The sequence below is a fragment of the Patella vulgata genome, chromosome 9 (genome assembly GCF_932274485.2).
Source record: "Patella vulgata chromosome 9, xgPatVulg1.2, whole genome shotgun sequence".
NCBI classification, from domain to species: Eukaryota; Metazoa; Mollusca; class Gastropoda; family Patellidae; genus Patella; species Patella vulgata.
Genome location: NC_065887.2, coordinates 23,026,059 through 23,147,968, shown reverse-complemented (window position 1 = coordinate 23,147,968; position 121,910 = coordinate 23,026,059). Strand labels below are relative to the sequence as shown.

At 35.9% G+C, this 121,910-nt stretch overlaps 5 protein-coding genes and 1 long non-coding RNA gene across 21 annotated transcripts; 4 read left to right on the top strand and 2 right to left on the bottom strand.

Annotated features, from left to right (window-relative positions):
* Nucleotides 1-3,835: 3,835 nt before the first annotated feature.
* On the bottom strand, nucleotides 3,836-31,893 carry LOC126831462 (solute carrier family 40 member 1). Of its 2 annotated transcripts, none has more exons than XM_050561967.2 (8): nucleotides 31,734-31,893; nucleotides 16,086-16,153; nucleotides 12,833-12,992; nucleotides 11,636-11,878; nucleotides 9,055-9,273; nucleotides 7,664-8,083; nucleotides 6,951-7,376; nucleotides 3,836-6,566 (listed from the first exon to the last, which is right to left on the bottom strand). In XM_050561967.2, the coding sequence occupies exons 1-8, from the start codon at nucleotides 31,735-31,737 to the stop codon at nucleotides 6,253-6,255; spliced, it is 1,854 nt and encodes a 617-aa protein (XP_050417924.1). In that variant the 5' UTR covers nucleotides 31,738-31,893; the 3' UTR covers nucleotides 3,836-6,252. The 2 variants fall into 2 exon arrangements, with proteins under 2 accessions (XP_050417924.1, XP_050417923.1); XM_050561966.2 differs by lacking the exon at nucleotides 31,734-31,893 and adding an exon at nucleotides 23,118-23,527.
* LOC126831484 (uncharacterized) lies at nucleotides 22,357-40,428 on the top strand. 5 transcript variants are annotated; one of them, XR_007684177.2, is made up of 6 exons: nucleotides 22,357-22,637; nucleotides 23,683-23,736; nucleotides 35,922-36,018; nucleotides 37,519-37,633; nucleotides 38,328-38,519; nucleotides 38,877-40,428. It is a non-coding gene; the product is annotated as an uncharacterized LOC126831484 (long non-coding RNA). The 5 variants fall into 5 exon arrangements; XR_007684179.2 differs by lacking the exon at nucleotides 23,683-23,736 and having other exon boundaries at nucleotides 22,358-22,637; XR_007684180.2 differs by lacking the exon at nucleotides 35,922-36,018 and having other exon boundaries at nucleotides 22,359-22,637.
* Nucleotides 40,429-49,551: 9,123 nt separating this feature from the next.
* LOC126831457 (ankyrin repeat and zinc finger domain-containing protein 1) lies at nucleotides 49,552-75,699 on the bottom strand. 3 transcript variants are annotated; one of them, XM_050561955.2, is made up of 16 exons: nucleotides 75,571-75,699; nucleotides 72,791-72,995; nucleotides 67,883-67,974; nucleotides 66,235-66,331; nucleotides 65,185-65,447; nucleotides 64,329-64,444; nucleotides 59,727-59,874; nucleotides 58,463-58,685; nucleotides 57,679-57,927; nucleotides 56,829-57,017; nucleotides 55,554-56,190; nucleotides 54,394-54,505; nucleotides 53,651-53,749; nucleotides 52,696-52,776; nucleotides 52,268-52,338; nucleotides 49,552-51,630 (listed from the first exon to the last, which is right to left on the bottom strand). In XM_050561955.2, exons 2-16 carry the CDS (start codon nucleotides 72,975-72,977, stop codon nucleotides 51,519-51,521), a joined length of 2,676 nt encoding a protein of 891 aa, XP_050417912.2. In that variant the 5' UTR covers nucleotides 72,978-72,995; nucleotides 75,571-75,699; the 3' UTR covers nucleotides 49,552-51,518. The 3 variants fall into 3 exon arrangements, with proteins under 3 accessions (XP_050417912.2, XP_050417911.2, XP_055959359.1); XM_050561954.2 differs by having other exon boundaries at nucleotides 75,489-75,659; XM_056103384.1 differs by lacking the exons at nucleotides 57,679-57,927; nucleotides 58,463-58,685; nucleotides 59,727-59,874; ... (4 more) ...; nucleotides 72,791-72,995; nucleotides 75,571-75,699 and adding an exon at nucleotides 57,191-57,209.
* Nucleotides 75,700-76,167: 468 nt separating this feature from the next.
* Nucleotides 76,168-84,806, top strand: LOC126831479 (isopentenyl-diphosphate Delta-isomerase 1). The gene is made up of 6 exons (XM_050561997.2): nucleotides 76,168-76,395; nucleotides 77,576-77,748; nucleotides 79,611-79,703; nucleotides 79,975-80,105; nucleotides 81,277-81,469; nucleotides 81,993-84,806. The coding sequence occupies exons 1-6, from the start codon at nucleotides 76,280-76,282 to the stop codon at nucleotides 82,127-82,129; spliced, it is 843 nt and encodes a 280-aa protein (XP_050417954.1). The 5' UTR covers nucleotides 76,168-76,279; the 3' UTR covers nucleotides 82,130-84,806.
* A 1,315-nt stretch (nucleotides 84,807-86,121) lies between these two features.
* LOC126831473 (uncharacterized) lies at nucleotides 86,122-98,805 on the top strand. 2 transcript variants are annotated; one of them, XM_050561991.2, is made up of 11 exons: nucleotides 86,122-86,212; nucleotides 88,558-88,646; nucleotides 89,631-89,744; nucleotides 90,195-90,340; nucleotides 90,942-91,103; nucleotides 92,992-93,122; nucleotides 94,535-94,637; nucleotides 95,584-95,715; nucleotides 95,913-95,998; nucleotides 97,149-97,235; nucleotides 97,973-98,805. In XM_050561991.2, exons 3-11 carry the CDS (start codon nucleotides 89,636-89,638, stop codon nucleotides 98,058-98,060), a joined length of 1,044 nt encoding a protein of 347 aa, XP_050417948.2. In that variant the 5' UTR covers nucleotides 86,122-86,212; nucleotides 88,558-88,646; nucleotides 89,631-89,635; the 3' UTR covers nucleotides 98,061-98,805. The 2 variants fall into 2 exon arrangements, with proteins under 2 accessions (XP_050417948.2, XP_055959368.1); XM_056103393.1 differs by lacking the exons at nucleotides 95,913-95,998; nucleotides 97,973-98,805 and having other exon boundaries at nucleotides 86,130-86,212; nucleotides 97,149-97,232.
* A 6,696-nt stretch (nucleotides 98,806-105,501) lies between these two features.
* LOC130010302 (uncharacterized) lies at nucleotides 105,502-117,281 on the top strand. Of its 8 annotated transcripts, none has more exons than XM_050561986.2 (10): nucleotides 105,502-105,683; nucleotides 108,389-108,508; nucleotides 109,541-109,686; nucleotides 110,164-110,325; nucleotides 110,874-111,004; nucleotides 113,732-113,834; nucleotides 114,856-114,987; nucleotides 115,530-115,615; nucleotides 116,068-116,154; nucleotides 117,048-117,280. In XM_050561986.2, exons 2-10 carry the CDS (start codon nucleotides 108,394-108,396, stop codon nucleotides 117,133-117,135), a joined length of 1,050 nt encoding a protein of 349 aa, XP_050417943.2. In that variant the 5' UTR covers nucleotides 105,502-105,683; nucleotides 108,389-108,393; the 3' UTR covers nucleotides 117,136-117,280. The 8 variants fall into 8 exon arrangements, with proteins under 8 accessions (XP_050417943.2, XP_055959365.1, XP_055959364.1 ...); XM_056103390.1 differs by lacking the exon at nucleotides 105,502-105,683 and adding an exon at nucleotides 105,902-105,920 and having other exon boundaries at nucleotides 117,048-117,281; XM_056103389.1 differs by lacking the exon at nucleotides 105,502-105,683 and adding an exon at nucleotides 107,170-107,231 and having other exon boundaries at nucleotides 117,048-117,281.
* Nucleotides 117,282-121,910: the final 4,629 nt, after the last annotated feature.

Here is a 121,910-nt window from a genome sequence, read left to right as displayed (position 1 = left end):
TGGAAGTTGTTCAGCACCACAGGAATCCTGAATGATCACTGCCAGGCAGTTTGTGCGGTGGGTTACCCCTAACACTAACAGACACGCCAAAAATGCCACGCCCCCAACTAGACTAGTCTAGCTGAAGCCTGTACTACCTAAAACTACATGGAAGTTGTTCAGCACCACCACATCAAGCAAGAATGACCACAGCCAGACAGTTTGTGTGATGGGTTACCCCTGACAGTCAAACCCAAAATACCTTGACCCCACGACCCCAACTAGGCTAGATTAGTTAAAGTCCGTACGATCTACAATTAATTGGACGTTGTTCGGCAAAACCTCAGGAATCGTGGATTACCACTGCCAGACAGATTGTGCAGTGGGGTACCCTTGACGACCATCCAAATTGCCACGCCCCGCAACTAGGTTGATTAGCTGAAGTTGGTACCACCTAAAACAGGAATCAAGAATGACCACTACAAGACAGTTTGTTCGTGGGGTACCAATGACAAAAAGCCCAAAATGTCAGCCCCGCAACAAGGCTACATAAGCTGAAGGATGATGCCACACTGGGGAAATTTTAATATTCAAGATGGCGGTCATGAGACATTTTCTGGTTATTTACTTTAATTTAGTGGGCTAAAATTCGGGAGAGATTCTCTCGAACCGTGGTATGAAAATAGTTTCTATAAGAATTTGACCCATTGAATCCGACGAGCTTGGGTGTTCCTCCTAAAAGTTACTGCTAATTCCATAAGGAAGCCAAATTCACAATGGGGGCTCATTTTTGAAGGAAACTCATAATGTTCCCTAAAAGGGCGTGTAATATATTGAAATATAGGTTTTCGTTGTCAATTACTTCAAATATAAACATAAAAAAACATGTTTCGACCAAAAGGTATTCCAATGTCATAAATTTCTGAAATAAAATATTGTTTACACAAAAAGAAAAGGTATTCCAATCCGATGATATTCTGTCAAATTATACACGGTCAAACAGAATCAACCATCGGGCCATCGTGAGTCGAAAGCAAATGTGTATAAAAGCTAACTTTGGCTTGTCGAACCTCATGTAAAACTCTAACTTACGCTCGCTTGAATCACTGGAATACTTGAATCAGTATAACAGTCTGATTCTTCCGCTTTCATCATTAATATGCAACAGGGGTGAACCTTGTCTTGACAGTTATTAGGTCACTCATACGCGCCGGTAAAGCTGAGGTTGGCAAACATTATCCATCCCTTCTTCCCCTCTGTTTTTTTGGTAGAGAGGGTGTCATAGTGAATCATAATGTATGCTTGACAATTCGCTCTATGAATTCGGCGAATCAGAAAACTTATAGTTAAAGTAGCTAAGTCTCTAACTCAATATCATCCAAAATCTTCAACATTGAAAACACGATTTATTTGTCGGTTTAAATCAACATTGATGTTGTGATTTTACCGGGAAAAGATGACCTTCTGATATCCAATATCTAAGACAAAATAAACATTTTACAATTGGTACACGAATCGTGTACCATAATGCGTTTCAGCGCTATTTGTAATAAGGGACACGTAAAACGAGGCTAGGCATATTCCACAAGTCATGTCAAACGGTAACGCTATATTCTTATCTGGAGAGCATACCCAATAAATACTATCGGCGTAGACTGGAAAAACCAGAAGCTAGAGATTGAAATTCGATTGAGAATACTGGCGTATTTCGCCGAACCTAACTGATTAGAAATTACAGTAAAAACAGAAACGATTGAATGTAAATCAATTTATATACATTCATATTACATTATTGTATGCGTTGCGACCCATTTGTGTCAATTTCTAGGTCCTAAATTTTAGCGACTTAGCTCCTTTAAACTATAACTTTCGTTATGTCTCGCCAAAATTGGCCGCCATTTTGATTATGACCTCAACCTGGAATACCTTTTGGTCGGAATAGGTTTTTATGTTTATATCTGAAGTAACTGACACTGAAAACCTATATTTTAATATACTGCACACTTTTGTTAGAGGACTATATAATGGGTTTCCCTCCAAAATAAGCCTCCATTTTGAATGTGGCCCCCTAGCGGAATTAGCCATCACTTTTAGGAGGAATAGCAAAATTCATTGGATGCATCGGGTCAAATTACGATGGAAACCAGCTTCATACCGAGTTCCGAGAGAATCTGTCACGGCTTTTACCCAACTAAATTAAAGTAAATAACCAGAAAATGTCTCTTGTCGGCCATCTTGAATATTTAAATTTTCCGAAGGGTGCCAGGGTGGCATTACCCAGATTCTGAATCTACACATATTAAAGACATATCCACTCAAAACCTACATTTCAATATATTGCACATCTTTTTAGTGAACTTTATTAGTTTCCCTCTAAAATGAGCCTCCATTTTGAATTTGGCCCTCTAGCGGAATTAGCCATCACTTTCAGGAGGAATACCCTAGCTCATTGGATTCAGCGGGTCGAATTCTTCTAGAAACATATTCAAACCGAGGTCCGAGAGCAGCTGCCACATATTTTACCCAACTAAACAACCAGAAACCGCCTCATGTCGGCCATCTTGAATATATAAATTTCCCCAATTCTGAATCTGCACATATAGAAGATATATAAACCACCAATAAACATTAGGTGGGCTATATTTCCATGTCAAGGCTTAAAATGGGGTTTGGCAACTGGACTTTATGGTTCGTATGTCAGTGGTCACTGAGTTGAACAACCACTTATTATTCTTCATAGGATTACTTAATCTTTAATAGATATTACATACTCATGAAAATATGTAATACTCAGAATTCTCAATAAGTCTAACCCAGCTGATAAAGCCAAATTTTTGGGAGGGGGCGCTTGGCTGTCGTGTCTCTTGGGAGAACCCCGTCAAACAAACTCTCTAGCAATGGGCAGTGTGATCCCTGGGGTGCTGAACAATTTCCAGTCACTCTAGCCTAATTGCGAGACGTTTCATTTTTGGCGTGTCTGTTGGGGGTAACCCACCGTACAATCTGTTTGGCAGTGATCATTCATGATTTCTTTGGTGGTGCGGAACAGCACCAAAGCAGTTATAAGTGGTACATATTTCAGCTAATCTAGCCTAGTTGCGGGGCGGGGAATTTTGGGCGTTTATTTCAGGGATACCCCACCGCAATATCTGTCTGGCAGTGGTAATTCATGATCCCTGTGGTGGTGCTGAACAACTTCCAAGCACTTTTAGGTGGTACGGACTTCAGCTAATCTAGTCTAGTTTGGGGTGGGGGGGGGGCTTGGTATTTTCGGCGTGTCTGTCTGGGTAACCCACCGTACAAATTGTCTGGCAGTGATCATTCTTGATTCCTGTGGTGGTGCTGAACAACTTCCAGGCAGTTTTAAGTGGTACAGATTTCAGCTAATCTAGCTTAGCTGTGGTCTGGCAATTACATAACTCTGTCGGGGGTACCCCACCACTAGAAATGTCTATCAGAGTGTTTTTGTAATACTTGAAGATGTACGGTACACTGCCGTACCATTTTCATGTGGTACACGTTTGAGCTAATCTAGCTCAAGAATCCATACCCAGTATCGAAGCCCTCACAGCCACACCCACCACCAGATACCCGGCAGACTTACATTTTGATGATACCAGATATGCATGCTTTGAGACCATATATGCGAAAATTGGTACAATTTTCAGCTAGGTTGACCCCCTGGGCTCCTGCTCTATTATAGTATTCAAACTATTGACACTTAGTCCATGAACTTGATGCAAGCAAAGTTTGTTCAGGAGATATCTTTCTTACAGTGCATTTATATTTATAACAAGTTGATTTTCTCGCTTTCATTGTCAATTTAAATCTATCACCCAAATCTTATTTGTAACTATTTGGTCAGTGTGTGTGTTTTTATTTCCCAAAATACAATTTCCTCTATTATTACAAATTAATTTTTACTAAAATATTTACACAATTTACAATCATTAAATTCGTTTTTACAATCATCTGTTATTATTTTTACAATCATTTGTATATATAATTCAATTAACATGGTATTATTATTATAAAAAATATAACCAACAATGGAAATTAAAATTTAATTATAAAATCAATTTACAGCAATAATTTTTTTTTCTCCTATTCTCAGATGGTAAAGTAAACATTTATGCAAATAACAACAAACAGTGTGATTATTAAAGTATAATGTGCACTAATAATGACAAATACAAATTAAAATATATTATTTACATAAATTTACATAAATTATTATTCTTATCATTATTTTTTCATTATTTTCTATTCTCAAATGAATAGCTTAGATTAGTCTTGTCCTTAGTTACAGGAACCCATTGGTGTTGCTTAGATCTTACTTTCTACATACAAAATCTTGTGTTAATGCTGCTATAGTAACCGAGTCAATTTGAAATGTAAAACTAAAAACAATAATTTACTCATATTTGTTTTGAGGTATAAATTTTGAACAATTAGGGTTTTGACCTGTGTATTTATATACAAGATGAAATTCATGTAAATATAAAAGTGGCATCAGGTGTTGTAAAAATATTAAGCAAACCCTCCCTATGTAGCACATCCATTACAACATATAATTATATACATATCTCAACTTATGATATTAATTAGATGGTATATAATAATTTGGCCAATTTCTTTTATATGTAATATGAGCATTGTACAAAAATATAAATACAACATACCATAGGTAATAATAATGATAACAATATGTTACTCCGAAATGACCTAGTTTGTGTTCGGTGGACATTATGAAAATCGATTTATCTCTCTCTCTTGCACAAATAATATTATGCAGATATTACAAAGAAATAAAATTGTACCATATGTTAGTCCCGAAATGACCTATATCAAAAACAAGTATATTAAACATACATTATGCAAGAGCTAAATATGCCAATTGTAGGTCTTTCTTTAGGCCTGAAATGTTATCTAAATTATTAATTAATGATGATGAGGCAAGGCCCAAAATTCAATCGCTAAATTCTCGGTTCAGAATGGATCAGTTTGACTGAAATTTTCAGCAAATTCCCTTTACATTCCCTGATTTTTAACTAGTATAGTGATAACTGCCAGCTCTTTATCCAATCTCCCATAATGTATCTTTAAGGTATTAATACATGTTACATGTACATGTATAAACTTAATGATATTTTAAATATGTCCCTGTTCGCCAGTGTTTGCCTTCATACGTGAAAATTGTTTAATTAAACATATATTGCAGGTCTTTTGGGGGGCCTGAAATGTTATCTAACTTATTAATTAGACATTAATTAACTTATCCAGACCATAATCAACTCTCGATGTCAACGCTAGCCAGTGATATTTATTGGATTAGGATCCGATTTAATCATGAAATAGGTAATCAAGACTATGTTTTTTATCGTACCGACTTTAGTAATGATGATCAAGGCTAGGCCGAAAATTCAATCGCTAAAATCTCGGATCAGAGTGGAACAATTTGGCTGAAATTTTCAGCAAATTCCCTTTACATTATCTAGTTTTTAACTATTATAGTGAGAACTGCCAGCTCTTTAATGGAAAATTGGCCATTTATCAGTTTACAACAGATACAACACAACAATGACTTGTAATTTTTACATAACAATCCACTAAAATCATTTGTATAGTGTATACCAGTAATAAATTTCCCACCTAAACAGAGCTGCTTGGTACATGAAAATAACATTATTACCAAGTGATCGGTAGGCTATATTAAAATTTTGAAGGTTTCTAATAAAAGAGAGATTTCGGGACCAACATATGGCTCAATTTTATTTCAATAATTTGCATGCGCTTAGGGGTCTTTAGCAGTGGGAGGAAACCGAAGGACCCGGAGGTTGGACAGGCGACCCTACACCTTGCCACACCAGTTGACTCAATGACAGACCTTATGATACAGCGTGCACGCACTAACTATTCGCCCATCCAACCCCCCTAATAAAAACAGACTGATGTCAAGCCCTCAACACCCTCCCAATAAAAATCTGAACCTTGGTAATAATATATTAATTATGGACCCTGGTTATGCCAAGCACACTTAAAATATTTTTACAAAATGCTGGTCTGAACAGTATTAACATTTGCCCTAATGGTGCTGTGGTGAAGCCCTTCAAATTATTATATAAATCAGTGAAAGGCAGTTGGTGCATTGGTCAAACCATTTGACATATCAGAATAAAACGTAAAAGTATTCAATAAATCACTTACATTGTGTGTCTGCACCTGGTGTAAACTGTCACCTATAAATATTATCCTAGTCAACCTAAAGTCAAATTATGCAGCAACAGATGTCACATATTGTTCATTGTTATTTACACATTTTATTACTTTTTCAAAATGAAACAAATGTCCCCTAGCTTTGCGAGAATAAGTGGCATAAAGAACTGCACCAAGGCATACGGATCCAAATGAAATAAATACCAGAAATCCAAATAACTGGGGCTCTGGAGCTGCAACAACCATGGCAAATTTGAATAAATCCATTAATCTGTTTAAAGATTGTTGAACACCATTTACTATACCTCGTTCCTGTTCTTCAACATTCTCTAGAAACAACTGAGTTATTGTTAAATCTGCTGTCCATAGCCCTATAATAAAGATAATGAAAAGATAAGTTGGACATCAAGGGTCAGTTTGTGCATACACATACTACTGTTGTCGTCTTTATAAACAAATGGGTCTGTTTAGAATAAAATAATTTGTTTTACGTCATCTCTTTCTGTACACCCCATACTGATGTGTACCTGCTCTAAGCCAAATATAATTATTACATACATTGTAATACACAGTACACGTTACACCTAGCACATTCATGCATGTAACCTAGTATCTTGCAATCACATGATCAATCCTTCAGTGCCCCTTTTAATTATTGAAACAATGTGTGTTTTCTTTTTCGTGACCATTTCCCTTTGAGTTTGGTTTAGTAAAGATCTTTATATTACAGGTTATGAATTTTTTGTGATACTTACCAAATCTAGCTGTAATGATGCCAGTCATCAATAAGGCTATAGATATATAGGAGAAAGAACTGTCTGATTCATCAATACAAGAGTTTGTGACATTATCTGTAACAACTGTCACATTTATTAATGTCACATTAAGCTGGTTTGTTGCATTATAAGCACTTTCTGCAGATACAGAACAATTTGTCTCTATAAGGATCGGTTCTTTGCTTCTGTGCAAAATATCAAAGGGACTTCCAGGCATAAAGACGGACACAACACAAGGGATGAGGCATGTAATCTGTGCTGTTAGTGCGAACAATCCTGTTCTCTCAAGGCCTATCCTTCGTCTAATAAAAGGATAAGCAAACGTCCCTACGATACCGACGATTGCTGCCCCACCCATCAGAAACCCAAGGATTGATTCAGAGATGTTCTGTGAGTAAGCATAACCTGAAATGTAAAAGAGAGCATGAACATTAGAAAGTTTTCAGTAAAAGACTGCATGGTTCATTCTCACAGCTAAGAAGATGCTGTATATTAGGACATGCAAAGTAAGATATTTCTTTTGGTACATTTACAGGTAGGCAGTCAGACTTCACTTATGATCCATGGCATATATTTGGGGATTTTATGAAGTTATCTAGTATTTTATTTTTATCAGCATACTCGTGTAGAAATTATAAAGCCCTCTGCAATAATAACAGAAAAATCTCAAAGGGCTAGCACATTATACTTACCAACAGTAATGTTGTCAAACCCAAGAACTGTCATATACAGGCAGGCTAAACCAAGGCCAGCATTACACACGCCATAGTGAAGGTAGGTTCTCCATCCTCTATACAAGGTTATAAAACCCTTTCCAAATTTACAACCTCCATCTTTAGATTCTTTACTCACGACCTTTCCTTTGCCTGTTTTGCTATCATCACTGCAATCTTTCTCTTTATCCTTCTTCTCGTCGTCGAAATCAATATCTTTTCCATGTTTTGTTTCTTCTACAGCTGCTTCCTCTGCTGTAACTTGTATTTCAGCAGATGATTCTTCCGGTATACCATCGGTCCTATTGTCTTCAGAACTTATTTCTTTAGCATTAACATCAACATCAGTAGTTGCTAATGTTTCTTCCTTCAGCTCCACCTCTTCTACCACAGTTTCCCCTGAAGAAAATATCTAAATACCTTAAAGCGGAAATTGCAAATTTTTAAGTTATATTTTTAAAATTTATTAAAATAAAGCCTGAAAATAGATGGTATCCATAAACAGTCCTACCTTGTTAAAGAATAATCCTATTAATCCTATAATTCACTATTCCCAGCTGAGAAATTGGCAAAAATATCATTTTCCTCTTCTTTTTTAAACGTTTGAATATCGCCACTCCATGGTGGAGAATAGAAAACAAGGGAGGTAGTTGTGTTATTATTTCCTGTCTAAATGAATCTTAAGTGTGAGAATGACACCCATGATCGTATAATTGTGAGTTGACAACCTTTTGAGCAAAAGACATAGAAATAATTACGTTTTGACTTTCTTAGAAAATTTGCAATTTCCGCTTTAAGTCCCTGTTAGGGGGTGGTTAATTACCCAGCAGGACCTATGCGTCATGTTATATATATTCATTATGAACTGAATTTGTTGACCAATATCCTGTAACAGTTTGATGGGTATTGGAACCTGGAGAAATCAAGGCAATGAGAGCTTGTATACTCAATTTTGAATGCTAGATAGATAGCAATTACTGGAGTCAGAGAGTCGAGGATACGAGCTGCTAATAACATCCTCATTTTAAGAATGATAGATACCAACTACTACTATAAGACTAATTCAGATCCAAGGTAGGAGACTTGAATTAATTCCATTTCCCTTATTCCAATACAGATATATTTGACCTATCTGTATTATCATACTCGGCTTTTCACTTATCACGACAGGCGACAGTGACAAATGTTGTGTTAAACGCAGGGAATGCTTACCCTTTTATGAACACCTGGTAACTTTCGGTTGTGGAATTCCCCTCATGTGAGGAGTACACTTGCTCTCGTACTTGATTTTGCTGAATCAAGTGGGCTTGATTTTTGTCTGAAGTATACCCTTTTAGGTGTTACATATAACATAATAACTTTTTACTTACTGTCATCATGTTTAGAAAGATCTTTCTTCTTTCTGAGTGCCGGAACTGTCTGATACACTTTCCATATCAGGTAATATTCAATAAAGACTGTCACCAAATTCCAGCCTCCAATAAAGACCGCACCAAACTCTAACCCAACATACGTCATTATCTGTCCTGTAGCTATTGGAGCCAGGATTTTGGTTGCAAGATCAATTCTTCTTAAAGTTGACGTCATTTCTGAATAATAAAGAAAACGGTTACATAGAGAAATGTTTAGTATTCTGCATACTCGCGGCGTTTCGTTTGATTCATCCCAAAAGATGCCTTTCTTTGTCAGAACGTTTTGGGTTAAAAGCTCACACAAAGAAAATAATATCAGCAAATAACAATTTCCAGTCTTACAAACTGCCTTTAATGGTCGACTTTATGTTCTATGTGTCAAACAAGCCAACATATACTTTTCAAAAAAAGTAGGGGATATTGAAATGCAAATACCTATGCAGGTTGTGATATGATAAATAGTCATATGTATGTTCACAGATAAAGAACTTATCGCCCCAACAGAAGCACTGAGCTGCACATGTTTGCGTAGGGGGGGGGGGGGGGGTCATTGTCAAATTTTTACACTTCAAAGAAGGTAATAACAGACAGCTTTATGAATGACATTCATTAGGTTTATTAACTGCAACGTTTCAATGAGGTTACTCTCACCGTTATCAAGCAATGATACAATCAACTAATTAACAAAATAAGGCCGAAGCCATTCAAAGTCATACCTAGTAAACTATTAATAATCAATGAGTAACCCTTAAAGGGGGGTGGGGTGGAATGTACAAATCATGCTAAAACAACAACTATCATAATTAAACCCTTAGTTTCCATATTGCAAATAAAGATTACAACATTTAAAAGTAAAGATTAAATTATTTAAAAAAAACTATGAATGAGAAACCATGTTATTGTTGATACCATTAATGACCCTCTCCATTAGACAACAAGATATAACCAATCACAAATATTATAACAAAATAAAACGAAATGAAATGAAATGGAGTTTAACGTCCTACTGTTCTGCTCCTAACCTGGGCTAATGAAGACGGGCATACGCCATACAGTGTGCTATGAGGGAAATTTTGCCCGGACAGCGGCACTACGGCCTACTCTTATATCGAATTCCAACTGCCAAGGGATCTTTTACGTGTACACCAATGTGTACACGGGACCTCGGTTTTTCGTCCCATCCGAACGACTAGACAGCTTTCCTTCTAGTGGTCTAACTTATGCAGAGTTTAAAACCATAATAAAGGGAAATAAACATATATGACTCTGTTAAAAGGTTATCCAAAAGTTAAAACATTAAAACACAAATAAAACACAACTGCAACAGTACCGGTAAGGTTGTTCCATATGAGTGACAGCTCAAGGGTGGCGTTTGGGACTTGAACACGTAACAAGCACAAACCAATATATTATATTATAGACCTAAAAAAAGTCTTATTCCCTTTTCCTCAAGAGTTGTTATGTTCACAAGGAATAGTGAAGAGACATAAAGTTAACACATTCCACTCTTATGATCACAGTAAGTCTCGCACATTGACACTTTTACACGGAGCACGATTTAGTTAACGTTTCCTAAGATTAATGAGTCATATGCGTGTGGTAGATATACTCCAGTGTCCCGGTTGAGTTTAGGCTGGTTTCTTCTGATGTGAATGGCTTCAAGAATTTTCCTGGTTTTGACACTTCAAGGAAGGGTTGATGAGAACTGCCGCGTGCTGGTTTATCCTATCCATTTTTGCTTTCCTATCGGTTCTTGCATAAGATTTACTGTTCAGCGTATCTTTGCTTTAGTGTGTTACGTTTAATTTGATCGGGAGACGTGTTCGTCGACGCCAACGTCAACCGACAATACTACAAGAATTGGCCGTGGCACTGCAAAAAGAGTGGGCCAAATCCTGATTGCCCCAATCCTGATTGGACGGTTGATTAGGAGCATGCCACGACGAATTACTGAATGTCTGAGGATTGGTGGAGCAATTACTGATTATTAAAACAAAAATCAAAAACGTCCATTTTCATTTTTGACGGTGTATCTCTTTGCGAGTGAAATGGGGCCGTCAGATAAGCCACCCATATGAACTGTTTATGTTCAATGTGTAGGCAATTGGCCTGTTATTAACATACACTGGTTACCTCTAAGACAGCAGTGCATTTCCGCAGTTTTGTATTGTTTCTGAATATCCCCCACTTTTTTAAGAGTATATTATCACCACAACGCCGTTGGGTGTTTTGTCAGACGGATCGTCAACAAATCGGGCTGTCATTGACAAATAGATTTTTGTCTGTTTCGTCAACCGCCCAACGGCCGTCAAACGCTCGCTGTTTTTTTGTCTTTCAGATGAATGACACACAGTGTAGCTCGACAGATTGACTCTTTTTGGTTTGTTACGCATCGAATAAAAAATGAACAGATAAATAAGATGGTGATTATGTGACATACAAGTCATGTTAATACAAACAAAAACAAGGAATTGGGTTCAATTCACTCACCATCCCCGAATGGAGTGGATTTAAATAAAAAAAAAATTTAATTGCTCACGTGCTAGCATATCTTTATCTCTACCACAGATTTCCACAATCCAATCTTTTTCTACAGCAATAGTTCTAGCCATACTGGCCATGTTACCTAATATAGCCAGAATAATGATGACCGCATAGCTCAAGATTAACATCCAACCATTCCACTGGCTCTTGATATAAACCATGAACCACAGATGTACATAAACCACAGCAGCACAACATATTACAAATATATTCTGTAATGCCAACGATATCTGAGCAGCTGTAAAAAAGTAACAAAACAGCTTTTTTTTACGTGGTTATAATACGTTGAATTAAATTAAAAAGAATACGGTTTGACATTACATTCCCATTCTAAAAAAGGGAAATACTGTATGCATAATGAATGGGAGATATGTGCTATATCCAATATAGTTCTATGCGCTTCCAAAAACCTAGTCGGGTGTTTATCAGGCCCTCGAATAAAACAACAAGTTCGCCCGTGCTAGATCTAAAATCATTGCCAATAAATCCCACAGAGCAGGATTTTTTTATTCTTTAATTCCGCATTCTGAGATCGAAACGATCTGAATGTCGATAGAGCCCCTCCTTGGTCAAAGTACAATACCATCAAGCTATAAAACATGCCATTGAGAACTATGTCCTGTATCGTTCCCACAACCTTAAAATAAAATTATGTACTAAAGAATATCTCTATAAAAACGTACGAGACGAGTACATCCTGTATTACCTTCAAAGTAAATTTACGACTTCGATCGGGTCCCTCAAGATCATGAATATAAGTTCATAATATCAAAGATGCATTATGTAAGAGCTAATATGCATATTGCAGTTACATATGTTGGCTCCAAACGTTATATAAACTATTATTTAGACATTTATTGGATAATGACAAGCCTATAATCAACTCTCTAGAACATTGGGTGACTGGGATTAGAATGGATTAGAACACCAGCAAGATTTAAAAAATTAACAATCAAATAAATAAGTCTCGATTATCAAGTACCGATGCTACGATAATAAATAATTTAAGCTACTTCTTCAAACACTCATGGATTCGCTCAAAATATAGTAATTTCAATAAAAAAAATTCAATATATTCATTATAGCAAGATCGGCCAGCTCTTTGCCTAAAGCTTACATAATGCATCATTAAATATAGACTGTCAAGAAACATGCCCGTAGAATTGAATTTAAATAGCTAAGTATAATATACCTTTCAACCTGGCTGTTTTATCAACCCAATCCCCAACTAAGGCGCCGAAAAATAGGTAGGTGAAAGCAGAACACAGACCATATATAGCTGTCAATTGCAGGGATTTGGAGGCTATTTCTATCAGGAACAATCCCACACCGAATGCCCACATACGATCTCCCTGAAATAAAGATGTAAGAAAACATCCAGATACTAATTATAAATAGCTCTCCTTTCATTGTTTTCGAAACATTCAAATTTATATAGAAACGAAAATAATTTCAGTTTAAGAACCAGCAACCCAAATCATTATAATTATAATCGTTACTTCATCAGGGGGATTTATTGAAACAACCGACTAGATTTATAAGAGGGGCATCAACATCTACATATAAAGTCTTTTAAAATCTTGACAACTATTAATCAAGCAAATGAACATATACATGTATATACGACGCTAGTCATATTTATTTCCATTGTTGAATGTTCAATTTAAAAACACGACATAAAAAAAAACATAATTCAACATAAACGCACTATCGTATTCATACTCGAAAGACAATCTGATAAAACTACCTTAAAACATTAGAAATACAATCTCGCCAATCTACATTTAAACATTCAAATAACAACATCATAAAACTACATTTAACCATTGAAAAACACAATATAACACTACATATTAGAAGTATATAATCTCACAAAACTACATTAAAACATACGAATTAAAATCTCACAAAACTACATTAGAAATCTAACTCCTAAAACTGGAAACTTAGAAACGCAACTTATTAACATATTTAATGATCTGAAACATCCATAGATGGCGACAAGTTCTCAGCAATAATTACTGGTATTAGATAAACCATCACCTCAGATTGACCACAGATCTAAACCACTAACTACAAAATTGAACTTTCCAAGAATATAGTATAGTTAACTCAAGCTTGTTGGGTTAAATTGCAAAATCAAATGAAGATAAGCACATGCATTCACACACAAAAAAAATCCAAATTAAAGATTGATTAGTGCAACAAAAAACAAAAGAAAACTGTGATGTATACATAAGTGTGTGTTAAATGTTTATTCGGTATTTTATTAGTATAAGCAGAATGGTGTATAGTCTACGCTGGACGGCACAGTATTAATAATGGGATTAATGATTATTAAAAGCAAATTTGTTTGATAATCCATTTATGTTTATCTGGAAATAAAAGCTATTTTTATGAAAAGGGGAGTTATATGGACAAAAGGTTCCGTAGTCCAAAAGTACGAAAATACTGCGAGGTAATATGGTTAGATGGTTCGTTACTGTTACAAGTTCATATAAATTACTAAAATCACCAACTAGTAAGTCCAGAAATAGGGCGGTTTCAGAATATGTCCACGTTTTCTGCAATAATGTGATGGGCTGATTCTGGCATTCAGCTGTTGGAAAAGGGTATCGTTTTCTAGCCTATGAATGAATTCAGTTTTTATTTATTCCTTAAAATCAACTTGAAAATGTGACCGAGTTTGCACAACTATACCAAACTCAACGCCAAGCATACCCTGACACTTAATATAGAATAAGAAATGTTGTGCATTATGTTTAATTTGGCTTTAAAAAAATCTTTATCCAATTTCATAATAGATTTACTCAGTTGTATGATGTAGTTGTGCTGTTTAGCAGTAGTTTCTGTATGTATTTAATATTGTTTTGTTTCAAACCATTGTTGGCAAATTGTTCCAATTCGATGAGAATCATCAAAAACTATTGGGTTCTTACTGCCGCGGAGTTTAAAATGTCCTGTCTGGATAAGATAATGAGTGGCAGGTTTACAACTGTTTATTTTCCCGAGCGGTGTTGAGCAGTTAACAGAAATGAAATGAAATGGGGTTTAACGTCCTACTGTTTTGCTCCGAACTGGTCTAATGAAGACGGACATACGCCATACAGTGTGCTATGAGGGAACTTTTTTTGTCTCATCCCAAAGACTAGACAGCTGTCCTTCCTTGCCAGGCACTACGTCCTGCATCACTGACAAGGGGGGGCGAGTAATTAACAGACTAATTAATTACTCAGCACTATTCTGGAAAGAAAACAGTTGTAAACTCATTATTTAAACATACATTATGCAAGAGCTAAATCTGCTTAATGCAGGTCTTTCTATAGGCCTGAAATGTTATCTAAATTATTAATTAACTTATCCAGACCATAATTAACTCTCGGTGGCATCGCTAGCCTGTGGTATTTATTGGATTAGGTTCCGATTTTCTGCTCGACTTTCATTCATGATTTAATCATGAAATGGATAATCGAGACTATGTTTTTTATCGTACTGACTTTAGTAAAGATGATCGAGGCTAGGCCGAAAATTAAATCGCTAAAATCTCGGTTCAGAGTAGATCAATTTGACTGAAATTTTCAGCAAATTGCCTTTACATTATCTAGTTTCTAACTATTATAGTGAGAACTACCAGCTCTTTACTAATCTCCCATTATGTATCTTTAATCTAGACAGACCATCTTAAACTGCGCGACAATAGGAACCCAATAGTTATTGATGATTCTCAACGAATTTTAACAATTTGTCAATAATGATTTGAAACTAAACATTAATTACACAAACTCCTACTAAAACGCACAACTACATGATTTCTGACTTGAAGCAAAAAAGTTCCCCCTGTAACCAGGGTATTCAAATTTAAACAAACAAGTATTTTGTTAAATTGTGAATTTATATTGCGTTAAGATGGTTTGGGGTTTATTGGAATATTTGTTCCACACGGTTGGAAAGTTAAACCGCCAACTGAAATGGGTAGGTTGAGCAAAGAGATTAATGTTTTGAAGTACTTATGTGACTTAGGCTGTGGTACGTCGGTAATAAAATGAATGATTTCCTCTCATTTAAATGGCCGTTGTGTTTTTAATGTGCTCATGCAGTTCGCTAAGAATGCCACCTGGGGATTACTTGTGAGTACGTTAATGTGAGACAATTGGAATAATATATTGGATGGAACTATGTGTATAATATATATTATAATGATCGGGGTAATATTTTAAACATAAGAACGAGAGGAAAATAGCTTATAAATCGTATTCCTCAAATATTGTCACCGGTAGACCCTATACATCAATTTTCAAATTTGATCATGCATTTCAATTTTAAATGTCCTTTGACTATTTCAATTTAAAATCTACGCCGTCCAGTGTAAGTACTAACAGTATATTATTGTACAGTGCTTTTAAAGTGTCGTGTGGTATAATTGATAACACCCAATTCGAACTCACCCATGCCGACAAAAAATGACTGATGTACACAAAGAAGTTGGTACCTGTTAGCCATTCCTTACAGCAAGCTGAAATTAGAGTACATGGTTTACAATCATGATTATATTAAAATATCACACCAACTGTTGTCATTTCTATGCGTGTTAATGAATACTAGTACTGTTGGTTAGCTATTTGAATGCTCCAAATAAGAAGTAGTACAAGACATTCTTGAAAGGGGGAATACAACCTAGTTTGTGAATTAGCTCATAGCTAAATGGAACGCTAAGCATTGAATTCAGACGCCGACGTTAGGTGGTACATTTTGTATTAGATGTATTTCGAAGCTAAAAGCCACGGGGTCAAAAACAAGTTTTAGATATTTGAACTCGTCTTATTATAGGTGAAACTAGGTGTTCCAGAAAGAATTATTCCGGACAAAACAAACACAGGCAAAGAATGCACATTCTTTGTTGGGGTTTGTGATTTTATTTTGTTTCCAAATACCTTAATACGCCTAGAATTGACAACAAATTGGACATTGTTCCTTAACTATAACATACCCAAGACAAGAGAAAGTGACATATATAAACATACAGGTTCTCCTCTTCATACCACATATTAAAATAACTGAGAAAACATTAATTAAAAACAGCCAATAAAAATATCCAGTAAGCTTTCATTTAAAAATACAGTTTTTATCACTCAGACGCAGCATTAACAAATTCCAATTCTATTTACAGTATTTCAGACAATACGTCTTAATATGTGGTGTGTGCTATTGACAAAGAAAGCAATGTTTCGGCCTGTCAAAACAAAAATCATAGTTTCTGATGTGAACAGTAAGAAATCAAAACATTTCGTGACAAAACGGTAAGTAATGGCATTTATATTTTCGAGTAAACAAGATAAGTATAAGACTATTATAAAGAAATAATGATACAAACTTTAAGTGGGATCAACCTGGTCATTTGGGTGTGCAAAAATAAATGGCGTAGATGACTTCCAAAAAGTTTTAAAATGTTTCATTTATTAATATTATCAGTCTGTTTATCCAACTGACATTCTTTGTCAACATTTGTGATTACCGAAAGAACACAAGGCGCAATTGCACTTTCGGGCACAAGAGTTTCTCGTGGTCGTAGATTTACAGATGATTAAGGTTTACTAAGCTTTCAAGATACAAAGATGGCCCCGTATACAGCCGAGTGTACGAAACATGTCAACATCACTAACATGTCTCAACATGGAAATCTCCCAAGTGCCAGTGGGAGATTTTCAGAAAGTAAAACCATTGGCTAAATGGCGCTGTTACCGTATACATAATTGCTGAAATGTTAACTAAATCCGCCCATACAATCATGGCCCATAATCCATATAAACCTATATCTCCAGTTTTTGTCAAAATCGAATACAAATTGTGACCTGTATTGTATAGTCCGGTGGCTGAAGGGGGGGGGGGGAATCGCCACCCGAGCTGTGAATTTATAAGACCAAGTTTTTCTAGACCAGTTTTTTGCGTAGATTCTGAATCTGGGTGGTGATCAGGCGTTTGAGGGGGCGTTTTCGAGATATAGGGGGTCAATTGTCTACAATGGGGTGTCATTATGTTGACATAATGTATTAATAAAACATAAATTTCTAGGACTGCCCATCTATAAATAAGTGTTTATGATGCCCCTGGACAACTGTTTTGATTTATTGCGAGGTGGGGTGGGGGTAGCAGGTGTGCGCGTCTGGAGGGGTGGGGTGGGGATACAATTGGGGGAAAATGAGTTCACGTTGATTTAAATGATGATTTTCTAAGAGCTTGATGAAACATCTCTATTTATGTTTATAAGATTCCTATTGTATGGGGGTGGACGCCGGGGTGAGTGCCCACCGTGGGGGGGGGGGGCGGGCGGGTGATGGCGGGTGGCAACATGTAATTTTGTGGACAGAAATCATTTCGTTAACAATTGAGCTTAAAGTGGTATCTCATTAGCGTTTTCGTTCAAAATATTAAATAATAATGGTACTTTTCAAGAGATCTGGAAATGTAAATCAAAAACACAGTAACTCAGAGATATGTTTAGTTATTAGTTTATTCTTAGTCTTCATCAGAAGATTCAAAATCAAAAGTTCATATCGGCGAGATAAATATTTTCTTGGTTGCTGGCCAACAGCTCGTATATCCTTTGGATATGCTTCAGAAACCAATTCACATTGTAAATCTTCATTCCTGCCATGCAGCAAAAGACCACGTTTACGGCAAGGTGGTAATAAAGAAAGGTCTGTTATTTTTTCACCCAGAAAATCTTTTTTCTAACGTCATCTAGTGATGTAAGTCGTCTTTCGCGATATTTTCTACCTTTGTTCGTCTCTTTATCGATCAAAATTTGTATATTTGGTTCATCGTTTGCGAAGAGAATGATTGGGATGTCTATTTCGCCCGAGCAAGGAGGCAAAATACAATTTGTTTCAGCATCTCCATTAATTTCAATGCAAAGAGGAGTAGGTAAGATATTTTGGTGTCCCCGTGGGTTGTTGTCAGTTCTAGGATATCCTCGACACTTTCAATACTAATCTTGATATTTGTTGATCCAATCAAGATTAGTATTGAAAGTGTCGAGAATATCTCGGCCTACGGTACATGCTTTCAGTGGTAATGACTATCTGTCTTTCTTTTTCAAGATAATCCCAACTTTCTAACAATTTTTAAAGAGCTGGGATAGACAAATGATGCTTCTGATGACGTAATTGCTGGTTTAGAAAAAAATGTTTGTACATGTACCTTGTACGGCGAAAACCGACTTACATCAGTAGATGGCACTAGAAGAAAGATCTTCTGGAGAAATTTTAAGTGCGATGAAAAATAACAAAACTTTCTTTCTTTATTACCATCTTGCCCGAGTAGTCTTTTGCTGCATATTAAACGCAATAATTATGTTGCAGCAATATGGAGACAGGTTGCAAAATTAATGATCGAACAAGATGACTCTGCGATACAAGGCTGGAATGAAGATTTACAATGTGAATGGGTATCTGAAGCATATCCAAAGGATATACACAGGCTGTTGATCAGCCATCAAGAAGATATCTATCCCGCCCATATTATAAGAATATCCCGCACATATTATAAAAATAAACTAATATCTAAACATGTGTTTTTATTTACATTTCCAGATCTCTCGAAAAGTACCATTATAATTTAATATTTTGAATGACGATATTGGTACTGAACGAACACTCGAGAAAACACTTTTCAGGTCAATTTTGAACCAAGTGGTTTCTGTCCCCCAAAATACATTTACCCTCCCCCATACAATGGTAATCGTATACACATATTTAGAGATGTGCAGTGGAATTAAAAAGTAATGTTTTTACCAAGCTCTAAAAAATCATCAACGTGAATTCACTTCCCGCCATTTGTACCCCCCCCCCCCCCATCCATACACGCACACCTGCTACCCCAACCCCACCTCCCCACAAATCAAAATAGCTGTCCAGGGGCATCATAAACACTTATTTAAAGGAGCTAAATCGCTAACATTTGGGACCTAGAAATTGACAAAAGTGGGTCGCAAAGCATATAATACTGTAATATGAATGTATATAAACTGATTTACATTCAATGGTTTCCGTTTTTACTCCAATTTCAAATCAGTTATGTTCGGCGAAATAAGCCAGCAGTCTCAAGCGAGTGCAAATTTCTAGCGTCTGGTTATTCCAGTCTACATATGCCGTTTGATTTGGTGCAATGTGTCTAGCCTCGTCCCTCGAGTCTCTTGATACAACTGGGGCTGAAGCGCATTATGGTCGCGATTTGTGTACCAATGGTAAAATGTTTATTTTGTCTTAAATATTGGATATCAGAAGCCCATCTTTTCCGGGTAAGATCACAACATCAATGTTGATTTAAGCTGACAAATTAATCGTGTTTTCAATGTTGAAGATTTTGGATGATATTGAGTTAGAGACTTAGCTACTTTAAAGATGGGCAGTCTTAGAAATTTATGTTTTATTAATATATTACGTCAACATAATGACATCTCCCCCCCCCCCTCCATTGTAGACATTTGACCCCCTATATCTCGAAAACGCCCCCTCAAATGCCTGATCACCAACCAGATTCGGAATCTACGCAAAAATCTGGTCTAGAAAAACTTGGTCTCATAAATTCACAGCTCAGGTGGCGATTCCCCCCCCCCCCTTCAGCCACCGGACTAGTAGAGTGTCCACAAACCAATGTACAAATGTGAACGGACGTTCAGATGGACAGAGGCGATGACATAATACGCCCAGATGAAAATGTTGGCGTATAAAAATTCAATAATGAATTGTGTTATGTTTTGAAGATAGTCTGAAGGAAAACTTTTAATGGCTAACTTTAAGTATAGCAAACGTTCAAATCCGGTGTCAACTGCAAAAATCCTACTTCAAACACAAGTATGTGTAACACACCGAAATACGTTAATTTTCATCTTGTTGTGAAATGTTTCATAGCAGTCAACCACTACATGGCCGAACATAAAACGAATGAAAAGTTCTATCCAAACAAAGTGAACCGATTTTTATTTTTATCTTTAGAATAATATTCAAAGAGCAAGCTTTGTTTATCTTCAGTTCAAACGATAAAGAGGGGTTTAAAATAAGCTATGCCTGTTCCCCAATCCCTATTCAGATACAAATCTGAATAACATGTTTAAAAATTATGGGGAAAAAACCCCCAACATAAATGTTTTCTGATGACGACCATGATTAATGTTGAATTATATTACTAATTAACAAATGAAAATCCCCAATCATTGATTCACCCCGAACGTTTATGCTATTTCAACACATGCGCAAAATATTCGACAATGTTGCATTATGTCGAGTTTGAAAGAAGCGATTATTTATCTTCTGAACGCTAACCCCAAGTTGTAAAATACCAACACTCTAACGCAAACTATACAGAGATATCAAACATACACTACTTTCCACAAGTGTTTACAAAAGAGAGTAAAAATGAAATAGTTCTCGTAAATAATGGTTCATTCTGTGTGGAAATCGTTTATCCTGGTCCCATGCAACAATCTGAAATCTTGAAGAAATGCAATCAGATATTCCGAAAGGGAGATATATATATATATATATATATATATATATATATATATATATATATAGAGAGAGAGAGAGAGAGAGAGAGGCGACCCTACTCCTTGTCACGTACAACCGGGGTTTCGAAACCACGCCAGTTGACTCAATGACAGGCCTTACAGCACACACGTGCTAACCACCCGGCCACCCCCCCCCCCCCTATTTTCGAAAGGACAGCCACTAGTAGTTCCCGAATATTTTGCAGTAGATAAATAATTTATCAAAGTTCTTTAGCTGAGCTACGTAAATTCGTTCCGTATTCCCGAAACCTGGGCCCTGTTTCTCGAAATTTTAACTAAAGATAAAATCCAATTTTAGTAGATACTTCAATTTTGATTGGCTAAGCACTAAAATCAATCTAAATTTCCAATCAAATTACTAAAATTTGGATTTTATCTTAGTTACAATTTCGTGAAACAGGACCCAGGCCTTCATTATAAGATCTTAGAACTGATCTACGACATTAAGTCGAATAGTAAAGTAAGAGCAGCTTATATTCTAATATGAAGTAAGTTTCGGTCTCTACGATATCAGAGAGATTGACAATAAAATCAAGCGTGTAGTGTTATCAAAGGTTTCGAGGCAGGAGAAATACAGACCTACTGACAAAGATCATGGTTGAGACAATTATACGATCTCATAAAAGTTTGGGCAAATGAAAATATTGTTGTTTCTATTTCCTAATACACTAAACTTTATAGTATTAAATATCCCGGAAAGTGTTAATCTGATATGCTGCATCTTCTTGGCCATTTGCCCCGTTTTCAAGATTTACTGTTAAGGACTACAAGACCAATTCAATTCTTAAAGTTAAAAATATGGTGAAAATAAATGTGCCACGATCGATGACAAGTTGTTTATCAATATCTTCCAAAGCTTCGCCAAATAGAAGTTTTAAGCTTGTATTTACTGAAAGGACTTGGCGATGTTTACTAAATGAAGTTAAGGTGGTGGACACATTCACAGAACCATGTCAGTAAATAGACTCAACCATGTGCTACTCTATTAACAAAAACAATACAGTTTTCATCTTGGTTTTGAGAGGCAATCATTAGATTTGTTGTTTACAACTTTACGACTTTATAGGCGTTTGTACCCTTTAAGTCATGTATCACCATTCGTCCGTTTCAACTGGGGGTCGTTATCAGATAGAAGACGGTATTTATTCTTTGATGCGACTGAACGAAAATCGCGGACTCTGAAGTTTATCAAAAAACAATCAAACGATGTATCGTCTATTATCTTAACAGTGTCGCAATTCCCTGAATATAATTCTCGCACTTCAAGTCATCAACCAAAATAGAATTAGCGACTCATATGATTGTTTTTATTCACGATAAGCCATGTTCGACCTAAAGACGATTCTGAGGATGTCGATTAACACAAAGTAACATACTCATTATTTTTATTCTTTTGTGCCACCAATCGTGGCACGATCTTCAAAGAAATTAGGTAAGTAAAGGTAAGTAAGGTATAATTTGAATCATGGTCAAGTTATACGATTATACACAAGAAAATAAAGCGGTATGGTATATATTATGGGCTTAAATGTCATCTCGATCGCATTAAGTGTTTCGCAGCCTCATAACTTTTTCTCTAATAAAATTAGGCCAAATTATTCCTTGGTAAATATGCTTGACCTGTTGACGCTACAGAAGTGACAATATATATAGTTTAGCACTTTCACTACCCTCTGTGGCTCACAGATACGTTAAACATGCGATATGTAATACGAACAAAAACGATCAATGGTTGCATTTAACACATGGGGGCCAATATGTAAACTGGATATGTCATTTTAAAAGTAATGATCTTTTAATTTATCTCTGAAAAAAATAATATATCGTTTAGTGGCGCATGAGAGTTAAACTTTATCCCTGAAGTGTGGGTAGAGAAACTGATTTTGATGATTGCATAACCTTAATAACTTACACAGAAATGATTTCACAGCTTTGACTTTGGCGACAATTTTGACTTCATCCCCTTTATTTGTGTGTGTATCTTCCGTGTTAATATTCCCGCAGTTTCCCACTTGGTGTGGTTCAGTTTGGTTCGATCCTTGTTCAATATCCTCTGAATGAAAAGCTTCGTTTGTCACACCTTCCATTTCTTTTGTCAGTACCTTCTTGTCACCCGGTGTCTCATTTATGAAAGGCATTTCGAATCGTACACGGCTTTATCCCGAAGACAAACTGTTGACAAACGTCACCAAACTAAACGACACCCTTAGCTTTTGCACTTGTTTTTCTAGGAAGAACTTTACCTTAATGTTACGACTTGACTCCTAAGTAGCTGAATTTTAACTTCTATAACGTATTCTTTCGTACGTGGGTAAACCGTCAGTCGGTTGCTCTAATACTTCTTAAGAGTTGGCTACGTGAGGTTCGGGTTTTTGACATAATATATTTTCCTATACGATATGCAGACTCACGAACGGGAATTTAATCATATGCCAGCTACATCACCTAAGCTAGGGACCGTGTTGTTTTTTTTGCAGCCGAGAGTGGACACGGGTAAGGGCCGGGGGCAGACGAAAGTGAGAATAACAATGGTAAGTATCTACATGTAGCACAAGGGTGTCAAGCCAGATCCGGTCCGCCAAAGGTTTAAATGTGGCCAGTTGAACAAATTTCAACAAACTGACGTGTCGATAATTCTTAGAAACTAGCGGTGAAAATCATTTATTATTGTTTTCCGGTTTTAGTAAAACTCTTACCTCTGTACTGTGTGTCATAGATATCCAAGTTCTATGTAATACAAGACAACGTTGTGTTCCATATTATATCTTGACAATTTGGAAACAAGTCTAAAATATTACCTGCATCAAGGACGTTTGGCTTTGTTTTTAGAATCCATTACAGTTCAAGGACGTTTGGCTTTATCTTGATATTTTTGTACATCTTCGGCCCATTTGATGTACATTTTGGGTTCATGTGGCAGCTGAATCGAAATGGGTTTGACGCCCCTGATCCAGAACCTTTGGACCCGTTGCACAATACACACAGAAATCCGACATGTTATTATCATCTCGGTTAATCTTACGTGTGTATGCCACGTTATGTGTCGAGTGCAGAGAGTCGCAAATATTTTTGTATTTTGGACTATGTATCCGTAGACCACAAAAATCTCTTCTTTGATTGGCATTTAGTAAATGAACATATTAACACAAGGTACAATTTTATGGATACACAAATACTGAGTTTAATACTAAGCGACGTTTCAACGAGTATACTCTCGTCTTTATCAAGCAAAAAACTCATTTGTAATATCCGCGTCAGACCGGGGTGGCACCCTCACTGCGCTGCCACGATGGAAAATTGTCAAGATCGCCATAAGCGTGGTAAAAGCGTGGTGAAAACGCCAGATGTCGTAATGTGGTCTCCATGATCGTCACTGATCGCCGAGTCACGGCGTTTGTTTTGAGCATGTCAAAACAAACGCCAAGGTTCTGAGATCTGACCTTGAAAGCTGTGAGAACGCGATGGGATCGGTAACATCTCCACGAACGTAGTAAACGCGCAGTTTCACACTGCGAAAATTGTAACATTTGCAACGGCGACTTCATGGCGTCTTCACCACGACCCGCGCGTGTCTGCCACGACCCTACCAAGAGTCCGGCGTCCTTATGGCGTTATCATGGCGATGTTACGATGATCTCACCACTGGGGCTCCCAGTGCACCTTTGGCGATCTTATGGGTTTCCCACTGCGTTTATAGAATTCTTAATACGACTGTGGCGCGGTTTCCAAGCTTGCATTACGCTCCTATGGCGACCATGCCTTTCACGTGCGACTTGCAATAAAAACAGGAGATTCAAAGTTCATCTTGAAATTTCCAAAAATCTGACCATCTTTATGTAGTCGCCGTGATCACGTGTCTGAAACGCACGTGCATTCGCGATACACGTAAAAGACGTGTGGTAAGAATCCCATGAGCGTGGTTAGAGCGCCGCGGGTTCATCGATGATCGCCGTTGCCAAGTCAATAGATCTCAGTAGAAACGCCATAAGCACGGAGAGGTCGTGACGGGCGCGTTGGGTTCACGTTTGCCGGCGACCTTGTTCATTTTCCGGTCGCCGTACGGTCGCAGCAGCGCAGTAAGAACGACCTGACGGGAATATAATGAGCTATTTCATTTTCCAATCTGATTTAAAATGCAGATCTATATTTCATTTCGATTTTTTTTATACTTCCGATGACCTCCATTACATTTAATTGGCTTATCTCTTACATCAGCAAGAGCGCTGGTAATTAAACCACAATTCCAGATCCTTTGAAAGATCCTTTGAACTATATAAAAAAAATAGGATCTGTGTTTTCTTATTTAATGATTTTTAGTAGTAATAAATACTGGTTAATTGGTTAATGTTTTTGGGGCTGCTACTGCGGATGACTATAGGATGTTGCTCAGAATCATCGCTTTGTGGATCAATCGAGCTCTGGCAGTAAGCTCCACCAGTTTGTGTAAGATCATAGGGGTTCTAAAAAAAGATAGAAGAATTCCAAATACGAAATTAAACTTTCATTATTTTTTCTGTTTCAACCCAATTAATGTAATTAAACGGAGTTTAACGTCATGGGTTTCTAAAAATAATACGAAATGAAATGGGGTTCAACGTCCTACTTTTCTGAGCCGACTGGGTTAATGAAGACAGAAATTCCAAATAAAATATATACAATGATGACAGTTCAAACGTTTAATTGGCAGCTTATGTCATTCATAATGAAAACAACCTATTAATACAATATGCAATGATTGGTAAATAATAATAGATGCTATAAATGATTCAACCATAAGTAACTAAATCTTTGCATTGTTCGATTATACAATTTATTGTCTGTGAGGCTCCATATTGGGCGTTTATGTGCATACTTTGATTTAGGTCTTTCACATATAATATGAAAATAATTAATCACAATAACTAAAGAATATTGCGTGCAAATTATTATTAATACCAAATATTAACTCACCTAAACATAACAGGTCATTTCGGGACTGGGGGGTTGGATGGCTGAATGGTTAGCACGTGCGCGCTGTATCATAAAGCCTGTCATTGAGTCAACTGGCTTGGTTTCGAATCCCCGGTTGTACGTGACAAGGAGTAGGGTGGCCTGTCCAACCTCGTGGGTTTTCTCCGGGTCCTCCCACTGCTAAAGACCCCTACGCGCAAGCGAATTATTGAAATAAAATTAAACCATGTCAGTCCCGCAATGACCTAATTTGTCTCGAGTGGACGTTAAACCCCATTCCTCTCTCTCCTCTCTCATTTCGGGACTAACATATGTTTCAATTTTATTTCAATAATTCGCTTGCGCGTATGGGGTCTTTAGCAGTGGGAGGAAACCAGAGGACCCGGAGATTGGACAGGCAACACTACTCCTTGTCACGTACAACCCGGGAAAGGAAACCACGCCAGTTGACTCCAATTACAGACATTATAATATAATGCGAGCACCTTTAGTCCGGCTGCTGCAGAAATGAAAACTCGGACGTTAAACCCCATTTCATTTCTTTGATTTTAAAATAGGCACCAGGCGACTCAAAACCGGCTCTTACTTGTGACGGGGGGGGGGGGGGCTACTTGTTCGAAAGGGGCGCAAACATGTAAACGCAGCTGTCAGGGGAATATTATCCATAGAATAAAAAATAAACAAATCCCGTATATATGGAGATCATTAAAATTTGTTGTTTGTTGAAAAAATATATTTTCCTCCTTTTTCACGAAACGATGATGGGTCATATTCCCGAAGCAATGGTAACGAGCTTTAACATCTTAAATGAAGAGCTGGTAATGCACGTTATCATTGCTTTAATAATATGATGGGTGTTTTATCATCATCCCTCCGTCGATAATTTCGTGTGACCGGTTGCGCATTTGTCATTTTGTTTATTCGTTTCATTCTATTTACCGTCGCTTTAAATTTACACACTTCTCGTAACTAAAGCATTTTGTTATCTCAAAGTTATCTAAAATTAACTGATTTAATTATGCGTTAGTTTTATCTCTCATTGTAAAATGTTATGATAAAGATATCTATAAAAACAAGCACAACCATTGTATTATGGCTGTGTACAAAAAGGCGAGATGTGAACATATTAACTCATAGGGTGTTATCGATAAAATGTATATCAGATATTTAAGTAAAACTATTGACCGATACCGATAATTTGTATATTAAATAGTTAATAGATATTTAGACATAATACGTCTCTGTAGCTTCCAGGTAGCTAGCGTACATTTCACAACGTAAAAACAGTTCAGGTATACAGTCTACATACCAAGGTAACAATCAAACGCATTTCAAAAAGGAACACAACTAGACTTGCTTGCAAGACTGAAGGCTTTCACCGTGCCAAGGCGTCACACGATCGACAGATGCATGACAAAAGACTATCCCCACCACTCCCGCACCCCCCAAATAAAAACACAAATATGCATAACTCTGACACGTTCTTTGCATGCGCATTACGATAGAGAAGGGAATTGAAAAATAGAGTTGAACAATTCACATCATGATTATCCTAGATCGGTAGAATCGAACAGACGCCGGCAATCCTCCCACCCCCTAAACAAACACACACTCACCCCCCCCCCCCCAAATAAAAACACACATTTGCATAACTCAGATATTGACATGTTCTTTGCATGCGCATTACGATAGAAGGGAATCGAAAAATAAAGTTGATCTACTCGAAATGTTAAAAGAACAGCAATGTCGCAAAAGATATTAATATCAAAGTAAAATGAAATGGGGTTTAACACCATTCTGCTCGGAATGGACCATGAGGAATGTTTCGAACGTACAGCGGCGCTAGCCTACTCTTATATACAATTCCAACTGCCAAGGGATCTTTTACAGTCACACCAATGTGTATGCGGGACTTCGGAATCGCGTTCATGTCAGCTACTGAAATATGTAACTGGTTCAAAAATTAAATATCGCCAATTTTCTGGTTTCGTGCACGTTAAAGATTTGACGTCACTAACATGTAAAAGTTTACTATTAATTACAGACAGAGTCCAGGATCAAACTACTGAAGCAGTCAAGAGCCAGGATGTTCGCGACTACTTTGTTTTTTTATATTTACTGATACTATCATATTTCATTATTTGTTAGCGTAGGACATTGTCATTTATATATATATTAAACATGTATTATATGTCTTATCATAGAAGTCTATAGTGTTATGTTCTTTCTTAATCATTTGTTTAAATACCTTAATTGTTCGCACCTTTCTAACCAGGGTAATTACATAACTGTTAAATTAAACAATGGATAACTCCTACCTCTTAAAATGATTTATATAATTAGTAAATAATTATTATTATCTAATGATTGTTGTTTTGTGACATATATAGTGTAACCAATATATGCATTGTACTTTTATAATCAATATGATACTGTGTATTAGTCCTGTTTATGTTCTTATGATTTGAATTTCTTCATGCAATATTTGTAAATCGCCAGTAGGAATAAATGTCTCTTATATACATGTAGATACATTATGATGGCTGGAATTTCTTGTCTACGATATCACCTTCGGTGGAAGTGGACGTAAAACCCCAGAAACGAACGAACGGACGCTGGAATTTGCACGGTGCCTTTGGAACTGCGTTGTATCATACAGTCTGTCATTGAATCAACTGGCGGCGTTTCGATTCCCCGGTTGTACGTGACAGGAAGTAGGGTCAACTGTCCAACCTCGTGGGTTTTTCCCGGTCCTCCGGTTTCCTCCCACTGCTAAAGACCCCTACGCGCAAGCGAATAATTGAAATAAAAAAGAAATAAACCATATGTTAGTCCCGAAATGACCTAGTTTGTGTCGAGTGCACGTTAAACCCCATCTCTCTCTCTCTCTCTCTTTCTCTCTCTCTCTCTCTCTCTCTCTCTTTTCATACACATATATATCAATTAATCTCTCTATAGAAGGAGTTCCCCAAAAAATATTAGATTGCCTTTTTGAGAAAAAGACCTCTAAACATGCTCGTACCGCTGCGCTAGTCTTCTTTTATATAGAATTCCAACCGCCAAGGGATCTTTTACGGTCACACCAATGTGTACACGGGACTTCGGAATCGCGTTCATGTCAGCTACTCAAATATGTAACTGGTTCAAAAATTGATTGAATATTCAATGAAATATCGCCAATTTTCTGGTTTCGTGCACGTTAAAGATTTGACGTCACTAATAAAAATTTAATATTAATTACAGATAGAGTCCATGCTCAAACAACGTCATGCCTTTTATTATAGGTGCAATATTCGATAATATTGTCCGATACTACTGCAACAGTTTCAAAAATTTGACTTTCTTATAAACAGCGCGAGCCGTCGATTTCTGTCCAGATGATTACCGGTATAAGATAATTTTGACAAAGAGGCAACAATATTAATTCAAAGACTAATTATTACACACAGCAATCAACTATTTCTGTTACAAGGTCACTAAACCCATATTTTGGATAGAAGAAAACATTCATAGTTGAAATAATTTCAGTTCAAATATGATCACTGATAAAAGCACTCTTGAATAGGCTCTATACGTTGACAAAACGTACAGATTGTATTCCACCTTATGTTTCGCTTAACAATTAAAGGTGCCGTGATTAATTTTCGATCCCTTTGTTCTCCTACTCCTGAAATTTGGAACTGTTGTACAATGGTTTTATATATAACACTACTGATAGGCCTCTCTGTAGAAGAAGTTCAAAAAAAATATTATGTTGACTTTTCGAGAAATAGACCTCTAAAAATGCTCCAAATCGTAAAAATACGACGTTTTCGATTTTCGATCTCTTTTTTCGGCTACCCCTGACATTTCAAAAAATGATACAGGGGTTTCAAACAACAGAGTACCCATTAGTCTCTCGATTGAGAAAGTTTTAAAAAAAAATTGGGGGGCGTTTTCGAGAAACATGCGTCTAAAGTTGCTCAAAATCGCAAAATACCTTACCTTTCAAAGTCACATAACTTTTTTATTTTTTGATAGAAACTTGTCGCTGAAGTACCATCTGATAGACGATTCGAATGGCTATCAAACGATATAAAACTTTAACTAAACAACAAGAACACAATTGATACATCGCATTTTCCGCACAGGCACTCATTTTGTCCAAGTTTGGGCACTTTTTTTTACCACTTTGCTTTTGAAAAATGGTACCTAACTGTCAAAATTGTAGTTTTTGGTAAAATTATGCCACTTCCGGTGCCGACAGATAACACTACCGGTAACAAAAAAAATGACAATTGAGACAACAGAGCATATGAACTTTTTTTTATACAAATCGAACAATAAATAATTTCCGCACAGGCACCCATTTTTCACAATTTTGTCAAAGTTTGGGTACTTTTCTTGACTACTTCCGATGATTAGAGGAATTTCATTTATAGTTCATGCACTGGTTTGGTCCTTCGACTTCATATTCCTGAAGTTTCAGAAAAATCGTCCTGGCCGTTTTAAAATAGTAAGAACACTACGATTTGACCAAAATGCGAAAAAAAGTGAAAAATCAAAGTTAACATTTCAGAACAAAACTTATATTGTTGGAATCGGATTGAGGTCAGCTATCCAAAAATATAACTGAAATTTCAAAATTCCAAAAAATAAAATTTTTAGAAAATTTTGAAAATTTTCCATTTTTCACCAAAAAAATGAGAGCGACAAAGTTTTGAACTGCTATTTGCTCAGAAATGTCTCCAGCTATCCAAAAATGTAAATATCTAAAGAATCCATTGAGAATTAAGAGAATAATGGCCGATAGAAAATCAAACTTCAAACCTCTATCTCTTATAGTTGCAGAGATCTAGCTTCCCCCAATAAAAAAAATTAATAATAATAATAATATTAATCTTAGTAATAACAATAGCCTTTCACCGAAGGTGAAAGCCTAAATATAAATCATAAATGAGCACGGCAACTCAAACTATGAATAAACAAACAGTTATTTTATTTTTGTTAGATTATCTGAATTCATAGAGACCAAATTCAGAATACAGAATAATTATCTCAGTATTTCCATGGACTTATAATACGGTCCATGATATTTCTGATAAAAGTGCGGTCAAGGGGAAACAACTCCAATTTTTAGGTTAAGAATATGACAGCGTCGAGGATCCCATTATTTTGAGAACACGCCTTCAATTAATTCCGTGGACTTGGGTTTTCCCCAGTGCTCCATGTTGATTTGAAGAAACTATTTTGATAAATGTAGATTGCCTAATCTAAGCAACAGATCATTCAGTTCATAAAAGGTGGATTTGCATACAAAAATATGATGAATGCTAACGTAACAAAGGGAGTTCGTTACAATACAAATCAGACAAGCTCTGTCCAAAAGAAAAAAAAAGGAAACTCAAAGGTGTTTTGGGCCAAATACACAAAAAAACATCGATATTATTGTTATTAGAATAGATAGCATATGGTCCCAATGTAAAAAAAAAACAACAACAAAAAAACAAATGCAATTTATGAACTTCAATATAAAACATACAAAACGCAGCTTAGAAATAAGTTAGAAAAAGCAGACGAAAAATAACTCTGAACTTACCCATTATTCGATCTTGTAGCCTTGTTCACCACGCTAAGATAATATCATACACACATTCAGATTATAGTAAACTGCCATACGTCCGGCTTGTGATCGGTTATCTATAGTAAATTCGACATGACAGTGTCGTTGTTTTTTTTTTATTGATAACAAAATCCAACTGTAATCTCGATTAACCAGACACTCCATATATACGCTTGCAGAAATAATCTATAGGTCGACGAAACTTGCAAACCATACTTGATGGGACATCACTCAAAATTCACTTTAAAGTAGCTAAGTCTCTAACTCAATATCATTCAAAATCTTCAACATTGAAAACACGATTTATTTGTCAAATTAAATCAACATTCATGTTGTGATCTTACCGGGAAAAGATGGGCTTTTGATATCCAATATTTAAGACAAAATAAAATTTTTACCATTGGTACACGAATCGTGTACCATAATGCGCTTCAGCCCCAGTTGTATCAAGAGACTCGAGGGACGAGGCTAGACACATTGCACCAAATCAAACGGCGCATGTGGACTGGAATAACCAGACGCTAGAAATTTGCACTCGCTTGAGACTGCTGGCTTATTTCGCCGAACATAACTGATTTGAAATTGGAGTAAAAACGGAAACCATCGAATGTAAATCAGTTTATATAATTCATATTACAGTATTATATGCGTTGCGACCCACTTCTGTCAATTTCTAGGTCCCAAATGTTAGCGATTTAGCTCCTTTAAAGGGGTGTATTTTACTAAGATATATTTGTTTTGATTCAACAGCTGGCTATGTGCGAAAGTAGCCGGCCTCATTGCTTTTAAAGTGTATGTAATAATTATTAGGCATACATTTTCTGGGTACCGGTAATGAAAAAGGGCGGTTGACTGAAATTATTTAAAATGCAACCCTTGAATAATTTTGGTCAAAAATAAAATTGTCGATTTTATTGGATGTTACTGTATTTTTATTTGTTGTTCTGGGGTGACTATATCCGCCTTCGTTCATTGTTATTGAATAGAAAGGAGCTTGTCTCGTTATAACACATTAGGTCGACCATTCAATACATTCCTGAGATTAACACAGTATTTAAGGTTTAACGTAACGGAGACTCAGCGAAGTACTCGCGATTTGGGAGATCAATGTGATCAATTGAATTCGATATTTTTATCATGGGTACTATAATCCGCCTGTTACAAGCAATTAACCCTTTGCAATTAATCACTTTCAAATGTTTCTATTATACTAGAGTAGCCTACATGTATTACTAAACATGTTAAAAGGGAGATGGACAATAAAATTATTTTGTCAATGACAATAACATTTTTTTGCCATGGGCAATACCATTTTTTAAAAAATTTTTTGCCATGACTTGGCATTAAATCATAATCCTTCATTTTTCTGTTTTAAAGGAGCCAAATCGCTACTTTTTGGCACGTAGAAATAGACACAAATGTATATAATAATGTAATATGAATGTATAAACTGATTTACATTAGTCGTCTCTGTTTTTACTATAATTTATAATCAGTTATGTTCTGCAAAATACGCGAAGAGCCCAAATTGAATGGCGGTCTTTGGCGTCTGGAGGTTATTCTAGTCTACACCGGTAGTGTTCTCCTGTGTGATATGTTTAGCCTCGTTCATCGAATTGCTTCATTACAAATGGCACTCTAAAGCATTCTGGCATGCGATTTGTATGCCAATTTAAAAAATTCTATTGTCTTTTTCACGGTATTTAAATTGACTAATAAGTCAAGTTGGCAATGTCGAAGACTGTGGATGATACTGAGTTAAAGACTTGCCTCCTTTAAAGGACGTCAGTGATGCAGGACGGAGGGCCTGACAAGGACAGCTGTCTAGTCGTTCGGATGGGACGAAAAACCGTATGCCCGTCTTCATTAGCCCAGTTCGGAGCAGACATTGTACAGTGGGCCTATTGCATGGGCCGTATATTAGATGGATAGCCATTATTTAGTAGCATCTCCTCGATTAGTTCGGTGGAGTGGGGGTGGGGCGAATGATCTAACGCCCGCTCTCTAGATCACACGGTCTGCCATTGAGTCAAGTGGTTTCGATCCCGCTGATATACAGGTCACGAAATGATCTAGTTTGAGTTGACTGGACGTTAAAGGGCGTATGGCTCTATTGAAACCTTTGAAAAAAAATAGACGAAAATCGGTCCAAAAAGCACATTTTAATATAATATGAATGTATATAAAGAGATTTAATATTCAAAAATATTATTGTAATTTCTAATCAATTATGTTCCATGAAATATGCTAACAGTCCAATTTGAACGACAGTCGTTCAGTCCAATTTGAACGACAGTCGTTCACATGGGTTTTTTTTATACGCCCACATTTTCATGTGGACGTATTATGCCGTCGCCCCTGTCCGGACGTCCGTCCGTCCGTCCATCCACAATTGTTTGTGGACTCTCTACAGGTCACAATTCTTATCCGATTTTGATGAAACTTGAAATATAGGTTTATCCCCAAAAGATCTCGGCTGCTTTCGATATTGGCATGTATCGGATCGAAACATCATGGATTATGGCCCCTGATTGTACGAAAAATCACGTTTTTAGCTTGTGGCATATCGGACTGTAACTTCCTGAATTATGGCCCCTGATTGTACGAAAAATCGCGTTTTTAGCTTGTGGACCCTATAGAGGTCATAATTTTTATCCGATTTAAAAAACCGTATTATTATATCACCGTTACACCCTAAGGAAGGTAGAGTTCAAATTTCGTGAAAATCGGCCCAAAATTGACAGACAAAATGGCCGCCGTTCGTTCTCAAATAGCGTAAAAATATGGTATATCATCAAGGTTGTGGACCCTATAGAGGTCACAATTTTTATCCGATTTTGTTGAAACTTGAAATGTAAGTTTATAACACAAATATCTCAGTTCCTGTCGATATTTGCGCATATCGAATTGTAATTTCCTGAATTATGGCCCTTGATTGTAGGAAAAATCACTTTCTTGTTAGCGTGTTCTCTATCCATCTCTCGAAAATGTGGGCGTATCCTGCCTGGCAGCCGCTGGTTTATTAATATTTTGCCGTTGTGATCAGCCATTACTAATTACTTCCGCATTGTCTTGTAGAATATGTTTTTCTTTGTTCAATACAAATGGCGCCCAAAACCATAGAATACGCAGCTCGTGTACTACCGGTAATTAAAAATCTGCTCATTATGTCTTAAATATTGGATATTAGGATCCCATATTTTAACGGCAAGATAAAAAACATCAATATTAATTGGAATGCACCAATATTGAATTCTATTTCTTGTTTTCTTTTCTTAATTTCGAATATTATGGAAACTATGGAGGTTTAGCTCCTTTAAACCATAGAACTATTTAGTTTAGTTCTATGTTTAAACCAGATTCCCTACCTTCGGTCTCCTAAAAGAATGACGTCATGAACCTCTTTCGTCATTGATTGGTTGACAACGGTTGGCAAAAAAGAAGACTCCATTTTGGACGAAAACGATTGACGGTCGACTGGACGTACGAAGACAATTGGACGGACGAACTTTCGACCCACGGTGCGTAGGAAACATTGTCAGAATGAAGGGAAATGTCGATAAAGTAAAGTGCCAGCTCACGCAGATGTGTTGGTTGTTTTCTGTCATTCATCTTCTCTGTCTGTATGCGGTGCCAGTTGGGGAATTGTGTTGGTGGTAAGCATTCTGTATGGGTTTCAACTTCTCGACACAATGGGCAATGGCTGAAGCTACCGCACAAACCATGACCAGCCTCAGGACTTCAGACATCACTCTTCCGATCTTTTTTTTTACCCACCCAGCGCTATCTAATTAAATAAAAAAGACTCACTGACCAGCTTTAGCGTAGGAGGTCAGGGGTTCGATCCCGGTGTTGGCCGAGAAGTTCTTAGGAATTTTCCAGCTTGGTTTGCCCTTATCAAGGGTGTAGGTCGGTGGGCCTGGCAAAGTGTCTAACCGAGTCCCGTGTAGGCCTACATACAAGTTAGTATGCACGCAAAAGAACCCTTGACTTTGACCGTTGTTATTTAATTTATGTCCGGGCCAAATTGCCCCCGTAGCACACCGTATGTACGTCTTTATTAACCAGGTTAGTGCAGAAAAGGACATTAAACCAAATTCATTTAATGGAATGCTTATTGATGTAAAATTAATGTTTTTGGCGTTTTATTTTTTCTTTCAACAGTGTATTGTCAACAAGTAACAACGAGTCATGTCCACTACTAAATTTGTATTTCCTCTTACGGAACACACAGACTGACCATGAAGAACTTTTTAGTATTGTAAGTCCATGATGCAGTTCAGGTCAATTACCTTTTAAAAACATAATTTAATATGGGGTATATTGTTGTTACCTTAACCTAGTCTGTCTGTCCAAAAGGACCAACTACATGTACATCCATCACGGGACGGTTCATGCTATAACTTTAAGCGCGTATTTTATTTGTTGCTATTGTTGAGGAAGAGGAATCCATTGAAATTCAGAATTGCGCTTGTGTTTTCGATGTATACGGTCCATGCTAGAACTTTAACTAACTGTAAATATGCAGTTGCTTGCGATTACTGAGGACGAAGAAATGAAATGAAATGGACTATGAAGACGGGCATACATGGAAAATAGAGAGAGAAGGAGAGAAACAGGATTTATCGTCCACTCGACACAAACTAGGTCCTTTCTGGACTGGCATGTTCAATTTAACTTCAATAATTCGCTTGCACGTAGGGTTATTTAGCGGTGGGGGGGGGGGCGGAAGACCTGGAGAAAACGCAAGCTGGATCCTATCCTATACTCGTTGTCACGTTCAATCGGGGAATCGAAACCACGCCACTTGACCCATTGACAGCCCTTATGATGCACCCCCACCCCATCCCTACCCAAATCGTAAATAACTCTCCCACCTGAACGATGTCCGAATATAAATTCAAATACGCCGGAAAAGCTGGTATTTATCGATTGAAGTTACCTCGTATCCCTTCAAAATGCTAATGTGTTTTGTGTGATGGCAGGATATTTATTATCTATTGTTTTAAGTAAACAACATGTTTGTGTCGTACACAAAGTAATTGATTCAAACGGTAGGAAATTTGTAGTTGTCATCCATCCACGTATTTGTAGGAGGTCGAGAGGTTAATGGCTTTAACAGTAACCCAAGAAAAAGAAAGGTTAGGTTGAAACAGAAAAAAAAATATATTTATACTGTCTTTAAAGTGTGTGATCAACATTCAGGGTCAAGAATGCGTTTTGAGAAAACGCGGTGGCTCATTGAATAAGACGCTGAATTGATAGTCAGCAGGTTTCGGGATTTTCAAGTGTGGTTGTAGGACAAGGAGCCTGACAAGGACAGTGGATAGTCGTTAGGATGGGACGGAAAACCGAGCTCCCGTGTGCACATTGGCGTACATGTAAAGAAACCCTTGACAGTTAGAATGTGATATATGAGTAGGCCGTAGCGCCGCTGTCTGGGCAAAATTTCCCCCATAGTACACTGTATGGCGTATGCCCGTCTTCATTAGCCCTTAAACACCATTTGATTTAATTTTCAGGCTTTTTACGGGCTTAAGTATTGAATACATATTTTAGCAGACTTAAAATTAAAATAGATTTGTGCCTTCTGCGTTGTGTAGCCCAAGTCATAATTTACGCATCAATTATGATGCGGAGTGTAAAACGATTCATGCAAATGAAATACAGTAATAATTTTGTTGAAAATGAACATGCCGCGTTGTGTAATCCGCGTCTTAATTTAAACAATATACTGTGACTGTTTAATTTTATTTTTCAGATTTTCTATTTAAAACTTTTATGTAAATCTGTGGTGGCATCAACACTGTTGATTAGAGTTTTTGTACAGAAAACACGTTCTTGTTGTCCACTTGATCAACCAAATAACATCACAGGTATTCATCTCTTCAGGAACTGTATTTGAGAACATTGACCTATATATCATGAGTGAAGTCCCAAATTTCACAGGGTTTCCATTGCTGCAAATGACTTTAAATGTGTAAACCAAACGCCCAAATGTGTAAAAATAACCTAGTGTTTGATATGATGGCTAAATTTTCTTACCACGGACACGTAATTAAAGACGACCACTTTCCACTGTTACTTTTGCAAGTTGATATTGGTTATCCAGGTGCTTTGGATTGGCATGGCATTTGAAGGAATATCGATGGAAACCGAATATTTGTTTCTTGGAAAAATTATCACATAGCTTCAAGTAAAACTTCTACAACTACAAGGCTAGATACGCTTAACCCTTTTTTTCTGATTTAGAAATTCTCGCGTGTAGCCTCGGTAAGTGTTATGGCTGAGCATATCTTATACTCGCCAACATAGAAGTTGACTGCCCCGTGATTGTCACATCCGGCTAAATGTAAGTTAAACAGATCTACGGACTTGTCATACGTTTTGGGTATCAGTGTACGAAATAAATTGAAACATTTAACCTGCCGAGATGCTTTTTTTCCCCCAAACTAGCCTAGCGCTAAGTATAATCCCAGAAACGCTGCTGTTATGTAACTAATTACATTCGGCCGCAAAAATTACAATACAACAAACCCTTTGTCAAAACTTCTTTATTTGTTCTTTTAGCAGAGAAAACTGTACAATTTGTGTGTTTATCGGTACATTATGAACATGGCACCACCCAAACCACGTCTACATATCACAAGAAACGACGACGTACTTCAAAAAAACTGGCAACTCTTAAAGACAAGACTTCACGGGAATTGAAGAAAATAAAACACAAACAGAAAAAACAATGTCAAAGATATTGGTTTAAAGGTAAGATAACTTTGTTTAAAATACAGATGTGACATCACCCTTTGATGTTGGCGTACCATTTCAAATAATCGTACGGGCAATTTACCAATCTTACATTATTTATACTGGTGAAATATTGGACTCACGTGACGTATTTCACTGTAAAAGCACGTGCGGAGTGTCTGTATTTTAAGTCGTTTAATGGTCTCGAGCTTAAGACATTATATAATATATTGTAAAAACATTCGGGCCAATGCAGTGTGCTGTATATAATAAGGTAAATTCTGCACAGACAACGGCGTTTCTGCTTACTCTTGAATGTGTGAACGATCTGCCTTTAATGGGTCGCATAACAGTGATGTTTGAATTAAATTGCAGACGAGAATCTACGTAAAGACACTCGCTGTAAGGAGATGTTGATTGGTGGATTAGAAATAAAAAAATCAGCCATGGAGGCCCATATGACGCAGTTGCAATACTACGTCACATTCTCACGAGATCAACTAGAGATGCAACGAGAAAGAAATAAAATCATTCAAGATAATATTGATCAATGTGGTAAACATGTTGGTAACAATAATATACCATCTTATCAAGAAGGCATGGCTAGATAAATTTGAATCCATTTATGATAGAGCACAACCTACATATGTCAACTTTCTCAGACAACTTACAAGATATCGTGAAAAAAAAAATTAAATAAAGATACCCAGCGAAATCAAAGATCGTAGCTTATCGTAAAATTTACTGCAATATTCCTGTGTAAGCATTATTTATCATATCAACATATTTACATAGTTAAACCTACTATACCCTTTAAATAAATTTTCAACTATGTTGTAAATTATATTTTATCGCCACTTTTTATATATTATAGAGAGCTGTCTTAGATGGTATTGTTCATTAATTTAATACTTAAGTCTTTATAAGCATGTTTATATAAAAATTTGCTAATATTGTTCAATTTGTAGGCATAATGGAATATACTGGATAATTGAATTCTTATTCAGACTTATGATACAGTCGATTTATGTCTTGTTTACGATAATATTTGTACCTGAAAACAACTTCAAAATTATATTACAAGTAGGAAATATGACGTGTAACTTGATTTGGGTGCTATTTTATGTCCAAAAGTCATGTTTACCGGAAATGCGACCTGGTTCGAGTGCAGTTTAACATCAATTTAAATGCAGGACAACTCTATATTAGTGTAAGTTTGGTTTCTATAAGACTTGTGGTGTTACTTCTATACCTCCAGTCCAAGTAAACCAACGGTAATAAGTCATTGATCATTATTGTCCCTATTGGGACTTTGTTTCATTTCTCTGAAAATATCCATTTCTTTGTAAAAAAAAAAAAAAGAAAAGAAAAGTGGTTTGAGATGTCGAGGTTTTTCTGTCAAGATGAATTTGTTTACCTTGGTAACGCGAGCCGAACGAACAAAACAATTAATTGAAAGTCTTGTTACAGACGGCTCGGGTCAGTCGGTAACTAATGATGATGATAAAATAGTACAAGGTTAAACTTGTTGATATCTGTTAAAGATCCTCGTCCTGTATAAAGAAATCTTTTCATTTCATTGACAACTCGACTGCAAGGTCTGCTACTAGGTATAGTGTGCTATGAGGAAAATTTTGCCCGGTCAGCGGCGCTACGGCATACTCTTATTTTGAATTCCAACTGTCGAGGGGTCTTTTAGGTGCACGATAATGTGTATACGGGATGCTGTTTTTCTTCCCATCGGAACGACTATACGTTGTCCTACACCACTTTCTAGGCCAACACCAGCATCGAACACGGGCCCTCTGGGTTAGCGAGCCAACATTTTACCAACGTTAGCCGTGGTTCCTGTCTCTAAAATGTAGATTGCATCATATTCATAGAACCTTTGTATACGGACCAGGTGGGAAATCTTTTTATTGATAAATCGACCAATCTTATTGAAAATGAAATATAGATCTATATTTCTTTTCGTTTTTGGGTTGTTATTTTTTTTTTTTGGGGGGGGGGGGGTGGTTATACTTTTGATGGCCTCACTACGTGAAGATCTGACCGGTTCTAGTGGAAGGTCGCGGCAGGGGTCGTACGAACGACTTTTGAGCCTATGACGTCAGACATTGATTAATCAATCAGCGTTAAAGTTTCTAGTGGTTTACCTACAGAACCGTGCATCGCATGCCAAGAACTCGCCGTAATAGACCGTTTCATTGGCTAATCCCTCACTTCAACCAGAACGTGAGTTATATAACAACTCTTTCAGATCCTAGTGTTGTGAAGACAAATAAAACGAAATTTTGAACTATAAAAAACGAAATAGGATCTGTGTTTTAACCAGACTGTAAATCGACCGTTTTCAACTAGAATATTTATCTACATCATTACTATTTCAGAACACCAAGTATTTCTTTTTATTTAATTCGGAAGTTTGTATATATGCATATATATAGCTAGTAGACAATGCAGCCTGGCTGATTAATAAAACTTAGAACAAGCAGTATATGTATGAAAAGAGTAAATAGACAGACTATATTTGTATAAAGCGTCTGTATTAATATAATTGCGATAGTATTAAAGGTGTTTAATATCAATATATCAATACTATATTGGCTATAATGTTGTTATAGTGTTTATCTACGTGATAGTGACGCTATAACTGATGCTATAGGGTTAATGATGAGGACCAGACCAGCTGTAGTATACCTGAAATATAAGAAGCGTGTACAGTCAACCTGTTTTACCCCAGTGATACAACTTGTTCAATTTTTCTGTTCATTTGGCCTACGTGTCTCGTGTGAACCACAATTTGTCTTCTATTTATGAAATTTTAATAACAATTTACAGGATTCCTACATAAATGTCGCTGTTAACCTTGCCGCATTATAAAATGCAACAAATTTATTGTTTTAGACACAATTTCAAAACCAGGTTATAATGTTTAAAGGAGCTAAATCGCTAATATATGGGACCTGTCGCAACGTACATGTATATAATAATGTAATATGAATGTATATAAACTGATTTATATTCAAACCTTTCCGTTTTTACTCTAAAATTCAAATCAGTTATGTTCGGCGAAATACGCCAGAAGTCTCAATCGAATGGCAATCTCTAGCGCCTGGTTACTCCAATCTACACCGATAGTATTCATTGCGCATAATCTCCAAATAAGAATATACGGTCACCGTTCAACTTGACTTGTGGAATATGTCTAGCCTCGTTCTTCGAGTCCCTTGTTACAAATGGAGTTGAAACGCATTATAGTACACGGTTCGTGTACCAATGGTAAAATGTTTATTTTGTCTTAAACATTGGATATCAGAAGCCCATCTTTTCCCGGTAAGATCACAACATCAATATTGATTTAAAAAATGGACTTATCTACTTTAAAATTGTAGGTTTTTATCATGCGAATGCCTTGAATGGGTTCGACGATAAACATTTTCTGATTGGGACACAATAACTTTGAGTCTACTTGGGTGAGAGATTTTTTTTAAACAATATCTTTATTCGGGATGCCTGAATGGGACTTAGGTGAGCGTGATGAAATATTTTCATTGAGTTAGATAATGAGTTAAGAAGAGTGATAACCACTTTGGTTGGTCGAAACTTTTTAACACGATAACTTTCCGTAGGGGTGGTGGAACTTGGGGTATAGTTTCATTTTATCGATATTTTGACTAAGTTCGGTGGTAAACAATTTGATTGGTTAAGACATTGGAAAACAAGATCCCCGATTCTTATTGAGGTAGAATGTTCAAACTTGGTGTAAATATTCAGCATTTCTCCTTAGACTCAGCAGTGATAAGCAGTTTCATTGGGCGATGATTTGGGATATGATTCTCGTTGAGTGAGAGTGATGACACGTGGTGTACCTTGACTAAGTTCGATTGTGAGCATTTGCTGCTCGGGTTTAGCAGAATGGTAAGCAATTTGATTGCTCGATGCTTTACAAAACAAATAATGAGAAAGTAATTGTTGAATCTCATCTATCGTTTTAGGATTGAGTCGGTTATTTATTAGTTTGATTGTACACCGATATCAATAGTGAAATAGCTTAAGGTCGCCAAATTATCCAGTGTCACGTTAAAGCTTTTCACATAAAACCAAGGGTGATAAATTATAATGGCTATTGAAGGTCCAAGAACGATGAGAATAACTATTCTTTATCAAAAATATTGATAAAATTGTTATGATAGCAATACTTAACTTCTTCCTTTAAAGATTATCTATGATAACATCTAATAGTTTTAACAATGTTATCGTTGTATATTGACAATTCACCACATGTGATCAGAGTCTATTGAATTTTAAACAGCTTTTTACATCTATAAAGTTTATAATGTAGTCCATCAAATAAATTAGAATAACGTTTTAATTTGATACAAGTGTTATTGGAATAACACATTTTTATTAGATATACGCTCGTATATTCCCATTTTATGTTTGAAATTATCCATTAATGAAAATTTGAAACGAAAGTAGTAGACATAATTCATTTGCAGTTTTTATAAATGGTACAAAACTGAAATAATGACCTTGCTACAGGCCACAGATGAAATACTATAAATTAAAACATTTGCTCTATATTAAAATCAAAATAATGTCCAAATTATCTATTCTCATAATGTTATACAAAATATAACTTAAGACTTGTCATTTGTTCAAGACGAATTTTCATAATTAAACTAAATTGTCTAATAAGTTTAAACATGACTTAAAATCGGGCGCTATTACATTATACATGTAACATATTGCAATTCTACGGGAAATAAACCGAAGCTTTATAGTACCATATGTTTAAGATATCCTATCTAACAATTAATATTCCTACGCGAAATTTGGTTACAAATTAATTAAGTTCAGAACAACAATATTAATATTATATCGTCAGCCGATATTTATAATGAAAGCAATAATAGCAATTGTATTTTATATAAAAGACACAGGATTGAAAACAGCGCCCTGAGACAGACCACAGTAATAACTACTGAACGGAATGAAACTTTGGTGATTACTTTTAATAATTCCTATGTTCTTATCCAACACATTTTGAACATGAAAATTTTCTGAGCCCCGTAGCAATATGATATTTTTATACTTCCTTGTGTTAATTTCATTTCATTTCATATTCGCCCAATTAACTGTAGTTAGAGATGTTACACAAAACAATAAAAGTAGACTTATGTGGCCAATGAAAAATTCACTTACCTTTTAAGCTTGACAATATGTTTTGTTTCACCAGAACGCGCTGCAATGAAGTTTATTAGAATGATGCTGTATTATAAAGTGAACATAACATATTTAAAATCATCGTAATGTATACTCTAATCGTTAACGTGGAACATGTGAACTAACCAGATCGTCCTAGCACACCTATATCACTTGCCGGACCTGAGAACCGTTGCACCTGGCATCCAGTCCTATAGTCAACTCGCTCGATCTCAATACCCGGGCCACGTTAAAGGGCCGCGTCAGCTGTTCGAGAGTATCCATTATCTAGATACCCCAATTACCAGCCTCGCCTTGCGAAAAGATATCAGATCAGATTAACATCGCGCAACATACGGGAGAATATTGTAGCAATTCCCAGCTGTAACAATCATTTTGAACGCTGACATTAAATAGGCCATAAAAACTCAAATTGGTAAGAAATATTAACCCATATGACTCGGATGCTGCCATACCATTACCAATTTCAAACGTAAATATTAAAACTGACCATAAAAACTCAAATTAACTTATCAATATCATTAATCCAAATTAATCCACGGTAAAACAGGAAGAAGTGCTTTCCCAATTCTGAAGTTTTGTTTTCTTTATAGATGTCGGTCTGTTCTGGTGTCCAACGAAATAACTAATGTAAATCGTCTGTGTGTTTCTGGTGGCAATACCATACATCCATCGATCCAGGCGCGTGTTGGGACGCCCCCCTCCCCCATGTGAGGCCTATACAGGAGAGACACATGAGAGAGTCTGTACATCTAAAAGAGTAGATTTCCCCCAGAAATGATCTCAGATGCATGGAGATTGACTTCAAACTTTCAAAGTTTTCTAGGGTTAGAACCCTATACCCCCGTTGAAGCTCACCGGTCAGTCACACCAGAATAGACCCCCGCACCCCCAGGGCTTATTTTTCTGCACACGCACCTGTCGATCAGTATGTGATGATTACACCCACTGTTCTGCTCCGACTGGGCTAATGAAGACCGGTAGACACCATACAGTGTGCTATGAATTAAATTTTGCCCAGGCAGCGGCACTATATGGTCCACTCTTATATCGAATTCCAACTGACAGGGGGTCTTTTACATGCACGTCAATGTATACACGGGTCCTCGGTTTTACATACCATTCGAACGACTAGGCAGCTGTCCTTGTCAGACCCTCCGTCCTGCACCACTGGTAAGGGGGAAACCACTTCGGAAAAATCCCGATGAACTTTCTCGACCAATGCAGGGATCGAACACGCGACCTCCAGGCTGTAGCGAGCCAGCGTCTTACCCACTTAGCCATCGTGGCTCACCGTATATTTAGAGAATATGTAACCTTAATATTGATCACAACGGGTGTCATAAATATTTTATTTTGTAGCAGACTATATCTAAATATATTCCACGCAAAAAATTGATAGCAACCATGAGTGACGGCCTGATCGGATACCGTCGTCAACACGACTCTATTATGCCTGTCCTGGTTTATGATGATGCTTAGCGAATGGATGGCGTTATGAGAAGAATAGAAACAGAGCTGTTACAATAATAACTTCCTGTAGTTAAACAGATATAGTGATAGATAGATCAATAATAGATAAATAGGCCGATTAAATTAATCTAATTCATAACACTGTAAAATAGTAAAATGTTAATAAAGTCAACAAATGGTAACAATGCGTATTTTTTTTACCGGGTTTTGGATGTAGGACCACGCGCATGTGTGCACGAGGTATGGTAATGTACCTCGCTTTGCTGTGATTACGGGATAGATTTTACAGATCTAGGTTTTTCGTCCGATCCAGAACACTATGTTTTATTGACGAATTTGTATATTTATAAAAGATGATATACATTTTTGTGTTCTTTTTCTTTAGCTATACCAACGAATGTACAGCCACGGAATATTACATGTAATTAACGCGATAGACTGACATTTCAGCGGGAGCACATAACACGACAGTTTGTTTGTCGTTCTGCCAGTTCGCCATGTATGCCATTTTGCAGGTCTACCAAATCCTAGAAATGGTTCCACTACTGATGTCTTCCATCTTGCTCCAGCCACAGTAGTGGACCGTCCTAGGGCCTTCCTTTGAGCAAGTTTTGTAGTCACAACTCCCTTAATTTCCTATTACACTGACCCCAAACAGTACTGTACATAGCTTAACATATAATAAACCAATTCCCATCGAAATAAAGGTGAAACCTTACCCTATAATTATATGATTTGATTAAACCCAACTGCTATGCGAAATTTCTGTTCACTTTAAAATTGCCGCCAAGCCAGAATCACGTGTGTCATGTCACTCCAAAAATACAGAAAAACTGTTTATTAAGATAAGATTATGATTTCGGTGTTCCGCGCTTCACTATTTGTAACATACTTAATTACTTATTTCCATGCAAATTGTGATATGTTTTGAAAATTTTGCAATTGAACCTAATTTTACTTGCTCAAAGTCTCGAATAGTGTATCAATTGCAGCCGAAGATAAGAATTATCACGGCTAAAAATTGAAGCTAACCAAATCTAACAATAAGTATAGTCACAACACGTTTAGATTGTTTTAAAAGGTGAGTGAGACATGTTTGAACACCAATAGACCCTTCTCAAAATTTCTGGACAATACCTAAGAAGATGAAATAGTAAATTGAAAAGGGCCATTTGGCACACGTGGATGCAAATTGGTTTCAATTACACCTACTAGTTTTAAGAGACGTAAAGTTTATTTCAGCAGCTGTTCAGGTGTTAAAGCTATAAATCTATTTGATATCGGCAGACTAATATTATGTTTGTTCAATATTATAATAATACATTTATATATTTTATTTTTGAAATATTGATTTTTAAAGTATATTCTATATTAACGAATATTTTTGAAAATATTCGATAATATGTTGTCGTACTCTTATTTCGTTCCGGTGGTTCCCTCTGTTTTGGTTTAACTCTAATTCTGCCTTCTATTTCAAGTGATTGTGATTTGTTTAAATCAGTGGTTTCCATTATTTACAGAGCTATCGCTCCGTTAGCTCCCAAAGTTATTGTCAATTATCCCCTCTACCTCCGCCTTTTTCACCACCCATATTAACAAGTACGATTGTATTATGGATCAGGAACTGACCATGTTTTTGGATGAAATTCAAAAATCTAATTCACCACATCGATGCAGATTTGCTCACTCAATGAAGAACAACAAGAACAAGAACAAGATGAGTAGTGATTAGCAATTTAATCTTTTGGACATGGAATGGAATGGAGTTAATGTAACGTCCTACATTTTCCGCAACGATATAATGCAAGTGCTTTACAGTGTTTAATGCGAGCAGTTAAAGAAGTTCATAAATAAAAATAGACTAAGATATTTGTTAAAGTCTCTGATCGCCATTATACAAACTACAATATTGTTAAAATGTTCAATCTCTAAAAGGAATATCAGGCAAAAAAAATGGTTCCATTTAGTTTATCACATACAAATTTATGATGAAAAGATAATTTCGCAACCCTCGCCATGCTCTGTAAACGATATAAACAAGTCAGCGTCACCTATAAGGGTTGGGTAAAATCTGGCCCCCTTTTTAATCCAATTGAATACAAGGCGGGAAACTACATTGTATAATATACCGTTGATATTTATTAGGTTTTCGTTAAATGTGAAATACTTTTTGACTACATATATAGCGTTAATATAAGATTTTATCCGAAAAATACAATTAACGATCACCGGCTTTAAAATATGGATCTAATATAACTAAATAAAGGGCGTATATAAAGTGATTTTTAATATATTTTTGAAAAAAAAAAAATGTAATTTCTAATCGAAATACGTGAACAGTTCAAATTGAACGACAGTTGTTTACGCTCGCTTAATCCATTCTAAACGGGGTTTTTTTTTTATATTATTATATTATTGTTTGTTAATCAGCCTTTACTAATTACTTCAAAATTGTCTTGCACTTTATGTTTTTATTTGTTCATTACAAAATAGCTCCCGAAACCATCGAATACACGACTCATCAATTGTTTATAAAATGTTAATTGTTTCTTAAATATTGGATATTAGGATCCTATAGTTTCACGGCAAGATAACAACATCTTCAATAAGTGAAATTTACCAATATTGAATTCTATTTCGTATTATTAATTTTATTAATTTCAATTATTATGGAAAATCTGAAAATATTGAGTTAGAGACTTAGCTCCTTTAAATTTGACAATTGATGTTTTCATAAAGATGCAAATGACGCACACGGACTTTAGGATCTATTTTTTTTATTATTATTATTTTTATTTTTTACTGGATAAACTATTTTTATTAACTATGTACATTAATAGATACGGAAAGAGTTCTTATTAAGTTTCCGTAAACAAAATAATTATGTTTAAAGGAAAGGTTGGGTTTAAGTAAGGCAGAAAATGCTAGTGTGATGGGTTAGTTGTATTTTACGTCCGCTTCCACCGAGGTGATATCGCAGACAATGCTAGTGTGAAGTGGTGTTTGAAGATATGGCTGAATGGTTAGCGTGTGCTCTCTGTATCATAAAGTCTTTCATTGAGTCAACTGACGTGGTTTCGATTTCCCGGTTGTACGTGACAAGGAGTAAGGTCGCCTGTCCAACCTCGTGGGTTTTCTCCGGGTCCTCCGGTTTCCTCCCACTGCTAAAGACCCCTACGCACAAGCGAATTATTGAAATAAAATTAAACCATATGTTAGTCCCGAAATGACCTAGTTTGTGTCGTGTGCACGTTAAACTCTATCTCTCTCTCGCTTCCTTTATTTATATTTTAAACAAGGCTTACAACATTGAGAGGCTTTATATGACACTGGGGATGTGAAACACGCACGTGTATGTCTATCTCGAGACTTTAGCGTGACACACCTTCAAGTACGGTTTCTACTGATTATCAATGGGCGAATTCTCACGAGCGACATATGCTATTGAAGATAGCATAAATATTATATCATTTTTTGTAGATATCTATATATTATATAACACACACCAAACTCACGAAGAAACAATTTATTCATATAGGCCGGTATAACATAATTGAACGACCGTGAGACGTCCCGTTTGACATACAGTCCGGTGGCTGAAGGGGGCGAACCGCCACCCGAGCTGTGAATTTATGAGACCGAGTTTTTCTAGGCCATTTTTGGCGTAGATTCCGAATCTGGGTGGTGATCAGGCATTTGTGGGGGCGTTTTCGACAAATTGGGATCCAATGTCTACATTTGGGGGTAAATGCGATTATGTTGACAGTAATAATGACCATGTTATATATTAATAAAACATAAATTTCTACGACTGCCCATCTCTAAATAAATGTTTATGATGCCCCTGGGCAACTGTTTTGATTTGTGGCGTGGTGGGGTGGGGGGTTGCAGGTGTGCGTGTGTGTGGGGTAAAATTGGCGGTAACTGAGTTCACATTGAATTAAATGATAATTTTCTTATAGCTTGATGAAACATCTCTAAATATGTGCATAAGATTCCCATTGTGTGGGGGGGCTGGGCGCCGGGGTGGGTGCCCGTGTGGGGGGCGGGGGGCATCGTATTTTTGTGGACAGAAATCATTTGGTTCTTCAAAGTTGACCTTAAAGGATATATGCGAGCTCTTGATCAGCCGTCAAGATGATATGTACCTCGCTCATATTATGAACTTTTGATATTGAACTCTCTTGAAAAGTACCATTATAATTTAATATTTTGAATGACGAAATTGGTACTGAACAAATAATTTAAGAGAAAACACTATTCAGGTCTTTTGAACCAAGTGGTTTCTGTCACTCAAAACGCTGGAAATAATCTCGAAGATTCCCGAATATCAAAACAGAAATAAATGTACTGTGTATTTTTTTATTGGTAACAAAAATATTTTTAATCATCAACAAAAATAATTTATAATTTCATCTCCTAATTAATTTTCATTAATTAATTCAATTATTTCTTACTAGTAAGTGCAGAAGGCCTTCACCAGCAGCACCACCCGTAATAACAACTAACTAGAACAAGCGACATACAGGACACAACATGGGAACAATGAAAATAAATTGAGTGCTCATGTTGTTTAAAAGGTTGTTGCAGCTGTTTAGGTAAAAGTTGGTTTATCCATCAATTTCCGTTGTCTTTCTGATACAAATATATTTTTTATCTAAAAAATGATTTAATAAAGGTAAATATTTAACATCAAAATGTATGAACTTCATAATATACAAATAAATGCATTATTGCTCATTTTTAAATGAAACACAGATGATGGAGGAGTGTCCTGTCCCTATATACACTCATCAAAATGCAGCATTGAAATACTTAAAACGTCAAGAAAGTATCATAGCCGTTGTGCTTACAATAGGGTGGGGGTGAGCTATCTAACTAAGCCTTAAACCATTTCCACTGAGAGGTCTGCCCTTTATTGGTTCAAAAGTTTTAAAATTAAATTTGGAAAAAAGGTCTTCTACATGTCAAATGAATATCCCTATTACAATATTAAAAAGCGGTCAGTCATGAAAATTCCCTTGGGTGGCTGCTTAATGCAGATTCTACTGTATTAAAAAGCCGAATACAAAAGAACAATATTCCTTAGAGTGTTTACAAGTATGAATGGACTGATTTTTGCAAGTGACCACAATACAAATGTATATATTAAATGTATTTATATAAACTGATTTTTAACAACTCTTATCTAAGTTATTGACACTCTCATATAAGTAAATAACAACACTCATATAAGTTATTGACAGCACTCATATAAGTTATTGACAACACTCATATAAGTTAATGACAATACTAATATAAGTTATTAACACAACTCATGTAAGTACCATAATTAACTACACTCATATATATATAGAGAGAAATGGGGTTTAACGTCCACTCGACACAAACTAGGTCATTTCGGGACTAACGCATGGTTCAATTTGCGCGTAGGGGTCTTTAGCAGTGGGAAGAAACCGGAGGACCCGGAGAAAACCCACAAGGTTGGACAGGCGACCCTACTCCTTGTCACGTACAACCGAGGATTCGAAACCACGTCAGTTGACTCAATGACAGGCCTTATGATACAGCACGCACGTGCTAACCATTCGGCCATCCACCCCCCCCCCCTACACTCATATAAGTTACTGACAACACTCACATAAGTTATTAACAACACTCACATAAGTTATTAACACCACTCATAAGTACTTAACAAAACACATATAAGTTATTAACACCACTCATTTAAATACTTAACACCACTCATAAGTTATCAACACCACTCATAAGTTATTGACAACACTCGTATAAGTTATTGACAACACTCATATAAGTTATTGACAACACTCATATACGTTACTAACATAAAGTAATTCATCTTTGTTTGATTGTAACCCTAAAAATTGGGGTTCCATTTAATGACTGACGAGACCCATATCCCATCCTATCCTGTCCTGCTATGCAGAGAGTATCAGTTGTCAGATTTGACCAAGGGATCAGGTTTGACCAGCATGTCTAATCAAGATTCCATGTAGTCTTGAAGATGAGCATATCCGACTAGTGGTTAAAAATATCTCTTTCTGTTTGAAATTACACAAATCCAAACATTGTCAGGGGGATAGTGCATGGAATACCAGCTTATGATACCCTGAACACAAAGTACACAAAGGAAGCTAGTCATGCTATAAATTTTAATGGAATGACCAGAACATAAATCAATTAGAGAAAGTTGACCATAATACACCTCTTGCCAATGTGAAATCATTGGTTTCTGTTTGTTCCAGAATTCCTCAACCTTATAGTTAAGCTTATGGTCACTAAATATACGTTTTGTTATGAGTTCTTAGTTCTGTGTTCTCGTAAACATTTAGTTGTACAAAATTTAAAGTCTGAATATTCGAATGGTACTTTTCCTGTGATATCAGTTCCACAACCATAACATCGACTGAAAATAATAATTGCAAAAAACATGACTAACTTAAGAAACAAATGTAATTTAGTTTGAATAATAACAAATATTTTTTGAATATCCTTGTGTTAATTATGTATAGTCCAATCTTGATGGGTTCAAAATCATAATTACTGATGACAAGGATATGTATAATATTTGAGCCCAAACTGTACCACGCTATTCTTAAAGCACAACATCCCAAATGGGGCATGCAAAAGACCATGGTATGATGATATTCTTTTGGTACTCTTAACCCCATGACAACCTATTACAAATTAAGTATTTCTTAAGGTTTTCATAATGTCCAAGGATAACCAGGATAAATAAAGTTTTGTTTACCGAAGGTTGGCGGGAATAAGTGAAGAGTATTTTACCCAAGGATGACTTGGACATATGAAGTGTCTTTTATCATAGGCTGAATGGGATAAATCAAGTGTTTTTACCCAAGAAAGACTGGGATACATGAATTATCTTTCACCCAAGGAAGACTGGGAGAAATGAATTATCTTTCACCCAAGGAAGACTGGGATAAATGAATTGTCTTTCACACAAGGATGACTAAAATGTCTTATACTCAAGGACACCAAACTCACAAATTCCCATGAATGAAAAAGATCAAACATGTAGTTACCTGAGTACTGGTTGGTCTGTTCCTTCTCTGTTATGCTGATTAACCAGACGTCTTTCAGCTGCTAACAACCTCTGAAATATAAATTAAAATTCTTATTTTGAATGTTGGAACTACGATTATGTTTACTAACATGTAATCAAGTACATATAATACATTACACTTCCATCAATCATAACTTATAGCTATATAAACCTATTTAATTTGGGTCAAAATAAGCTGTTTAATTTGGTTAATCGGATGTGTTATTTCGATTAATCGGAAGTCATGGTTTGCTAGCAAATTTGTTTGTTTCCAGTAACATTTACATTGGTTGAAAATTTCAATATGTATGTTTTCAAAGCTCTCTTACTAGCCAATTTTTTATTATCTATGACAGACACAGCAACTATATATTCTGTAATAAAGGTGTTTCAATGACTAAAATTCACCTTTTCACGATCTGATAACGATAGAAATCTTTTCTTCTCTTTTTCTTCAGCAATTCGTTCTGCTTCTTCTTCTCTTTGTATCTAAAATCAAATAAAAATTGTGACCTCTAGAGCAGTGGTTCTCAACCTTTTTTTGCCAACGGCACACATTGGATCACATGAAAAAATAGCAGCACACCTGGCTAAATATATATGAAAAATATTTGAATTTTTTAAAATAAAAACATGGTAGAGACTAGTCATAGACACATAGAATGACTCAAACTAAATAAAGAAAAACACAGCTATGAACACCAGTGAATACTAAATTGAGATAACATGGTTTTTCACATTCAAAATTTCGCGGCACACTTAGGAAGATCTCATGGCACACTGGTTGAGAATCAATGCTCTAGAGGGCCCACAAGCAAAAATCGCGATTTTTTCACACAATCAGGGCCATAATCTAGGAAGTGGCAGTCTAATATGCTCGAATATCGAAAGGAATCAAGATCTTTGGGTTATAAACAAATGCTTTAAGTTTCATCAACATCAGATCAAAATTGTGACCTCTAGACTGTCCACAACCTTGATATTACAAACTTTAACACTATTTGCGTACAGGGAACGGCTATTTTGTGACCTCTAGACTGTCCACAACCTGGATATTACATACTTTAACACTATTTGCATACAGTGAGCGACCATTTCACAAAATTCGAACTCAACCATCATTATGGTGTAACGGTCATATATTATGACCTCTAGAGGTACCACAAGCTAAAAACACGATTTTTCGTACACACAGGGGCCATAATCCAGGTAGTTAATGTCCGATATGCGCAAATATAGGTTATAAACATACACATAATTTATTTAACGCATGATTACTTGTAGCAACTTTCTGGGGATACAGTGAAAATCTTTAGAAATTCACCAACAGAGACAATATGAAACTAATATGACTAACATTTACCTTTAATTTGTCAGCTTTAGCTTTTTTCTGTAATTTTTTTCTCTCTGCCTCTTTTTGCTTTTTTTCTTCTTCTTTTTCTGCTGTTAAGGCTCCTGGTATCTTAATATAGAATACAAATATTTAAAATACCAGAATAAACCAAATATCAAAACCTACTAAGGATGTGAACCTACTAAAGGACGCCTCTGTCATGTGGGGAGTCAAAACCGCGATACGTCAGTGAGTAGGGTGTTGGCCTGCTAACCTGGAGGTCCCGTATTAAAACCCTGCACTGGCCGAGAAAGTTCATCAGGATTTTCCGGTGTGGTTCCACCTTGTCAATGATGTAGGATTGAGGGCCTGCAAGGGACAACATATAGTTGCTCGAATGGGACAAAAAAACAAGGTCCCGTGTACCCACTGGTATGCATGTAAAAGAACCTTTTACCATTGGAAGTCAAAATAATTAGGTTGTAGTGCTGCTGTCCGGACAAATTTCCCTCATAGCCCAATGCATGCTATATGCCCGTCTTCATTAGCCCAGTAGGAGCAGAACAGTAGAACAGTAGAATGTAAAACCCCATTTCATTTCATTTCTCTGTCAAGTGGTATTAGAGGTTCCGGAAAAGAGTAAACATATCCTGTCATAAATTGCAGCTATAAAGCCAAAACCAGCCCGAGTGTATAATTATACCTCCATCATAACACCAGTGTTTATAAAAGGACAGTAAGGTATATTTCATTCAAAGAGTTAACTTAATTACCTGTGCTTTTTTATAATCATATTTATCAGGATAAATGGCTATAAATCTTCTAAATTCATTACGTGTATCTTTACATCCTGCTACAGCATACGGTGGTCTATCACTTTTATCTCTACAAAATATATTATTTACAAACTATACAAGTGCCACTCACATTATATAACCCATTCTGCACACACAGATAGCCATCTATTCTCAAGCAGAGATAATTGTAGACACACAGCAAAATATTCATATGTATATAGCCATGATCACTACTGTCTCCATGACAGAATTTATCAAAGAATAACAACATGAAAACCTTTTTAAATTTACAAACATGTATTCTGTCTCTATTTTGATGTGCCATGTGAACAATGGTCTAAGTACCGGTATATGCACTGTAGATCTGCAGTGGTGGACATAAATATGAAGTCTGACTGAATTATTATACATGTAGGTGAACCCTTCACAAAATTAGGTCTTGGTAACCCAGCGTTACATTTTTCCATTACACAAGAAAACAAAATTAAATTAATACAAAACCTATACTTGTTCAATTCAATAGTATCTTAATGCTTAAGTCTTGATTCTCACTGGGATATTCCAAGGACAGTGTTTATCAGGTCATTCAATTAAAATTTAAAGACAAGCTGATTTGGGATTTGGACACAGTATTTCTTCACATATTAGCATTTAATTTGCATACTTAAGCTGGGACCAATCCTAAATTTCGGACACCTATGCCATTAAAAGGAAAAGTAAGAAATGGAGTTTAACACAACAATTTGAAACTAATAAACAAACATGGTTATTTTTTTATTGAGAAATCAAATAAAATGGGGCTTAACATTCGGCCAATGAAGATGGACATAAGCCATACAGATTACTGGCAGAGATTTTGCCCTGACAATGTGGCGGAGTCATGGCTTACTCTTCTTTTTTTTCAATTCCAACTGTCAAGGGTTGTTTTATATGCATGCTAACCTATACACAGTACATCTGTTTTTGGCCCCACCCTAATAACTAGAAGCTGTTCCTTTCCAGGTCCTCCATCCTGAACCACTGTCAATGAAAACCCGGATCGAACCTCAGACTCCCTGGATAGTGAGCTAGTGCCTTACTCACTGAGCCACTGAGAGTTTTTTTTATTTAAACTGAGCTCAAATTATCAAACATACCTTACAGTTGGATCTGCTCCATATTTCATCAACATACTTATCACCTTTCTATGATTACATTTGGCTGCTACATGTAATAATGTGCTACCATTATCACCAAATGGTTTATTTAAAATATCTACTGTAACCAATGGTGATAATTGATCTAAGGTATAACCACCAAATCTCATAGTACCAGTAGATTTTGGAATTGGCAAGGAATCAGGAACACTGGTACCAGTGGAATTACGGCTTTCTGGTATCACATTTTGATTTTGATTATCATTTCTATTTGAAACGGTAGAATCGATTGCATCAAGGTTTTCACTTTCCATATTTTTAGTTCTTGAAATTAAATCAGGGGAAGTCACTCTTTCTATAATTATTTCACTATCCAGCAGAAAAGTAGATTTAGGTTCATCAGCAGTTGTTTTGGCGGAACAGTTGGAATTGTCAGCAGTACATGTAATTTCAGTAGATAGTTCCGAATTAAGGGAGTTAACTCTATTAGTATCAGTAGATAAATTTGCAGCAGGAGTAAGAACACATGGTGTAACGTCCATGCCACGAAATACAACTAACAATGCTGATAGTGTCTGTGTATCTCCTGTTTTACATGCAGTGTATAAAGCATTCTGAAGATGGTATCTTTCCTCATCTGACAAAAAAAAATTACAAATCAGGATTAAACATATAACCAGAATAACCAGATAGCATTTCTTTTGTTTATCTGAAGTTAAAGTGAAAGAAACTACATGTACATTACATTAATTCTATTTATTAATGGAGATATTTGTAATTATTAACCAGCTACCAATGTCTTTCTTTTGTATTTTTTGTGCAACAGTCACAACACTGATAAGAACTTAATCATTTTTGGACCTATGCCAAGATGACATAGCAATGCAAAGAGACATAGCAACACACTTAACATCTATTTCTACAAATAATTAATTTTCGAAACAATTCTTCATTTCGTTCATTTTACATTCTTTATCAAAGCAAACCATAATGTGCTACTGTGATTGTTTCTGAGTTGAATGTCTGCAGTTTTTACGATGTGCTTGGTGGACCTCAGTTGACACATTAATGTTAAAACTATTTTTATTTTTGGCTCACTAAAAATGTTAAAACTAGTTTTAGCACAATAAAGATGTTAATACTAGTTTTAGCACAATAGAGATGTTAAAACTAGCTTTAGCACAATAGAGATGTTAAAACTATTTTTAGCACAATAGAGATGTTGTTGTGGTTGACATTATTGCATCAGCTGGACATTGGCTTTATCATAATTACCATAGACATCTTCTTCAGGTTCAACCTGATGTTTTGAAATAGGTTTGCGTCTTTTCTTGGGAGACTTTTTCCGAGGAGCTTTTACAGAGCAATCAAATTCTTTAAGATGTTCGGTAGATAAAGCAGTCATTGTTTCTACTAGCTCTGATTCACTACATGTAGATCCAGACTCATAACCTAAAATGTGATCTAATGAAAAGAGTTGCAATTAAATTTCAAATTCAAAAACAAAAAATGGGTTTAAGGACCATAAACAGAATTAGATCCTTTCAGGACAAACAAATGGTGTTTTATTCATTTGAAGACAATACAAAAACTCTCACAATGTCCAGCATATTAGATTGAATATATTGTTTGTTTACCTGGTAGGGAGAGTTTAATATTTTCGTGATTTTAATTAGATTGAATATATTGTTTGTTTACCTGGTAGAGAGAGTTCAATATTTTCGTGATTTTAATTAGATTGAATATATTGTTTGTTTACCTGGTAGGGAGAGTTTAATATTTTCGTGATTTTAATTAGATTGAATATATTGTTTGTTTACCTGGTAGAGAGAGTTTAATATTTTCGTGATTTTAATTTGATTGAATATATTGTTTGTTTACCTGGTAGGGAGAGTTTAATATTCTCATGATTTTAATTAGATTGAATATATTGTTTGTTTACCTGGTAGAGAGAGTTTAATATTTTCGTGATTTTAATTAGATTGAATATATTGTTGGTTTACCTGGTAGAGAGAGTTTAATATTTTCGTGATTTTAATAAGATTGAATATACTGTTTGTTTACCTGGTAGGGAGAGTTTAATATTTTCGTGATTTTAATAAGATTGAATTAACTGTTTGTTTACCTGGTAGGGAGAGTTTAATATTTTCATGATTTTGTTGACCTTTGCCCTTTCTACTATCAGTAGGAGATGGTGATGATTTCTCTTTTAATAAATCTTTAAGTTGTTTAGATGATGATGAAGGATCAAATTTTGATTTACATCTTTGGGATGGAAGTTCAGAATCAGATACAACCTCTAATTGACTAGTTTCTGAACTCAGCTGTCTCATTGGTGATATTGGTATAACATTTGGCAGATCACTCTCTTGGCCTAGTAAAATACAATTTTACATAGATTAATCAAATTAATAGAAATATTTGTAGAAAGAGATTTTTTTCTCAGATATCCGCATCTACTCTCTACCTACACTTCTTATTCTTCTTCAAATTTAGACAGACATACAGACAGACAGAGAGAAATAGGGTTTAATGTCTACTCAACACAAACTAGGGAATTTTGATACAATTTTATTTCAAAAGTTCACTCCATAGTAATAGTCTTTAGTAGTTAGAGGAAACCGACGAAACCAGAGAAAATCTCACCGGGTTGGCCAGTCGATCCTAAACCTTGTCATTTATTATTGTTATAAATGATACAAAGCTCATGTTAGATCATTTACACCCCTGAAAACTTATTGCTGTTTTAAACAGAGATTTTAATTCAGAAAACATTTTACCACAGCATAACATTTCATGATGAAAACCTTCTTAAACTGAACAGGATATAAACAGAAATATTTTATAGAACTCATTGACTGGGAGCTACTACATTTTAAATGGAGATTTTAATGTAGAAAATATTTTACCATAACATTCTATAGAGGACAACATTTCATGAACTCTTTTGACTTCATTATAGGTTGGTCTGCGTGTTGGAAAAGGTATTACTCTCACTCGATCATCATTTTTCTTCAATGGAGGATTTTTACCACCATAGAAAATCTTCCTATTGAAACTTGGTGCACGTAGAAAAAGAAAATCACAATTTTTTATCTGCTCAGACCATGCATTTATCCAATCTTGTATTTCCTAAAAATAAAACAAGTATCAATAATTTTCGATCTGTTCCTCTTAAAACTCATATTGTGAATACCTAAAAAATATGATGTTCAACTAAAAACTTAAATTTCAAATTTAATTAAAAGAAAACCAATCTGATTAAAATACAAATGTATATTTCATTTCGGTTTTTTATACTTTCGATGGCCTCTACTACATGAAGATCTGACCAGTTGTAACAGGAGGTCGCATCAGAGGTCATACAAGCGGCTTTTGACCCTATGACATTAGACATTTGATTAACCAATCAGTGTTGATGTTTCTAGTGGGTTACCCACAAGATCATGCAACTCACGCCACAAACTTGCCGTAACAGACCGTTTCATCGGCTAATCCCTCACATCAACCAGAACAAGGTTATATAACAACTCTTCCAGATCCTAGTGTTGTAAAGACAAGTAAAACGAAATTTTGAACTATAAAAACGAAACGAAATAGGGTCTGTGTTTTAATCAGATTGAAAGGAAACCCATTCAAATATCAATTACTTTTACAGCATGTAGGTGCCAGGGTGGCTCAGCAAGTAAGCTGCTGGCTCGCTAATCAGGAGGTCCTAGGTTCGATCATGATGTTGGCCGAAAAAGTTGCTCAGTATTTTCTTGCGTGGTTTCCCATTGTCAATGGTGCAGGATGGAAGGCCTATAACAGCATCTAGTCATTTGTGTGAACAAACCCTTGACAGATGGAATTCAGGTAATCTTTACCTTGTGGTGTCTTGATGTATTATTATTATGTAATGGTGTAAGGGAGGTAACTACAATTATTATTAGTGACTGTATACCGGTTGTGACGTAATGAGGATAGTATGATGGCTCCAACATGTAAGAATGTTATACGTTGAAGAATAAACATAATCTGTTTTTTACTCATCCATACCATATACCTCATAGCACATTGCACGGTGTACAAGAAGAGAAGTAGGAGGTTAAAATTTTATTTCTTTCATTCTGTCATTTCGGCATGTAAATTGATTAAGTATATCAAAGATCTACATATCTAAAAATGTCAAACCTGCATAAGTGCTGCTTCATTATATCTTCTGAGAGAAGCACCAGCTGATTTTGGTGCATTACCCTGACTGTCTCTACTACCTTGAGCTGTACCTCGTTTTGCTCTTACAACATAACGATGAAACGTCTTATGTATAACAATCTGATTGCTGAATAAAGAAAGAATTGTATAGATTTATAGAAACAGTCTTTGATCTTACAAGAACAAGCTTGTGAATCCCAAATAACACTATATGTAACTAGCCCCAATGAACTACATAGTTGGCAGATCAATCATCCTTTCCCACAGACCCTTTAAGCATGGCAGCACAACCACGCTTTGATTTTTCAGAACTTACATCTACCATTCTGAATACTTCTGACTTCCATTAACACTTAGGATGCTAATTAAATTGTCAATTAAAAATTAATTATTAATATCCTTAAAGTGCACATAAGACAGTGACCGAATGCATATTCGGAATGTTTATTCCTTAATTACCAATATACAGCCGGCGTGTGTATTCTTTACCGCCTGAATGATTCCTTAATCCCTCTAATTAAATAAAACAATTGACTACGAAATAATTTGTTTTGTAATTCATTTTAATTTAAGATCCAATTTAGAGTGCCTACAACTTTCAAACTTTGAAGTCTTGAACTCTTAATTAATTTTTTACAATATGGAACTTATTGGACGAACACTTTTAATATGTAAATAATATACGGGTCCAGGTATGTGTTTTTTACTGCGAGCACTTCGCTTTTCCACATAAAGTGTAGTGTCGTTAATATCTGTCAATAATTAATCAATCCGACTATAAAAGTTATACAGGCATGGGTTATAAATTAATTTACATGTTGGTGTTAGCAGTGAGTGCTTTTGTAATCAAGTAGCCTCGTGTTATTTGTTCATTGGCATTTAATTTAATTGATGGATGGATTAACGTTTTTGATACGATTAGGTTATAATGTCTAACATCTGTTATCTTCTTTATAATAAAAGTATTTTACAATTGCATTGACAGTTTAATCACTCACCAAACGGCACTTAATGCGTATATCCTCAAATGACGGGAAAATTAGGACGTGGTGAAATTCATCTTCCAGTTCCTCAAGCTGACAAAATGTACATAATCGTTGATCATGTGGCACTTTAGTATATCGACCAGTTTCTATACTATTCAAAAAAAGTAGGGGATATTTGATTTTGGGGGCATAATACTAAAATATGCAAATGACTACGAAAAAAGTCACTATAGAACCTAACAGAATGAACATTTCCAGTTACATGTGACGCCCAAACGCACCAATAGCTACCGCATGGAATGCAGGTGATGCTTGGGATCATCATGGGGGTCGAACCCAAGATTTGCACGACTCTGACTTTGAATGTTACAGTCATTGTGGCATTGAATTCCAGGGTGGAAACATCAGTTTAATTGTTTTAGTGACCAGAAAACAAATTTTGATATGCGTCGGCTTACCCAAAATGAAAGGTTACGTGCCCTTGGCATGCTACAGATCGGCACAACACAGGCGGTTGTGGCGCGGACGATGAATGTTTCTCAGTCTGTCATAAGCAGGCTATGGTCCAGATACCGTGATACACAATCTGTACAGGACAGACCACGCTCAGGTCGACCAAAGGCGACAACTCAAGCCCAGGATCGATTTATCCGTACCTTGGCCTTGAGAAATCGTGTCATCACAGCAAATCAGATCAGCGCTCGTCTTCAAACAGACACTGGTGTGGGAGTGAGTGGCCAGACGATTCGGAATCGACTGCACAGGGGTCCCCTTCGTGCCCAACGTCCTCGCGTGATCCCTTGTTTGAGAGATCATCACATTCAGGCAAGACGTCGTTGGTGTAGGGATCGTCAACACTGGGATAATCGACGCTGGAGCAATGTGATGTTTTCAGATGAGTCAAGGTTCACTGTTGATTTTTTGGACAGACGTAGGAGGGTGTGGCGTCGTCGAAACGAGCGCTTCCAAGACGTTAACGTCATCAGACATGATCGATTTGGGGGTGGTTCTGTTATGGTGTGGGGAGGCATCACTGTTGCTGGAAGACCGGCTTTACATGTTGTTGCAGGGCGTGTTACAGGCCAGTACTACCGGGACAACATCTTGGCAGTCCATGTTGTGCCGTTCGCACGACGTCATGGCCGCCGTTTCATCTTCCAGGATGACAACGCAAGATGTCACAGGGCCAGGATCGTTACAGGTTACCTCCAACAACAGAACATCACCACATTACCTTGGCCAGCACTGAGTCCCGACCTCTCCCCCATCGAGCATGTCTGGGACATGCTTGGACAGAGGTTACGTCAACGTTAACAACGTCCTGCCAATGTCCAGAAAATTGCTGCTGCGTTGCAACAGGAATGGGACAATCTGGACCAAAATGACCGTAGACGTCTCATTAGGAGTATGCCACGTCGGATCAATGCTTGTTTGGCAAACAGAGGAGGATTTACCCGTTACTGACTTGGTTGTGATGCTGTGGTAACTTTGCTGTTTGACCCCGGGTATCATTTTACCCTTATAATGGTCAGTCTGTGCCTTACTTAGTCTAACGATCATTTGGAATAAATCGATGAATGTGAACTTCATTTCATTTTGTCATTTGTTTCTTCGTCAGTTTCATTAGGTGACTTTAATAACACTTAAAAATCAAATATCCCCTACTTTTTTTGAATAGTATATATATAATTTATGGGCTGATAAGCGTAGACGAGTTAAGTGTTTTAATAATATAGGCTTTATAGGCTTTAAAAGATAGGGTTGGGGAGTAAAATTTAAAACAAAATGTTGATAATAGATTCCTTTAGCAGAATGGCAGATATTGCTATAACAAGACTGTTTGAAGATATCAAATATTCTCTGTTTAAAAATGAACACTGAATGTTTGTCAACATTTTGCCACATATACCCCAATCCTAAACAATCTAATTCCTTTTTAAGGTAACAAATCCAGTTATCATTATTATTAATCATGTCAGTTACACAACATCTAAGTAAGTCATTTTCAGTAGAGAAAAGTTTAATATAATATTTAAAAATTTTAATTTTCCTTAAGATCTGTAAAGGATATCTACCTAATTCAAATAATAGCATGTCATGATTCGTGGATTGTTTAACACCTAAAATTAATTTTAGGTAATAAAAATGTAGCTTATCAATTTCCGGTGCTTTATGAAACCCCCAGATTTCAGCACCATAATTTAGTATACTACTAACATAAGTATCAAAGGCATACAATGAAGTTTTGACATTGAAACAATTGTCCCTACACGTTTAAACAACTGAGAACATTGCCTTTCTACCTTGTAATGCTAAATTTCTCTGTGTAGTCAAGAATTTACCGTTAAAATTAAGTAAGATGCCTAGATAATTAAATTCATTCACAACCTCTAATTCAGTACCGTTAAATTCCCATTTTTCTTTACCCGTTATTTTGCCACAATTTTTAACCTCATTTACTACACCCGTAGTACATGGAACGGTACATGATAATAAGATATGGCAGAGAAATGGGTGCGATCTATTGTACATGTTATGCAGAGTCATCGGAAAATTCCATATTCACTGTAGTTGTTCTTTATGTATAGAAATGGTTATTATTATTATATATAACTAATAATGAATATATCGACAAATGACTGGCACCATTTGTATTTCTGTACTTAAGTTTGGGATATCAAGTATTACGGGGTTATCCAAATTACCGGTAAATGCGCTAATTTCTTGAGTCATCTTCATTTGACACATGGCCTATTTAAACAAATGCAGCTTAAATTGATCTACGGCATGATACAGCATTTTAAATTCACTCGAAAATATTCCAATCACAAATGTCTAAACTACATGTATACCAATGAAAGACGATAATTTGGTGATTATAATTAGGCCAGTCACGTGGTAATTGGACCGTCAATAGACGCTTGTCCAGTTGCCGTGTGTATTGATAGTGCTATATTGTACAGACAGTGAGATATTGTATAGATAATGTATATCCTATGTGTAGTGCCTGTGACGTCACCAGCCAATCAACCGGATTAAGGTCGTAATTGAAAAATCGAAAAGCGTTTTGGCGTGTCGGATACTTAAACTTTAACAGCAGACTTAATTTTAATCAGATTGGCGTGAACTTGCCGTAAAGTTGATATAGTAACCATGGGCTAAACATACATGCAATTTAGATTTTTGATCTTACGTGGTTTTTAAATGATATTAGAAGTAGAGGTATACTATTCATAATAACACAACTTATGTATGTTAATACTCTAATGTTCAATACACTTACAGGTATCAAGCAATAAATTATCCATCACAAAATGTGTTCAAATCCACTAAATATCACAGGCTAACGATGGTTTCGAGAGTTGATTATGGTCTGAATAAGTTAATTAATGACTAATTAATAATTTTGATAACATTTCAGGCCTAAAGAAAGACATGCAATAGGCAGATTTAGCTCTTGCATAATGTATGTTCAATCTGAACAGTACAAATTAGTAAGTATTAAAACTGACATGCATCAATTTACTGTCTAAAACATTTCAAACTATATAATACAGCATTAAAGCTGAACTATTTAAAAATAAGTTAAACTTACCCATTGTATATAGCTCCAGCAAAATGACCACCAGCAGACATAAAGATCGCCCATTTTGTTTTACCTGGTAAAGTTTTAATTTCTTCTAAAATTTCTGACTGATCAGTTATTTTACTCTATAAAAGAAAAGAATCAAGTATTTAACATTTCTAAAATTTTACATGTCCAGTTTCTTTTTCAAGTCCATGAAGTACAAATTATTTTTCTAGTCAAAGTGTTATACTAATTATAAGTAAAAAGAATGAAAAAATCTTCTAACTAAATTGTATTTTGAGTTGGACTGGATAACCTGCTCTAAATGACGTCAGATTTGTTCCTACAGCACAACACTATTCTGACTTTGTATACGGGCCAGTAAGGAGTGACGTAGGAGCAAGTCTGACGTATTTGAGAAGGTCATCCAGTCTACCTTATGATTGAGTCTTAGAACTAGTGACAACAGAGGCTACGAAATTTTACATATACCAATAGTAGTTCCTATGATTCATGAAAATTAGTATCAGGTAGCAAGATAGGAAAGTTACAAGAAACAGCTACCATGCATTAACTGATGATACAGAGATTAAGGGAGGAATGCAATACGAACAAAAATATTGATAGGTTATCTGTTCATTCATTCCCCCATTTGATTGTCAATAAGGGATTTTCTAATGACTCCTTTTATTTTTTCAATCATGTTCTTTATTCACTAAGGATGGACCCCAAAATTCCTTAAGATTGAAAAGAAAACCATATCTTAAGCAAATTCCTGATTTTTCAGATTAAGAGGAGTGTTTTTCAGCTTTCCTGTTTTTGATTTGTTTCAAGCACTGACACTATATTTGCCAACACTGTAAATATATTATGAATAACCTACCTTTTTATGATAGAGTAGACATTTATAAAGTGAAATAAGTTCTCCATCTTTATTTCTAAGATAATATTTGTTGATATTATTGGCCGAGTTTCGTCCATGTTTGACGACAGAGGTTTCTGATTCACTATCACTGGAACCACTGACGCTGGTGGATCTAACATGCGCTGGGATTACAAGTTTACTTTTACTTTTATTAGGACCCAATTCTGTATCTGAACTGTCTTCTTCATCATCTTCTGATCCTGATATACTTGATACATCATCTATAAAACAGATTCAAGAAAAAATTTTTTAAAGAAGAAACAGATCTGTTTCATTATATTATTAGTTTCCCACAACAAAATGGAGTTTAACTCCTATTTGTGTTCAATTATAGTCAGACCTATAGAAATATTTTAGATAACATCGGTTTGTCTACTATATATTTAACATTATCAGTCACAGTTTCTATAGGTTCCAAATTTCAAATGTGTGAGTTTAATTTTTTTTTTTTTTTTTTTTTGTACTTAAGATTTCTGTATTTAATATTACTCAAATTTATGGCATGTAAATTAAGAGACATGTGTATAGTGCGTGTAACTTCTTCCGCTGGTCATCTTTATTGCCAATCAGTCAATAGGTGCAAATAATGACTGAAATGAGGACAATATAGTCATATTTAACAAAATTAAGGCCAAAAAGTGTCCTTTAGTTAGTCATAGTGAAAACGTAGGTTGTAAACCATCTTAAGATTTTTCAGGAATAGAAATGAGTTATGTTTTGGTGTTAAGTAACAATAAAGATGGCAGTTTCTAATCAATAGACAAAAGTAAAGTGAACTTTAAATTGATATATTTTACTCATTTCTGGACCAATATGTTTGTTCTGTTGGTAAGACATATTGAGAAGGGTCTGAAAGTTTATACATGTATTTGCCTTTTAATATGTAATATTGTACCTCAATATCCCTTTAAAATTATTACATCAAAACATATACTTTTAAAATAGTACAATAACAAAGAAATAAAATACTGAATATTGTGATAAATTAACAGAAAGCCCACTCCTCACTTGCAATTTTTTCAAAGTATTCAACTTTGACAGGTTTCAAACCACCTAGTTTAAGTCGTAAATTATATCTATGCCAATCTGACTTGTAATGTTGTTCCTGAAAAACATTGAATTTAATACTGTAAGATAAACTATTATAATCCTATAAATTATGAACATTTTCAAATTGTACTGAATATGGTTCATTTCTGTTTCATCATTAGCATTTATATTGGTTTGATAGTTCCATAGTCAATAAATTGAGATCATTAAATCTAGATAAATATTTAATGGCATTTTTCATACATATTCATAGACAATTAATGTTCACAAATTATTTCATGTTCATAATATACATGTACAATACTGTAGTACACAGTGTTTTATAATGTGTGATACACATTCTTTTAATTATAATTTTACTATCAATAGTTGCATTGCCAAATAGAAAAAATCAGATGGAGTTCAATAAACAAAAGATTTTACAACAAAATGTTGGAGATTTCGGGGTTTGAAATTAGCATTAGTCTCTTAGTCTAAAACTAGTAACTTCTCTGGCTGACTAACAGAAGTTCACAGAATCCAAAAAACGTTGCAAAACATTTTAGAATTCAGATACTGTTGTTCTATAAATTTGTCTTAAAATTCCATTGGCTAAATACAATGTTTTATTAACAAATATAACATTGATCTCTTTCAGCCTTTTTTTGCTTTTCTAAGTTTAGATGTTAAACACTGACATGTTACTTCAATCTTGTGTTTTCGTTCATTTCACAAAATGTAAACTAATGAAATGAAATCAAATGGGGTTTAACGTCCTACTGTTCTGCTCCGACTGGGATAATACAGACAGAGTAAACTAATGATTTCTGTTGTTAAACATACATTATGCAAGAGCTAGATTTGCCTATTGCAGGTCTTTCTTTACGCCTTAAATGTTATATAAACCATTAATTAGACATTTATTAACAAAACAAAACCATAATCAACTCTCGATGGCATAGGATACTTGAGATTTTAACTAGATTAGAACGGTTCACATTTAAAAATTTAAATCAAAGAATCGGAAAGCGAGGCTAAGTCTCGAATATACCAGTGCCCTGGTTACCACAATGAATACATCTTGTCAAAACTACAAACAGTGATAACTTGGCTCAGAATGAAGTAATTTGAATGAAATTTACAATATTTTCATTTTACATTATCTACTCTTTTTTTTTATAAGCAATATTTTATTCAGATTTGTATTTATTTTTGAGCTATTATAGCAAAAATGTTCAGCTCTTTATCTAAATCTTACGTATTGCAAATTTAACTAATGAAAATATTACATAATTAGTCCGCTTAACAAGTATACATAATAGTTAACTTCAAACCAAGGATTTCTGAACAAGGAACTGATTGCCTAAGCTTACTCTTGGTAATCTCCTTTTTCTTGTTATTGGTGATTGATATGATCTCACAATTCCAAGATTCCTGGTTCATAAAATATGATTTTAGTTGGAAAACGCACATCTTTTTAACCTGACTACAAAAGCTGTTCTCGTTTTACTTGGTTTAAAAGTTGTGTAATGTATTTTAGTCAAATTTCAACTCCGACATATTAATCAAAAGTCAAAACATAACCCCTCCTTTGTTAAAAGTTGTATAAATTTAATTTCAAAATTACCTGATCTTTTCTTTCTTCAAATACACAATCACAACAGTTACAATACATTTTATCAGAAACTGTCAATTTTATTTTGTGGATGACATTTTTATCTGGAAAATATTGGATTATATCAGATGAAAAAGAAACATAGCAAATCCATAATACGAGTTAAGAAATATTAAGATTAGTTAAGAAAAGGGCAGGTATCATAAACCTTCCATGATTATCTTACCCATGAGGTACATGTAACATTAAAATTGACAAAGCAAAATACTCTCTGAATATGGTATTCAAAATATGTACATAGGAAATTTTGGTGCTTCTTCGACAGAGGCGGATTAAGCTCCACCAAGGCTTGAGACGGCAGTTGCTGGAGGGCCTATTTTGTTTTTAAAGTTAGAGCCAAGGTAGTTGCTAACATTAAAAACGGGATTCGTTACTGAGGTTATAATATACTATTCAAAAAAAGTAGGGGATATTTGATTTTTAAGTGTTATTAAAGTCACCTAATGAAACTGACGAAGAAACAAATGACAAAATGAAATGAAGTTCACATTCATCGATTTATTCCAAATGATCGTTAGACTAAGTAAGGCACAGACTGACCATTATAAGGGTAAAATGATACCCGGGGTCAAACAGCAAAGTTACCACAGCATCACAACCAAGTCAGTAACAGGTAAATCCTCCTGTTTGCCAAACAAGCATTGATCCGACGTGGCATACTCCTAATGAGACGTCTAAGGTCATTTTGGTCCAGATTGTCCCATTCCTGTTGCAACGCAGCAGCAAGTTCTTGGACATTGGCAGGACGTTGTTGACGTTGACGTAACCTCTGTCCAAGCATGTCCCAGACATGCTCGATGGGGGAGAGGTCGGGACTCAGTGCTGGCCAAGGTAATGTGGTGATGTTCTGTTGTTGGAGGTAACCTGTAACGATCCTGGCCCTGTGACATCTTGCGTTGTCATCCTGGAAGATGAAACGGCGGCCATGACGTCGTGCGAACGGCACAACATGGACTGCCAAGATGTTGTCCCGGTAGTACTGGCCTGTAACACGCCCTGCAACAACATATAAAGCCGTTCTTCCAGCAACAGTGATGCCTCCCCACACCATAACAGAACCACCCCCAAATCGATCATGTCTGATGACGTTAACGTCTTGGAAGCGCTCGTTTCGACGACGCCACACCCTCCTACGTCTGTCCAAAAAATCAACAGTGAACCTTGACTCATCTGAAAACATCACATTGCTCCAGCGTCGATTATCCCAGTGTTGACGATCCCTACACCAACGACGTCTTGCCTGAATGTGATGATCTCTCAAACAAGGGATCACGCGAGGACGTCGGGCACGAAGGTGACCCCTATGCAGTCGATTCCGAATCGTCTGGCCACTCACTCTCACACCAGTGTCTGTTTGAAGACGAGCGCTGATCTGATTTGCTGTGATGACACGATTTCTCAAGGCCAAGGTACGGATAAATCGATCCTGGGCTTGAGTTGTCGCCCTTGGTCAACCTGAGCGTGGTCTGTCCTGTACAGATTGTGTATCACGGTATCTGGACCATAGCCTGCTTATGACAGACTGAGAAACATTCATCGTCCGCGCCACAACCGCCTGTGTTGTGCCGATCTGTAGCATGCCAAGGGCACGTAACCTTTCATTTTGGGTAAGCCGACGCATATCAAAATTTGTTTTCTGGTCACTAAAACAATTAAACTGATGTTTCCACCCTGGAATTCAATGCCACAATGACTGTAACATTCAAAGTCAGAGTCGTGCAAATCTTGGGTTGGACCCCCATGATGATCCCAAGCATCACCTGCATTCCATGCGGTAGCTATTGGTGCGTTTGGGCGTCACATGTAACTGGAAATGTTTCTTCTGTTAGGTTCTATAGTGACTTTTTTCGTAGTCATTTGCATATTTTAGTATTATGCCCCCAAAATCAAATATCCCCTACTTTTTTTGAATAGTATATTATTAAAATATTAGTTATAACTATTGAAATTTGTCGTACAAAATGCTTTGACAGCAGAAACGTCACCGTAAACCAACTGTACATAAACCGATTTTCATGGATAATATTTCCTCATGATGGGGTGTTTACATCGAAACTAGCGCAAGATCTTTTGCTAGATATTTTTTCGTAACCCAAAGTCGTTTGATATTGGTAATGTAACTTTATATGCCCATAAATGACGTCACGTGGATACAATATATTAAGCAAGACATAACCGAAAACTTACAAGGATTTAACGTACATTGTAGGCCTACGTTTAAAAAATAAGATCAGATCTCCAAACAATAGGGCCTATTTAAAATGGCGTGGGCCTAATTAATTTCGAGTGAGGGCCTATGTTGATTCCCGTTGGGCCTAAACCCCACCCCCCTAACATTCATTGTCTATGCGTTTTTAAATCATATCAGACAAGTCTAAAAAAAATTTTTTTACAAAATCTTTGGGCCTGAGGCTGCAGCCTCATCAGCCTCACTGATAATCCACTACTGTTCTTCGATAGAACCAACATACGCTAAGCGACATAAAGGATTAGAAACATATTTAATGATCAAGGCTTATCTGAACAGTGGAACACCTTTACAAAATCCCTTTATAGTCCGGCAGACCTATGGCTGAACCTGGAAATTGTATGCAAAGTTTTTTTTATGATTGATTTTAGTAGCCTAGGGTGTCCTCGTTCAGAATCTGCCGGGTGAACCTCGGTCACCCTTGAGCGTTTTGAGAAATTCAAGATGGCGTCCAAGACGGACGCCACATCAAATAATCCCCTATAGCTCCCATAGTATTTATTCTAGGATGATAATTTTGGTGTCTAACCGTATGTTTCTGGGGTCAAGGAATACACTGAAATCATGTATTATGTTGTGGGGTGATTAGATGATATTAAAATCAAACATGCCAAACAATATGGCCCTTTAACTAGTTAGCGGCATTTGGGGGCGATTATTTCACCGAACCAAACTAAATCTAGAGACAAACTATATATTTCTGGACATAGGAGCATATGAGTGATAGGATAACACCAAATACAGCCCTATCAGGGGCTCTGGGGCCACATGGGTCAGTCCTGAAAATGGAGACACAAGCTGATTGTTGAACATTTAAAAAAAGAAACATAACTTCAACAAAACTAGGTAATATCCAGTTTAATACTTTAGTCGTGTTTCTGGCTGCAACCTGTGACAGCACAAGCGCAAAATATTGTATATTCTAAGCCATCCCTAGTGCAGCTACAAGCGCACGTACTACATGAGCTGTCACTATTGCACCCACATCTGACGAGGCACATGGCAAACTCCGGAGCACGTTTACCGGTTGTAATGTTTTCAATTTTGTATCTTTCTCCCAGCAATACTGTTCCAGATCAAGTTCCGGTGGATTCCGATCTTCCAGTGAACGCCACACAATAGCTTGGTGATGAGCTCTTTTTACGTTCTCTGCAAATGTATCATTCGTTGAGCAAGATTACATGGTTTGGGTGGAGCATAATGACGATACATTTCCAGTTGTAGATGTCCACACCCTCCAGCGTGTTTCAGACATAGATTTTTAGAACTCTGTCCATAACAAGCTGACATAAATACAGTGGTCAGTGTAACTGTGTGAGCAATGATTCTATTGGAGTGTCTATCACTCCGACGAGTGGGGTGAGAGAGAATACAATCAAGTTCTAACCACTTTCAAGACTGTTGATTTCCCCACGACGTAGCCGCATGTAACTGTGTCACATCCAGTAAGAGAATGAACTGGCAGGATTTCAGTGATAATTGACATGTGTTTCTCCGTAGTTTGACCAATGTCAACGGTTGTTCCTTCCTGGATTGGTGATTCCACTGCACGTTTTGGACCAAGCTCTTGCAAATCGATGACTTAACATGCTGGAAGGTATCAGGCATCTAAAACTGGAAATGTATCGACATCATCCCCACCTAAACCATGTAGTCTAGCTCCAACGAATGATGCATTAGCAGTGAACATAAAAATATGACATCGCTAAGCTATTGAGTGGCGTTCACTGGAAGATCGGTATCTGACGGAACTTGATCCAAAACTGTATTGCTGGGAAAAGGGCACTAAATTGAAAACATCACAACCGGCAAACTTGGTCCGGAGTCTGCCATGTGGCTCATCAGATGGGGATGCAATAGTGACAGCTTAGAATATACAATATTTTGCGCTTGTGCTGTCACGGGTTGCAGCCAGAAACACGACTAAAGTATTTAACTGGATATTATCTAGTTTTGTGGAAGTTATGTTCCTGTTTTGCGGGTAGAATTTGTTTTTTTAAATTTTCAACAATCAGCTTGTGCCTCCCTTTTCAGGACCGACCCATGTTGCCCTGAAGGCCCTGATAGGGATGTATGTGGTGTTATCCTATCACTCATACGCTCCTATGTCGAGAAATATATAGTTTCTCTCTAGATATAGTTTGGTTCGGTGAAATAATCACCCCAAACCCCCGCTAACTAGTTAAAGGGTCATATTGTCTGGCATGTTTGATTTTAATATCATCTAATCACCCCACAACATAATACATGATTTCAGTGTATTCCTTGACCCCAAAAACATACGGTTAGACAGCAAAATTATCATCCTAGAATAAATACTATGGGAGCTATATGGGATTGGACGCCATCTTGAATTTCTCAAAACGCTCAAGGGTGACCGAGATTCACCCGACAGATTCTGAAAGAGGATACCCTAGGCTACTAAAATCAATCATAAAAAAAAACTTTGTATATAATTTCCAGGTTCACTCGAAAAATCGGGTTTGGCGACCGGACTATTAGGCCTATATTTCATTGGTTTGTATAAGGGCTATGTTTTGATAGAAGATATATACAGAAGGTTTTTACATCTCAAGTTTCAAACACTGACTATGAATACAATTTGTACAAACCTTTATCTGTGTCACTGTCATAAGCTGCTTGTTGATTTTCAGTGGAAGGATTACAACTAGCCACCGATAAACTTTTTAATTTTTCTTTGGCTTCATTTGTATTATACAACATACATACAGAATAAGTCTTTGGTTTAACTCTTGCAAGCTTTCCTGGCACCTTACTAGTAAGAGTTGTAGAGGCCATTTTCTTTTTAATTTGACCCTGGAGAAATATTGAGATCATATCTTATATTCAGCTCTGTTTATAAAAAGTCAAATGTACATGTACATAAACTCCAAATAAAGTTTTGAGAATTATATTTCCACTAATGATGGAAATGGTGAGACATTGTTTATAAGGAGGTACTTGGTCATATCACTGTCTTTCAATGCCATTGGGGTCATGTGGCGCCAAATAGATTTGGTGTTTTGATTCAACTTTGCCCACAAAATCTCATTATAAACTAAATTGATCAGTGTCAATTAGCTCCCAAGGTTATAACATGTACTGAACGAAAAGCTAAGCCTCCGTGGACCACAAGATTCTGATACCGAATCCGTCTGTAGCCATTATTCACTGGTGTTTCAAGACTAAACTATAATCTTACTATGTACCTCATTAGAAAATTTGATGAAACACGCGGCAGCAGCAGTTTTTTTTATTGCCACGATGATGTGTTCACAAAATAGAATTTATTCGTAATAAATACATTGATCTTTTTGACATAATAATGATCAGCTTATTTCTGCTAACGATGGAAAGAGAAAGATATTTTACAATGCACTAAATATGACTCGTTGGCAAAGTCACATGACAATATTTAGATGAATACAGTAGATGCAGTGTTTTTATTACCATTTGCCCAATGCACTCATCATAAGGTAAATCAGATCAGTGTCATTTACATGTAGCTTTCTTTTCGAGGTGATCACATTTACATGTACCGACTGAACAGACGAGCTTCTATGGACCACCCTATCCTTTTTGATGATTAAAGACAATCATACCCCGCCATATACACACATTGTGAGACATTGTTGTTGATATTTAGAATCTTGATGTACTTGCAACATACAGGCTAGTCTTAGACACCTCCCCCTCCCCCCCCCCAAAAAAAAATAAATAAATGAAAAAACACTATACATCATAAATAAAATAATTTTGAATTTGTACTATCAGTATCCCTAGTTACTTTATAAGAATCCGTTACTATAGGCTAATACTAAAGTAACCACACAGTACAGTTTCCCCATATATATCTATGTCCAATAAGTGGATAAGAATCTGTTACTAAAGTAACTACCATATCTATATATAATACTGACACTGTAATAGTTACTTTATAGTAACAGATTTTTATCGGACTCTATGAAATTTAGGTAAGCAGGTGAAACAAAATTGGAATTATTGAAAAAATTTGATTGTAATTGGGCTAGGCAAAGCAAAAAATGACTGAAGATTCTCAAGTTACGTAAATTTGTGCATTACCCTATATTTAGATTTCAATGGCTTCTGCCAAGCTTTTTAGCAGAAGGGGGCGTATTTTTAACAGCATGTTGTGTTGCACATGTTTTCTCACTAAAATGTTCCTTTACATTGTTCTGGCGTTCACAGAAACTGACACAAAAATTGGAATTATTGAAAAAATTTGATTGTAATTGGGCTAGGCAAAGCAAAAAATGACTGAAGATTTTCAACTTATCAAACATTCCAATTTTTTTCCCCCAGCTTACCTAAATTTTGTTTCGTCATATATGGCCGAGTTATGTAAATTTGTGCATTACCTTATATTTAGATTTCAATGGCTTCTGCCAAGCTTTTTAGGAGAAGGGGGCATATTTTTAATAGCATGTTGTGTTGCACATACTGACTCTAGAGAGGTAAGCAAGGTCTTGTTTTCTCAATAAAATGTTCCTTTACATTGTTCTGGCGTTCACAGAGACTGACACACGATCGTTTAGCAGTAAAAAGTTCCCCAGTCAATTTGACTTGGGGACGATACTTTTTCGACAAGGATTCAATAGGACGGTTACTGAATGTACAGGGCGAGTGTATTGAGACCTATGTTCAGAGCTCAACTATTATTACTAATAGGCCTACTAAGCTAGTACCGGTACTAAAGAGTAACTTACTAACTACTGTACAAATATAGAGCGAAGCTCTAAAGCACCGCGCTCTTGAGCAAAGCTCTTTTCCGGTAACACAGGAGCGTAATTGAAAATGTCACCCCCAGACTATTAATTAAAAAAAAATTCAGACCGGAACCGGATACACTGGGCAAAACAGGCAATGCGCATGTCAACTTACCAAATCTCGCCCAAGCGAGATCACGTAACTAACAAAAATAATTCTACACACCAAATCTCGCCCAAGCGAGATTACGCGCCTCATAGAAGTATTTCTATGACGCATCTAATCAATGACGTCACATATTTTTTACGTCAATGAAAATAATTCTGACAGTTATTTGTTCTTTTTTTAAAAACAAAATTAATGTATAAAATTTAGATCTAAAGAAAAATCAATTTTGAAAAACTAAATTATTTAACATTTTTTGTATCACTTGAGAAAATTAATTATGAAGGTTTTATATTTGACAATAATCGGCTTCGCTCTACTCAGGCAATGCCTGTTACATATTAAACACCGCGCTAATGCACTTTCGTACACCTAGTACTTGCCGTGGTCCCATAAATAATATGACATATGATGTACCTTTTTTGCTTTCGGTTTCTTCTCCTACACAATTTAATCAGTTTTTGGTGAAAAAAATCATTTGCATACAACTTTTACTAACCTTTATCGATAACTAAAAAAGAGCGATTTCACAACATAACAAAATATAACCCAAAATATGGCATTTAATGGTGAAATAATTCTTAATTTATTTTTAAGACGCCATACTGCTTCCGGTTTTTGTGATTTCAGAAACCACGAAATGATTTCATTTTAGGAAAATTATTTAAACACTTTTGTGTCACTAATAACGAAATCGAATATTGAGTGATTAATATTAAATTCTATACTTTACGATAATATGTTTTTAAGATTTTTAAAATAAATAATTTTATATGTTTCGTACCGTGCAATTATTCAATTATTTTATAATTAATTTATCGGGAGAGCTTAGGTTGGAGACGGTCTATATGACGTCATATGTAGAGTATGGGTTAGGACAGCAGATTTCGCCAAGGACTCGAGATGTAAACAGAGCCAATGCTAACCATAGTGCTAATCCTAACCCTAAACCATAGAACTGTACGATCTATGTCTAAACACTATCCTAACCTACAATCCACATACAAATATGACGTCAATTGTGCTACACCGTCTTCGATCCGTTGATCTATTTTGTTCTCCAAATTATCGGGGTTGTCCAGTCCCATAACGTTTTTTGAAAATAATGTGGTCCTGAAAAGCAGGACTACATCGTACCATCTAAAAATATCCAAACACGCCATGCGAGAATTGTCAGGCGATTTGATATTAAAGTTTTGTATTAAGAGATGCTTGGCAATTGCTTTACATTTTTTAAACACGTATCAATCAGAGTAGGGCTTCAGACAAGTCAACAACACCTTAAAGAAAGAAAACGTCATATCATACGAAATTTTAACTTATGGTAAGAATCAAGATACATTAAATTAGGAAGAAATTGTAGTACGAAATTGTTGCCGGTTAAAAAATGAAAGTAGCTATCGTAGTAGTCTTTTTTATGGCTATTTATATTTGTTAGCTGCTAAGTAGATATTAAATCTCTGACCTAAATATAAGAAACATGCACGGTTCGCGTAATTATGTGTGGCCATTCCAAGTCGATTAAAAACACTACTTGATTGATTTAATTAACTGACATTGTTTGTCATTGACATAATATTTAAAATATTAATTAATAGTAAAATTAGTGACAATTAATGAATTATACAATATTTGCAAAAGTATTGGGTATGTTAAATAGTCCTAACTAATAGTATAAAATGATCTTGCTTTTAAATAAGATGCTACATTAAACATACATTATGCAAGAGCTAAATCTGCCTATTGCAAGTCTTTCTTTAGGCTTGAAATGTTATCTAAATTAAACATACATTATGTATGCAAGAGCTAAATATGTCTATTGCAGGTCTTTCTTAAGGCCTGAAATGTTATCTAAATTATTAATTAGACATTAATTAACCATAATCCACTCTAGATGGCATCGCTAGCCTGCGATCTTTAGTGGATTATGAGCCGATTTACTGCATAACTTTCCTTCACGATTTAACGATTAAATGGATAACCGAGACTATGCTGTTTATTGTACTGACTTTAGTAATGATGATCAAGGCTAGGTGGAAATTTCAACCGCTTAGTTCTCGGTTCATCATAGTGGATCAAATTGAATGAAATTTTCAGCAAATTGCCTTTACATTATCTAGTTTTTAAAACTATTATAGTGAGAACTGCCAACTTGTTATCGAATCTCCCATAATGTATCTATCACTTATCCAGACCAACTCCGATGGCATCGCTAGCCTGCGATGTTTATTGGATTACATTCCGATTTGCTGTTCGACTTCCATTCCTAATTAAATCAAAAATTGGATAATCGAGACTATGTTTTTTATGCTACCGACTTTAGTAATGATGATCGAGGCTAGCCCCAATATTCAATCGCTAAAATCTTGGTTCATAGTGGATCATTTTTCAGCAAATTGCCTTTACATTATCTAGTTTTTAACTATTATACTTTTGTCCAGAATGACGTCATAAAAGTTTAATTATAAAATTAGTGTTAATGATTTTGTTATTATATATTTCAGTGCTTATAGATCAACAGTCTCACAGAAAATGTCGTCTGAAAATGTATTAGCGGGTTTAGATGATACTCAAGTTAAATTAATGCAAGAAGAATGTATATTGGTAGATAAGAATGATAAAAATATTGGCTCGGCTTCAAAAAAAGAATGTCATCTATTAAAAAATATTAACAATGGTAATTCAATTCTTCATTCTTGCTGCATGAATGTATGATTTCTCTTATGATTTAAAGTAGCTAAGTCTCTAACTCAATATCATCCAAATTCTTCGACATTGAAGACACAAATCATTTGTCTATTTAAATCAACATTGATGGTGTGTTCTTACCGGGAAAAGGTGGGCTTCTGATATCCAATATTTAAGACAAAATAAACATTTTACTATTGGTACACGAATCGTGTACCTACCATAATGCGTTTCAACATCATTTGTAACAAGGGGCTCGAAGAACGAGGCTAGACATATTCCATAAGTCATGTCAAACGATGACGCTATATTCTCATCTGGAGAGCATGCGCAATAAATAATTTCAGTGTAGACTGATATAACCAGACTCTGGAAGTAGACCAAATTGTCTTTGTATCTTAAATCAAGTACCACAAAATTCAAATTTTGTGCAAAATAAATATACTGGTACTGCTTAAATCATAGACAAAAATATTGATTTGCAATTTGAGCAAGCATTGTATTTACAATTATAAAGAGAATAAAAATACAATAATTGTTGGTAATTGAAGACTAGTGAAGATCTGATAATCGGGTATAACATCGGTAATTGGCCGATAAGTGGCATATCGGTAGGAATTGGTATCGGATGATACATGTCCATTTTGCCGATACTGAAGTGGCCGATATCTGTTCAAAAGGACTCAGTAAATATCTTCAAAATATCATTTGAGTTGTGAACAAATCATTACTTTGCTTGACAGCCGTTACTTTTTCTAGTTCAACAGTAGTTGTCATGCATATGGTTACTTAGACATAATACAAGACTCTCACAAAGGCCATAAAAAGGACAGAATAAATGGTTCAAAATCCTTACCGGTTTACATTATTTTTTTTAATCCTTATTCAGGCATTGTTTGAGAGTTCGGGTCTCTCAATGCGTTTTTTAAGAATATCATTTATGCGCATGTGCAAACAGACATTAACCTACAACAGTTCACCCGATAAAATGCAGGAGTACATCTCGGTGGCCCCTCTTTGATCCCATTTTCAATCCGTGCTGATATAGTATGTCATCATGCAGTGAGCTTATTCCAAAAATATGAGATAACAAACTAGACGAACAATACCTACATGTATATAAGTTTTAGTAAGGGGTGGAAGGTGGGGGGGGAGGAATATTGCTTTGATGTCAGGTGACTACTGTCAGAACTACATCTGGCATACAGGTGTATAGATGCTGATAAGCATTGGACATAATTTAGTGATTTGTATTGTTATGTACTTTCTCACATAATTTATATCGTTATCAACATTTAATAACTCATAACATATATCATACTTACTTCATAATATTACAAACATACGTTAATTTCCCAATAGATGGTTTTATTTTCAAGAAATGGCAGTAGAATGTCACATGATTGCCACTGTTGACAGATGGGAAGCTATCACTTTGATGTCATACGAACCATTCTGCCATCTATTATAGACATACAGGTGCCGATCAATTTAGGGAATTATATCCTAATCAACATTTAATAACTGATAATCTTGACTTTATTAATTCTAATAATTATGTGTATTTTTGACTGTGTAGGAAGCGTGACCCAATTATTCTTTCAAAAAACATCACATTTGTGTTTGATTCCCAAGGTAAAATAGTACCAGACGTTTCCCTGACCAACAATGACACATATCTATATCGATTATCATAACATTTGATAGGATTGTTCGATATACCTTTGTTTGTTTGGTATATCGTAATAAAATCATCAACGATTTTATCATGTCAGACTTATTTGAAAATATTGAAAAAACAGTATAACCAAGTCGTTTAGAATTTATAGTAGTTTTAATTTATTTTTACAGGAATGCTCCACAGGGCTTTTAGCGTTTTCTTATTTAATACTAAAGGAGAGTTGTTATTACAACAAAGATCAGATGAAAAAATAACATTTCCTGGTAAGTTAATCAATGAAATTAATTTATTTACAATGATGTAGATGTATATAACTGGGTTAAATTAGCCTATAGATGTATATGACTGAGTTAAATTAGCATAGATGTATATGACTGGGTTAGATTAGTCTACATATGTATGTGACTGGGTTAGATTAGTCTATAGATGTATACTATGACTGGGTTAGATTAGTCTATATGTGTTTATGACTGGGTTAAATTAGCCTATAGATGTATGTGGCAGGGATATATTTAGTTTACACATGTATTTCAGACCATTTTACCAACACATGTTGTAGTCATCCATTAAATGTAGAAGGAGAGGTTGATGAAGTTAAAGCCCTTGGTGTACGAAAAGCGGCTCAAAGAAAATTAAAACATGAATTAGGAATTGAACCACAACAGGTATTAATGATTGATTTTATATGTATGTGGAAAAAATTTAATATCGGCAACTACAATGAAATGGGGTTTAACACCCTACTGTTCTTCTCCGATTGGGGTAATGAAGACGGACTAGCTACAATGAAATGAAATAAAATGGGGTTTAACGTCCTACTGTTCTGCTCCGAACTGGGCTAAAACGCCATACAGTGTGCTATGAGGGAAATTTTGCCCGGACAGTGGCACTACGGCCTACTCTTATATCGAATTCCAAACTGTCATGAATTAGGAATTGAACCACAACAGGTATTAACGATTGATTTTATATGTATGTGGAAAAAATTTAATATCAGCAGCTACAATGAAATGGGGTTTAACACCCTACTGTTCTTCTCCGATTGGGGTAATGAAGACGGACTAGCTACAATGAAATGAAATAAAATGGGGTTTAAAGTCCTACTTTTCTGCTCCGAACTGGGCTAATACGCCATACAGTGTGCTATGAGGGAAATTTTGCCCGGACAGCGGCACTACGGCCTACTCTTATATCAAATTCCAAACTGTCAAGGGATCTTTTACGTGCACGCCAATGTGTACAGGGGACCTCGGTTTTCCGTACCATCCGATCGACTAGACAGCTGTCCTTGTTAGGCCCTCCGTCATGCATCACTGACAAGGGGGAACCACGCCGGAAAATCTGGATGAACTTTCTCGGCCAATGCAGGGATCGAACACCCGACCTCCAGGCTAGCGAGCCAGCGTCTTACCCACTTAGGCAATAGCTACAAGAAAACTGGTGAACAATAGTATACTATATAAACAGTACTTGAATACAGTGCAGATAATATTAATTAAAGCCCTTGCCAGAATAATTGGTTCATAAAGAAATACTTAAAAACTGTAATCAATAAATAAACTCTTTTATTATAAGTACATAAAAAGTGTCAAGTTATTTGGATGAGATGAAAAGCTGATGTTCTGTGTACATGTTGGCATGCAATGTTAAAATATCCTTGACAGTGGGAATTCCAAAAAGAGTAAGCACAATCGCTGCTGTGTAGGCAAAACTTCCTTCATGCCCATCTTCATTAGCCCTGTCAATGCAGAAAAGTAGGACATTAAACCTCATTTCAATTCATTTCAAATGTCAAATCTCTCAATCTGTGGTGTCATACATTTTTTATTGCTACAGGTGCCTTTAGAAGACTTCCATTATTTAACCAGAATATTATATAAAGCTGATAATGTACCGTATGATGGTAAATGGGGCGAACATGAAATAGATTATATTTTATTTATTCAAAAAGATGTTGATTTAGTGCCAAATTTGAATGAAGTTAAAAGCCACAGATATGTTAGTCAGTCAGAACTAAAAGAATTAATAGGTAAGTGGAATTGTTCTTCTGAATATTGGTTTCCATGGCATCTGTAGACACATCACAAGACTTACATGGCCATAAACATGCTTACATAATGGTTCCAGAGATTGATGGGACTGATTGAATTAGTTTATATACATTTTAACATGTGTTCCCGAGGAACAGAAAATCAAATGGCTGTGGCCTTAAATACATTTTCCCTACTTACTGATTTACTTTGATGTGTACTAATTAATTGGTTCTTTAAGGGTCAGATTCTATCATTATGGAGTGACCCAGTAACTTCAAAGGCTATGAATGACACAAATTGATGTGGAATCTTGTATTGTCATGGGGGAAACTTTAGTAAAAAAAATGGATGCTGACTGTAACTAGATCTCATTCTGTCTTATAAAAAATGATCTTAACATAGTTGACAATATTCAATTTTTTATTTCAATTAAACTTACATGAAATTTTGTCTCTTAGTTGTCATACTATTTAGCAAGTGATCATGTTTAAATATTTTAAGTTGCTTTTAATATTTCAGCATCAAGAGTAAAGTCTGGTACTCTCATTACACCATGGTTTAAACTTATAGCTGAAACATTTCTCTATAAATGGTGGGATCATTTAGATGATTTAAACAGTCAGAAAGATACAGACAAACTTCATCGCATGATTTAATAACTTATCAATATCATCTTTTTTTATGCACCCAAATGGAAATGTGGTTGTATATTGCCGTCGAAACCGACTGTCCTTCATACACAATTTCTTGTGAACACTCTGCAGACCACATTTACTATCTGATCGGTTGATATATACTGTTTACATCAGTGAGATGGAAAAGCCTATTTAAATTCAGCAAGTTATGGCCCATGTTTCACTTTGTTGAACCCTGTGAATTCTCTTTCCACAGAAGTTATCATCCGATGTATATGAAATTTTACATGCATCATTTAAACTAGTGAAGCCTATTCAATTTCAATAATTGCTGTTAATTACTTCTAGAGATATGGCCCTTGTTTCGCTTTGTTGAACCTTGTGAATGCTCTATTGACTATAGTATCATCTGATCTGTATGAAATTTATAGGCGTAATTTAGATCACTACAATGAAGAATCCTATTGGTATTCAACAATTTCTTTTAATTACTTCTTGAGTTAAGGGCCTTGTTTCACTTTGTTGAACCCTGTGAACGTTCAATCGACAAAGTTATCATTCGATCTGTATGAGATCAGTAAAATGAAGAAGCCTATTGAATTTAAATACTGTTAATAGCTTCTACAGTCATGGCCCTTGTTTGACTTTGTTGAATCTTGTGAACATTTGATCTGTATGAAATTTATATCCGTGTCCTGTAAATGCTCCCCTTACCTACAAAAGCTTAAATATGCGACAACCCTTGTCAACTCCTCCGGTGATTTAGCTGCTGTTGGCATATAGTTTGTTGTTTGGCAACCTATCTTTATTTTATGCATACATTATAGTATGATAGCTGGTGTGTATGTGTTTTGTTTTCTGGCAATCCACTGGCTTTCATATTGTGTAAATGAGTAGAACACTAAAAGATGACCTTTCAAGCCAATGAAACAATAAAAGGTTAGAGATGAGATTGTCCTTGCTACATTTGACATGACAGTAACTATCAGACAGCAACAATAACCACACAAAAAAGAAAAAGAAACAAAAGTATGGCCATATTTTTAATTACAATGTAATCTATAGCTGCCGACTAATCAAGGGTGACGTGCTAGTATCCATCAACTCACGAAAATGTAATATACAAATAAATAATTATTATGTCCATTCATTTCTTTATGTTGTTTTCTTGATTGTTTTTAGGTTTTCATTAGTGGAGAGGTTTTATGGAAATTTATGTTGTTTTAAAATGTATATGTTTCATTAATGGAAGTTAAGAATATATATTTTCATTTGTTTAGAGATTTTATGGATATATTTTCATTGATGGACTTTAAAAGCATATATTTTAAAATGTATATGTTTCATTAATGGAAGTTAAGAATATATATTTTCATTTGTTTAGAGATTTTATGGATATATTTTCATTGATGGACTTTAAAAGCATATATTTTCATTGAAGGAGAGATTTTATTTTCATAATGAAATGTAAACATAAGGTAATGGCACTTGAGTGTTGAAATGAGTAGTTTACATCGTGGAGAGAGAAATCTGGTTGAACATCAAAATACACTTTTTTAAAAAAATAATTCTCTTCCACGGAGGGGCCTTTAGAAGTAGGAAGAAATCAGAGTATCTGATGAAAAACCACAAGGTTAGGTCCACTAGAGACAACCCTCTCTTTAAACTCGACGACTTGCATGAGATCACCAAATGCTTTTAAAAGAATATTTCAGAAAAAAGAAAATGAACTACTCTTAAGAGAATTCTTCAACTATTCAGCACTCAATTTCCATTACCGTACATTATACTACCATATGCAGTCGAACAAAATATTTATATTTATAATCAAAGGTTGTTGTCAGGACTCAGTACATGTATATTGATAATGCAGTCATTGTGGCCTAAAATTGAATATCAATATCAAAAAGATGTCTGTGATATTCGATCATTATGATATCTAATTAAATACTGTAATAGATAAGACCTTCAAATTAATGGATGTTTTGAACAGAAAATTAAATTTCATTAGAATTCCAACAGCAGATTGTTGACAATTACAATTTATTAATATTATGTGTTATATTAATAGAAATACATGTAATGTGGTATGGGTTAATCGTATAACAGCAAAATTAATTACAAATATATCATCCAACAAAATATTCAAATCTTTATATAATGACAGCCATGTATTATGAAATATCAATGTAAATCATGTAGGTACAGTGAATATATACATGTCATTTGTTTCATTGTATATTAAAATTAATTAACATAAATTGTTGTTTGAAGTTACACTACCCAAGATACATTTTGATATTCCACGGGAAAACATGCCATAGGATATCTGTGGGATATCATTGCCATGGTGTATCACAGATTAAGCAGTAGTTATCTGTATTGAGCACTTACCTGTCATGTTAATGTTGTCTGTGGTACTGTTTTGAGATCCCACTCACATTACTGGGCATGTTACCATTCTTAGGGTCTACTGTCTTGGGATCCTACACGGTTCCATGGTAATGTTATCTGTGGTACTGTGTTGGGATCCCACTCATGTCCATGGGAATGTCATATGTGATACTGTGTTGGGATCCTATTCAGTGCCATTGTTATGTTATTTGTGGTTATGTGGATATGATATGTTCCCGCCCACCAAACAAACCAGCCTTTTGCTGGTCATGAAATATTATACAGATTTAAACATGCATTATGCAAGAGCAAAATCTGCTTATACAAGTCTTTCTTTAGGCCTGAAATGTTATCTAAATTATCAATTAGACATTAATTAACTTATCCAGACCATAATAAACTCTCGATGTCAAGGCTAGCCTTCGATGTAGGCTGGATTAGATTCCTATATGTCGCTAACGGCCAAAGATAATTAAATCAGAAAAAGTGGATAATCGAGACTATGTTGTTTATATTAATGATTTTAGTAATGATAACCGAGACTATGCAAAAATTTCACCGGCTTCTTTCTCGGCTCATAGTGGATCAATTTGACTGAAATTTTCAGTAAATTACCTTTACACTATCTAGTTTTTAACTATTATAGTGAGAACTGCCATCTCTTTATCTTATCTCCCATAATGTATCTTTAATTAACCTATACAATACAGTAACGTATATGTTAATGTGTTCTATATTATGATTCTGACCAACTCAGATTTTTTGGTTTAAACTTGAAAGGCTTCTGGAGAAATTGTTTTCATCTTTAAATATTTAAAGATAAATTATGGGAGATTAGATAAAGAGCTGGCAGTTCTCACTATATTAGATAAAAACTAGATAATGTAAAGGGAATTTGTTGCAAATTTCAGTCAAATTGATCCACTCTGAACCAAGAATTTACTTGGGATCCTACTCACTGTGAATATTGTTTCTGGATGAGGTAAAAAATGAAAACTTTTATAAACAGTGTAGATGAGTAAGATGCAGGTGTTCATCTTTAGAATTTGTATCCTTTAAATTGTTTGTGGAGTATAGAAATAATTCTGCAGTGGTAGTGGTGGGGCCAGGATTTTTCAGAAGGTGGGGCTAGGGGGCTAAATACATGATTTGACATATTGGATAAGGAACATAATCAACAAAAATAATTGCATCTTATTGGCATCTGCCTCATGGGGCTAAGAAAAATTGGTAGCTTTCACTGGAAAGTACATACATTAATTTGTGAATTTGCCTGGCATTGATTCTATTATCTTTTCTATACAAGTCAATCCTATCTTGCTGTGTTAGATATTTGAAGTGCTTTGTTATATTGTAATAACAGTCTTTATACAGAGAGAATAATGTCTAAAGATGAAAATAGAACATATTCTTGTACTGCTGTATTAAAATAGATATTATTTTCCTTGATATTTGGCTCGTTGCGCCCTACTTGATATTATACCAGTAGACACCCAATTTTGTATGATATCATCGGGAGGCACAGCTATACAAAAAGCTGTTTTATTATTGTTAAATGAACATTGACATCGAAACACTGATAATATACACATTATAAATACATGTTATATACACATTATAAAAAATACTACATTCATGACTAGCTGATAGTATATTAGATTTTATTTGTACTTGGGATCCTACTCACTGTGAATATTGTTTCTGGATGAGGTAAGTATTTTAGTAATCCAGGGCCGGTGGAAGCAATTCTTGATTGTGATTTGGGGGGGGGGGGGAGTGCTATCCTAGGACTTTAGGCGAGGGTCAAGGGCCCGCCTAGACCCCGGAAGCTCCTGGTGATCTGGAGACGCTTTCTGGCTAAAGAAATTACTCAGCAATGTTTCTTAATCCTTTACTATGCAAGCACATTCGATGGATGGTGGCTTCCTGTGATGCTGAACTTGACAAATATATGCATAATAATTCCAAGATTGTGAACACTCTAGAGGTCACAATTTTTATACGATTTTGATGAAACTGACAATGTATATTTATAACCGAAAGATCTCGACATGTTTAGCTTGTTGACCCTCTAGACCCCACAGTTTTTATTTGATTGACAAAACCGATCAACTATATCACCGTTGCCCCATAATTACGGCCGAGTTTAAATTTCGTGAAAATCGGACCCAAACTGCCCGACAAAATGGCCGCTACCCTTAAAAGCATTTAATACCCATGTTGTGATGAAGAGGTTTGAATTTTCATCCAATTATTTTGATATATATAAAGGCCGGGTTCCTTTCGATATTGGCACGTATTGGACCGTAGCTTTCTGGATTATGATCCCTAATTTACGAAATATTACGTTTTTAGCTTGTGGACCCTGTAGAGGTCAACATTTTTATCTTATTTCCAAAACCGTTCAAATGTATCACTGTTACATCATAATTATGAATTTCCTGAAAATCGGACCGAATGGCCATGACTCTCCTTTACGCAAATAATATAAAAGCATGTAATACCAAGGTTGTGGACCACCTAGAGGTCAGATGTTTTATCCGATTATGAACTTAAAACGAGTATCACTAGCTCTTGGATGAGTTCAATTTTGGTGCACATTGGCATCTACCTTTTAAGCAAAATGTGAAATATGAATGAAGTTTGTGGACCTTCCTGAGGCTACAATTTTTGTCTGATTCATGAGATGAAACTTAAACTAGTGTTAAGGATCAAAAGTTGGTAGGAATGTGCCCCCTAACTTTCGGGAAGACGGGTAAAGTGAAAACAAAAATTAATATTTCATCTAGTTGGCAAAATAAAATGCCCGAAAGCCGAAATCTAATAACACACTAATTTTACTTTCCTTTTTATTGAATACTGCATTGACTATAGATTGTCTGGAGTCACTCTATTTTGTGTGACAATTTTCGGGCATCTATTATGTTTTGTGAATGCAGCTGCAACAGCCTGATTGGATGGTTGGAATTTGGGTCGGCTTAGAGTGGGATTTCGGTTGAAAACCGATTGGAAACTTTGAAGTAGCTTAATTCTTGGGCTAGAACAGCAGAAAAACGCAATTACGGTGATTAAATTTGAAGTATCTGTATTCACGGGATGGTCTCGTACGCCTATGCATCACAGGATTATTTTATGTATAGATTTAAAAAATTTAAAAATTACGTCATGCTCCAAATGTATAAATAATGAATTTATTTATCGTTGATTTTATACACATTCACTCATCGTCTTCTTTATTTAAACATAGGAGCATAAACTGTCTGACAATTTTATTTGCGCAAACCAGTGAAGTGTTACATAGAAATAGAAGATGTTAATACAACCGCCTTAATGCTTGCTAGGTTCCCACTATCACGGTTCGCGCCAGGATAACGTGTCTGCGACCGTCAAATTTTCCAAATTAACTTTAGGAGGGGGGTCGACATGGGAAGCTCTGCTCCTTCGCCTTTCGCAGACGAACGGCCACACCATATGTAACCCGCAATTAATTTTTTCTTTTTATAGGGAGGGTTGGGGGGGAGGGGTAATTCAGGTTCTGTCCCCCTTACATTCATCGAGCCCGTGCGCCTTTGCTTGCAACTAGGGGTCTCTCAACCCAGGGATCGGTATAGAGCATAACAGTGTTTTCTTCCGAAAGCCTACGTTTTTGAAGTCTAACTTCTATGTTAAAATCAGACTTCATTGTATCTAACGGCATAATTACTTGCGTATACAATAACCCGGAGAAAAGTGTACATGGGGCCAAATTATTGCGGGGGCTAAAGACCCCCCACCCCCACCCCGCCGGGCCTGTTAATCTATTAATTGTTATAATGGTTTTTAATGTATGACTGCTACAACCTATAGACTGGGTTGGTTGATATTACATAATACTGACATTACATATAACTGGCTGTATGTTTCTTCATATACTACTGTTGAACTTAAGCTGATGATCAGTAAGAAATTGGCTATATGTGGATATGTGTTTAGTTTAATTAGTTATAATACTGTATAGGCAACAATATGTTACACTATTCAACAGCTGACTTCATATTTATTTTTTCTTAACATAGATATATCAGAGAACTGTACTAGAATACAATCTAAGGATATATGATATAATTAGTTGAGGATAAAAGCTAAGAAAGTTTTTATAATATATGTAAGTTTGGGGGTTTTTTTTTAATTTTTAGATGTTTTGAATTGAAAATCAGTGATGCATGTAGCAACAAAATACTACCAAAGGAACTAAATATTTGATATGTTATTAAATTGATAAATTTTCCTCTGTTCATGAAAAAGTCAACAAAACCTCTGAAAAAAGGACAATGTTATTTTAGCACAATGTTAATTGTATTTAATTTTTCCTGTAAAAATTTCTAAATATAAATTTAAGCATACATTATGCAAGAGCTAAATCTGCCTATTGCAGGTCTTTCTTTGGTCTTGAAATGATATACAAACTATTGATTAGATATTTATTAACATGAAGCAACGACCTTAATATACTCTCGATGCCATTTTATGTATCGGATTTTCACTGGATTTGAATCTGATTTCCTACTCAACGCTCATTGATGATTTAATCCAAAAATGGACAATCGAGACTATGTTTTTTATCGTACCGACTTTAGTAATGATGATCGAGGCTAGGCCTAAAATTCAAATGCTAATATCTCGGTTCAAAGTGGATCATTATATAGAGTTTTAACTAATATAGTGAGAACTGCCAGCTTTTTATATAATCTTCCATAATGCCACTTTAAGTTCATATTAGAGTGTCTACCTTTTTGCCCACTGTCGGACTGTCCACTGCAAAATTACCTCATAGCACACTGTATGGCGTATGCCCATCTTCATTAGCCCAATCGGTGCAGAACAATAGAATGTTATTAAACCCCATTTCATCTCATAAGCTAATACCGTCTGCTCTTTATTCTGATGTAAGTTATACAATATTATATATACTAGCTATATATAGAGAGCTGTGTCAAAATGTCTTGTTGCAAGTTAGACACTAAAAAAATTCATTTATAAAATTTATATTTCACTCTGATTTGTTTTCTTTCTATCAGTAAAGTTTCTAAGTCATATGACCTTGAATTTCAGTTTAATCAAAGCACATTTTATAAGATTTACTTTTCAGTAATAATGGATGTCTCTACATATGTAAGAGGTTTTCATGACATTGACGCTGTCTCAAAGATGAAATATAAAACATTAGGCAACACTGGTTTACAAATATCACAACTTGGCTATGGTTAGTTTTTTTTCTGTTTTTACTCAATGCTGTGAATAGGAATTAAATCAACTCTTAGTTAACAGTGTCCATGCATGGTCGAGTGATGTGTGTGTGTAGCAGGGCTCGAACACATGCGCTGTAGACCATAAAAGCTGTTATTTATGCAATTTATGAGTTTGATCCCAGGTATTCCCTGGGTACTTCAGTCCTTTCCAACATTTGAATCCCGCAATATTGAAACACACCATAATAATAATATGTTAGTCCCAACCATTCGTAATTAGTTCAGTCTTGTACCATATTAGGATCCATATTTCATTAAAGCCACTAATCCTCATTTGCATTAGACTACTTGTATATCTGTAACGGCTAAATTGTACTTAAATTAATTATTTAATATTTTTAAATCCAGGAAACAAAGTTCCATTTTATTCCTTCATATAATAATTATATGCATGTTTGTATTAGGTGGAGCTGGTTTGGCCAGTGTATATAAAACAACTAAAGATGGTGAAAGTATCGCAGTTTTAACACAAGCTATCAAGAAAGGCATTAACTACATAGATACAGCACCATGGTATGGTAATGGCAAATCAGAAACAGTATTAGGACAGGTTGGTTACAAACTTTCCAAAGCAGTGGTAATAAGCATTAACACCTAGCTCATTAATCATTGCTACATTAAAATAGCAATTATGGATGATTGTTTGTATTGGTTTGATAAGTTGGCTTACAGATTTTATACTAGAAAAAGTCTGTTTTCATTTTCAAATTATTTCTTGTCAACATACAAACCAGCCACAGTAAAAGAAATTCTACAGATTCTCCACTTAATTGTTCCCTTGAAACATTGAAATGAAATGAAATTGGATTTGACATCCTACTTTTCTGCAACGGCGGGCTAGAAGACTGGCATGCGCCATGTACATTGTAGTGTGCTAATGAGAGAAATTTTGTCCGCACAGTGGCACTACAGCCTACTCTTGTATCAAATTCCAACTGTCAGGAACTCTTTTACGTGTGTGAAATTAAATTATTGAAATAGAAATGGACAATGTGTTAGTGCCAAAATGACCTAGATTCAGTTGAGTTGTTGTAAAACCCCTGAGTTGTCTTATCTTACAGAAGCAATTCATTTAATAAACTTTGTCTCATCACAAATTGATAATAATAATAATATTGATAATAATATTGATACTATTTTTTTTTCTGCAGGCATTTAAGAATATACCCCGTGAGTCATTCTATGTAGCAACTAAAGTAGGAAGATATGAACCTGATGTAGAGAAAATGTTTGATTTTAGTCGTGAAAGAACTATGAGAAGTATAGATGAAAGTCTACAGAGAATGGGAATAGGTTATGTTGATATAATACAGGTACATATAAAATAATATATTAGTCTTATAGTCTTATGATTTGCAAATTGAAATGTGATGACCATTCTCCTAGTCATATACAAACTTGAGACCGAAACCAAGCCCTATAATCTAAAGCGCACGCGTCAGACCTCTTGATCACCCAACCTCCCATAACATCATTAAATAAATCTACATTACAATTTTAACCATATTGTGTTGTGTTAATAGCAGGGGCGGATCCAGGATATTTCGAAAGGGGGGCGTACTTTGAGGGCGAAGCCCGAATTATGAGCGCCGCTTGCACGAAGCAACTGGGAGGGGGGGGGGGGGTCTGGCTGGCCTCCCCCAGAAAATCTTTTAAGATAAGACTCCATATATGTGATTTCCTGGATCTGATCTTCAAATATTAAACACAACTCCCACCCTATTTTCAGTGTTTTTTGTCTGCAAAATCATCAGTTACAGACTTTACACCTTGCCAGAATAGGTGGGGGGGGGGGCGTGCGCCGGGTGCGCCCCCTTTGATCCGCGCCTGAATAGTGTGGTTTTCAATCTGGGGGAAATTCCCCCCCCCCCCATGTTGGAATTCAATCACTTCCATTTGGGGGGGGGGGGGAGGTGAGATCGCCCACGAATTAGAAGAGTTTTAGGACATTACCAAAATTGTGATCAAATATTCAGGTTTTAACATGTACTTCAATAGGTCTACTGCATACCATACAATTAAGAAACCATACACTTTATAACTATTGCATGGAAGTCATGGTATCGAGATAGTTTTTGTTATTTGATTGGGCTGCAGCCAAGAACAACTGTAAAATAAGAAGGAAAGGGGGGGGGGCAGTTTTTTTTTTTTTAAAAAGTCAAGCCACAGTGTTATAGAAATTATGCTATAGTAAATTGATAATTGCTGTATTGCTAGTTTGAGTCACAATCATGTTTATAGTCAGCAGATGTATGAGTAATTACCAGATGTTGAAATTGTTGATCAAAGTTCACATACTTGTAATAATAACATTGATATTTGTATCTTGGTGAACTCCTCATGAACTATTTAAACTAGAACTTGTTGGTGTAATGAATAGATTGATGGTTAAAGAGGCCAAAAGTTTAACTGAATTTTATTTCCCACTATTATTTATAAAAAGAATTAAGCCCAAAATTACCCCAGCAAGGTTCATGACATGTGGTGTTTATGTTGTAATCTTATCAGTAAGATTGGGGGGGGGGGGATGGCCGAATGGTTAGCACGTGCGCGCTGTATCATAAGGCCTGTCATTGAGTTAACTAGCGTGGTTTCCAATCCCTGGTTGTACGTGACAAGGAGTAGGGTTGCCTGTCCAACCACTGCTAAAGACCCCTACGCGCAAGCGAATTATTGAAATAAAATTAAACCACATGTTAGTCCCGAAATGACCTAACCTGTGTCGAGTGGACGTTAAAATCCATTTCTCCCTCTCTCTCTGTTATCAGTAGATATAGTACATGGGTAGATACAGATCAAGTAGAGATTCGCCACAGCTGACCTAATTTTGGAGGAATTATGACCCTTGAACAGTTTTCCACACTTATTCTGCTCAGTTAGGCACTTGTTAATAGGTCATTGTGGGGTCCACAAGGATTACTTACCTTGGGGTCCGTGTTCGAACCTGGTGTTGGCCAAGAAAGTTTACTGGGATTTTCCAATGTGGTTTCCTGTTGTCAGTGGCAGGACGGGGGGTCTGGCAAGGGACAACCTATTGACAGTTGGAATTCAAAATAAGAAGGTCCTCTGGTTTCCTCCCTTGCATAGTGAAATAAAAATGTTAGTCCTGAAATGACAGTTTGTGTTGTCCCATTTCTCTCTCTCTCTTTCTCTCTATTTCTTTCTCTCCCAGTCTCATGATGAAATTAATTATATTTTCAGGTACATGATATGGAGTTTGCTCCAGATTTAGATATCATTCTCAATGAAACTTTGCCAGCTTTACAAGAAATTAAGGATAGTGGTAAAGCTAGATTTATTGGAATAACTGGATACCCTCTTGAAAACTTCAGGTATGGTTCATTTGCAAATATAGGTCTATACTTGACATACAAATGAAGGTCGATGCATAGCTTCCTTGTGTACTATTATTTTTCTTGCATGACATTAAAATAAGCAAGGCAGTTTTTATCGCAGTAATGACCTCTGATGTTCCAAGTGATGTTAGAAAAGCGGTTAAATTGGCCATGCCTGTTCTCCAAACCCATTCATTTATGAATAAAATATTGTTTATAATAAAGAAAATGTTCCAAGTGATTAATATCCAAAATAAAGATCATGGAGATAAAAGAAATAATTGTATGATCCTTAGTGAACCATGTCTTAATTACGTATATGTAGGTGCATTACTCTTTTGCAGCCAGTCCGTAATACTAGTTAGGTAGAGATTGTAATGGGTGTAGTCAGAGAGAGAACCTATTGTAACACTTTACACCGCTATACACTGTTTGGCAGCTAAATCAAATATGTCATACGATGCATCTCTATGGGTTGCTGGCTATAGATGTGGAAAGCCAAACTGTCAAAAACTCTCCATATCCAACGTGTGACACATACTCTCCCTGCTACATATTTTATTAGTCTTGTTATCATCTAGTATTGTCTCTGGTTGTATTTGATCTATTTCTCTCTTTCATGGTTAGGACCCTGTAAACGTTTCTTTAACATCTCAAGTTGTGTATATGTTTTTATCAGTCCAAAAATATATATTAGCAAACAAGATGACAGAAACAAAAGTATGTTTCTACAGTTTTATATCAAGATGGATACATAGGTTACAAGCATGGAATAAAAATATTCACTCTATCTGTCCACCCAGATGTTGCCACTTGAACCTCAACTTCTCTCCTAAAGAATTTCTACATGGTGTTTGCTCTCTCAAATCTACCTGGTATCTAAAGAATTGCTCAGAGCTCAAGCATTGTATATGCCCTGACTTTTGCTATCTATTATTTAATTGGTCAAATATTATGATGATTGGTTAATAAGCCTAATGACCACATGACTAAGTCAAATATGGAATGGAATATTCTTCACATGAGTGTAATAGACAATAGAATTTATCCTTGGCCTTAGATCCCAATGTCCTGTTATTGTCAAGATATTGCATAAAGAATTTAATTTGCATTTTAAAATAAACTCATACCATAGCTAATGTACTGACAATGGAGAATAAATAGTCAAGGCGATAATATTATTTTAAAAAATGGGTTCTTTTGCACAAATCCTGCCATCCATATTACTACACTATCATCAAACACTAGTTCAGCTATGAATATTCATATAAATACCCTTTCCTAATTAAAGAGGCTTCTTCGATATTATGCATACTCCAGTGATCTGACTGACACAGTAAGATCGACAGCAGACCAGTTTGAACCAATTGGTCAAACAAATGATGAATGTCTTTTGTTGTTTGTTACAGGACAATTATAGAGAAAAGTAAAGTTAAAATAGATACAGTTTTAAGTTATTGTCGTGGCTGTATGTTTGATAGTTCAATACAAGATTATATTCCTTATTTCAAGGTAATAATATATATGTATATATTTCACCATATTTCATGTTTTGTTTTAATATGCTGGAATCCCTGAAAAACACCCATGAGACGGACACAAAACAAAAATTTAAGGAGATCCCTAACAGACAGCCTGTCTCCTGCTGTCGGATTTAACGACCTAGTGCTTGGATTTGTTGACCAAATGGCTAGAGGTTGTGAGAGACTTAAATGTACTGCGGACTTTGTAATTAAATTGCTGAAAAAGAAGTTTGCAAAGGATAATCCAATAATTTACTTAGACTTTGATATTTTTGGTAAATGGACAGCTACTTATGACAAATTGTAGGCTACAAGCTGAAACTGGACCTCCTCTCAGTCAAGTCGCATGACAAACAAGGATGCTAATAGACGGGATTTAAAGCAATATTTTGATTGATAAATTAGTTTGAATATGCTTTTAGGCCAAATATATCATCAAATCACACAGTTTGTATGTGGGAACATCAGGAAGTCATAGTGAGTTCCACTGGAATATTATTGTACTCATGAGGTTCACAGTTATAATACTTTTGAGCACCACATTACAGATATAGTGAACTAAATTATTTTAGCCTTATTGAGAAGTGGTTGGTGTCGTGCATTTGGCAGAATATGAGCACACTTTTTAGAAGACCTGAACCAATTATCACAGCTTACAAACATTTTTTGTTACTTATTTGCCTGTCAAACCACTGGGTTACATGCTGGTGTCCTTCAACACAAAGGTTACCTTCCTAACAGCAGATTCAGCTTCTGAAATCCAAGTTCAAACTTTCATTCTATAGGTGATAGGTGTCATGGATAAATCGGGAGGGGGAGGGGCAATTCTAATTCTTTTTCTAGAGAATTATAGCACTTTCTATTTTAGCAGTTCATCTAGCCAACAATCTTGTATAATGTAATAAACAATGACACACATATTGATGTATTTTCAGGAGAAAGGACTTGGTATATTAAATGCATCACCAATAGGTATGGGTTTATTATGTGAATCGGGTCCACCAAAATGGCATCCAGCAAAAAATCAAATTAAAGATAATTGTCAAAAGGCTGCAAAATATTGTAAGGTATGAAATGTGGCTGATTTGTTCAGCTGTAACAAAAAAACAACAAAGGTCCTCCTTTGTACACTTAATAAAATTCTTGCCAGATTGAATTTGTCCGGGCAAATTTCATATGTTACCATAGAAAAATGAATTATATGCTAGTTTTAAAAGTATTGTGAGGCATTAAACTTCATTCCATTCCTTTGCTATTCTTTCAGGACAATAACATACAAATAGCTAATTTGGCATTAAAACATAGTCTTGAACTTCCAGGAGTCACATGCACAATAACTTCTTCTGAAAGGTAAATAGAGACGGTCATACAAGTCTGTTATTAATATTAATAGTACCAAATATACTAGTCTTCAATATTGTGAAAGCTGAATATCTAATAGGAATATAAGTCCAAAAATGGTTTAATTATGTTCAGTATTTACAAAGTTATGTTAAATTGAAATTTCATTGCCGCCATCTTTTATCGGAAATGCAGAAACCTGATGAGCCTATTAAAATCCAATTGAATCCAAGCTGGGAGATAATCTAGCGTGAGAAGTTTTATATTTTCGTGAAAATGCAAATGGAGCATCGGAACTTTAATAAAGTAAACCAATCTGATTCAAGCAGGGTTGAATAGGCAATAAACTCTATAGACGATGAAGTCTTGGGTTCGATCCTGGTGTTGGCTGAGAGTGGATGGGACTAAAAGTCAAAAGAACCCTTAACAGTCGCCTGTATTCATAGCCTGGCAACACTATGTTACTGGTTAATGCAAACGTTTAATGATGGTTGAGTTTGAATTTCGTGCTGGACAAAATGGCCGTTGACCCTAGCTGTATGCAAATAGTGTTAAAGTATGTGATATCAAGGTTGTGAACCCTCTAGAGGTCACAATTTTTGATCAGATTTTTATGAAACTGAAAATAAGTGTTTATATCCCAAAGATCTCGGTTCATTTCGATGTTCGTGCATATTGGACCTTAACTTCCTGGATTATGGCCCCAATTGTACAAAAAATCACGATATTAGATTGTAGGCCCTCTAGAGGTCACCATTTTTATCTGATTCTAAAAACTGTTGCACCATAAGATTGAGTTCAAATTTCAGGAAAATCAAAACGAAACTGCCCGACAAAATGGCCCCTCCTTGTACTCAAATAATGTAAAAGTATGTCAAAATTTTTGTCTGATTTTGATGAAACTGTTTATATCCCAAAGATCCCAGTTCCTTTCGATATTCGCGCATTTCAGACCATAACTTCCTGGATTATGGCGCCTGATTGTACAAAAAATCGGTTTTTTTTATTAGCTTGTTCTTTGTCCATCTCTTGCAAAATGTGAGCGTAGCTTTGCATGGGAACCGCTGGTATTTACTAAAATGTATCTGGTAATGCTCCTATAAACAAGTTTGTTGAAATAAATAAGATTAATATCTCTTTAAACCATTTTTAATTACAGTTCTGATATAGTTGATAAAAATCTCAAACTTCTATCAACAAATTTAACTGATAAAGAAAGAAATGTATATAATGATGTGATGAAAAGGTTTGTATATATTGAATATATCCTCCATTGACTTTCACATTCGTAAGATCTTGTGAAAGGTGGTACAAGGCAGAGTTCTGGGCTGAATTTGTAAAGCTTGGTAGGATTGTTCATTGCTCAAGAATCTTTTGAAATTTCAAAATTTTGAGATTTTAAATTTTCAGGGCATTTTGCAGAGTTATATTTTGACTGTTAAAGTGTCACCACACAGAGAAAGTTGTGTTGGATTATAGATGTTTTGGTATGGTTTTTATTATCGGTACTTAAAACAGTGCCAATGATAAAATTGAATTTTGTTTAAAAAAAAAAAAGAAAGTCTGTCATTTTTTACCCTTGAATTAAAAGGCAATATCTGACTTTTTTCAGTGCTGACCATAGTAAGGAATCTAAATGGCTTTACATACAACTATTCCATTCTCATTCATTAGTTTATGATTAGTCCTAGATGGGCTGCAAAAAAAGCACAATTATCCAATTTGTAATCTCCAAATTTTGTGTTAACTGCCTTAGATGTTTCTGCTTGAAGTCCAGTGACTATGAGAGTTACTAGAATATATATATCAATGAATGCTAATTGTGTTTTGTAGTTTCACACATAACTATTGTATTTTTTATAATGATTTCATATTCCAGTCTGTTAGAATAGCATCTGAGTTAATCTTTGGTCAAGTCTCTCCTTTGATTCCCATTCAGATATATTCAATGAATAAAAATATTGTTGTTGATTTATTTGCCAGATTTATGGAACCTTTACATAAGATGAATTGGGAAGGCATTGAAGTTAATCAATACAGAGAAAAGTTAGCTAAATTACAAGACAGATAACTCTAAGAAGCATATGGACTGTTATATTTTAAGCTCAAGTCAACTGTACTTTATTGAAATAATAAATTATCTTATAAAGATAATTACTAATATTAATTTACTAAAATTTATAAACAATCCTTAAGGTTTACAGGGACGGTATCTGACATATTTTTGGGAATAAAATGGGTTAATACTGGGTGAAAATCTCTTAGAAACATTTATCCTAGTCCTCTGCAACTATCTGAAATTATGTGATACCTTTTCCATTTAAGGTTGGCCATAAGTCCCCATTCCCCAAGCTATATAAGGATAATCATGGCTGTATTTTGCCGAAGTTATAGTGGTAAATAATCATCACGATTGAACAATGAACTAACTGTTTGCTAATTGTAAATGTAGGTAGATCGGTAATGTGCATGAGACAAAGTTGATTTTTAATACTCGAATGGAGTTAATAACACTGAGGATATTATAATACCTAGTGTAGTGTGTTAAGCTCCCAGCACAGTGACACAAACAAAAAAAATAAGACTCATTATTGTTTACTACTTTTGTTATTTTTATATTTTTTGTGGTTATATTTTAACTCTTCAAGATAGTGCAATGTAGCTCTCTGTATTTTTGACCCAAGGACACACTTGTTTAATGACTGTAAAGGAGCAATTGTAAATACTCTAAAAAGTCTGATTATTATTATTTTACTGAATGTCAATTTTTACCCTGTTTATTAACTTTAACAGATTATATTTTTATTTTCAATGTACGAAGTGTGTATATATGTGTATTGTATGTGTCTTTATATGAACTCAAAAGATTTTCGGGTTGTACATGAATTGTATTGTCAACAATACTGTCTTGGGATCTTACCGACTTCCATGGTGCATTATATCTTTTACTGTGGTGACGGGCAGGATAACACTCACTTTAATGCGATTGTTATCTATGACTGTCTTGCGATCCTACCAACTTCCACGGTGATGTTATTTGTGGTACTACCCCACTCACTTTCATGGTGATGTTATTAGTAGTACTGTCCCACTCACTTGCATGGTGATGTTATCTGTAGTACTATCCTACTCATTTCCATGGTGATGTTATCTGTGGTACTGTCTTGAGATCTGACTGACTTCAGTGCTACGTTATCTGTTGTACTGTGGTGCCATCCCACCCACTTCCATGGGGCTAAGAAATATAGGTACCTTTCACTCAAAAGTACATACATTAATTTGTGAACTCTTTTTTCTTTCCTATGCACCTCAATCCTATCTTGCTTTTGGAAAGCATCAAAGGACATAGAGAAAATCAGACAATCATTGCTGGATTTTCAAAATATTAGAGAGGAAGACAGTAGCAATGATGTTTCATCCGACAGATAGCAATAGGAAAATTGATTTAAATCTGAACGGCACAAAAGTAGAATTCAAAGGAGAGGTCAACTTCCTTGGCCTGAAGTTCGACTCAAGAATAACATGGCATCGTAAGTCGCACATCCAAAACCCTCAATAGGATGAAATACATCAGAGAGACACAATGGGGAGCTGACAGATGCACTCTAACACCCGTCCGCTCGGTAATCGACTACGGGTGTTTGGCTTATGCCAGGGCAGGCGGTAGTCAACTGAGCAAGCTAGATAAAATACAGAGCAAAGTCATAAGACTAGCGACTAGAGCAGGTATAGGGACCAAAACGATTGCCCTTTTACACGAAATGGGAGAGCTTGCGCTTAACCTCAGATGAGAGGAACTATCACTCAAGTATTGAGGAAAGCTGCAAATGCTAAAGAAAGATGTCTAACATACAATTGTCTCAAATAGTAAGTTAGTAAGTGCAGGGGGACTGCACCACACAAAATTTACACAAAAACAAATACACGGACAGGACATCATACTCCGGAAAACACAAACATACAGACAATTCAAAAAAAGTGAATGGATCCGAGGGCTAGCCGTAAGCGTCCACTGCGCTGTACAGTCCCGGGTCTATAGTGACAACAGAGCAGGGCGCTATTGCACTTTCGTACCTCTACCAGTTCCCGTGGTAGTAGGAACTTGAAATTTTCAGAGGATGTTAAGGGGGGCTATCAATGACCACACACCAAATTTCAGCCGAATCGATCAATAACTTTTTATTTTACCGACCTTTTAATTTCTAACGAGAGAGAACTTCATCCGTTTTACGCCATTTGCTTTGTTTACTAATTAGACTTGAATAACAAGACACTAAGACGGAAACCGACTCGAATAACAAGACACTTAGACGGAAACCGACACACTGCACTAGCTGCCTAACACTGCAGTTCATAAAAATTAATATAATTTTCGTATACTTTAATTTTTGCGCGAAGCCACCATTTTCTATAAAATACTATTTGGTGTTGATCAGTGGATTGGCCTTTAGGTGTAAATATTGCCGTGACCTTGATTTTGACCTTGAGGCCAAACTTCCCATCCATATCGGGGCCTTTGCGTTTATGCTTGCCGTGGCCTTATTTCTTACTGTATTATCAAAGTTAATGTTCGAGGTGAAAGCAGAGATGACGTCCTTCAGAAAAGATATTTGGGTTAAAGTCGTAGGTAAAGGTCATGTTACAGAAAACTAAACTCAAACTTTTCAAAGTCATTTTTGGGACATTTGACCTTGACTTACGACCTTGACCCCGTAACCATTTTCGAAGGCTATCACATTGGCTTGAATCATGAACGTTTACCTTGGTCATATCGCACACTGCTCGGTCAGAAAACGGTCAAACGCAGAGGGTCCGTGTCCGAAAGGAAGTCAATGGGCGTGCTCAATGTAAAAGGTCGTGGTGACCTCCACTAGTCACCGTTAACCATCCGTAACCTTGACTCTGACCTTGAGTCCAAACGTCCCATCCATCTCGGGCCCTTTGCGTTTATACTTGTCGTGGCCTTATTTCTAACTGTATTATCAAATTTAATGTTCGAGGTGAAAGCAGAGACGACGTCCTCCAGAAAAGATAATTGGGTCAAAGTCGTAGGTCAAGGTCATCTTACAGAAAACTAAACTCGGACTTTTCAAAGTCAGTTTTGGGACATTTGGCCTTGACTTACGACCTTGACCTCGTAACCATTTTCGAAGGCTATCACCTTGGCTTGAACCATCGACGTTTACTTTGGTCCTGTCGCACACTGTTCGGTCAGAAAAGGGTCAAACGCAAAGGGCCCGTGTCCGAAAGGAAGTCAATGGGCGTGGTCAATGTGTAAGGTCGTGGTGACCTCCACTAGTCACCTTTAACCATCCGTGACCTTGACTTTGACCTTGAGTCCAAACTTCCTATTCATCTCGGGCCCTTTTCGTTTATGCTTGCCGTGACCCTATTTCTAACTGTATTATCAAAGTTAATGCTTGAGGTGAAAGCAGAGACAACGTCCTTCAGAAAAGTTAAAAAGGTCAAAGTCGTAGGTCAAGGTCATGTTACAGAAAACTAAACTCAAACTTTTCAAAGTCAGTTTTGGGACATTTGACCTTGACTTACGACCTTGACCCCGTAACCATTTTCGAAGGCTATCAACTTGGCTTGAATCATGGGCGTTTACCTTGGTCCTGTCGCACACTGCTCGGTCAGAAAACGGTCAAACGGAGAGGGGCCCGTGCCCGAAAGGAAGTCAATGGGCGTGGTCAATGTGAAAGTTCGTGGTGACCTCCACTAGTCACCTTTAACCATCCGTGACCTCGACTTCGACCTTGAGTCCAAACTTCCCATCCATCTCGGGCCCTTTTCGTTTATGCTTGCCGTGACCCTATTTCTTACTGTATTATCAAAGTTAATGCTTGAGGTGAAAGCAGAGACAACGTCCTTCAGAAAAGGTAAATGGGTCAAAGTCGTAGGTCAAGGTCATGTTACAGAAAACTGAACTCAAACTTTTCAAAGTCAGTTTTGGGACAGGGCCAGGGTAAACGTCGATGGTTCAAGCCAAAATGGTGGCTTCGCGCAAAAATTAAAGTATACGAAAATTATATTAATTTTTATGAACTGCAGAGATAGGCAGCTAGTGCAGTGTGTCGGTTTCCGTCTTAGTGTCTTGTTATTCGAGTCTAAATAGTAAACAAAGCAAATGGCGTCAAACAGATAAAGTTTTCTCTCGTTAGAAATTAAAAGGTCGGTAAAATAAAAAGTTATTGGTCGATTCGGCTGAAATTGCTAGCCCCCCTTAACATCCTCTGTAAATTTCAAGTTCCTACGACCACGGGAACTGGTAGAGGTACGAAAGTGCAATAGCGCCACACAGACTTCACTCAAATTTGAAAACAATTAGGAATACAACCCAAGAACCCAATTGTGTAATGCCAGCATGAGTCATGATCTGCTGTATGCTACACGAAATACGAATGTAAGCATATGTAGTAAAATTCAACTATACAAGTAACCACATCGGTGAAATGTATAAAAAAAAGTAGTCTAAACTCTAAACTAGAATTCCAACGAATAGGTTCTAAGAAAAACACCAGGCCCATGACATTTGGGTAAATGTCAAACGATATCTTAAATAAGTACAATCTGAAAGGAGTGACTATTGAGACAACATTCTTCCCCGACACTCCGCCTTTGCAATAAAGTGATCCAATCACTAACATGTACGTACCTAAGTGACGTCAGAAATAAACGTAGAGGACTAGCAATGGAATTAATAGCCTCTAGGGCGACCTTCGGTTATAATTTTTTCACGACTAGTGGTCGGAACTAGAAACCGAACGCGAATGGTCCGGACCATCGTCTGTTCAAAGACGGCTGCCCCCAGGGACATGGTGATGTCATTATACTCTGCTTTAAACCTCGAGCATAACCCTGAAAAAAAAACCCTTAACCCCAAAGGAAGGTCTATACATATCTCCATGGAGGATAATGAATCGCTGTGTTACATAGTTTAATAAACAAATAATAATTTTAGAGATGGCAAAATTCCTTGTAACTTGACGTTACTTTTTGCATAGCGCAAATATTGAAATAATGCGTAATTTTTAGACTTACATAGATTCAGACATAACATACGCGACAAAAAATATCTGCTCATAGAAGTAGCAACCATTTAAAATTCATTCAAGCTTTCTTAAAATCAGATACTTAACAAAAATAGATTCTTTCTACATATTCTACACTTTCGTTTCATCGACACCACCATCTTGGAACTACTCCGACCATGCCACAATAGCATGGCTCAGTATTTTCGGGCTATGGTCCGGACTAAATGAAATTCGGATTCAGTTAGTTCGACCCTAGTCAAGAAATCACGATAACCGAAGGTCGCCCTGAATGGACTGACCCACACTGATCCGCAGTGAATATTTGTTTGGCCGCGACAATCACTGATAAGGATGACATTGATGCGGCTTAATGAGCTAGAAATATTAACTTTTTTCCTGCGACAAATTAAATTCTAAAACATTTTTTGTATATACTGGAAAAATAAATAAAGGCGTTTGACGTATATGTAGGTAAAAATTATTTCCGATTTAGTGTAAATGGGTATTAAATTGACTAAAATGCAGCATTCTCTCCGAAGCAGTTATGTCTTATGTAAACAATGCACGCGCCATTCAGCTAATGATTCACACCGCATGCTGTGACAGCACGTGTTAAGGCAGTGATCTATGACAGATATTATACGAGACTCGTAATTCTCTGTGAAACAGATTGGGACTGACCATCTCAAAAGTTACACAGATGGATCAAAAGATTCACAAAGGGGGCAGCAGGATATGGCATATACATACCCAAAGCAAAGCTGAACATCAGGAAAACGCTACCAGACATTGTTCTGTGTACACCGCAGAACTGATATGGCCATTAAATCTGCACTTGAATGCCTAGCTATGTAGACACACCAAACAGGCGCAACCCTTTCTGAATCCCATGAGTAATATCAAATATATAAACGAGCTCCTCCAAAAGCAGACAGGGCTTAATCCACGAAGTTAGGGACCTAAATCAAAAGATAAAAACCCGTGGGTAGGGGTGGGGGGGAAGGTGATCCTTGCATGGATCCCTTCCCACGTCAATATTTTCGGCCAAGAAAAAGCAACTAGCAACGGAGGGGTTGTCACTAAATGAAATGGACAATAGAATATAGCAGACTTGAATTTGCAAGTATAGCAAAAGATAAGATCAAAATTGCATGGAAATACCCACTCTCCACACAAGTATCGCTATCCAGCGTTCGACTGCAAGGGAAGACAACTCTGTTTGGGAGATTGGGAAATACCGTCTAAAACAAGAAAACACCCATCGCTATCAAATAGATAACAATCTTGTCAATCATCCATCAAAATAGACAAGCTCATCACGAGGCTCAAAACCATAGACATAGTCAAATGCCTCTGTGGACATACTGCAACCCCTTAATTCACACCTAGCTAGTCGATTGCAGTCAGTTAAGGAACCAACGTCTAACTTATCTAGACCATAATCAACTCTCGATGCCATCGCTAACCTGCGATATTTACTGGATTTGAATACTTTTTTTTGACGGATGATTTAAGCAATTTGATTGGTCGAGACTTTAGAACACAACACCTCGCCTTCTAATTGAGGTTGAATTTCAAACTTGATGTAGGCGTTGATGATATGTGTCATGGCATGGGGGGAATTTTGCCTGGGCAGCGGCACTATGGCCTACTTCAACTGCCAAGGGATCTTTTACGTGCAGCCAATGTATACACGGGACCTCGGTTTTCGTCCCATCCAAACGACTAGACCGCTGCCTTATCAGGCCCTCTGTCCTGCACCATTGACAAGGGGAAAGCAAGTCTGAAAACCCCGATGAACTTTCTCGGCCAATGCAGGGCTCGAACACGCGACCTGTTTAGCGAGCCAGCGTCTTACCCACTTCGCCACCGTGGTTCCTAGCATGGTGAAATTTAGTGTACAGTTTCACTGTACCTGCTCAGTACTTGGACTAAGAATTTTTGAAACAGATAAATGTGCAAATGATTAATATGTGTCATCTATTTATTTTGGTAATTTCGGCTTGTTCTCTTTGCAGGTGCTGGATATTCTTACTTTAGAGAACCAGGAACGAAAAACAGAAACGAAGATGAAATCAACAACCATCCCGGACAAGAAGATCAAATGGAAGGAAGAATGGACAGGCCCTACACTCACCAATAAGCCCAAAGGAAGAGTTGCACCGCCCTACCATTCAACCGAACGAATCGGCCAGACCCATACAGCACTTGTTATCGTCCCGTCATTAATTGTTTTGTTCGTTCTGTACATATATATATATACATATTTCTTAATCCTTTCAATTCTTTTCGCAAATAACCTTGTAAATAAATATCTCACTTTGTACATAACATGTAATTGTCTGCGATATCACTTCAGTGGAAGCGGACGTTAAATAAAGCTATTTCACACACAATTGCAGTCTTTATACTGCAAGATAAAAATAGAAAATGTTCAAGTACTGCTATATTAAAATAGATATTATATTCCTTGCCATTTGGTTAGTTACGCTTTAACTATTTTGTATATAATCGGGAGGCATTGACAAGTATAGAATCAGTTGTTCATATGTTCGTGTACCTTATATTTAAAAAGGTCAAACCATGACTAGCTGAGTTTAATAGGGTTTCTTATTATACTTCAAACATCAGTTTAACTGCAGCAACCTCTGAATGATGTAAGTAGTATAGCAGTAGTGGATAAAAGTCTATTTCCACAGTTGTGGTATGATTTTGCCTATGGTGTTACAATATTACAGTATGTCTCGCTCTCGACCATTAAACAATACATAATACTAGTACTGTAGTCTACAATATGTTACACTATTCAACAGCTGTATTCATATTATTTTTCTTAATATAATATGACTTTTTGAATTGTTGAGGATTAAAACTAGGCAGTTTTCATAATACATGTAAAGGTTTTTTTTGTTGTTTTTTTTTTTGTTTTTTTTAAATATTAGATCGTTCTGAATTGAAGATCTTGGCCCGGTCGTTTTTTCGTCAATTTCATTTTTTCACTATAACATATCTGTCCTTGTAAGTCGCTTTTTTCAATTCTTTGCTCGATATTGACAAAAAACCACTCGTTTACTTGACCCCTGGCGATCATTTTTAGGGTGTTCCAGGATAGCGCTTCCTTTATCTGGACAAGGATATTTTTACGCTCCGTCGGGCTACATTAATATTTGATTGGTGCCATAGGGTTAGTGCTTAAACTCTCATGAAGATCTTTACGCCTCTTCCGGCTATAGTGTGAATTATTGATTATAATTTGTTAAAGGCTCAATACCACTCTTGTTGTAACTGAATAATATGTCCCAATATTTATTCTGGTCAACAAATTGTACTATTTTACAATATTCCAATTAATTGATGATACAAATTTCATCTTAACACACCTAATTTAAAAAATTGTAAAAAATTCAACAAATAATTTGAAAAGCTGACGTAAAGCTTTTCAAATGTGACTTGGATTTAAAAATATTTTTGAACCCTCTGGAAAAGTAAAATATAGGATTTAATGGATAATTTACACAACAGGTAAGACACTAACACATCTAGTACCTAGAATAAGGCTATTTTTTATTTTCTGGAGCTGTCAAGCCAGCAAGAGTGTTATTGTCCCTTTAATCGTTTCAGATGCCAAGCAGTTAGCGCAAATAGGTGACATTTTACCCACCGCTTAAATTGATTTGTTCCTGATTGATTATTTAGCCAAGTTGGATTATGTATTTTGTGTTTGGAAGTCCTCAGTACATGTCTTCTGAGCTGGGTGATAACAGTTGAGATTTAGATTTGTGTTGTTTTCTTGTAATTTGTTTAGCATGGATTCTCGTTGAGATTTAGGTGGTTACACACGTTTTAACTAGGATGCGCCGCCCTTTAAAAACGTGATTCCTAACTTGAAATATTTACATACGTGATCTACCGTATGGGCCGAGGCAGAAATAACCTGGTTGGTGCATAAATGTACGTAAGACTTACGTGACACCCCTTTTCATTCCATTTGTTATGAGTCTCCATGAGTCTGTTCAGCTTTACATGTGAACATACTATTTAACAGTTCTTGTAGTTTTTTCTGTGTTTTTTTTCTAAGTATAAGGAAGAACTCTTGATTTATCTAAATTCGGAATTTTAAAGTTATTTCACAATGTATGAGTTTGGATTTATGAACATGATACGATGTTATCTTTATAATTTATATAAAAAAAGAATAAATAATGGTGAATTGTTGATACTTTTGATCGTCTATTTTGGAGTTATCTCCCATTTATGGCATTTAGCGTATGCAATAGGCTGCAGGACATAATTCTTGACTGTGGATACACAGTGGCTATAGGATGAACAAAAATTGCAGTGTCAGTGGTGATTTCTAGCGCATATCTGGACCCAATTCAATTACATCACATACAAAACCAACAAAAAGTTTAAAATTACGCATTTTATATGAACAAAATACCTGTAGTAGGTGAATGTTGTTTTATACGGACTTGGAATTATTTTATTAAAACTATGGACTCTATTATAATCTGTAGCTGGGTCCATGTTAAAACTCAGTCATTGTTCATTTAGAAATAAAGGAGAAAAATTTAAGAACAATATATTTCGATCAAAGTTAACCTTTTAACTTTGAAACACAATGTGAAATGTAGAAAAATATGTTTGCAAAATTTGGAATTTTGGACTCTTAAAGGTGGTGAATGTGACACTGGACTTCTTAATGGATTTTCTAAAACTAATATATTGCTTTGACAGGTGTATCTCAATCTCAGTGTCAAGTTGTCAGTCTGTTGATCGAGTGTCTAACAACTCAGTGTTGAATATACAGCCACAATAAATTACGAAATTGTCCAATCATTAAGTGTCAGAAAATGGGTGTCATACTTAGAGACACAATGAACAAAAAATTGGGGGTATTAGATAAATGGTGTCATATGTAGTTCTTTAGAGGGAGAGAGGAAGGTATGGGTTTAACATCCACTCGACACAAAAGCTAGGTCATTTTGGGACTAACACATATGGTTCAACTTTATTTCAATAATTTGCTTGCATGAGGGGCCGTCTTTAGCAGTGGGAGGAAACCGGAGGACCTGGAGAAAACCCACGAGGTTGGACAGGCGACCCTACTCCTTGTCACGTACAACTGGGGAATGACAGACCGTATGATACAGTGCGCACGTGCGCTAACCATTCGGCCATCCAGCCCCCCTGTAGTTCTTTAGACTAGCGAAACTTTTAGTAACTCATCACTGAAATATATAATAGATATGATAGAATAAAACTGACTATAACAGCGATTAACAATCCTCTTTGCAAATTAAACCGTAAAAAAAAGTTTAAATGTTCCAATTTATTTTATTTATATAAATTTAATTTTCAGTAACGATGGATCCAAGTGTTTCTACATATGTAAGAGGTTTTCATGACATTGACGCTGTCTCAAAGATGAAATATAAACCACTAGGCAACACTGGTTTACAAATATCACAACTTGGCTATGGTTAGTTTTTTTTCTGTTTTTACTGGATGCTGTGAATAGGAATTAAATCAACTCTTAGTTGTATGAGTCTTTGTTGTCATGGTCGGACATGCACTTTTGATCATAAAAACCGTTATCTTTAGGTTTGATCCCAGCTACAATATGTTAGTCCAAAAATGACCTGGTTAGTGTCAGATTAAAAAGGGGCCCGTCAAAAAATAAATGGAGATTATAGGTACCACTGGTTGGTTTTGTCCTTAATACTGTTTACATATGATGCACTTTATACTTGAATCATATGGTAATATATAAAATAGTAACAAAGAGTTTTGTTTACGGGGTTTTGAGGGTTTTTTGTTCTTGGGGTTTAAATTTGGGGCGTCATCTAATTGCTTATATTTTCCATGCAATGAAAAGAAATTGAATGAAAATTATTTTTGTGAATGATAGTATGTTTAAATTATATAACCCGGGCCACTGGCAATATTACCATTATTCCAAATATATCTATATGTCGCAATTAATAGATCTTACAACGTAGCTCTAATTAATATTTGTTAATTTCGTGATTTTAAGTTAGGCGAGGGTGACGGCTGTCCTAAGTTACAATAGATTTTAGTTAAAATTGTCCCTAAAATAGTTTTGTGAAACGGCACTATTGTAAGTTAAGATACAATTTTAACTTACAATATTATTTTAGTGGATTTTACCTAATATGCTTAAAATCGTTTTGTGAAACGCATCTATCTTAAGTTAGGATGGAATTTTAGTTTAAGACGATTTTAAGGAGATTTAAGTTTTTGTGAAACAGGGCCCAGAATGAAATTGATCCTTCTTGGTCAGATATTCATTTTTGAGATTAAACTTTACAATATGGTAGTTTGTAAGGGATTGAAAATCCTTTAATTAACAATCAGGAGTGAATTATTTCACATTAATCAAATTTGTTGGATTTCATGTAAATTCTCTTTATGATTGGCTCCTGAAAAAAATTTAAGAGTGGTAGTTACTTTTAGTTACTTAATTTATTCATGTGTTATTATATTATTATAGGTGGATCTGGTTTAGCAGGTGTTTTTAAAACAACTAAAGATGATGAAAGTATCGCAGTTTTAACACAAGCTATCAAGAAAGGCATTAACTACATAGATACAGCACCATGGTATGGTAATGGCAAATCAGAAACAGTATTAGGACAGGTTGGTTACAAAGCATAAACATATCTCATTAATCATTTCTTAATTGATAGAAAAATCTTTGGAACCAAACCAGGTACCAAACCAAACTGTGGCATAGGTGCAGGATTAAAATTTCACATACAGAGTGTCAAGACGAAGAATCCTATTGATTTTCAATGATTTCTGATAGCCAATCAAATTTTAATTATTTCTGACATTTAATTCACTGGTTGTTACTCCCATTACTGCAAAAGAATATAATATATGCAACAACCTTTGTGTGGTGTTTGGACACACACATTCACAAGTACTTCTTTGTTTATGGTAGATAAATGCATAAATAAATCAATAACAAATACGTCCAGATAAAAAATTCTCCTCTTTACTTCATTCTGACGTACATTATTATGATTTCTCCATGTTTGAATTCCTTGGAAAAACAGATGTGCATTTCGTCGCTTAACAAATGAATTGTTACTATTGTTACTTTTTCTGCAGGCATTTAAGAATATACCCCGTGACTCATTCTATGTAGCAACTAAAGTAGGAAGATATGAACCTGATGTAGAGAAAATGTTTGATTTTAGTCGTGAAAGAACTATGAGAAGTATAGATGAAAGTCTACAGAGAATGGGAATAGGTTATGTTGATATAATACAGGTGCATATAAAATAATTTATAGTCTTATGATTTCAAATTAAAATGTGATGTCTACAATGATGTACTAACATTTTTATAAACACTACAATAATGCTTCACAACCAAAAACAGATTGAAAACACTATAAAAGGTTAGAGGGAATTGTTGAAGGTGGAGTGATGTCTACAATGATGTACTAACATTTTTATAAACACTACAATAATGCTTCACAACCAAAAACAGATTGAAAACACTATAAAAGGTTAGAGGGAATTGTTGAAGGTGGAGTGTAGTAAGAGTTGTTATCTGTACAGTACAATCTGTATTGTCCTGATTTTAATTTGTTGACTGCCCATAGATTATCTTTAACTCTGCAGGAAATATATCAATGCTCTAAGAATGCTTCTTGGGTCCACAAGGTTAAAATAATTAAAAAGGAAAAAGGAATCTATAATTTGCATTTTTTTGCAATTTTTCTTTTCTTCTCTTTTCTTCTCTAGAACTGTCTCTTTAGTTTGTAGAATTTTACATGTTGATTTGCTTTGAGTGATTAATGCTGTAATTTTCAGGTACATGATATGGAGTTTGCTCCAGATTTAGATATTATTCTCAATGAAACATTGCCAGCTTTACAAGAAATTAAGGATAGTGGTAAAGCTAGATTTATTGGAATAACTGGATACCCTCTTGAAAACTTCAGGTATGGTACATTTGCAAATCTCAACAATTACCAAACCTGATTAAATTTTATGGCATGGATATTACAAATAAATATAAATATAACATGTGTTTTACATGTAACGTATGTGATCATTACATGTAACTTACGTGGTCATTACATGTAACTTATGTGTTCATTACATTTAACTTATGTGATTTACACATACCTTATGTGATTTACATATACCTTATGTGATCATTACATGTAGCCTATGTGATTTTTATATAACATGTAAATTATGTGATCATTATAGCCTACATGTAACTTACATGATTTACATGTAATTATTATTTACATATAACTTATGTGACCATTACATGTAACTTTTATGATTTACTTGTAACTTGTGTGATATAAAATTCCTTTGAAATAAATTAAAAGAGTTCTTGAGGTAGCATTTTTTCAAAGGACATTTTTATACAGATTATTGCACTGTTATATATACATAACTTTTGACACTGTGTCTTAATGATGTTTGTATATCTTGCAGTCAGTCACATTGCATGTAAGTTAGGTGGAGATTGTTATGAATGTAGTCTTATGCCCCATTGACACTTTCACGCATTTTGAATCCGCAATGGTAATCATTAATTCGTACCAATGCGGATGGATATCATGTATATTTCACCTGTCAATCAAATAGTTCGTGCCGTTGCTGACCAACCTTTGCTCATAGTATGCAAAATCTGTCCGCACTGGTGCGCATTCGTACCATGTTAGTTGTCTCTCATGTGTCCCGCATCGTCCATCATTGTCCCGTTACAGTACTCAATATCTACGGATAGTTTGCGCACAGTTTGCGCAGGTGACCGCGCACTTGCGCTATGGTACGCCAGTACCTGCACTGTCAGGTATTGGTTACGCTAGTGTACTCAGTTTTAAGCATGCGTGACCATTTTGTGAGTCATTTTGTGGCACGCACTGGCACGCTTTATAGAAATGGTATATATAAAGGAAAGGTATTGGGATATGGTCCATTCCGTCGGCAACTCTTCAAAATGATGAACTCCAGAGACCTTAAAGAAAGGAACCTTACTTTGCAAAACGTACATCTTACAGCAGCTGCTGGTCTACTACTTTTGGAAGAAGATGAAAGTGAACGAAATATTGTTCTACAATCAAAACCTGACACCGACAGAACGTCTGCCTGCAGCAAGAAAAGAAAAGTCAGGAGGCAATGGTTGACAAGGAGACAACATTTTGGCCATTATGACCAGTTATTGTCGGAACTACACAAGGAAGAACGCAGAGGTTACCGGAACTTCCTACGTATCACCCCCGAACTGTTTCAAGAGATGATTGAAAAGTTGAGCCCACACCTGAAGAAGAATAAAACATTTATGAGAGAACCTCTTGAAGTTGGCCTGAAGTTAGCAATCACACTCCGCTTCTTAGCCAGTGGCGATTCCTATGCAAGTCTCCAATACAATTTCAGAGTTGAACTTAGCACTATATGCAAGTTTCTACCAGAAGTATGTAAAGCTATCGTCAAGGTCTACAAGCCAGAAGCATTAGTTTGTCCTAGAACAGAAGACCAGTGGAAGACTATTGCTGAAGGTTTTAGTAGCAGATGGAATTACCACAACTGTCTTGGAGCCGTTGACGGCAAGCATGTTGCTATGAAGAAACCCCCCTCGGGTGGATCCTTCTACTTTAACTACAAGAACTTTCATAGCATCGTGCTCCTTTCAGTGGTGGATGCTGGGTACCAATTTCTGTTGGAGCGGAAGGTGGAGCTTCTGATGGTGGAACATGGAGCAACTGTACGTTGTGAAAACGTGGAGGCTTCTGATTGGTGCGGCGCCTGTGAGTGAAGCAAACCTGCCAATGAGTATATGAGAGTAAACTATGAGCACCAATGAGTAAATTATGAGCACCAGTGAGTACACTGTGAGGATCAATGAGTAAACTGTGAGCACCAATGAGTGACACACGTCAAGTGGCGGGAAGAATTCCTGACCACTGGCAGATACCTACATCAACCCATGAGCACCATTGCTGATCTTGTCGTACCAGTGATGAACCTTGCGCACCAATGCGTGACATTGAGTACCCCTCAGTGCGTGACAGTGCGCAACATAATTTTCATTGACACTTTTACGCACCGGGTACGCATAGTTTGCGCATAGTTTACGAAAATGGTACGCCCAGGAGTGCGTGGCATGAGCTTGGACAAATCCTAGGTTTTGGGTCGGCACTGTCACGGATGGCACGCAATGGTACGCGTAGTTTACGACTGTTTCCCGCGATGGTACGCATAGTTTCCGTCTTGGAAAGCGTACCACGATTGCGTGAAACTGTCAATGGGGCATTAGTCTTAGAGATAACCTATCATCAAAAGCTGATTCTACAATGAGTTTTCATATGAATGCATACTCCTTAATCATTAAAGAAGCTTCTCTGGTGACAAGAGTAAGATTGGCCACTGCGGACAAGTTTTGATCGATTGGTCAAATAAATCAAACTACAAGCAAGAACAGTACAATAGTAAATCACAGACAATTGTCGGATTCAGACTAGATTGTTTCTTGTTGCAATATGTAAGATATGTTTTGTAGTAATTTGAACAAAGACTGCATTGTTCGTTTAAGTACATGTTTATTTAAAATAATTAGCAATCACCAGGCTTTGTGTATTAGCCATATTTGTCAGGATTTTACAAAGGCATGTGAAAAATCAGGAATATCTTTTTTTTGTTTGTTACAGGACAATTATAGAGAAAAGTAAAGTTAAAATAGATACAGTTTTAAGTTATTGTCGTGGTTGTATGTTTGATAGTTCAATACAAGATTATATTCCTTATTTCAAGGTAAAACATATATATGTATATTTCTCATTGCCAGGTAAAATATACTCCATAATATTTTATGTTTTATTTCCAGGTATATCAGGTATATTCCATCATATCTTATTTAAAACTGCAAATTGCTAGACTGCACAAACATTTTAGTGGTCTAAAATATGTACGACTAGCAGGATACCCGGCTTCGCTCGGGGGTCATAACCCCGAAACCGGAAGTGGTAGACTAACGCCACCTGGCCTATGTAACTCCCCGGTCCGAGCTACCCCTATACCCCAAATTTCAGACTCAGGGGCAGACCTAGTGTAGCCGCCAACCCCGAACAGACAGACAGACAAACAAACGACAGTCACAAATATTAGTATAGATAGATAGATGTACTATGTCATACAGTTCACAATTACAATTTGATTAAAAGTCCCAACATGCTTGATTATAGGCCATTATTACAATTTAATTAAAAGTTCTAATATACTTGTATATAGGCCATTATTACAATTTAATTAAAATCCCCAATATGCTTGTATATAGGTCATTATTACAATTTAATTAAAATCCCCAATATGCTTGTATATAGGTCATAATTACAATTTAATTAAAAGCCCCAATAGGCTTGTTTTTTGCCATTATTACAATTTAATTAAAACCTCAAATATATTGTTTTAGGCCATTGTTACAATTTAATTAAAAGCTCTCGTGTATAGGTCATTATTACAATTTTATTAGGCCATTATTACAATTTAATTAAAAGCCCCGGAGAAGCGGTTTTGACGTTTACATCCAAACGACTCAATATTTTGAGCTAAAATTTTGAGACAAGGTAAATACACCATTCCTCTATATTTTGGTGTTTAAATTTCATACGTACACAGACTTTTATTTCTATATGTATAAGACTAATTTATAGTCCGCTTATCATGCAAACAGTAGATATGGCTTCCGAAATCCAAGTTCAAACTTTCATTGACACATATTAATGCAGTTCATCTAGTTGAATAAACACTGACACACATATTGACATATTTTCAGGAGAAAGGACTTGGTATATTAAATGCATCACCTATAGGTATGGGTTTATTATGTGAATCGGGTCCACCAAAATGGCATCCAGCAAATCATCAAATTAAAGATAATTGTCAGAAGGCTGCAAAATATTGTAAGGTATGCACAAAGCAAATATAATCTCATTAATCTAATCCACATACCTTCATCACTTTTTGTTCTGGATTGTTATTGGAGATCAAGACGCAATTTGGTTTTTCAAGCTCAGTCCCCAGGTTGCCTGGCTTGCATGAATGTCTGCTATATCACTACATTGGACTAAACTCTGAGGTCTCCTGTATAAATTGGCAGTGTATATGAAATATTCCTACCCGGTCCTTACTGAGTTTTAATTTATAGAAGAAAATTGATTAGCATATGCAATATATTCAACACTTGCAATTAACATTTAATGTACATGTACTTGATGATCATGACTTGAAGGATTATCTGGAAGAAATGCAAAACCAATGTTCTACGATGTACACATTCACATACTCTTAATAGAACCTATTTACAGCTTGAATTATATGGAGAGTCTGGGGGAAATGTTTTATCCCAGGAATTGCCTATGTCATTGTGATCCTAGAAAAATTCACTGTATGCTAGTCTGAAATTGACCGAAGTATTGTAAGACATAAACTCCATTCTTTTACTTTCAGGACAATAATGTAGACTTAGCTCAGTTGGCCGTGAAACATAGTCTTGAACTTCCAGGAGTGGCATCCACGATAACGTCTTCTGAAAGGTAAATAGAGATTGTCGTACAAGTATTATACTGATATTAATAGTACCAAATATATTGATACCGTAAACAAATCCGATTTAAGCAGAATTAAATGGGCAATAACCTCCCATAAACCTTGAAAAAGATGTGCTTTGCTGATCCTTCTCAAATCAGATTTTAAAATGCTCTTGTTAGGTATTTGTAATTTCAAACTTAATTTTTTTAATAATTATTATGATAATGAGAACAGTTCTAATATATTTGGGACTGCTACTGCTCCCATAAAAAGTTTTGTTGAAATAAATAACATTAATATCTCTCTTGTTTTAATTACAGCTCTGAAATAGTTTGTAAGAATCCTCCAGTCTGAATTAACCAGTTTTATTTACTAAAATATATCTGGTAATGCTCCTTTAACCAAGTTTGTTGAAATAAACAAGATTAATATCTCTATAAACTATTTTTAATTACAGTTATGATATAGTTGATAAAAATCTCAAACTTCTGTCAACAAATTTAACTGATAAAGAAAGAAATGTATATAATGATGTTATGAAAAGGTTTGTATATATTGATATATCTAGCATATAAAATAATACAATCCAGTCACATGTGTATTACTGGTATATTCCTTCATAAAACATTGTATACCCCTAAATAACATGTAGAATACAGCTGTCTATTACAGAGGCATTATGGGAGGTTAGATAAAGAGTTGACTGTTTTCGTTATAGAATATGTTGAAAATTTCAGTCAAACTGCTCCACTCTGAACAAAGATATTAGCTTTTGAATTTTAAGCCGAGCCTTGATCATCATGACTAAAGTCGGTGCGATAAAAAACATTTTTGGATTTAATCATCAATGAGCGTTGAGCAGCAGATCGATTCAAATCCTGTAAAATTATGGATAAGTTAATTAATATCTAAGTAATAGGCCTAAAGAAAGACCAGCAATAGGCAGATTTAGCTCTTGGATAATGTACGTTTAATGTAAGATGAACAATCTTATTTTGTGGCTACCCACAGGCGAATTATTGAAATAAATTTGAACTATGTTAACTCCGAAATGACCTAGTTTGTGTCAAGTGGACATTAAACCTCATCTCTCTCTCTCTCTCTCTCTCTCTCTCTCTCATTTTGTGATAATATCAGGCAAGAAAGCTTAACCTTTAGATAAACTTGAATGAGGTCCATGATTATTTCGAAAACTTATGGTAATTACTGGAATATATCCACGAATTCTGTTTGTGTTTTGCAGTTTCACCCACAACTAATATATTTTAAAATGATTCTATATTCCAATCTGTTTGAATAACAACTTTGAGATGAGTTAATCTGAACCCAATTCAGACTCAATAAATAAAAGTATTATTTTTGATTTATTTGCCAGATTTATGGAACCCATTCAGATATATTCAATGATAAAAATATTGTTTTTGATTTATTTGCCAGATTTATGGAACCTTTACATAAGATGAATTGGGAAGGCATTGAAGTCAATCAATACAGAGAAAAGTTGGCTAAATTACAAGACAGATAACTCTAAGAAGTAGATGGACTACTATAACTTTAGCTGTATTTTATTGAAATAATAAATTATCTTATATACTATTCAAAAAAAGTAGGGGATATTTGATTTTTAAGTGTTATTAAAGTCACCTAATGAAACTGACGAAGAAACAAATGACAAAATGAAATGAAGTTCACATTCATCGATTTATTCCAAATGATCGTTAGACTAAGTAAGGCACAGACTGACCATTATAAGGGTAAAATGATACCCGGGGTCAAACAGCAAAGTTACCACAGCATCACAACTAAGTCAGTAACGGGTAAATCCTCCTCTGTTTGCCAAACAAGCATTGATCCGACGTGGCATACTCCTAATGGGACGTCTAAGGTCATTTTGGTCCAGATTGTCCCATTCCTGTTGCAACGCAGCAGCAAGTTCTTGGACATTGGCAGGACGTTGTTGACGTTGACGTAACCTCTGTCCAAGCATGTCCCAGACATGCTCGATGGGGGAGAGGTCGGGATGATTCAGTGCTGGCCAAGGTAATGTGGTGATGTTCTGTTGTTGGAGGTAACCTGTAACGATCCTGGCTCTGTGACATCTTGCGTTGTCATCCTTGAAGATGAAACGGCGGCCATGACGTCGTGCGGAGGGCACAACATGGACTGCCAAGATGTTGTCCCGGTAGTACTGGCCTGTAACAAGCCCTGCAACAACATGTAAAGCCGTTCTTCCAGCAACAGTGATGCCTCCCCACACCATAACAGAACCACCCCCAAATCGATCATGTCTGATGACGTTAACGTCTTGGAAGCGCTCGTTTCGACGACGCCACACCCTCCTACGTCTGTCCAAAAAATCAACAGTGAACCTTGACTCATCTGAAAACATCACATTGCTCCAGCGTCGATTATCCCAGTGTTGACGATCCCTACACCAACGACGTCTTGCCTGAATGTGATGATCTCTCAAACAAGGGATCACGCGAGGACGTCGGGCGCGAAGGTGACCCCTATGCAGTCGATTCCGAATCGTCTGGCCACTCACTCTCACACCAGTGTCTGTTTGAAGACGAGCGCTGATCTGATTTGCTGTGATGACACGATTTCTCAAGGCCAAGGTACGGATAAATCGATCCTGGGCTTGAGTTGTCGCCCTTGGTCGACCTGAGCGTGGTCTGTCCTGTACAGATTGTGTATCACGGTATCTGGACCATAGCCTGCTTATGACAGACTGAGAAACATTCATCGTCCGCGCCACAACCGCCTGTGTTGTGCCGATCTGTAGCATGCCAAGGGCACGTAACCTTTCATTTTGGGTAAGCCGACGCATATCAAAATTTGTTTTCTGGTCACTAAAACAATTAAACTGATGTTTCCACCCTGGAATTCAATGCCACAATGACTGTAACATTCAAAGTCAGAGTCGTGCAAATCTTGGGTTGGACCCCCATGATGATCCCAAGCATCACCTGCATTCCATGCGGTAGCTATTGGTGCGTTTGGGCGTCACATGTAACTGGAAATGTTTCTTCTGTTAGGTTCTATAGTGACTTTTTTCGTAGTCATTTCCATATTTTAGTATTATGCCCCCAAAATCAAATATCCCCTACTTTTTTTGAATAGTATAATTACAAAATGTCAATTAATTTAATTTACTAAAATTTACACAGAGAGAGAAATGGGATTTAACGTTGTCCACTCAACACAAACTAGGTCATTTCGGGACTAACATAATATATGGTTCAATTTTATTTCAATAATTCAATTGTGCGTAGGGGTCTTTAGCAATGGGAGGAAACCGAAGGACCCGGACAAAACCAACGAGGTTGGACAGGCGACCCTGCTCCTTTATATTTTAACTCTTCAATTTAGCTCTCTGTCTGTATGATGCGAGGACACACTGGTTTAATGACAATTTTAATGACCGTAAAGAAGCAATTGTAAATACTCTAAAAATTATGATGACAAATATGTATTTTACTGTCTTTGTTGTCCAGTATTATTAACCTTTACAGATTATATTTTAATTTTCAATGTATCAAGTCTTATTCCTCATACGGTAATTGCAATGTTCAAACACTGGGCTTTCACTTCAAAACTATGTCAGGTGGTCAAATTTTGACAATTTTGTTTACCTCAATCTGATTAAAATACAGATCTATATTTCGTTCCGTTTTTTTATACTTTCGATGGCTGCTGCTACATGAAAATCTTACCAGTTGTAGTGGGAGGTCACGTCAGGGGTCATACGAGCGGATTTTGAACTATGACGTCAGACACTTGATTAATCAATCAGCCTTGATGTTTCTAGTAAGATACCAACAGTTCTGTGTATCGCATGCCAAGAACTCTCCGGAACAGACCATTTCATTGGCTAATCCCTCACATCAACCAGTACAAGGGTTTTATAACAGCTCTTCCAGATCCAAGTGTAGTAAAGACAAGTAAAATGAAATTTTGAACTATAAAAAGTAAAACGAAATTTTCAACTTTAAAAAACAAAACAAAATAGGATCTGTGTTTTTATGGAAGGGTATCGCTGCCAATATTAAATGCTCTGCTACAATGTGTTTTCTATTGATTATATGTAAAAAGTACAATGTACAAATTCCTAATACCGATAATGATAAAGTCAAAATACCTCTAAGGCAAGAGTTAAATGTAAAACGTCAAATGTTAAGTGTTAAATGACAAATGTTTTGTTAGAAAATGCTTTTTTTGACGTGTCTACATTTTACATTTCTCTCATTACATTTTACATTTGCTCTCTGCCACATCCCATTTGTCCTTCACGCATTCTACATAGCATGTTTCGCACAGCATCAACTTGCATATGTAAATGTAGGATATCACGTGACTTATTAACATATACGGAAACCTGGCACAGTATAAGCCAGAACAGGGATATTCACGACACTATAACAGGAAATCAGCCTAGTACACAATACAAATTTACTCACCTTGACACTTTGGATGGCACTTTATGATGATTACGTGTGTGTGTGTGTGGGGGGGGGGGGGCTGTGCAATGTCCAAATACGAAATTTCAGGTATCATTTTACATATTAGTGAAAATCACATTCTTTTCTGTTTGTAAATAGTTTTCTGGTACAATAGTATTTTCATAATTTAAATCAAATAAATACCACACTATTAAAAGGGTATTCAAGTAAAAATACTGGCCTAAATACGAAATTCCAGATACCATGTTAAGTATCACTGATTGCTCTTTTCAAATATGCAAATAATTTTCTGGCACATTCATATTTGCTTAACTTTACAAAATAAGATTAAAGTTGAAGTGAAGGAAATGAAATGAAATGGGGTTTAACGTTCTACTGTTCTGCTCCTATACTGAGCTAATGAAGACGGGCATACGCCATACAGAGTGCTATGAGGGAAATTTTGCCCGGGCAGCGGCACTGTTGCCTACTCTTATATCAAAATTCAACTGTCCGGGGATCTTTTACGTGCATTCTAATATATACACGGGACCTCGGTTTTTCGTCTCATCCGAACGACTAGACAGCTGTCCTTGTCAGGCCCACTTGATGCAGGGAAACCACGCCGGAAAATCTCGATGTACTTTCTCGGCCAATGCAGGGATCGAACACCCGACCTCCAGGCTAGCGAGCCAGCGCCTTACCCACTTAGCCACGTGCTCCTCTGAAGTGAAGGAAGGGGGGGGGGGGGCTAAACTAAACTAAAATAAAGATACAGGGCTTAATCAAAAATTATCTATGTCCATACTAAAAGATGTATAGTCATTCCTCTCTTTAAATATATTATTTATTTGTTGGGCACAATGCTTATATATTGTTGTTTTTTTAATGGATCAAAGGATCAAAGTAGGCTACTCAACTCTGTTTATAGAGAGACCGGAAAGAGTGGGGGTGTTTAAAATATAAAAATACGGGTATTAATACGAAATTCTAGTTATTGTGTTATAAATTACTGAAAAGTATGTTTCTTTGGCTGCTTGAATCTATCAATTATTTACTGGCACATTCAAAATTAGACACGGTCGTCTAGATAGTTTCTTATGGTGTGCCAGCTTGATTTCTTTTGTCGTGCGGTGAATATCCTTATAGTGTGCTTGTGCCGGGTTTCCATATATGTTAACAAGTCACGTGATATCCTACATTTGCATATGCAAGTTGATGCTGTGCGAAATTGCTATGTAGAAAGCGTGAAGGGCAAATGGGATGTGGCAGAGCGCAAATGTAAAATGTAATGAGAGAAATGTAAAATGTAGACACGTCAAAAAAAGCATTTTCCCACAAAACATTTGTCATTTAACACTTAACATTTGACGTTTTACATTTAACTCTTGCCTTAGAGGTATTTTGACTTTATCAATATCGGTATTAGGAATTTGTACATTGTACTTTTTACATATAATCAATGGAAACGACATTGTAGCAGAGCATTTAATATTGGCAGCGATACCCTTCCATATGTTTTAATCAGATTGTGTTTGCAAGATATATATGGTGGACATTTTGTTCCATTGCCTGTTATTGTAGAAGCAACACAGACTTAGTGTCATGTTGGTACTACTGTCCTTTCTATCCTTCAAATTGGAGGTCATAGTAGTTGGGCAGATAGTGTATAAAAGTGTAAATGATTTGGTCAAAGAATTACTTGATTAATCCTGGTTATTATTGAAGATAATGAAAATTAGTACAGTCAGTATATTTTGGAATTTTGAATTTGATTCACTATATCTTGCTTGATGTCTGTTTGGGCATATTTGATCTCAAGGTCAGAATTCTGCCAGTCCAGGAAAAATTCAAGCAT

Bases quoted from the DNA above. Each gene is read 5' to 3' on its own strand.
- LOC130010302 (XM_056103389.1), top strand. From the start codon at position 107,177: ATGAACATGATACGATGTTATCTTTATAATTTATATAAAAAAAGAATA. The intron at 108,509-109,540 runs GTTAGTTTTTTT...ATATTATTATAG, and splicing joins AATATCACAACTTGGCTATG to GTGGATCTGGTTTAGCAGGT. The intron at 109,687-110,163 runs GTTGGTTACAAA...CTTTTTCTGCAG, and splicing joins CAGAAACAGTATTAGGACAG to GCATTTAAGAATATACCCCG.
- LOC126831479 (XM_050561997.2), top strand. From the start codon at position 76,280: ATGCTTGGCAATTGCTTTACATTTTTTAAACACGTATCAATCAGAGTA. The intron at 79,704-79,974 runs GTAAGTTAATCA...CATGTATTTCAG, and splicing joins TGAAAAAATAACATTTCCTG to ACCATTTTACCAACACATGT. The intron at 81,470-81,992 runs GTAAGTGGAATT...TTAATATTTCAG, and splicing joins AGAACTAAAAGAATTAATAG to CATCAAGAGTAAAGTCTGGT.
- LOC126831462 (XM_050561966.2), bottom strand. From the start codon at position 23,343: ATGCCTTTCATAAATGAGACACCGGGTGACAAGAAGGTACTGACAAAA. The intron at 11,879-12,832 runs GTATATTATACT...ACTTTTTTACAG, and splicing joins TAAAACAGCCAGGTTGAAAG to CTGCTCAGATATCGTTGGCA. The intron at 6,567-6,950 runs GTAAGTATCACA...TCTTTATTATAG, and splicing joins CATCATTACAGCTAGATTTG to GGCTATGGACAGCAGATTTA.
- LOC126831457 (XM_050561955.2), bottom strand. From the start codon at position 72,977: ATGGCCTCTACAACTCTTACTAGTAAGGTGCCAGGAAAGCTTGCAAGA. The intron at 57,018-57,678 runs GTAAACAAACAG...TCTTTTCATTAG, and splicing joins TATTAAACTCTCCCTACCAG to ATCACATTTTAGGTTATGAG. The intron at 56,191-56,828 runs GTAATTATGATA...TTTTTTTGTCAG, and splicing joins ACCTGAAGAAGATGTCTATG to ATGAGGAAAGATACCATCTT.
- LOC126831473 (XM_050561991.2), top strand. From the start codon at position 89,636: ATGGATGTCTCTACATATGTAAGAGGTTTTCATGACATTGACGCTGTC. The intron at 91,104-92,991 runs GTACATATAAAA...TTATATTTTCAG, and splicing joins GTTATGTTGATATAATACAG to GTACATGATATGGAGTTTGC. The intron at 95,716-95,912 runs GTATGAAATGTG...CTATTCTTTCAG, and splicing joins AGGCTGCAAAATATTGTAAG to GACAATAACATACAAATAGC.